The 134,541-nt window shown below is 42.5% G+C and overlaps 5 protein-coding genes and 2 long non-coding RNA genes across 9 annotated transcripts; 2 read left to right on the top strand and 5 right to left on the bottom strand.

The window, feature by feature from the left end:
- Window positions 1-15,703: 15,703 nt before the first annotated feature.
- LOC109868348 (apelin receptor B) lies at window positions 15,704-18,001 on the bottom strand. Its single transcript, XM_020457819.2, has one exon. The coding sequence runs from the start codon at window positions 17,936-17,938 to the stop codon at window positions 16,700-16,702; it is 1,239 nt and encodes a 412-aa protein (XP_020313408.1). The 5' UTR covers window positions 17,939-18,001; the 3' UTR covers window positions 15,704-16,699.
- Window positions 18,002-18,034: 33 nt separating this feature from the next.
- Window positions 18,035-19,841, top strand: LOC116356606 (uncharacterized). Its single transcript, XR_004205010.1, has 3 exons — window positions 18,035-18,152; window positions 19,223-19,322; window positions 19,532-19,841. It is a non-coding gene; the product is annotated as an uncharacterized LOC116356606 (long non-coding RNA).
- A 23,639-nt stretch (window positions 19,842-43,480) lies between these two features.
- Window positions 43,481-60,386, bottom strand: LOC109868112 (TBC1 domain family member 10A-like). 2 transcript variants are annotated; one of them, XM_020457559.2, is made up of 9 exons: window positions 59,573-60,386; window positions 47,744-47,843; window positions 47,346-47,453; window positions 47,151-47,257; window positions 46,952-47,066; window positions 46,765-46,830; window positions 46,021-46,210; window positions 45,540-45,694; window positions 43,481-45,284 (listed from the first exon to the last, which is right to left on the bottom strand). In XM_020457559.2, exons 1-9 carry the CDS (start codon window positions 59,773-59,775, stop codon window positions 44,880-44,882), a joined length of 1,449 nt encoding a protein of 482 aa, XP_020313148.1. In that variant the 5' UTR covers window positions 59,776-60,386; the 3' UTR covers window positions 43,481-44,879. The 2 variants fall into 2 exon arrangements, with proteins under 2 accessions (XP_020313148.1, XP_020313149.1); XM_020457560.2 differs by having other exon boundaries at window positions 43,588-45,284; window positions 60,308-60,381.
- Window positions 60,387-66,899: 6,513 nt separating this feature from the next.
- LOC109867898 (protein phosphatase PTC7 homolog) lies at window positions 66,900-89,309 on the bottom strand. The gene is made up of 6 exons (XM_020457210.2): window positions 88,117-89,309; window positions 73,441-73,620; window positions 71,748-71,946; window positions 70,275-70,398; window positions 70,030-70,159; window positions 66,900-69,868 (listed from the first exon to the last, which is right to left on the bottom strand). The coding sequence occupies exons 1-6, from the start codon at window positions 88,316-88,318 to the stop codon at window positions 69,810-69,812; spliced, it is 894 nt and encodes a 297-aa protein (XP_020312799.1). The 5' UTR covers window positions 88,319-89,309; the 3' UTR covers window positions 66,900-69,809.
- Window positions 89,310-93,706: 4,397 nt separating this feature from the next.
- Window positions 93,707-98,875, top strand: LOC109868442 (spidroin-2-like). Its single transcript, XM_020458015.2, has 2 exons — window positions 93,707-94,328; window positions 95,740-98,875. Exon 2 carries the CDS (start codon window positions 95,750-95,752, stop codon window positions 97,493-97,495), a length of 1,746 nt encoding a protein of 581 aa, XP_020313604.2. The 5' UTR covers window positions 93,707-94,328; window positions 95,740-95,749; the 3' UTR covers window positions 97,496-98,875.
- A 3,079-nt stretch (window positions 98,876-101,954) lies between these two features.
- Window positions 101,955-106,869, bottom strand: LOC109887760 (uncharacterized). Of its 2 annotated transcripts, none has more exons than XR_004204939.1 (2): window positions 106,586-106,869; window positions 101,955-106,333 (listed from the first exon to the last, which is right to left on the bottom strand). XR_004204939.1 is itself a non-coding variant. In XM_020479051.2 (2 exons), the coding sequence occupies exon 2, from the start codon at window positions 104,951-104,953 to the stop codon at window positions 103,943-103,945; it is 1,011 nt and encodes a 336-aa protein (XP_020334640.1). In that variant the 5' UTR covers window positions 104,954-105,452; window positions 106,586-106,869; the 3' UTR covers window positions 103,096-103,942. The 2 variants fall into 2 exon arrangements, 1 of the variants encoding a protein (XP_020334640.1); XM_020479051.2 differs by having other exon boundaries at window positions 103,096-105,452.
- A 15,038-nt stretch (window positions 106,870-121,907) lies between these two features.
- On the bottom strand, window positions 121,908-124,890 carry LOC116356610 (uncharacterized). Its single transcript, XR_004205016.1, has 2 exons — window positions 124,622-124,890; window positions 121,908-122,925 (listed from the first exon to the last, which is right to left on the bottom strand). It is a non-coding gene; the product is annotated as an uncharacterized LOC116356610 (long non-coding RNA).
- Window positions 124,891-134,541: the final 9,651 nt, after the last annotated feature.

Raw genomic sequence — 134,541 nt, 5'->3', positions numbered from 1 at the left:
ATAAGGAGAAGTGGGGGGTAGAGTAATGCTGGTTTAGCAATGTGAATCATAGAAACATTGATTGATAATTTGTAGGAACTATACATCTAATCTAAAAATGACATAAAACAATATTACTATGGGATATGTTGCTATGGAGGTAAAGTTTGTTGAGAACGTGTGTTTTTTACTATTAAATTGTAGGTTCCCTTACAAAAAAGTCCCACAAGATTTTCAGGGCCATTTTCCTGTAGGACAACCTGCAGGATTCCTTCCTCATCCTTCATAGAGAATTTACTGTAGGACAATACACAGTTTCAAAAGAATGGACAGAAAGCACAGGAAACCAGTTTGCATGACAATGTTATTATTCAATGCCGCAACAAAGGATGAGTTTTATTGTCCATTTCATAAAAGATGATTCCTTGGAGAATCGCCTGCATGGCTGTCCAGTGCTGCTGCCTGTGCTAGTCAGTCTCACTGTTGTTCATAGGCTTGGTCTTAACTGGGGAGGAGATTAAAGAGATTAGATTGGCAGCGTTCACAGGATGTAACGGCAGAAACTGTATGTGTGCGTGTGTGTTACATGATGAACAGTGACAAAGGAAATAACAAGCAACGGTTAGGTCATACTTACCAGAATCGTACTTACTATCATAAATCGTACTCAATGAAAAGGGTCGTACTTGGAACAGAAACTAATTTGATTGTTATTAAACATGGTGATTAAGGCCAAATAGGCGATATTACTAATAGACTGTCAACTCAGTCACATAGGTAATGATTAGCCTATGTAATGATATAGGCCTACTATTAAACATGTTACAAAATAACACTGAAGACATAACTTCCTTTTTACTTTTATTAAATATTGATATTCTCTTATGCTGAAAGAAAAAAAGCACAACTCTTTGGTCCAAACCAGGCAAATGGCATCATTGAAGTGACAACACTACAAAGCTCAGGTGTTGTGGAGCCTTCCACACAAGGCTTCTTCCTTTCCAGATGAAAAAGTAGAAAAGCTGATCCCTGAGAAAAGTAGAAAGCAAAGCAAGGAGGTGTGTTATTATAACTGAATGAAAGGGTCATTTAGGGAAACGGAAGCATTTTTGTCTGAAAAACACAGAAGAAAAATGTATATTAACCCGCCACACACCTATACATTGACAATAAACTATGTAAACCTATACCTAATGTGAAGTTTATGTTCATCTTTCTCTGTTTCCCTCAGTGCTGCCCAAATAAAATACAAGCGTGTCGGTCGCATACACATATTTGTCAGATGTTATTGCAGGTATAGCAAAATGCTTGTGTGCCTAGCGCCAGCAGTGCAGTGATATCTAAAAATACACAACAATTACAGACAACTCTAAAAGTAAAATAAAGGAATTAAGAAATATAGAAATCTTAGGATGAGCAATGTCAGAGTCCGGAGAATAAATATATATCTTTTTTTAATCCTGTATTTAACTAGGGAAGTCAGTTAAGAACAAATTCTTATTTACAATGACGGCCTACCCGGTCAAACCCGGACGACGCTGGGCCAATTGTGTGCCACCCTATGGGACTCCCAATCACAGCTGGTTGTGATACAGCCTGGAATCAACCCAGGGTCTGTAGTGATGCCTTTTGCGCTGAGATGCAGTGCCTTAGACCGCTGCGCCACTTGGTAGCTTAATATACAATATACACTGTATATACAAAAGTATGTGGACACACATTCAAATGTGTGGATTCAACTATTTCAGCCACAACCGTTGCTGACAGGTGTATAAAATCGAGCACACAGCCGTGCAATCTCCATAGATAAACATTGGCTATTTAATGGCCTTTCTGAAGAGCTCAGTGACTTTCAATGTTTCACTATCATAGGATGCAACCTTTTCAACAACTCAGTTTGTCATATTTCTGCCCTGCTAGAGCTTCCCCGGTCAACTAAATGTGCTGTTATTGTGAAGTGGAAACGTCTAGGAGAAACAACGGCTCAGCCACGAAGTGGTACACCACAGAAGATCACAGAACAGGACCGCAGAGTACTGAAGCTCGTAGCGCAAAAAAAAAGCACAATAACTGTTCGTCTGGAGCTTCATGATATGGGTTTCCATGGTCGAGCAGCCATGCACAATGTCAAGTGTCGGCTGGAGTGGTATAAACCTCGTTGGCATTGGATTTTGGAGCAGTGGAAACGCGTTCTCTGAAGTGATGAAACACGCTTCACCATCTGGCAGTCCGACAAGCGAATCTGGGTTTAGCGGATGCCAGAACGAAACTTGCCCCAATGCATAGGGTCAACTGTAAAGTTTGGTGGTGGGGGAATAATGGTCTAGGCCCCATAGTTCCATTGAAGGGAAATCTTAACACTACAGTATACAATGACATTCTAAACAATTATGTGCTTCCAACTTTGTAGCAACAGTTTGGGGAAGGCCCTTTCCTGTTTCAGCATGACAATGACCCCGTGCACAAAGCGAGGTCCATACAGAAATGTTTTTTTCGAGATCGGTGTTGAAGATCTTGACTGGCCTGCACAGAGCCCTGACCTCAAGTCCATCAAACACCTTTGGGATGAATTGGATGTTCCGATGTTCCAACATTTAGCGGAAAGCTTAGTTTTGCAGCAAAGGGAGGACCCACTCAATATTAATGCCTATGATTTTGGAATGAGATGTTCGACAAGCAGGTGTCCACATTCTTTTGGTCAAATAGTGTATATACAGTTGAAGTTTACATACACTTAGGTTGGAGTCATTAAAACTCGATTTTTAACCACTCCACAAATTTCTTGTGAACAAACTATAGTTTTGGCAAGTCGTTTAGGACATCTACTTCGTGCATGACACAAGTAATTTTTCCAACAATTGTTTACATATGATTTCACTTATAATTCGCTGTATCACAATTCCAGTGGGTCAGAAGTTAACATACACTAGGTTGATTGTGCCTTTAAACAGCTTGGAAAATTCCAGAAAATGATGTCATGTCTTTAGAAGCTTCTGATAGACTAATTGACATGATTTGAGTCAGTTGGAGGTGTACCTGTGGATGTATTTCAAGGCCTACCGTCAAACTCACTGCCTCTTTGCTTGACATCATGGGAAAATCCAAAGAAATCAGCAAACACCTCAGAAAAGAAATTGTAGACGTCCACTGGTTCATCCTTGGGAGCAATTTCCAAACGCCTGAAGGTACCATGTTCATCTGTACAAACAATAGTACGCAAGTATAAACACCATGGGACCACGCAGCCGTCATACCGCTCAGCAAGGAGACGCATTCTGTCTCCTAGAGATGAACGTACTTTGGTGCGAAAAGTGCAAATCAATCCCAGAACAACAGCAAAGGACCTTGTGAAGATGCTGGAGGAAACAGGTACAAAAGTATCTATATCCACAGTAAAATGAGTCCTATATCGACATAACCTGAAAGGTCGCTCAGCAAGGAAGAAGCCACTGCTCCAAAACAGCCATAAAAAAGCCAGACTACGGTTTGCAACTGCACTTGTATGTACACTTCTGACCTACTGGGAAGGTGATGAAAGAAATTAAAGCTGAAGTAAATCATTCTCTCTACTATTATTCTGACATTTCACATTATTAAAATAATGTGGTGATCCTAACTGACCTTAAAACCTCTCTCAGGGAAAATGTACAGCGCCAAATTCAAATAAATTACTACAGAAATCAAACTTTCATTAAATCACACATCCAAGATAGCAAATTAAAGCTACACACACTTGTTGTGAATCCAGCCAACATGTCAGATTTCAAAAAGGCTTTTCAGCGAAAGCAAACGATGCTATTATCTGAGGATAGCACCTCTGTAAACAAAGAGAGAAAAGCATATTTCAATCCTGCAGGTGCGACACAAAACGCAGAAATAAAAATATAATTACTGCCTTACCTTTGACGAGCTTCTTTTGTTGGCACTCCAATATGTCCCATGAACATCACAAATGGTCCTTTTGTTCGATTGATTCCGTCTATATATATCCAAAAAATCCATTTATTTGGCGCATTTCGTCCAGAAAAACACCTGTTCCAACTTGTGCAACGTGACTACAAAATATCTCAAAAGTTACCTGTAAACTTTGCCAAAACATTTCAAACTACTTTTGTAATACAACTTTAGGTATTTTTTTATGTAAATAATTGATCAAATTGAAGACAGGATGATCTGTGTTCAATACAGGAGGAAAACAAACCTTAGCTAGCTTTCTGGTCACGCGCCTCTATCTAACAGTACATTACAAGTTACCCTCGTTCAAGATGGCCGTACTTCTTCATTACACAAAGGAAAAACCTCAAACAATTTCAAAAGACTGGTGACATCCAGTGGAAGCGGTAGGAACTGCAAGAAGGTCCCTTAGAAATCTGGATTCCCAATGAAAAACCATTGAAAAGAGAGTGACCTCAACAACAAAAAAATCTGAATGGTTTGTCCTCGGGGTTAAATACGTTCTGTTATACTCACAGACATGATTCAAACAGTTTTAGAAACTTCAGAGTGTTTTCTATCCAAACCTACTAATACTATGCATATCTAATCTTCTGGGGATGAGTAGCAGGCAGTTGATTTTGGGCATGCATTTCATCCGGACGTGAAAATACTGCCCCCTGTCACCAAGAAGTTAAGATAATTTTTACTGCCATTAAATGTCAGGAATTGTGAAAAACTGAGTTTAAATGTATTTGGCCAAGATGTATGTAAACATCCGACTTCAACTGTATATTTGGAAACTTGTTTTGTGCAGTTTCTACAAATCCAAATCTGATCAAAGTAAAACATTTTATGAGTTACTAAAGGGGTTTTAGTGGAAATTTCCCTCACCAATTATCAGTTTGACTTTTCCCTCATCAAGGACCGGCTTTCCTGAAGTCCCTTTATTGGTATTTCCAATTTTCCAATTTTCCAGATTATCCATGAGAAGCAATCGCCTCCCTCCCAATCCCAGCCACAGCCAGGTCTTTCACATGGCTGTTGCTGGAGGTGCCACCTCTACTGCAGGCCTGTAGTGTGGCATTACTTATGCCCAAAGGGGTCATCCCCTCTGCTGATGGTCTTGGCTGTATAAATGCTAACATAATCATACACTAACATCTTAGCACTGTTCAACGTTAAAACATGACAAAGAATATCAAACAATTTAATGGTGAACATGGGTGCAACTGGTGCTATCATAAAGGAGAAGGGGTAGAAAAGGTCAATGGGTTCACTAGAGTGTATCCTACTGTTTAGAATGAGTCAGAGCCACACACAGACACCAAACACCGCAGAGAGGTTGCCTTGGTGGTAGAGTCAGGGAACATCATACATGGTGTTAAGGGCCCATCTCCTTTAGTGTTCCTTACCATTTACAGCGGGATTGCAGGGTTTTGTTTTGATTGCATGCACGGCATCTTCCTAGGCATATGTCATCAAATGACAACACTGTGGTTTGAGTCCAAATATCACCCTGAGTCCTGGTACATTGGAAGAGAAGTAGAGCGCATAATCAAAATATTGCTTGCCATAAAACCAGCTGTAAATGAGACAAGACCACCACGCTGAATTCATTTACTAAAATATTGGAAAGCCACAGAGTTCCGACACTTCTTGCTTCTCTATAGCCTCCCCTGTTTAAATGGGATTTTACCCAGGCAGTGCTTACAACATTTGCTGCTACTGGTGCAGGGTACAGTACAGTATCTATTGTCTACTGAAAGACACGGTTACCTCTCATGACATTGATATGGCTGAGATGTTCCTTTGAAAATATGTTATTAGGTTTGAACAATTGTATGGGAAATGTCAAGTCAGCTACAATGTCACCATACTTTTGCATGCACCTACATCTGTCCGAAACTGCGGACCTTTGTGGGCTCAAAGTGCATTCATCTTTGAAAGTAGTAATGTGAGACTTGGTACCCGGACAAATAGTGGAAATGTTCAGTCTCTACCAACACATCCCAAGACTACTCACTATTACATTCACCACAGAATCAAACCAAGCTAGCAAAAGGTTTATTGAAGAAATATTAAGGGGCTACAAACTCACCAACAAATGTGAAAAAAATAATTGTATTTTTACTAGGGTATCCTGTTGCACAGAACCCGACATCAAGGGAGGCTTTTCTCCTTGAAGAATCAGACATGTACATTTCATCATAGAGCGATCGTTAATGGGAATCACATTTATTCCAAAACAGCAAGTACCTTATCGAAACTAGTAAACCATGTAGTGGTCACCCAACATGGGTCAGTGGGGATGGTCAGGTATTTTGTTGACGTAGGCAGTGAAGTGGGCTACCCAGTGATGACAACAAGATGCACAATAAGAGACTAAGAGACAGGAGGCACAGTCCTCTTGGATACTTAAAGAGATTGGCAATTCAAATTAGGTTCAATTAATCAAATGCACAGACATATGTACCACCTGTGTTTACCTGAAAGACATCCAAGTTGTACAAGGGAACTACATCTGTTTACAACCCAACAAGTGGGAGGTAGACTGAGAAAGGGTGGAAGCGTTAAACGTAGCTATTTATTTATGTGTTATAAAAATGTATACAACTTTTTACATTGTATTTATACATTCAGAGTATGTATGAATAAAGGTGTTTCTGGCTTACTGGTGCTCTTTCATGTCATCCCTAGGAGGGGGTTGAGTCACTTGAGTGGGTTGAGTCACTGATGTGATTTTCCTGTCTGGGTTGGCGCCCCCCTTGGGTTGTGCCGTGGCGGAGATCGTTGTGGGCTATACTCGGCCTTGTCTCAGGATGGTAAGTTGGTGGTTGAAGATATCCCTTTAGTGGTGTGGGGGCTGTGCTTTGGCAAAGTGGGTGGGGTTATATCCTTCCTGTTTGGCCCTGTCCGGGTGTATCATTGGATGGGGCCACAGTGTCTCCTGACCCCTCCTGTCTCAGCCTCCAGTATTTATGCTGCAGTAGTTTATGTGTCGGGGGGCTAGGGTCAGTTTGTTATATCTGGAGTACTTCTCCCGTCTTATCCGGTGTCCTGTGTGAATTTAAGTATGCTCTCTATAATTCTCTCTTTCTCTCTTTCTTTCTCTCTCTCGGAGGACCTGAGCCCTAGGACCATGCCTCAGGACTACCTGGCATGATGACTCCTTGTAGCATACACTATATTTATTGCATGTGGACATTGTCATTTATACATTTTCTCACATCTGCTGAGTTGAAATGTTGTCTGATATTGCACTATATTTCAAAAGTATATTTTCTCTGTTGTCACAACATATCTCAAATCCTGTAGTTAACTTGAAATAGCCATATCCTGTAGCCAGGAATATCAAAATCCTGTTGATTTTGGACCTGCAGGAATGTACTTGGTCCTCCAGGAATTACCAAATCCTGCAGGAATATATGTATTTTTTATTTTTTTTAATTGAACCGTTATTTAACTAGGAAAGTCAGTTAAAATGACGGCCTACCGGGGGAACAGTTGGTTAAATGCCTTGTACTAGAGAGGTATCAAGGTAAGACCCAGATGCAGACCGTGTCGAAGTAACAATGTTTATTACAGCAACAGGGGTAAAGGTACAGGACAGCAGGCAAGCTCAGGGTCAGGTCAGGCAGAGGTTGTGCAAGGGTACAGGATGGCAGGCAGGCAGGCTCATGGTCAGGGGCAGGCAAAGTGGTCAGGCGGGTGGGTACAGGGTCAGGACAGGCAAGGGTCAAAAACCAGGAGGACGAGAAAAGGGGGACTGGGGAAAAGCAGGAGCTGACACAAAAACGCTGGTTGGCTTGATAAATGAGACGAACTGACAACAGACAAATGGAGAACACAGGTATAAATACACAGGGGATAATGGGGAAGATGGGTGACACCTGAAGGGGGGTGGAGACAATAACAAAGACAGGTGAAACAGATCAGGGTGTGACATGTTCAGGGGCAGAACAACATATTTTTACCTTGTCAGCTCTGGGATTTAATCCAACAACCTTTCAGTTACTGGCCCAACACTCTAACCACTAGGCTACCCACCACCCCTGCAGGACCAAAATCCTGCAAGAACATCAGGGCTTTAACCTTCAGTATTTTGCCAATACTACAGAATTTCTGCAGGACACCTGCACAACTCATGCACAAAGGGGCAAATTCCTGTAGGATTCCTGTAGGAGTTCTTTGTAAGGGTTGCCTCCCCCCCCTCCTTTATATTCATTTTTTTTGTCTGATCATCGCTTCTCGTCTCTAGTTCCTCCTTTCCTCTCCTTTGGGGTTGATTCTCTGCCATGAATCTGTTGTGGGAGTCCTTATTCAGCTTGCCACCTGTCAGGAAGAGGAGACAGTGTAGGCTCTAAGAGAGCATCTGTGTGTGTGTGTGCGTGCGTGCGTTGTATGTGTGTTTTTTGTGTGGTGTGTGTGCGGGGTTTGGTTGGTTAGGTTGGTCGGTTGGTGGGTGGGTGGGTGGCAGCTAGTTGTTGTTGCAGGCACCAAAACCAATGGCGCTTGCAATAATAGAACCCAAATGCTGAAATGTGGAACAGCAAAATTAATAGTTTTTTACAAGAGCTTGTCTGTGTGTGTGTGTGTGTGTGTGTGTGTGTGTGTGTGTGTGTGTGTGTGTGTGTGTGTGTGTGTGTGTGTGTGTGTGTGTGTGTGTGTGTGTGTGTGTGTGTGTGTGTGTGTGTGTGTGTGTGTGTGTGTGTGTGTGTGTGCGTGTGTGCGCATGTGTGTGAGAGAATACAATACAATGATTCTGTAACAAATTTTTATTCAGTTTGTATTAATCATACTGAAAATGTCTATACATAGAAAATAACGCATCTTTGCATTACAAACTTACCCTTTGATCAAATGAAGATGGAATTAGCTAATGCAACTCTTGACCTTAACACATTTGTACCTGTCTCCAGGTCTGTCTGTCTGTCTGTCTGTCTGTCTGTCTGTCTGTCTGTCTGTCTGTCTGTCTGTCTGTCTGTCTGTCTGTCTGTCTGTCTGTCTGTCTGTCTGTCTGTCTGTCTGTCTGTCTGTCTGTCTGTCTGTCTGTCTGTCTGTCTGTCTGTCTGTCTGTCTGTCTGTCTGTCTGTCTGTCAGTGTAGCTGTCAGTCCCTGAGATGGAGTAATGTTATGCTCAGAGGGCTTGAATGGGTCCAGCTGAACTGGCTCTGTGCTGGGGCTGATGACAGAGGCTTCATTTAGTCCTCGGGTGGGCCTGAGAGAGGGAGATGGCTTCTGTGCAGAGAGCTCTGTGCAGAGGGCTCCCTCACAATGGGGATAGAGAAGGAGATGAAGGGGTGCTTTGTGCCCTAGAGAGGATGATCCGTTCAGGATAATTCAGTTCCTCACACCCGTAATTCCGGAGTGGTCCCCCAGTCAGAACCCCTTCTTCCCCCGTGGCTGTCGGAAACTACGTGACTCCCTTAACGATACTCTTCTGGTGTGAAAGGGCTCCACTATGTCACCTCAGGTGTTTGGGTCACATGCTCACGTCTGTGTGGAGACTGGGCTGAAAAGCGATAGATAGGGCAGGGTGAGGGTGCATTCTTTGGTTTCTCACAGAAAGTCTATTTCAGCAGGGTGAGGTGGATCAACCCCCCCCACCCATCCCTCCTATCCCACTACTCAATTGCCTCAGAGTGGGGGTCGTGTGCCAAGTTTGATCAGATCCTATCACAGCGTAACTGCTCCTGCTAACACCCTGAACTCCTGTAGGGTCAGGTGAGGCGTGTGTCTCTCGCGCCAGGGGGATGAAGCGGAGCGATGCTGCTGAAAGACAGGATATCCCTGGACAGGAACCCATACCTTGCCGCTTGTCTTTCCTGCCTGGCCTGCTGACTCTATCCTGTCCACTGAGGTCCATCACCCTCCAGAGAGGGAGGAGGGTAAGGCAGGCAGCAGGAAGGCAGGGGTCCTCCAAGACGCTCCAGGGGTCATCTCCCCATCCCGCCACAGCACGACCAGGCTTGGTCCAAGGTCCGGTTTGTGGCCTGGGCTACCTTCTCCCCATTGTTCAGATGGAGGAGAAACACTTCCTCTGGATCTATTTTAGCTTTTGCCTGGTTTCTTCTGCTCTGATTTATGACAGCTGGAGATGTGTGTATGACAAGAGGCCTGACTTTTTTTAATAGCATTACCCCATTGTGATTTTGACTCGGGTGACTCAATACAGGTAGAGGAGTTGTGGAGGTCTGTTGGGAGGGAGAGGTGTTTGGCTGAAATGGCTCATCTCCTAACCTCGTTATCTACAATGATTTTGAAACACAATCCTGCTAACAAACAACACATCAATGTAAGCAAAAGAAGGAACTCTTATTTGACCTACAATGTTCTGGGGTTGGTAAATATTCATAGTGGTTTGCCTGGATGTGGTAACACCTCCCATACAGTGTCATGGGCGTTTTGACATGTCCACTGGTGATAGCCATTAGGGCAAAGGATATAATAACTAGCACACTGCATCTCGACTTCTCTCCTCTAGTCTAATGACATTCTGTGGTATAATCAATTGGCCACTTATTTTATAAAGGTTAAATTATTTCTATGCTGTTTGATATGTGTCTATGTTGTTTATTAAGTGTGAGGTTATCTTTGCATAATGTGTATTGCACTGGAAATACCTGTAAGGACTTGATATTGATAAAACAGATTGTCATATATTCTATTGCTGATGTTGATTTTTACCTCTGAAATTACTATTATATATGTTTTCAAGTATTATAAGTACCATTGATGCTTGCCTTTAACTAGGTAGGGGCTACATTGGTCATCTAGATGGCTCAGTCAGTGGGGTGTTGATGTGTTTGTCTTGAAACAGGAGTAGTGGCTAACAGGGAGAAGATGAAAGAGCAGAGACACCAGTGCCACTGCAGAGCTGTCCCAGCTAGCACATAATATTCTGAGAACCATATGTTTCTGAGAACTTTGTGAGAGTGTGGTTGTCCAATGGTTATTTTGCAAACAACCTTCCCACAACTTTTTGGAAATGATGCAGGATAGTTGCTTGGCTTTGGAACATTCTCAGCACATTTAAAGGATTCAAGTTTTCAATATATATAACTTACAAAATACAGAAATAAAGCCGGTATGATGCATTTTGCATTATATGATGCTGCATTTTGCATTATATGATGCTGCATTTTGCATTATATGATGCTGCGTTTTGCATTATATGATGCTGCATTTTGCATTATATGATGCTGCATTTTGCATTATATGATGCTGCGTTTTGCATTATATGATGCTGCATTTTGCATTATATGATGCTGCGTTTTGCATTATATGATGCTGCATTTTGCATTATATGATGCTGCATTTTGCATTATATGATGCTGCGTTTTGCATTATATGATGCTGCATTTTGCATTATATGATGCTGCATTTTGCATTATATGATGCTGCATTTTGCATTATATGATGCTGCGTTTTGCTTCAGAGAACGTTCTAAGAATGTTATTTAAAAACATCCAAAACTTGATTGCTGACATAGAAAACATTTTGGGAGTACATCAACAATAGATTAATGAACTAAATACAAAAATATGGCTTTGGGGTGGAATTTTCCTTTAAGGAACTTGACAAAAAAACATTATTTTCTTGGTATTTCATTACTTTAACAGAACATTACCTAAAAGTTCAAACATGGCTACATTTCATTTACATTTTGGAACGTTTGATATTGGCAATGTTCTTACATAGTTCAGAGAACATCAAGAAACAACGTTCTTCTGTGGGAATTTCAATACTTTAGCATAAAGTTTTATTCAGGTTTCCTTATGGTTCTATTTTAACTCATGTTTTCAAATTGTTCTGAGAACGTTAAGAAAATTCTCCATAAAAACCACAAGAAAACTTTAGTTACCGTTCCGAGAACTTTCTAAGAATGTTATTTGAAAACATATACATTCCGTTCTCAGTATTAACAAAACACTCTTTATCCTCTATCTTGTTATGTGTGTTTAGGTCTGTTGGCCCCGCCCACTAATTGACTACACTTGATCTTAATGAGGGTTTTGTTTCCTTTGAAATGGGGTCTGTTTGAATAGACTAAAATGAACAAACATGGCATGCTAGTGCAATCCTGGTGGCGCAGTGGACTAATTCCATGGATTAAGAACAGAAGATCATGGGTTTGAATCTCACTGAGGCCATGGCACAATTAAAAAGGGATGTGTTTGCATGATTAATGCCTAAGCAAATACATGTCCATGTGTCCTATCTGTATTTGGAGTTCAAAACAGTTAACCTAAGCTAGCAGTGTTATTAGACGTCTTATTAAAACATGTTCTCAGAACATTATTTTATTACCTTCAAATAACCTATAATTTCCATTCTCAGACTGTTAATAAAACCTCCAGAAAACCTCCAAATAACCTATAATTTCCATTCTCAGACTGTTAATAAAACCTCCAGGAACCTCTCCATTCAGTCATGAAAAAGTTATACTTAAATCTGAATTGGTTGGTCTCCAGCAGATTAGTGTGAATGGCTCACCCCGTGTTCAAAAATAGCCTTTTCCCCTTTATTCAGATTACAATCTCTCACTTTTGGTTATTTGAAAATGAAATCATCTTCGAAATATAGCTATTTTTTAAAGAAGCCATACAAAGCTGTTTGCAATTTCAGGTTAATCGACCGGAAAATACAGAACAAATATTATGATTAAACTCAAATATACTAATTGATTTAAAAAAAAACAGTTAAAAGTTTTTACGATATACCCATTACCGATTTCAGAACACTCTCCTCTGAGTGTGCCAGTGCGCAGAATAACTGAGGAATTTGCAAACGTGCAACACCAGTTGAGCGAACTCCGACTCCAGCGCACTCTGAGTCTGAGCGCACACTGACCGTTCTCAGAGCGCACTCCGAGCGCACTCTGAGTCTGACCACACTCTGAGTCTGAGCGCACTCTGACCGTACTCCGAGCGCACTCCGAGCGCACTCCGAGCGCACTCTGCCACTCCAGAGTGAATTAATGAACACACCCGATATCATAAATAGGACTGATGGAGTTATGTCACACATGCAGTTAACACAAATATGTGGAAATATCTGCTCTATCCAAAATTACAACCAACTGATTGTAGCATTACCGCAAAATTGTTGGAGGAAAGTGGAAGGGGGAGAAGCTAAGGAACTTGTCTGTTGGCCCTGCAAGACCAAAATTAGTTAGAAGAAAATTGATAAATAAAAAACGTATACCAGGTTAAGGACAAAATAGTTGGGAAGAAATGTCCGATGTGCCGATTCCATGGCACAGGGTTTATGAACTGATATACAAAACAACACCGGATTCAAAACGTAGTTTTTTCATTTAAATTATTATAAACTAAATTATTGCAGCCAATAGAATGTTATGTACAGTATATGGGGGATACAACCATCCCAGCTCTGCGTTTTTTTTTGTTTTGCAGAGACAGAATCATTAGATCACTTGTTTTGGTACTGCCCATATGTAGCTTGTTTTTGGTCACAGGTTCAGGAATGGCTGAAAAAACATTTACCTAAAATTAAGTCTGTAAATAGCACTTCTGGGTGACTAGAAAAGCCTTAGTCATTCGATCAATAATATATTAATACTCTTAGTAGTCATGTTCATCTTTAATTTCAAATCAGTGGAAACTATGAGAATATAACGGTTCGTGACATTTGTGAAACATCACAGCACAGTTGAAAGATATATGGCAAGTAGAAATGAAAACTGGATGGTTTTTAGAAATAGATAGGAGGGGTTGAGGGGAGTTGAAGGGTGGGACTAATTATTATTATTTTTAAATAAAAATAAAACTATTTTAAAATGTACAGTGTCTGTGAAATGTATAAAGTATGTACAACCATAATAAAATGTTCACAACCGTTCTCAGAACGTTTAAAAAACGTTCCGTTTTAACGGTCAGGAAGCATATGGCTCCAATCCTAGAACCAATGGGAAACCAAAAACGTACATTCCCACTATTTCCAAGGCACCAAATGTGCTAACTGGGGTGTCTTTATTCCTTGATCAATAGTTCCAACATACATCATACAGTGTTCTTTTTCTCTCCTGTTAGAAAAAAACTACATTCATACTGGCTCAGCAAAGCTATGTAGATCAAGTCCGGTGTAGCTCAGTTGGTAGAGCATGATGCTTGCAATGTTGGTAGAGCATGATGCTTGCAATGTTGGTAGAGCATGATGCTTGCAGTGTCTGCTAAAATGTAAAGGACCTATGAGACTAACATTTGAGCTCATTTCCCTTTGAGAAGACAAACTCTGTTTTGTCAACTTGTTTGTCATCCTATGCAAAGTCCATTAAGGGAATCAAATGAGAGGATTTTGAATGAGAAATCCCTATGGTAAGACTGCTGTCATAAATATAGGCCCACTTGAAACCCATACACTGTTATTATATAGGAATGTTGATTGGAAATCTCTTGTGTAATCTATTTTAAAAAGCACTCTGTGGCATACCATCCATGCCATCTCACTCAAACTTGTAACCCAGTGGGGTGCAGGGACCAGAGGGACAAATGTCTCTCACGTTGCTATGGCTAAACGCCCTCTTTAGCTCAAAGAGAAGCTGTGTTGCCCAGCATATGCAAGGTTCAGGCCGTGAAATCTGTATAATATGATCAAATTACCTCCATAAAACTGGAAAACCTTGGAGTATAATCTATTCAGATAGTCTTTCCCACTTTTCTCTGACCCTGCACAGTGGTGTCGGCAGATGGGGGGGATAGGGCTGTGTTTTTACACAGAGCGATGCCAGGTGTGTCTGATGTGGACCTAGTCAAGACAGCTGCTGATGAGGAAGACATGGGGACTTGAAATCTCATGTCAGATAAATGAACTAACCACTCAATATCCTCCTTCTCTCGACTAAAGTCTCTATCACAGGCATGAGATTAGTTTGTAGTGTAGTAGTGCTTGAGTTTAAATGCACGAGGCTCTGGAGCTGAGAAGAGGCAGAATAAACATGTTTGCATTGTTGGGCTTCTCAAACAAAACAGAGAATTCCACGATGAGGAATTCCAACATGGTTGTGAAATGATGGAGAGCACTGTTGAATGAGATTCAGGTTCCTTCAGGCCCAATATATCATGTCAACAAAGGCAAATATTGTGTCACAGAAGGAGTGTGGTGTCTGTAAGTGGCCCAGAATTATTAGCCCACTCCTCCTACCCCCCGCGGTTACTGATTGTGTCCAGAACAAAGCTCATTACAACCAAATCTGTTAATCATGGGGATGGTCTCTTACAGGTCAGTGAACTGCTGTACGCACAGTGCTTGTCTGCAAATGACTCAAACAATAGTTCAATTATCTTTATTGGCTTAAACTGGTCTCAGTGCAAAGCATCCCAACAATGGAACAGTGAGTTGATAACGGTACATTACACAGACTGACTATCTTAAGATATTTGCTTTAAAAGAAGCTACTCAAGCTTACATGTTGCTGAAGGGAGCGAGGGAGAGATGTGGTAGCAGGGTTACACTGGTTTACATGATCGACACAGTTCTCTGAGAAAGAATGCATTGTCCTCAGTCATTTTATCAACACATTGTCAACAAATTTCTGTTAATGGTCTGAAGGGGAACACTGTCGTAAAGGAGCAAAGAAACAAACGTCGGAGTGGGAAATCAAACTCATATGTATTTCTTGTAGACAAATCTTTGATTCTGTTCTAACTGCACACATTGGGAGGGAGACTGTCACCCTTCAACTCGGTGTGCTAACAGGACAAACGCATGTCTACTGAATAGTGTTTGCATGACATCGTAACAAGTAACACAATGACTCAAGAGAGGATTTTAGTTCATCAGAAAACGTTTTTATTTCAAATCATCACATGAAAGCATTGTACAGCATGTATTCACATCTTTGTCAAATAAAAACAAGTTAATTCATGCCTTCCCCAATCTGATTCAATACACACCCACAACCACACCCACACACCCACACCCACACCCACACCCACACACACACACACACACAAAGAGTTTAATCTGTCAGAGCAGCCACCTATTAGTTGGCTCTCCTCACTCGACAACATTTGTCAGCTGCCATCTGTCCGTCTGGGACCACCCCCCTCCCTCCGTGCCCTTATCTCCCTTTACAACTTTTTTAATCAAGCTGCAACACCTTTCCTGGACCTACACACACACACACACACACACACACACGTACGTCATGACTGGGGCAGAGGAAGAGGTCTCACCTCCTTCCAATGAGCAAGTGCTTAAAAAAAACAAGAACAGCATGGTACAAATGCATGTATAATACACTCCTCCAGTGTTAAAAGCCAGAGCCATGGGACAACCCACCTAAGAACTTGTCTTAAGTCAACACGGAACACCAGTAGAACAATATGAGCTGCTTTGTCCCTTTGAAATACATTCAACTCTGTCCAAAATGTCTGGGTTCTGGTTTGCATCACCCTGGCATGGAGCTTGGCCCCCTGTATCAAGCAGTTCAAGGGGTTTGTACAAACTTCCTAATCACTGAGAGTGAGCTTGGAGGATGTCAGTGGTCATGATTACAGCCAGAAGACTGACTATCAGTTTCCTCAGTCACACAGTCTGGAGGACACGTACATTTGCACTCAGTCTGCAGTCCACATGCATGTGGCTGAATAGGTAATGATATCATTTTGCTGGATAGGTAATGATATCATGCACCTCTGAAATCTTACATTTACCTGTAGTGTTCAGGTGACGATGGAGGCAGGACAGGAAAAGGCAGCTAGAGACCTATTCACTCTGGCTGGCATCCCTCTTCCATGCCCTGGCCCCAGCATAAACGTCACACCTTAGTGGCCAGCGACTGGGCCTCTGTCTTCTGGGAGGACATGGAGCTGCCGGGGCTGGTGTGCATGGCCTTCTTCAGGTTGAGCAGACAGAGGCACTGGGAACGGAAGCGCAGGTCGAAGAAGGCATACAGGAAGGGATTGAGGCAGCTGTTGACGTAGGCCAGGCAGGTAGCATAAGGGTGGGCCAGCAGGAGGAAGCGGAGGAAGGCACAGGTGTTTGGAGCCAGGTTCAGGTAGGAGAGGGCATCAGCGCTCTTCAGTACGTGGAAGGGCATCCAGCAGGCAGCAAACACAACCACCAGGGTGGTGATGATCTTCAGCAGACGCCTCTTCCTCTGGTCCTCCTTACGCAGGCTGTTGAAGTGGCGTGTCACGGTGCAGCCGATGAAGCAGTAGCACACCATCATGGCCAGGAAGGGTAGGAGGAAGCCCAGGGCAGAGGAGGAGATGCTGAGCCCTGCGATCCACATGGACTCCTTCTGCTTCAATTCATTTGATTGACTGATTGTTTGATTACCCCCACCCAACACCAGGCTGAAGTCCATGCCACAGGAGATGAGGTCGCTGCTCTCGTCCTCCTTGGTGGTGCGGAAGATGAGTGTGGGGGCAGCCAGTAGGCCGGAGAGGAGCCAGATGGCCGTCAGGGAGGCCTGCATGTGGCCACGGGTACGCAGCTGGGTGCTGGACAGAGAGTGCACGATGGCCAGGTAGCGGTCAAAGCTCATGGCGGTGAGGCAGAAGACGCTGGCGTACATGTTGAGCAGCACCACGTAGCTGCTGATCTTGCAGAGGGCCACACCGAAGGGCCAGTGGTAGCCCAATGCAGTGTACACTGCCCACAGTGGCAGAGTCAGCACGAAGGTCAGGTCAGCCATGGCCAGGTTGCCTATGTAGATGTCTGCTGACCGGCGCTTGGCCTGAGCCCTCCACACAGTGAAGATGACCACACCATTGCCAGAGAGACCCAGGATGAAGATGAGCATGTAGAGGACTGGGATGACTGAGTAGGAAGGCTTCCACTCAGAGTAGTCACACATGGTGCTGTTCTCCTGCTCTTCATAATCATAGTCATAGTATTCAGGGGTTGTCCACTTCTCCATTCTTCTTAGAGTATCCCTTTCTTCTTTAAAACTGTATATTATTTTATCAGGTAAAATAATGTTGATCAATGGATCAATAACGTTTATGAAGCAATTAGAAACTTGGTCCAAATCCGTGTGCAAGAAGTTCATAAAAAGCGCATAAAATAGGTCCTGACCAGTCGAGGGTGATTTCAGGTCTGGTGTCACAGCGCTGGGCAGGCTGCCTTTTTAAACCCCGGCAGTTCCTCACGCAACCCTCTGTCACCTCCTCCAAGGCCGATCCCAGCACCCCCCTTTCCCTTCCCTACCCACGCCCCCCGCGACTCCATAATGTTCGAGTGTGAAGAGAACTCTCCAATAAACGGTAAGCAGACCTCAATTTAAAAGCGAAAACGTAATGAAAATACAAATAGGGCTTTGAAAGAACATTATTGTAACTCTTATGACGTACACGTTTAATACATGTTAAAGACTGTAGGCGAATTGTGGGATCTGCTCTACATTTTTTACAGCATTCAGAAGTCCTAAAAAGTATAATTGAATTGATATGGAATTGATTTGAAAAATGTTCGTTTTCCTGCCTGTCTAGGCAAGCCGGGGCAAGCACCTTTTCTAAAAGTAGACAATTACAATGATAAAGTGGCAGCATTTAAGGGGGAATCACTGGCCAAAATAGGCAATTGTACACTTGAGCACCCAAATTAGAATAACACATTTCCATGTCAAAGATCGCACAATTGCATAGCACTGCTTGTTCAAACATGTTGCGTGTGTCGTCTGCAATGTATCAAATAAAATATTATGTTATTACTGCAGTGCTATAGGGTGAGTATAATTTGGTTGTGTCCAACATAATTAATTTGGATAAATAATCAAATATCATGGTCCAGCAAATGAACATTGATAGAGAACATTTGACCACGAAATATTATATTATAAATAACCTATTCTCTTTCTAATGGGAATTTGTTGTGCTGCATGAAATAGGACAGAAAACCTTATTGGCCTATGTTTTACATATATATATTATTTACATGTTTAGCTTAATGTTTTCTTATCTGGCCATTAGATGTCCCAGGGTGGGGTTTGCCCTATGTTACATAACATATCATTTATTATAATTGACCAATAAAAAGCAACCCAAGATAGACAGCCAAGAGACTTGGCCCGCCGGGGCTCATTCCAGTATTCCCACATCCAGAACACTGTTATTGTTGACAATCACTGCCTGTTATTTCTTTAGGAAATACTTTCTTCATTCTATTCCATGAACTGCATTGTTGGTTAAGGGCTTGTATAAGTAAGCATTTCACAGTAAGGTCTACACCTGTTGTATTCGGCGCATGTGACAAATACAATTTGATTTGATTTGATGTTAGAATTGCATCACTGCAGACTTTGCCATCATAACAAAGTAAAACCTTTTTTTCCCAGACTAATCTGGTGCTTAAAGGACAGTTAGACATGTCCTGTATCCTGTGGGTCCGTGTGTGACGTGGGATGAGACAAGACAGAGGTAGTGAGTTGAGACCAGGTATATGTAGACCTAATATTGTATCATTTAAATACAGGTGCTCAGTAGTTTGTCTCATATCCACTCAGAAATAGGAATCTGTCCAAATGGTTTAGTTGGTGAGAATCATCAGTTGACTGATGTAAAGTGAGTCTGATCTAGTCCCTGTGTATCCATGCTGAAGGAGCCCAGGTGGGAGGGCTCATTCTACACCCTCCTCTGTCTCTCAGCAGTGTAGCAGCAGCAGTGGCGCCAGGGCACTGACCTTCTCAGACACAACCATCACTCAACAATCTGCTCAGCCGGTCCCCTCCTCCTCCATCCCCCTATTCCTGTCTCACCCACAGCTCTCTCTCTCTCCATCCCCCTACCCCTCTCCACCCATCTCTCTCTTCCTCTGATGATGAGCCAGACCCAGGCTATGTGGAAGTCTCTGGTTCTCGGCAGCACTAGTCTCCAAACGTCACTGACCCTATATTAAGCAGTTTGTTTTTGCTACTTGTTTTGGTAGTTTGTGTTGATTAAACCAATTTAATTGTGTTTCTCCCTCTGCTCTGTCTCCCCCCCCCCCCCCCCATCTCCTCTGCTCTGTCCCCCCCCCCCTCTCCTCTGAGCTGTCTCCTGAGCTCTTTTGCAGGACATTTGGCAGCTCTGAGCAGGAAAGGAGCAGAGTGAGTTGAGTCAACGCAAGCTTCCCCTGTTCTAATGGGATTCTATTTATATTTGAGATTGTGTTTTGTGCGGCATTGTAAGGGCGTTGGAAGGATATACTGGTCAAGGCAGTGACATCTAAAGTTAAATCAAATATTACACCTAATCCAATTCACGCCCACCCACCATCCAGCACTAAATAAGTTATCAACCCTTTAATGAGCAGACAGGCTAATTTGACAGGGATCAGAGATAAGAAACAGATGGCTAATGCTGATGATTAACATGAATGACATCTTCCAATGTTCCAAAGAAATTTCAAGTCAGTCAATGTCATTTTGTCAGTCAGTGTGAGCATAGTTCTGTTTCTCCAACATTCCATTGGTGTTTTTGCTATTGCGCTATTTATTTTTGCTCTCATCCTCTCATGTGTGGCCTTGTGTTGTAAACCACACACAGGTAGGACACCATACATCTTCCTATACATGTACAGTATGTCCTGCTGCTGACCACATCACATCTCTTGTCATCTACTGTTCTCACACCCAAGGTCTTCATCCATCATCCGTTGGTTTAGAGCAAGTAAAAAATAAACAATAAACAATATTGAGAGATATTGCATAACGACAAAACCTATTCCCCCTCAGGAGACGGAAAAGATTTGGCATGGGTCCTCAGATCCTCAAAAGGTTTTACAGTTGCACCATTGAGAGCATCCTGGCGGGTTGCATCACTGCCTGCTATGGCAACTGCTCGGCCTCCGACCGCAAGGCACTACAGAGGTGAGTGCGTACGGCCCAGTACATCACTGGAGCCAAGTTTCCTGCCATCCAGGACCTCTATACCGGCGGTGTCAGAGGAAGGCCCTAAAAATTGTCAAAGACTCCAGCCACCCTAGTCATAGACTGTTCTCTCGGCTACAGCACGGCAAGCTATACCGGAGCACCATGTCTAGGTCCAAAAGGCTTCTTAACAGCTCCTACCCATAAGCCATAAGACTCCTGAACAGCTAATCAAATGGCAGCCCAGACTATATGCATTGCATTGCCCCCAATTACCTAGACTAACCGGTGCCCCTGCACACTGACTCTGTACCGGTACCCCCTGTATATAGCATCGCTATTGCTATTTTACTGCTGCTCTTTAGTTGTTTGTTACTTTTATTTATTTTCTTTAGGTATTTTTCTTAAAACTGCATTGTTGGTTAAGGGCTTGTAAGTAAACATTTCACTGTAAGGTCTACACCTGTTGTATTCGGCGCGTGACAAATACAATTTGATTTGATACGAATGGAGACCACTCACAAGCACATGCACACACTCACGCTCAAATGCAAGATTATACGAAAACATACACACACACACACACACACACGCTACACATATAGACATCTGTCTGCATGGCTGCTGAGAGCCCCTTAGATCTTTCATCGTCACATGACCTGTGTGTTGAAGTTTGTTTATGAGCCAGGGTTCTGTTGTGTCTTTTGCACCAAATGAGCAGGAGGTGATACGGCCGGTGTGATGTGTGATGTGTGTGAGAGAGAGAGGGAGAGACAGTTGTTTGATGTGTGTGTGTTAAGCTGTCAGAGACCACATGCATTGGTCCGCTGTAACTTTCTGTGACAGCTGGCTCTGCAGGGATTGATTTGCGAGCTGACCAACACAGAGCCAGTCAGTCACTACTACAGCTAGTGACATTACATATCTGTTTTATAACTTTATATTGAGAGTGTACAAACACATTACACACAGTGAGGAAAATAATATCGAAGTCACACTAGTGAAGCACCATCAATGTCAAAATAAGATAGATATGGTGTGTGGACAGTCTCCAAAACAAGCTACCCTTCCCAGTTGGAGAGTGCGAACATTTGGGCAACTTTATGGTCCATCCCACTGTCCTCTCCACCTCCCTTCAACCAGGGGGTTGAGATGATTGACACCAGCCTGCTAAGCACTGGAGCCACCAAGATGGACGAGGTTACACCTCCTACAGCCCAGCCCCCACTCCTCACCCCTAACAACCCTACTCATTCACATGGACCACTAATGGGGAGAGGAAGACCACATGATGGGCAGTGTGACCGTCTGTCTGGACATGTAAAAAATCCTACAGCAAGTGGTTGACTGGACATGTCTCTGCTTCTGTGAGAGCTCAGACTGCCTGATACCGTTGGCGAGCGCCGGATGTTCACGCGAGGACATGTCATAATACTGTGGATGTGGTCGACCACACAAATCGCAACAAAACACAAACGCATGGGAATGCTCCAAAGATAGATGAGGGATGATCGTTTATGAATAGTCCAGGCAGTGTAATGTCATGTCATGCCCTTCATGTCTAGAAGGAACATGGATTACCTGTGAGAAACACTTGGACAAACTATCCAAAACCTGTACGTCTTGTGCCACTTTAATAGGAACGAACCCACAAGATAGTAGTCAGAGAGAGGGGATCCAAAGCGCTGTGAATAACTGACCTCATAACAGGCCTCTCTATTGAGTTCACCTCCAGGCAGCTTTGAAGGGTTTTAAACATTTTAATGAATGCCAAAGAGCATAGTTACAATTAAATGTGCATCATTTCCTTATTTTCTTAACTGCTTCGTGCAGACAGACTGCTAGACAGAAATCTACAAGCATGTTCTGTCCTAAATTGTGCTTTGTCCCACAGTGACCTAAGCACTTAGAATCCTGAATGAGCTTTTTGAGGCTCGTCTCCGAATTTCTTTCTCTGCATCTCTTCTGCATTTCCATTTCAGCTTTCTCCAGCGAGACTTTCCGTGCATTTACTGCAATCCATTATACACCCCAAACACAGACGTGTGGCCGGATGACAACACGCATCCAGACCTCCGGTCTTCATCGTCCTGACGACAGAGTACCGGTGATTATAAATCTGCGTGATTGGGCCTTTCCCTTGGCCAATTAGATGAGGTGAAATATGGGAGGTCACGCCTGCTGTGGAGGCAGCATGCAACCAGCACTCTGTTTACTTAAATGTCCCTTATCAGCCCCCATCAGAGGACCTGGGACACAAAGAGAAAGGGCCCAGAGTGTGTCCCTTTGTTCACAGAAATGTGCCCTTTCTACAAGATTTCCTCCCTTGCGTTTTGTGGCATTCCTTTAGCAATGGACATCGACATTGTTAAGATAAATAGAACAGTTGGATAATGGATGAAGATATTCTAAACTTTTTAAATTTGTTATAGTTCATCAGATATTGACTGAATTATAGTTCAGGGATTCTGGTGGGAATTCAGGTATTCAATATATTGTCAAATGGCACTTTTGGGGGGGGGAATGCACTCATATATACCTTTACTTATTGTATCAGGTATTTAAAAAATTATTGTATGTTAAAATAACGAAAAACAGATGTGCCTACTTTGCATAAACAAACTGGGTGGATTTGCATATATGAATACATTAACATGAAGGGGTGGAACAGGGCTGCAATGACCAAACACTTGCTCTGTCAACTCTACCTGCACTCAACTGCGCTGTCTAAACTGTCTCATAAATTACTGTTGTTGCCCCGTTCTGTTGCATAATTCAACGAGTGTGTCAATAGTTTGATTCAAAATCAACACACTTGGCTCTAGATTACACCTATCTGTACATACTTTATGTTGTTTGCAAGATCAGACGTAATATCGCTTTAATCCAAGTCTTAAATTGCTTTCGTTTCAGATAATCTAAATTGTAAACACATCAACTGTATCTTTGTTTTTATTTAACCTTTATTTAACTAGGCAAGTCAGTTAAGAACAAATTCCTATTTACAATGACGGCCTACACCGGCAAAACCCGGACGATGCTGGGCCAATTGTGTGTCACCCTATGGGACTCCTAATCACGGCCAGTTGCGATACAGACTGGATTCGAACCAGGGTGTCTGTAGTGACGCGTCAAGCACTGAGATGCAGTGCCTTAGACCGCTGCGCATTAAATTATAACTTTCTTTCAAATCCACAAAAATGTGTTATCTTTCTTCTGTCTCTTGTGATTTAAGTGTCAAGATGGTGCGTTAAGGTTTTCACCAACAACGAATTTGACAGGTGAAGAACCGCCCACATTCATTTTCAATGAGGGCAAGGGGTTGGGGGAAGCAGTGGCGTTCGGTGACGTTTAAGATAAGGGAGGACGATTATGTATTTTATGAGCATGGCCTTATTTTTATTACATCATATTGGATGACTGACATTGATATTCCATTCACCCAGCTCAATGTATCATCGATAGGTTTAGGGCTACTACATGATACTCAAATTGTCCCTATACCCATCATGAGGTTGCTACAACCTAGCCTATGAATCAAAGTTTACAACATAGATGCACAAGTCGAAAGAAAAACTAGAGTAATCAAGGTGACAGACAGTGACACATTCAATACTACCTTGCACACTGTTGCCTGCATCTAGCTGATCTAGGGTGTAATCATTTGTCCAAAAGTTGCAAACGAGAGTTTCTATTGGACAAATTCAGGTAAGTTTCTCGTGTTTCATTCCGTTTGCTTCCGTTTAAGAAACATTTTTCAACAGAATCGACTGAATGAATACACCCCTGATCCCACGCAAACACAGTTCACTTTCATAGCAGCCACATGAAAACAGCATAATTATTTTGCTCATTGTATAATTCCTTCTTGCATCTACGCGCTCTCCTCCACTCTCCTTTTCCCTTCGCTTGTGGACTTCGGTGCACAACACATCAGCTGTCTGTGACCATGTGAAACCTTCATATCGTAACCGCTAACCGTTACGCCCTATTAGCTAACGTTATAGTCAACATAGCTACTACTAGAACTAACGCTTTAGTAAACCCACTACAATCATGCAGTACAGTGTACAGTCAACATATAGTTTAGCAGTTACACATGTGGACCCAGGTGGCAATACATTAATAAAACCAAAAGCTTACCTTGACTTGGAAGAGTTCCAGTGTTGGATAGCCTTAGCCAGCTAGCTAACATAGAGTCCCTCTCCGAGTCAGGTGTTTGAATAGGCTAAACTAGCTAGTGAAAGTGAGAGAGAAAAATACAAAATATAGCTAGCTCTCCCTCTATCTCTCTCTCTCTCTCTCTTGCTTCTCCTTCATTTTTAGAGAAATTAATTTGGTCAAAATTGTTCAACTATTGTCTTTCTCTTTGAGTCAACTACTCACCACATTTTATGCACTGCAGTGTTGGCTAGCTGTAGCTTATGCTTTCAGTACTAGATTCATTCTCTGATCCATTGATTGGGTGGACAACATGTCAGTACATCCTCTGAAAGTTCATCCTCTGAAAGTTGTCATAATTGCTGTGTAATTCTATGGAAGGGGGTGAAAACCATGAGCCTCCTAGGTTTTGTATTGAAGTCAATGTACCCAGAGGAGGACGGAAACTAGCTGTCCCCCGGCTACACCATGGTGCTACCCTACAGAGTGCTGTTGAGGCTACTGTAGACCTTAATAGCAAAACTGTGTGTTTCAATCAATTATTTGTGACGGGAATATATTTAGTATAGTATGTTTCACTGTTTTTATTTTTATGAAATTAACTGAGGTGGCTGGTCTTCCCCTTCCTCCTCTGAGGAGCCTCCAGTGGTGGGAAGGTGAGCGACGAGAACCCTTCTAGCAGAGCAGTAAAAAAAGTTGAGCTCTGCTCTACTTTATGCAAATGTTAAGCGAAGAGAAGCCTTGGAGCGAACCATTGTCAAGAGGAGGCTCCACCTCTGGTTAAAAGCCACTGTTAGTGTTCTTATAGATTCAACGGAAAGACAATGTATTCCATTGAGCCCATTTCAGCCATTACCAGGGTGTGTTTGACATTTCTGCGGTCATAACATTAACGGGAAAAAATGACAAGCAAAAGTTAGAGTTGCAGGGCTAAAGCAATCAATCCAGTGAGATTTAAGTGGCGTGGATTTTGCACCCCTCAAACACAGGAAATAGATGGCTGAAAAAGACAGATCCTCGCACATGGAATGTGCGTTGCTACATTCCATGTGCAAAAGTGACATGCTGGTGGAAATCGTAGTCCACTCTCAATGAATGCATCGTTTTTTTGTCTCCTACTGAAGCTTTCTTATGGTGTGCTTGAGAACAGAGAGGGGATAGTGGAAGGGACAGCTCAACCAAGAACTTTCAGTGATCCTAAGTGAAATTAGAGAAAATATATGTAATAAGTACAGTGGGGCAAAAAAGTATTTAGTCAGCCACCAATTGTGCAAGTTCTCCCACTTAAAAAGATGAGAGTGGCCTGTAATTTTCATCATAGGTACACTTCAACTATGACAGACAAAATGAGAAAAAAAAATCCAGAAAATCCAATTGTAGGATTTTTAATGAATTTATTTGCAAATTATGGTGGAAAATAAGTATTTGGTCAATAACAAAAGTGTATCTCAATACTTTGTCATTGCCAACAAAGGGTATATAACAGAGGTCAAACGTTTTCTGTAAGTCTTCACAAGGTTTTCACACACTGTCGCTGGTATTTTGGCCCAATCCTCCATGCAGATCTCCTCTAGAGCAGTGATGTTTTGGGGCTGTTGCTGGGCAACACGGACTTTCAACTCCCTCCAAAGATTTTCTATGGGGTTGAGATCTGGAGACTGGCTAGGCCACTCCAGGACCTTGAAATGCTTCTTACGAAGCCACTCCTTTGTTTCCTGGGCGGTGTGTTTGGGATCATTGTCATGCTGAAAGACCCAGCCACGTTTCATCTTCAATGCCCTTGTTGATGGAAGGAGGTTTTCACTCAAAATCTCACGATACATGGCCCCATTCATTCTTTCCTTTACACGGATCAGTCGTCCTGCTCCCTTTGCAGAAAAACAGCCCCAAAGCATGATGTTTCCACCCCCATGCTTCACAGTAGGTATGGTGTTCTTTGGATGCATTCTTTGTCCTCCAAACACGACGAGTTGAGTTTTTACCAAAAAGTTATATTTTGGTTTCATCTAACCATATGACATTCTCCCAATCTTCTTCTGGATCATCCAAATGCTCTCTAGCAAACTTCAGATGGGCCTGGACATGTACTGGCTTAAGCAGGGGGACACATCTGGCACTGTAGGATTTGAGTCCGTGGCGGCGTAGTGTGTTACTGATGGTAGGCTTTGTTACTTTGGTCCCAGCTCTCTGCAGGCCATTCACTAGGTCCCCCCGTGTGGTTCTGGGATTTTTGCTCTCCGTTCTTGTGATCACTTTGGCCCCACGGGGTGAGATCTTGTGTGGAGCCCCAGATCGAGGGAGATTATCAGTGGTCTTGTATGTCTTCCATTTCCTAATAATTGCTCCCACAGTTGATTTCTTCAAACCAAGCTGCTTACCTATTGCAGATTCAGTCTTCCCAGCCTGGTGCAGGTCTACAATTTTGTTTCTGGTGTCCTTTGACAGCTCTTTGATCTTGGCCATAGTGGAGTTTGGAGTGTGACTGTTTGAGGTTGTGGACAGGTGTATTTTATACTGATAACAAGTTCAAACAGGTGCCATTAATACAGGTAACGAGTGGAGGACAGAGTAGCCTCTTAAAGAAGAAGTTACAGGTCTGTGAGAGCCAGAAATCTTGCTTGTTTGTAGGTGACCAAATACTTATTTTCCACCATAATTTGCAAATAAATTCCTAAAAAATCGTACAATGTGATTTTCTGGATTTTCTTTCTCATTTTGTCTGACATAGTTGAAGTGTACCTATGATGAAAATGACAGGCCTCTCTCATCTTTTTAAGTGGGAGAACTTGCACAATTGGTGGCTGACTAAATACTTTTTTGCCCCACTGTATAAGTAAGACACTCAGATAAATATAGATATACAGTACATAGATGTGTATTTTGTATGTTACAATTATATGAAAGTTAACGCAAACATACCTGTTACTTTGTAAGCATATACAATTTTTGCATTTGACAATACACCACAACATCATAGCATAAAGTTCACACCTAAACTGAATCAAATGTTTGTGCGCAGTTGTACAGACAAAGCTACCCATACCCCTTTTATGTCAGGAAACGACATAAACACACCCTCATCGATTGTATCCATGGTTGGTGTTGGAAAGTAATGAACTAGAGTGAATTCAGAATAAGACACTTTTTGCATTTCCGTCTTCTGTAACCTCTTCACATCTATCCGACATATTAGCCCAACACGATACATTTCTGAAATCCTCAAGATGTTTCCTAATTACACAAAAAAACACATGTTCTTATCATATTCACAGAATGCATGACACACATTTCTGTACAGTGAGTCATTTTCAGTTTGCATTAGGTTGACTGGGACAGCAAGTTAGATAAACTCGAACACTATTATTATAGTCCTAAATTGTAACCAAATGTCAATGCAATTCAATGTTGTGTGATATCGAAACATCTGAGGATTTCAGATATTTATAATTTGTTGGGCTAAGATGTTGGATAGATGTCTGAAGAGGTTACAGAAGATGGAGATGCTAAAAGTGTCCCACTTTTTCTGAATTAATTCAAATAACAGTACTAATATCAGTTCTACAAGAACAAATAAACAGGATATAGTACTACAAGACCCAGAACTCTGCCTAACCTAAGTACAGGGGGTCCCTAATGTAAACTGGATCTCTTTCCTCCATTGAAAAGCCTAAAAGACTGTCCTACTTTAGTTGATCCAAGTTGTCCTACTTTAGCTGCTCCATGTTGTCCTACTTTAGCTGCTCCATGCTGTCCTACTTTAGCTGCTCCATGTTGTCCCACTTTAGCTGCTCCATGCTGTCCTACTTTAGTTGCTCCAAGTTGTCCTACTTTAGTTGCTCCATGCTGTACTACTTTAGCTGCTCCATGCTGTCCTACTTTAGCTGCTCCATGCTGTCCTACTTTAGCTGCTCCATGCTGTCCTACTTTAGCTGCTCCATGCTGTCCTACTTTAGCTGCTCCATGCTGTACTACTTTAGCTGCTCCATGCTGTCCTACTTTAGTTGCTCCAAGTTGTCCTACTTTAGCTGCTCCATGTCGTCACCACTTTAGCTGCTCCATGCCGCCCTACTTTAGTTGCTCCATGCTGTCCTACTTTAGCTACTCCATGCTGTCCCACGTTAGCTGCTCCATGTTGTCCTACTTTAGCTGCTCCATGCTGTCACACTTTAGCTGCTCCATGCTGCCCTACTTTAGCTGCTCCATGCTGTCCTACTTTAGCTACTCTATGTTGTCCCACTTTAGCTGCTCCATGCGGTCCCACTTTAGCTGCTCCATGCTGCCCTACTTTAGCTGCTCCATGCTGTCCTACTTTAGCTACTCCATGCTGTCCCACTTTAGCTGCTCCATGCTGTCCTACTTTAGCTGCTCCATGCTGTACCACTTTAGCTGCTCCATGCTGTCCTACTTTAGCTGCTCCATGCTGCCACACTTTAGCTATGAATGGTTGGTAAAGCAGGACAACAACAAAAAATAACAGAATAAAAACATTGAAACAAAATATTGGCTATTTTTGAAATGTATTTTAATGCACCAGTACATAGTATGCACATTAACATCACAGTTTGGCACAGTCCGTGCTTGACTTGGGCAGGAGCTCACTGAAGCTGAGTACCGAGACCCCACATTTTCTACTGTTTGAGCTCCTGTTCATTTAATAGACTACTAGCTCTAAAGTATTGTAGAGCTCCTGCACCTAAATATAAATGGTATTGGCACCCAAAATGTGTACCGGCATCTTTTTCAGTCCAAGTCAAGCATTGGACACAGTGCATTATTTATGACAGTTTTATAGCCTTAACTTCAAAGCAGAAGAAAAATAACTATGTCACTGATCTTACCGTGAGCTCCCTATCTAAAACTTGCTCTGCCCCCCTCTATGATGTCACAACAATGAAGTGATGTGATTTTGATCATGTGGTTTCTCTGCAAGGGCTTAGCAACAATAGTTTTAATTTTGTCTTTGTCAGACCAAGAAATAAACGCGTCAGGATTAAGCTGTCCAAGTTTATATGATGTTCCACTCTTTCAGAATTCACCCTACATGTAGTTCAACTTGTAATTAAATTACATTTAGCAGTAGCTTGGTGGTAGTTAAAGTAAATTCAGATCTTGGTCGTGTTTTCAGTCGTTTTTTTGCCATGTAGTGGTGTAGCAAACTACTGGAACTACACTCTACTTTATTTGCTAATATAAAATAAATATGGGTGAAGTATGCAAGAATGTCCTTTCTTTTTCAGTATCAGACCGTCTTAATTCTCACTTGAGAGATGTGTTTTGTGTTTAATAGGCTATATTACACATCTGACTCCAGAGGAATCTGCTCTTGAAATGTGTAGTCTAGATATCATTTAGATATCATCATATTTTTTTTTACAGTGACTTGGAAGTAGTGAATGTGGAATAGACAACCAGGTGAGGGGAGTTCCTTACTAATTACTCATTTGTGACCTTAAATCATCAATCAAGTACTCGGCCCTCCGTGGAATGAGTTTGACACGTGCTCTAAACCTTGACTGACGCACCAGTGTCCGGTCTCTGTTTGTGGGTCACACTTCCCTATGCTGGCCACCTTGTTCAGATAAATCATCCTCCTTTCACTCAGTTGTTGTTTTAATAAAGAGGGACTGTGCAATATGAATATTTAGAGTAAACGTGTGCACAAGAGGGAAAATCCCAATCCATTGTTTTCATAATGGGTATAAATAGCTAATACAACAGAGAGAATACAACCACCATATGAAGGTGGGGCCCCAACAGGTCTTATAAGCTGAAAGGAAGAGAGAGTTTAGACCCAAGAAGGAAGAGGAGATAGAGATTCAGAGCTAACAGGGACTTCCTGTCTGGCACAGGATGTGGACCAGTGCTTCAGGCCATGACCTCGGTTTGGGTAAATAAGATGTTGTTGTTGCGAACTGGGGAGCACCCTACAGTATGTGATCATGTTTCCCAGAACAGTGTGATTGATACACTGTGATTGATCCCAGCATTGGCAGTGACGGTTGGCGGTAGGAGCACAGGAGGGGCAGGAAAGGGAGAAAGGATAAAAATAAAGATAATTGCATTGAAATACTCAGGATGATGAGAACATGGTCTCTGTCTCAATCACTTTGGCCTCTTCCCCTGATTTGAGGATCCCGTCTGATTCATATAAACCTGTTCAGGAGGCGATGGAGATAAGGGCCGGGGCCTTGGCCCATGCTGTCTAAAACAACAACAACAGACCTACAATAAAGTGCCAGTGTTTTCCTCTTCCTATGGGTAATATCTGGCATTGTATTGGACCATGAGGCCCTTCCTCCCCCTGCTTTACTACTCTTCTCTCCGGGGTCTAATTAGGACCGGTATCGTTCCCACCATCTGAACTGGTAGGCAGGAGAAAGGGAGGAATTCCAACATTTTAGCAAACTGTGAGGAGTATTCTAAATGTATGGTGAGATTAGTGGACCTCTGGTGTGTTATCCTCCCTATGTAACATGAGAATCGTCAAAGCCGTTTTATGATAGGTCTTGGTTTCGAGGCATTTTTGTAACCCGACCCTACATTTTATCTGAGGTGAAGTTCCAGGGAAGAACACGCATACACACACACACAAACACACACACACACACACACACACACACACACACACACACACACACACACACACACACACACACACACACACACACACACACACACACACACACACACACACACACACACACACACACACACACACACACACACACACACACACAAACACACGTGCTATGGAGTTTGTACGTAACACCCATGACCACACCGGTTGGAACACAATAAGCTATTGTACCCTGAGACCAAAGGTCCTGCCGCCCATATGGTTTTGTCATCAGTCTCAATTATAATAGAGCTCTGAGGTCACTGCAGTTACCTCTCAGGTTCTGTATCTACCAATTCAACCCTTATATGCTCCCTGCTACACACATACACACACATGTATGACATCATGTACCATTTTGCCTATTGTTTACTGTAAACAGAGATAAACGCACTTCCTGTATGTGTATTCATTTCTCCCACAAACATTTGGTCTCTGTTCTACCATTGACCTACATATTCTCTGGTCAAGTAGTCTCATCCCTGGGAAGACAGTAATAGGAAACCCCTCTACTCTGTCTGTCCCTAACTCATTCTTATCACTGGCTCCACTGCTGCTGTTGCTGCTGCTGCTCCCAATTCATATCAGCAAATGTCTGTCTGTGTGTGTCCCAGCAATTATACTGTATAGCTATGGTCCCAGCTTTATTAGGGCAAGTGTTCCATGGTGCACACAACACACACACAGTCCCTATTCCCCTCTGTGCGTATGCTCTCTGAGCCCCTGGTTTCCTTGCTGGGGGAGAGAGGACTGGATGGACGGGAAAAGGGGAGACAGTGGGGATGTGACATAACAATGGCAGGAAGTGACTCGAGATCAAACACAGATTGGCGGCAAACACATAGACAGATAAACACAAAACAAACTTCCCCGAACGACAAATCAACAAAAAGCACACTCTCCTCTCACCAAATCACATCAAATCGTATTCATCACATGCAACTGGTATAGACAGTGAAATGCTCGTTTATAAACCCTGCTAATCATGCAGAGTTAAAAAGGAATACATACAATTAAATAGTAACTAACACAAGCTAAATAAAATAAAATACATAAGAATGGAGCTATATACAGGGAGTACCAGTACCAGATCAATGTGGAACTGTATACGGGGAGTACCAGTACCAGATCAATGTGGAACTGTATACGGGGAGTACCAGTACCAGATCAATGTGGAGCTATATACAGGGAGTATCAGTACCAGATCAATGTGGAGCTATATACAGGGAGTACCAGTACCAGATCAATGTGGAACTGTATACGGGGAGTACCAGTACCAGATCAATGTGGAACTGTATACGGGGAGTACCAGTACCAGATCAATGTGGAACTGTATACGGGGAGTACCAGTACCAGATCAATGTGGAACTGTATACGGGGAGTACCAGTACCAGATCAATGTGGAGCTATATACAGGGAGTACCAGTACCAGATCAATGTGGAACTGTATACGGGGAGTACCAGTACCAGATCAATGTGGAACTGTATACGGGGAGTACCAGTACCAGATCAATGTGGAACTGTATACGGGGAGTACCAGTACCAGATCAATGTGGAACTGTATACGGGGAGTACCAGTACCAGATCAATGTGGAACTGTATACGGGGAGTACCAGTACCAGATCAATGTGGAACTGTATACAGGGAGTATCAGTACCAGATCAATGTGGAGCTATATACAGGGAGTACCAGTACCAGATCAATGTGGAGCTATATACAGGGAGTATCAGTACCAGATCAATGTGGAGCTATATACAGGGAGTATCAGTACCAGATCAATGTGGAGCTATATACAGGGAGTACCAGTACCAGATCAATGTGGAGCTATATACAGGGAGTACCAGTACCAGATCAATGTGGAGCTATATACAGGGAGTATCAGTACCAGATCAATGTGGAGCTATATACAGGGAGTACCAGTACCAGATCAATGTGGAGCTATATACAGGGAGTACCAGTACCAGATCAATGTGGAGCTATATACAGGGAGTACCAGATCAATGTGGAGCTATATACAGGGAGTACCAGATCAATGTGGAGCTATATACAGGGAGTACCAGTACCAGATCAATGTGCAGAGGTACGGGTTACTTGATGCACATATGTAAAGGCAGGGTAAAGTGACTAGGAATCTGGATAAATAATACAATAAAGAAAAGAGTAGCAACAGCAAATGAGTGTAAAAGTGTGTGAGTGTGTGTATGTACAGTTGAAGTCGGATGCTTACATACACCATAGCCAAATACACTTAAACTCAGTTTTTCACAATTCCTGACATTTAATCCAAGTAAAAATTCCCTGTTTTAGGTCAGTTAGGATCACCACTTTATTTTAATAATGTGAATTGTCAGAAAAATAGTAGAGAATTATTTATTTCATCTTTTATATCTTTCATCACATTCCCAGTGGGTCAGAAGTTTACATACACTCAATTAGTATTTGGTAGCATTGCCTTTAAATTGTTTAATTTGGGTCAAACGTTTCAGGTAGCCTTCCACAAGCTTCCCACAATAAGTTGGGTGAATTTTGTCCCATTCCTCCTGACAGAGCTGGTTTAACTGAGTCAGGTTTTGTCGGCCTCCTTGCTCGCACAATCTTTTTCAGTTCTGCCCACAAATTTTCTATAGGATTGAGGTCAGGGCTTTCTGATGGCCACTCCAAAAGCTTGACTTCGTTATCCTTAAGCCATTTTGCCAAAACTTTGGGAGTATGCTTGGGGTCATTGTCCATTTGGAAGACCCATTTCCGACCAAGCTTTAATGTCTTGAGATGTTGCTTCAATATATCCACATAATTTTCCTACCTCATGATTTCATCTATTTTGTGAAGTGCACCAGTCCCTCCTGCAGCAAAGCATCCCCACAACATGATGCTGCTACCCCCGTGCTTCACAGCTGGGATGGTGTTCTTCAGCTTAAAAACCTCCCCCTCTTTCCTCCAAACATAACGATGGTCATTATGGCCAAACAGTTCTATTTTTGTTTCATCAGACCAGAGGACATTTCTCCAAAAAGTAGGATCTTTGTCCCCATGTGCAGTTGCAAACTTTAGTCTGGCTATTTTATGGCGGTTTTGGAGCAGTGGCTTCTTCCTTGCTGAGCGGTATGACGGCTGCGTGGTCCCATGGTGTTTATACTTGCGTACTATTGTTTGTACAGATAAACGTGGTACCTTCAGGTGTTTGGAAATTGCTCCTAAGGATGAACCAGACTTGTGGAGTTCTAAAATATTTTTTCTGAGGTCTTGGCTGATCTCTTTGGATTTTCCCATGATGTCAAGCAAAGAGGCAGTGAGTTTGAAGGTAGGCCTTGAAATACATCCACAGGTACACCTCCATTTGACTCAAATTATGTCAATTAGCCTATCAGAAAGCCATGACATAATTTTCTGGAATTTTCCAAGCTGTTTAAAGGCACAGTCAACTTAGTGTATGTACACTTCTGACCCACTGGAATTGTGATACAGTGAATTATAAGTGAAATAATCTGTCTGTAAACAATCGTTGGAAAAACTAGTTGTGTCATCCACAAAGTAGATGTCCTAACCGACTTGCCAAAACTATAGTTTGTTAACAAGTAATTTGTGGAGTGGTTGAAAAATGAGTTTTAATGACTGCAAACTAAGTGTATGTAAACTTCCGACTTCAACTGTATGTGTGTTTGTGTTGTGTCGGTATGTGTGTGTGTGTGTATGTTTGTGTGTGTGTGTGTGTGTGTGTGTGTGTGTATGTATGTAGTGCTTGTGAATGTGTGAGGGTTTTGTGTCAGAGTAACAGCATAGTGTGTGTGAGTGAGTGTGTATATGATGTGTATGTATAGTTTAGTGAGTGTGTGTGTATAGGGTCAGTGCAAGATAGAGTCAGTGCATATAGTCCTGGTCCCATTAATTGACGATTTAGCTCTCTGGCTATTTGGCAGTCTTATGGCTTGGGGGTAGAAGCTGTCTCGAGAGTTGATATTCCAGTACGGTTTGCTCGATTGTAGCAGAGTGAACAGTCTATGGCTGGAGTCTTTTGGGCCTTCCTTTGACAGCGCCTGATATAGAGGTCCTGGATGGTAGGGAGCTCGGCCCCAGTGATGTACTGGGCTGTCTGCACCACCCTTTGTAGCACTTTGCAGTCAAGGGCGGGGCAATTGCCATACCAAGCGGTGATGCAGCCAGTCAAGATGCTCTCGATGGTGCAGCTGTATAACTTTTTGAGGATCTGAGGGCCCATGACAAATCTTTTCAGCCTCCTGAGGGGGAAGAGGCACTACAGTGCCCTCTTCACGACTGTGCAGGTGTGTGTGGACCATGTGAAATCCTTAGTGATGTGGACGCTCATCCCGCTCCACAACAGCCCCGTTGATGTTAATCGGGGCTTGCTCTCCCCACTTTTGCCCTATAGTTCACAACCGAAGATAATAAGAGGAGACAAGAAGAGTTTGGTCTGTTTGCAGTATGCATGTTTAAGGGAGTGTGTTGTCTACGATCATTCTCTTCCCTTCATTCACTTCCGGAAGTTTACTCGAAAGATGAGTGAACCATTCCTTCATCTCGTTATAGCATCTTTGGTCTGACAGACTTTTATGTGACACCCAGAATGTATTGTACAATGTCAACAAACATGGCACCACACATAGTTGGCAAATAGCTTAGCATTAGCTCATTTTGATCAGTACAACCTTCAAAAAAGTATTTTACACACATCATAGGTGTCCATTACAATCTATGCAATAATACATGATTTGTTACAAGTACTTGAAAACGTGAATAAAACTGTAAATAGGGTATGCTCCATACATACACTACCGTTCAAAAGTTTGGGGTCACTTACCCTGCAAAACACCAGTCTCAACGTCAACAGTGAAGAGGTGACTCCGGGATGCTGGACTTCTAGGCAGAGTTCCTCTGTTCTTTTGCTCATCTTAACATTTTCTTTTTATTGGCCAGTCTGAGATGTAGCTTTTTCTTTGCAACTCTGCCTAGAAGGCCAGCATTCCGGAGTCGCCTCTTCACTGTTGATGTTGGGACTGGTGTTTTGCGGGAACTATTTAAGAAGCTGCCGGTTGAGGACTAGACACTCTAATGTACTTGTCCTCTTGCTCATTTGTGCACCGGGGCCTCCCACTCCTCTTCTATTCTGGTTAGAGACAGTTTGCGCTGTTCTATGAAGGGAGTAGCACACATTGTTGTACCAGATCTTCAGTTTCTTGGCAATTTCTCGCATGGAATAGCCTTCATTTCTCAGAACAAGAATAGACTGATGAGTTTCAGGAGAAAGTGCTTTGTTTCTGGCCATTTTGAGCCTTTATTCAAACCCACAAATGCTGATGCTCCAGATACTCAACTAGTCTAAAGAAGGCCAGTTGTATTGCTTTAATCAGAACAACAGTTTTCAGCTGGGCTAACATAATTGCAAAAGTGTTTTCTAAACATCAATTAGCCTTTTAAAATTATAAACTTGGATTAGCTAACACAACGTGCCATTGGAACACAGGAGTGATGGTTGCTGATAATGGGCCTCTGTACGCCTATGTAGATATTCCATTAAAAACCAGCCATTTCCAGCTACAATAGTCATTTACAACATTAACAATGTATACACTGTATTTCTGATCAATTTGATGTTATTTTAATGGACAACATTTTTTGCTTTTCTTTCAAAAACAAGGACATTTCTAAGTGACCTAAACTTTTGAATGGTAGTGTACATACATACATACTGAATGCTACAGTAGAAACGACAACACGACAACACGATATACAGAAAATAAGGCACTTACCTTGGTAGGAACGCACACATGTCCAAAGTTATTATTTGTAAGGAAAACAACAATGAAGGCAATGCGACCACCAGACAGAAAATGTACCAGTTCATGCAAGACTGCGCAAATGTCTGCATACTTGATCTGCGGAAACACTGGGTAAGTGCTTGGGCTCTCCTCTAAGAGGCTGAGAAGTTTGTCTGGCTCAGTAAAGCCTCAAACATAAATTGTCCGCAACACTGAAATGGATACTTCTATGTGAATTAAAGAGGAGGCGGAAGACACATCAATTCAAACTGTTGTTAGAAAATAAAACTTATTAGAAAATAAATTGAAATGGACAAGTTGAAACATATCCTATAGATAATTAGCATGCAGCGCGTGTTAACTGTTCTGTTGCGTAACAATCACATTTTGGAACAAGTGAGTAAATTCTAACATCACTTGCATAGAACAACTCACGCTGGGGCGACCATTAGAGATATTTTGAACTCACATGTGAAAAGGTTAGCAAGATATAGGCTAGAAAGAGTTTTGTTGATGCTGAGAACGGAATGTATATGTTTTTTAATAACATTCTTAGAACGCTCTCTGAACGTTACAAACGTTTTCTTGTGGTTTTGTATTGAAAGTTTTAACATTCTCGGAACAATTTGAGAACCTTACTTTAAATAGAACTATAAGGAAACCTATATGAAACATTTTATGCTGAAGTACTTGTCGGGGGTTACCCTGGGGGTCAGGTGTGGGGCTACACCAATGCCATGATTACTGTATATATGTGATAACCTTTGTATGCTTGCAATGCGCAATGATGGAAAAGTACTGGGTAAATGGAGATGTACTGCTTTAGTTCTCAGGCTGAGAATTGTCTGCACCTGCTGATAGTCACACGGGCTCAAGGCCGAAATAGTAGAGTGAGAAACCACAGTCTAGACATGTTTTCTCATTTTACATACTTTGTATCTAATCCAATGCAACAATGTTAAGATACAGTGCCTTGCGAAAGTATTCGGCCCCCTTGAACTTTAAGACCTTTTACCACATTTCAGGCTTCAAACATAAAGATATAAAACTGTATTTTTTTGTGAAGAATCAACAACAAGTGGGACACAATCATGAAGTGGAACAACATTTATTGGATATTTCAAACTTTTTTAACAAATCAAAAACTGAAAAATTGGGCGTGCAAAATTATTCAGCCCCCTTACGTTAATACTTTGTAGCGCCACCTTTTGCTGCGATTACAGCTGTAAGTCGCTTGGGGTATGTCTCTATCAGTTTTGCACATCGAGAGACTGAAATTTTTTCCCATTCCTCCTTGCAAAACAGCTCGAGCTCAGTGAGGTTGGATGGAGAGCATTTGTGAACAGCAGTTTTCAGTTCTTTCCACAGATTCTCGATTGGATTCAGGTCTGGACTTTGACTTGGCCATTCTAACACCTGGTATGTTTATTTTTGAACCATTCCATTGTAGATTTTGCTTTATGTTTTGGTTCATTGTCTTGTTGGAAGACAAATCTCCGTCCCAGTCTCAGGTCTTTTGCAGACTCCATCAGGTTTTCTTCCAGAATGGTCCTGTATTTGGCTCCATCCATCTTCCCATCAATTTTAACCATCTTCCCTGTCCCTGCTGAAGAAAAGCAGGCCCAAACCATGATGCTGCCACACCATGTTTGACAGTGGGGATGGTGTGTTCAGGGTGATGGGCTGTGTTGCTTTTACGCCAAACATAACGTTTTGCATTGTTGCCAAAAAGTTCAATTTTGGTTTCATCTGACCAGAGCACCTTCTTCCACATGTTTGGTGTGTCTCCCAGGTGGCTTGTGGCAAACTTTAAACAACACTTTTTATGGATATCTTTAAGAAATGGCTTTCTTCTTGCCACTCTTCCATAAAGGCCAGATTTGTGCAATATACGACTGATTGTTGTCCTATGGACAGAGTCTCCCACCTCAGCTGTAGATCTCTGCAGTTCATCCAGAGTGATCATGGGCCTCTTGGCTGCATCTCTGATCAGTCTTCTCCTTGTATGAGCTGAAAGTTTAGAGGGACGGACAGGTCTTGGTAGATTTGCAGTGGTCTGATACTCCTTCCATTTCAATATTATCGCTTGCACAGTGCTCCTTGGGATGTTTAAAGCTTGGGAAATCTTTTTGTATCCAAATCCGGCTTTAAACCTCTTCACAACAGTATCTCGGAACTGCCTGGTGTGTTCCTTGTTCTTCATGATGCTCTCTGCGCTTTTAACGGACCTCTGAGACTATCACAGTGCAGGTGCATTTATACGGAGACTTGATTACACACAGGTGGATTGTATTTATCATCATTAGTCATTTAGGTCAACATTGGATCATTCAGAGATCCTCACTGAACTTCTGGAGAGAGTTTGCTGCACTGAAAGTAAAGGGGCTGAATAATTTTGCACGCCCAATTTTTCAGTTTTTGATTTGTTAAAAAAGTTTGAAATATCCAATAAATGTCGTTCCACTTCATGATTGTGTCCCACTTGTTGTTGATTCTTCACAAAAAAATACAGTTTTATATCTTTATGTTTGAAGCCTGAAATGTGGCAAAAGGTCGCAAAGTTCAAGGGGGCCGAATACTTTCGCAAGGCACTGTATGATTGACGGTAGGTTGTATAAAGAGTGTGGTCTCCTGTTTCGGCACACAGATCTTTACTATAGACTACTGAGGTATTCTGTATATGAATCTCTATCTGCAATTGCATTTTATTACTAAAGAGTTTTATACCACGGTTCCTGTGTCTGTGCCATCTATCTGGAAGACTGATTGTTAAAGGAAACTTACATCACCCCATGCACAAAGGACCAACCAACATACTTAAATTCCCACCGAAGAAAGTTGTTTCTTAAGGTTCTTGGAACAATTTAAGAACATGACTTTAAATAGAACCATGAGGAAACCTGTAGGAAATGTTATGCTGAAGTACTGGAATTCCCACTTAATGTTCAAGCAACTATCCTGCACCATTCCAAGAAAGTTGTGGGAAGGCTGTATGGAAAATAACAACTACGCTCTTACCAAGCTTTAATAAACATATGGTTCTCAGAACATGATATGCTAGCTGGGTAGTGTTATCTAGTGTGCACAATAAAAATGCACATACACTTCCTGTCCTTGGTCTACTGTAAAAGCATCTGTTTGACCCCTGACCCCTGCTACTCTGAACCAACTTCCTGTCCCACACGCGCAGGAGGAGACTACTGAAATCTGGGTTCATCAAAGCTGTTTCCCAAAGACATGAAGGACATGGAAACATCATATGAATGGATTGGGGAAATCCATTTCATTCAGTGGTGGCATTGAATCTCATGGTTTAGGACAATCAGATGATGAATAACAAACAGACAGTTACAGTTAACTTGCCCCTCCTCAATGGGAGTGTTCCATTTTACATTTGTAAACATAAAAAGAGATAACCTTGCACTCTTTTGCATGTGACAACTAGAGTAATATGCTGCAGTGTTTTATGGCTGGTATATATAATTGTACTTTTGTACATTTCAGACAGCATCACAATAGTAGTGATTCTCACTATAAAGGCAAGATTATAATTTTTTCTTCAGATGTTGCATGTCAGATGAACCAATCAAGACAAAAAGAGTGTCGTAATAACATTGACCTGTGCCCTTGAACTCTAGATTCTCTCTGCACCCCTTCATGAACAGCAAGACAGTGGGCCGAATGACTGGGATAACTGGAGAGGGAGACCTTCAGTCACCAAAAAGCTTTTGAGGAGCTTTAGGGCTCATTAAGCCAGACTGTAATCCCCCAGACGGACACTGTCCACATATGGCCCTGTGAGATCATCCCTTCACACATCTCCCTATAAAACATTTATCACATAATGGAAATATGATGAGCAAGGGATTCATAACACAGGATCCTAATCTTTTAAAACATGACTGTACCGGGAACAATTTCTTGATTTTTTGCGACCTACTTTGAGAAGGAAATGTTGAGTGTCTGTACGGGTAGCTAGTTATAGTCATACCTCAGTGGTTATAGTGGGCTACACTGCTACAGTATGTCTGGGTCCCGTAGGTTGGGTTGGTTCTAGGGGCATGTCTGGGTCAAGTCTTGTTCTGCACAGATTAGCTAAGAGGCTATTCACTGGTCTCCTATTACGCCCCCTGTAGTCTGGGCCTCTGTCTGAATGTCTCTGTGGAACAGGGGGGGGACAGGCGGAGAGCAGAAAGAGATACATTGTTTATCCCAGTAAACAGGAGAAAGGCCAAAAGGAGACAAGAGAGAAGCCATGGAAAAGATTCCAAAGACAGGCATCCTCTGATAGTTGGACACAATGATGGTGGCTCGGAGGAAAGAGAAAGAAATACTCCATCGTCTGATCTCTAATTCATATCTTATCTTTTGGCCATCTGTGAAAGAGAGGATTCCCTCTCTCCTTTTCCTTGGGGTGTAGTAAATAAATCTTCATCTCCACGGAAGAGGCTATCCACAGAGGCCCTCAAATGTATTCCGTTACAAAGGATCGGAAGTGTATGGAGAGGACACACCACAAAATGAAGAGCAGACATCTCAGGTCTGTGTTACAGTGTATCTATGGCAGTGAGACAGCCGCATCAAAAAGTCAAAAAATATTTCAGGATGTTTTGATGTAAATTATGTTGAAGGGAAAGAGCGAGAAAATGGCTTTTCTGATCATAAGGACTGTCTAGATCAGGGTTTCCCAAACTTGGTCCTGGGGCACCCCTGGGTGATTCAAATAATCAATGTTTGAGGAGTTATTTGAATCAGATGTGTAGAGCTAAGGCAAAAAAACTAGACGTTCACCCAGGGGTGGCCTCAGGATCGAGCTTGGGAAACCCTGGTCTAGATAAATGCATCAGAGCGAGGGAGAAGGCTGTCCTTGTTGTGTTGCTGCACATTTTACAGGCTCTGCACATCCATTAACGCGAGACGTGTTGTGGGATTCCGCCGTCTTTGAGATGCAAATACCGCTCAGAGCTGAAAGACCTAGAGAAACAGGTGTCCAAGGAAGTGGCTAATGTGTGTGTGGGAGGGTGGGGGACTGGGGGAGTATATGGAGATCACATAACCCTCTGTCCAGTCCTCTCTGGCCTTTCTGTTTTGCCATCACTCTCGTTTGCACCAAATATCCCACTATATCAAACGAGACAGACAAAACAGATTAGTCCAAGTGTATTGAATTGTATTCATGTAAACGTGATTGGTTTGGTACAGATACAGCAAGTAGATACAGGGAGATGTAGTCTCATAAGCAAACAAAAAGGGGGAAAGGAGTGATTTTACTATGTAATCACCCATGGCCATGTGGAAAGTTGATAGCTAGACTATTCTGATTCTGATCTGAGTATTTACTCACAATGAGACCAACACAAGGCCTAACACTTAGGTGGCCACAATTTGAAATGTTTACAGATTAAGTTCCAGCAACAGAATCTCCCAAATGGCCCCCAGGGTGCTTCATTTTCTAACTGCTTCACCATTAGCCTATCCACTATTCCCAAATGTGGTCCAAGCTGGAAGAGATCCATCCACACTTAACGTGGGTGTAAAAAAAACACGTCCCAGGATCAACGATCATTAGCACATTTCAATAGGATTGGACGCCTGCTAGTTTCCTGTTCAAAGCGCAATGGCACCCCCTATTGTATACACAAGTATATGAAAAACTGCTGTCATCTCTCCACAGCTCACATATAGCTTCCTAATTTCACCTGGCTGCCAGTTCCTGTTCTTTTGAGATCATCATGTGAGGAGTGGGAATAGAATGGGAGAGGGAGGCATACAGTGGAGGCAGAGGGCTCATAGAGAGGACCACTGGCTACTGTTCTGGCACCCAGAGCTGCTGAGGCATCACTTAAGTGGGTGTTACAGTGAAAGAGAAGCCCAGATGCTATACGACTCAGGCTGGTTCCCAGACTCGCCCTCGACAAGATCATCAGCAGACTCCATCACCATCCTCTGACCAGTTTCCGCCACTCAAGCCATGAACTGACCCTCTATCTGCAGAGGACGCAGCTGTCAAAGACTTGGCCTCTATTGGTTGACCTGTCATGATATAGCTTGTTTGTTAGTCTTTTGCTTACGAAGTGCTTTGAGATTTCTATTATGAAAAGTGCAACAGACACCTAATACATTAGTGGTGTCAGTGTTGGTTGCCACACATTGAGGTTACATTGATGTCACACAATATAAACACGGGCAACTTTACAGAAGACAAACAAAATGTACATTTTATTCTTAAAGGACTTGACCAGGGACAAAGCGCTTCATCTTAAACAAATATAAATCTATAGTATGTGAAGTTCTAAACTATGTGCAAGTGTGAAAATCCATGTCAATTTACAGAAATCATCCTTTTACCATACATAAGTTCAATATTTTTATTTATTTTTATTTTACTTCATATAAAACAGTCCCTTCAGAAAATAACTTCTGCAGTTCTAATCTAAAGGCAAATATTTGACTAACACACCCGTGCGTAATATTGAAGATCACATATAAAGCAATTATGCACAGATCTAATAAAACGAGTATACGTAAGCACATTTTATCGACAAAGCAGAATCAACATGGCTGAGTATGACATGAGCGTTCCATCGTTTGGCATTCTCCCACTACATAACTACACACGGACTCTGTTCCCTGGAGCCCTGCACAGAATCATACACACTAAAGGAATGATTTAGACAACATGGCTCTTACAACACAAACATGGTAAACCATCAAATTGTTGGTCTAGCGACAGGAATTGTCCAGCAAATGTTAATTAACTTCATTAGAAACTATAAATGATACAGATGATTGGTTTCCCCTTGAGCCTGTCGTTCAAGTCCTTCATTGGTCAGGGCTGAACAATGGACCAACAGAGCCCTCTAGTGTTCAACATCAACCAGAGAGAAAAGGACACCAATGAGTGAATGACAATAGCGTTTATCTTTATACAATATGTTGGCAACCTACGGTATTCAAACCATATTCTATTGTGCTTACAATTTAACTATTTACATTTCCTGTTAATCTAACAATGCAGGATTGGTGTGTGTTGGCAATGTAGTGTCTTATACTACAGTACATATTAAGTGACAGACAAACAGGCGTAGTGCTCAAGCATCCAGTAATGACCCAGGATCAGCTGGGACAGGGCCAGGACTCCTGGCTAAACAGACTTCATAGTTATGTCACCTGATCTTGAATCAGCCTAAAATACTTTAATAAGAAAAGATCGAGATAAACTGACGTGATTGATTTCAGCAGCAGGCTATACAATCTACCCTCAGCCAAAGTGCCTGTATATCCGTATGGTCCCCTGAACGAAGTGCTGCACTCTGCCAACTGATGATTAAATTGACATCCCCCATACATGTGCAAAAAAACAACAGTCTACACTTGTTGTAGCACCCAGGGCAATATGGAAGATACACCAACGCCAGAGGCTTCCATTCTTATGGAGTGTTTTGCTATAGATGCATTTGGCTATAATGGAAAGTGTCAGTCAAGAAGGTGGGAGTGGGAAGGGGTCAGAGGTTAAGGGTATACTGGAGATCTGGAGTCCGTGAGCAGTAAACAGGTTTTGTAATCCCCAGCTGGTCCAAGCTCTTTCCATCTGCTACAGGTAGGTGTCATGTTCTGTGCCAATCAGGCTCTGATTGGAGCCCTGCAAGGGTGCGTCTTTGAGGGGTGGGGTGGGCTTGGTAGAAATGTCGCTGGGTTCAGGGTTGGATGCCACCGGGGTGCCGTTCTTTCCATTCTTCTGCTCTTTGGTCTTTATCCTCGCCTTGTCCTCCTCCTGGCCTTCCACATTCTTATTGGTTGCCAGGGACGACTCGACTATGATGGTGGGGTTCTGGCGCAGGTCTTGACGACTGGGTGGTTCGGCGGCCATGATAGCCTTGGCGCCGTGCATTCTGGGAGGGGACTTGCAGTGCAACTCACCCCGGGTCTCCTTCCAGCGCCGCAGCTGGGCCAGGTGCTCTTTCTCAACGTCCCGCTCTGACAACGGCAGCTCTATAATCTGGGACAGAGCATAAGCGGCAGTGGTTAACTTAGCAGTCTTAAACTCTTGTCAGCTTGCTTGATAAGGTAGCAGAAATCATGACTAATATCAGTTTTATTAAAGTACCACTAGGTGGCAGCAGGGTCTGAGAGTCCTCACTGAGAGTCCTCACATTCATGTCAGCCATTTTCAAAGTGGCTAAAAACCATGACACATTTTCCAGTATGGATGTTTCTAGAAGTCTGGCTGTGGATGTTGGTTGCGCATCACTACCTCCCGCACTAGGAATCCTTCCAGCATGTAGCGTGTGTCTATGGTCTTGAGCAGCTCCATGGTCTCGTACTGTCCCTGACACGTCTTCAGCTTGTCCTGAGAGCCCAGCATGCACTTTAACAGCACCAGGCCCACCCGGAAGATGATCTTCACTCCTGGACGACCGGACAACACCAGACAAACAGATGAAGTCGCACAGTGTCCTGAGAGTCTTGTATGACATGTGTGTGTTTTATTGTATGTTTGACTGTCTATAATGTAGGTGATTATGAGTATGCTGGGGTGTGTGTCCATGTCAGTCTGTCTAAAGAGCGTGCCTCTCAGAGAATGCTCTCATGTGGACAAAATGTAAGTGTGTGTTTACTGTGTGGAACCAGCATGACATGCATTGCACGTTACCAATGTCATACATGTCTCATATAGCCACATGCATTAGACATATTGCACTACAAAGACCCTGTTAAGACATTCTGCGTCTCACCCTCACAAAGGAACATGTCCCAGACACGTAGCACAGAGGCCCAGGGCAGGGTTCTGGAGAAGGCACACATGAACCACTCCGTCATGTACAGGATGGGGTCCAGTTTGTGCTTCTTCAGGTGGCGGTGGGCCAGAGGAGACACCCGCTTCAGCAAAGCAAACAGGATCTCCCCATCTAGCTGGATCGCCTCCTTCAGGAGCACACAGGAACCCCCATCAGAATGGAGAGATGGGGGAGAAAGACAAATGGAGGGGTTGAGAGGCAGAGAAAAAAAAAATGTAACAGTTTCATTAACCGGCCCACATTGCCTGGTCACCCACTCACTCAGGGCCATTTGTCATTAGCTGGTCACAGACATCAGGCTACAGGACATGTAATGACAGCAGCACATGCCAGCTAAAGATCTTGCCCAGTAATATGATACCTGCATTCAACATGACTGTCACCTAACATTGTACAGTTTCTTTTCCAAGACACGGAAGTTCCAGACAATGATAAACATGCTGAATTAATGTTTAACTGTATTTTAGTGATAGGTAAGCTCTTCCGAGTTACTCTCTAGCTCTGCCCTTGGGAAAACACAACGAACTGCACACGGTAAGCCTGATCTTTAAACCCCAATATAAAACCCTCCCTGTCACAACCAACAAACTACAGATTCTCATCAACATGTGACCTTGGTTCCTTGTGTTAGCCTAAATAAATGTTAGCGTATCAGTGTGGTACACCTGTGGTCAGTCTTACCAGCCCTACACTGTAGTATCCAGGAAGGTACTTCTCACAAATCTGCACCAGACCCCAGAATGCATCCTGTTAAATAAAGCACAAACATGAATTCAGCACAGCTGTGGTGTATGCCACATTACTGTAGTGTGAGTAACAGACTATTCACCATTTTTTGCATATACAGGGATGGTATGCGTGGACTGACCTCAGCAGGCATGTGCATTAGCAGCACAGCAGCGATGGGAGCTTGAGCTTGGCAGTAACCCTCTTCAGGCCGGTGCAGTGTGTAGGCTTTGAGGACACGGTACAGGTCCTGCTGCCTACACACGCACACGATTTTGGGTTATAAAAAACAAACATGTACTGAGAAATAGCTATTGGTCCACGTCAAATGAGCTACTCACCCATGGCCTCCTCTCGCCACAAACATCTCATGGAAGGGGAACTGTCTGTGGAGGTCCTTCTCGATCACATCCACCCACTTAGGGTCTCCTGCCTGCCTGTCCAGCTCCTTTAAAAACCACCGTTAGCTGAATTCACATGCGAAAAAGTACAAGACTGCATGAATTTGTGTGTAGCGATGGTGGTTAGTGACCGACCTCGAACTTGCCCTTGTTTTGCTCCCTCTTCACCTTTCCTCCTGACAGGTAGAGCCACGCCCGGCCTCGCAGCGAGGGGGGGATGCCCTTCTGACAGCGCAGCTTCATCTGGGGGGCAGGGATTTAGTGGCTGTGACAGTAGCACTCAATCATGTACAGTGAGATTAAAAATCATGGGAATTCATTCAATATCAGGCAAGGGGGGGGGGGGGGTAGATTGTTCAAGTATGTGTTCAATTACTTTCCTTACATATTTTCTGGTGCTCAATAAGAGAAGGGGTGACACATGACAGCTTGCAAGGTTAACATGCTTTCGATAAAGAAAGCGTTTATGGTCAGCATTGGGCTTTCGGTAGCCTATCAGCTGGTGTTGAGCAGCAGATGTTGGACTTGCTGACCTTCTTGTGTCTCTTGGCCATCCATTTGTCCCAGTTGTTGAGCATGTCCAGCCATTTGGCCTCTCTCTGTCTCAGCACTTCAGGAGGGATGTCTTCAGCTCTGTGGGAGTCAGGGGACAGATAGAGAGTTAGTCTACAGCTACACACCAGTGTCTAAAACACAATGCAGACACCAACGAAATGAGGCGAGTCAGGGAAGGAGGAAGAGCCATCCCTCACAGGAAGCTGCTACCTGTAGCTTCCTGAAAATCATTCGCCAGAGCGTGCTCTCTTCGACTAGAAAACTGGAGCCATATGATCGTAGTGTCCATTGAAACCAGAATAGAAAAAGATGAGACAAGGACAATAGCTGCCATTGTTGCATCTCTCCAGATTAAAAAAAAGAGAAAGCTGACATGGTTCTGGAGGACTGCTGGGCTTGGGCTCCTTCCCTTGGTAGGAGGAGAGGGCGGTTCAAAGGGGCCCTAAGAGGCTACATGTGTTTCAGAGTCGCTCAGAGGAAGAGCATCTTTATTGTAACCAGCTGACGGACACACCCAGTACACTGGACTAACTGTGGTCAAATTACCAAGGTGGATGCAGAGGGGTGAAAACCACCATGAAATTGTTTTGCACTCATTAATTAAGCATAGACTGTTTTCTCTGGAATGAATGAAACTAGGTTGTCTGTTGTAGGGATACATGAATATGAGAGAGACAGAACAGCAACACAATTAGACCCAACCAAATCATGACAAAACGATCATTACTTGACACATTGGAAATAATTGACAAAACTGCGCAAACTAGAATGCTATTTGGCCCTAAACAGAGAGTACATAGTGGCAGAATACCTGACCACTGACTGACCTAAAATTAAAGGAAATCTTTGACTATGTACAGACTCAGTGAGCATAGCCTTGTGAAGAGTCACATTTTGATAAACTCCCATACCTATTGGGTGAAATACCAGTATGCAATCTCAGCAGCAAGATGTATAACCTGTTGCCACAAGAAAAGGGCAAACAGTGAAGAACACCATTTTAAATAGAACCTATATTTAGGTTTATTTATTTTCCCTTTTGTACTTCAACTATTTGCACATTATTACATCGTACATAGACATGACATTTGAAATGTCTTTATTCTTTTGGACATTTTGTGTGTGTAATATTGACTGTTCATTTATTGTTTATCTATTTCACTTGCTTTGGCAATGTAAACATATGTTTTCATGCCAATAATGCCCCTTAAATGGAATTGATTTGTGAGACACTTTGTCACAGTGGTAGCAACTGTGGTCAAGGTAGTGGCAACTGTGGTAACCTTAGCAGCATTAGGCGAAGGACAACATGTCCTTCCCTTCCAATGGAGCAGGTCCGAACAGCCAGATAAGCCTCTTTGTTGTGGGTTCTGTAGCAGACTTAACAATAACGCATGACAGATTGGACAGGCTAAAACTAACAAGCGCTTAGCCTAAAAGGCTGTCTGACAAGTCTGCTTTATGTTTACATTTGTTTTATTTCCTTTTAGGGACGGCCTTGCAGTCATTAGTCTACATCCAACCAAATGGCCTGAACACTTAGGCCTAAATTCTCTTTCCGTCCAGCAGGCCAGATCAGATCACATGAGATACTAGACCTAAAACCACAGAGCAGAAGAGTGGTCACTCATGCTGTGTACACAGCAGTGCCTCACAAGCAATTGCTTTACAAGGTGGAGAAATAGCAGCTAGCACAGGGCTAAGCAGAGTGATTAGAATTAACCTTGCTGGATTAGTGAAGGCTATCATATTACAGGTATCCCGGGTCAAGGTTGATCTCAGAAATGGAGACTAGGTAAACAGGGACAGGTGTAGTCCAAAGATTATCATTCTGAGCTAGGGTTGTGCGATATGTTACTCCAAATGTTGCGATATCCGATAAAATAATTTGCACCGTTAACGACTAAATCATTCCAGACTCTGCATTTTGTGCTCTTTTACAATATTAGTCAGATTCTCATGAAATATTCACTGTGGCAAAAAACAGAACAAGGCTTAGTTAATTTAAGCTGTATCAAGATGTTGAAAATGAAGTCTAACTGATTAAACTGCAGTTTTGATGTGTAAAGTTCAAATAGAGCATAGTCTTGCACATCACGATAGATGTGTCAAACATCACAATCAAATCATATCAGCCCAACCCTATTCTGATCACTCACTCAAATACAAAACACCATACAAACAGCAGTGCTGGGATGTGGTATACTTCATCACATCCTGGCACTCTTGGGGGAAGGGGCGGGGCATCGGCTGATCCCTTCCTACTCCTCACAGGAAATCCATCCTCAGACAAAACAGTGGGACACTTGCCACGACCCGCAAAGCACACAAAAACAGGAAATTCTAACAGAAGGGGAAGTTCTGTTACCTCACCATTCCTACTCTTGCTCAGCAACCACTCACTGGGAGCCTAAACACTGGAGAGAAATGCACATCACAATATGCTGTAAGCAGACGAGTTCGAAGGCATTTGTTCAGAACAAGAGGTGACCCATCAGGCCAGGATTCTGTTTTGCAAGGCAGCAGTACCCAGTCTAACATACCACACTGGTAAGCTAAATGAGGGAAGAACAAAGCCATAATAGACAAAAGGTTGTCAAGTCACCATGGCAGCAGTAAACAACTAGACAACTTGCTTTTTACAATGGAGAAAACATTTACATCTTTTGTAGATTAGCCTACATGGTATGACATGTCTGGAACTGATTATTCAAGGTACTGCAGGACTTCCAGAGTCTTCATGGACTCCACTTATGCAGCCAAAGGGCCCACTGAGAATAATCTGTTGGACTGTCCTAAACACCTGCATTTGTAACAGTACAGCCAACAATGACTTGGCTGAGAGTGTCACAAAAAATGTAAAATGGCTGACAATCACCAGAAGAGGCCAATGAATTAAACCAAAGCACCCAGGTCTACTATAGTCTATAAAAAAAACTACCCCATTCTAAGTGTTGGTGGGCAATTTCAACTGAACATTTTACAAAAAAACACATTTACTGGAAGAACTGTGCCGATACAAAGTTTGGTAACGAAATTTCAGTATAATCTCACCTTCAACGCTAAATATCTGCTCCAAATTAAGATTCAACGAGGTCCGCAGAAAGAATGGGGTGTCAGCTATGACATGACACCTTGGGGAAAAAAGTCAAGTGGATTTACACCCAGTAACAGAATTACATCATGGTCCCTGATCTGTACTACAAAGAAATGCATAATTATGGATTTGAATGTCACTCTTTATGGCAATGTATAAATAGGTACACAAATGTAGAAATCTGCAATATCCTGCTTTGCAAATATGGGTATTATTCTACACACTGTACTGTCCAAACAGACATCTGATGGGTTAAGATTTGTTCCAGACCAAAACTGTCTGACGTTCAAATCAAGGCCGGCCTGGCCCGGTCAAAAATTCTGGTTTGCGTGTCGAAATCAAGGCTAGGGTGGATTGATCAAATTTCAACTACTTTTCAAGGTCTAATGACACCAGTGTCGATTTGGATGCTGGTTACAGTTAATGTAAGAGAGGGGTAGGTGTCAGTAAGAGCCGGGAGAGGTAACATTAAGCGGGGACGCAGAGAGAGAGCGAGGGGTTGCCCAGACTGTTAACACTCACACCAGACGGTCAGAAATAAAACAGTTATGCGCTGACCATAACAGAAAGCCAGTGGAAGGGAGGACAGTAACAGTTGATTCAACTGTGGTTTGTGACTACTATGATATGCCATTGTAGAAAATTCAACTGCAGGAATTCCTTTACTGATTTTTGTAATTCGGTTACTGATTTGTTAACAGAATGAGTTAAGTCAATTTATAAGTTAGCGCTTGGAGATATATTTGATTAATTCAAAATGTTTTTGCGCGATATTCCAAATGCTTGTATAGCAAGAATCAAGGTTGTTCTTCATGAGCTCTTATGTTCGCTTGTTCTCATGCTGTATTTTTGGTCTCGTCTTCTTCGCTCTAGTGTGTACCTTCCGATTTATACCAGAGATCTGTATATAATGACAAGATGCTCATATCTCCGTCCTAACAATGAGAGTTGTTGCCCCAAAGGCAGGAAGGCAGGCGACAAGCTTAGGACCAAAATAAGCCTATAGAAACACGCCTCATTTTGGAGAAACAAATTTGCGAGAGTGAAACCTCTCGAGTCGCCTCTTCCGCTACACACACACCAAGCCCCTCTCACACCAACAAAGTTGAGAGGTCACATCTTCCCCTCTGACAAGAGGTTTCAACTCAGTGTTTGGTCCAACAGAATCGGTCACATGGACACCAAAACATATTGACTAATAGAGAAGTTTAAGTTCTAACGATGCCCTTTTTATGTCTCAACTACTCAAGTTGCGAGCAGGGCAGACACCTAAAACAAGTGTATCAATGATCATTGATTCTGGAAAATGCTCAGTTTGTCGGGGTGCCACATAATGCTAGCAGCATTTTAGCCAAAGACTATTATACTAGCTGTTCAGTCTTTTATAAATGTGCAATAAGTATAAAACAATTATAGAAAGGAATTTCTCATTGAGAAATAATGTAGGCCGCTTGATTTCAACATCTGAACAAAGTGGCGAGGTCAACATGCTTTTCAAACAGTTGGGAGACAGACAAAATTGTTATGAACACACCCTTCTAACCGTTCAACCTTAGCTAGCAAAGAGCCAAGTTGACCAAACTTGACATATAAAAGAATAGCTGGATAATCACTAGCACAGGGGCTTGAGAGATTATTGATGAGACCCATGTTAATTTTCCATAGCCTAATGCAGGGATAATCAACTAGATTCAGCTGCGAGCCGATTATTTCTTGAGCGGATGGTTGGAACATAACTACAATTTGTAGATTGCAATTTGACCGCAAAAAATCTTAAACCTTGCTTACATTTGTATATGATCACCACTATTATGCGTGGGAATACTTGGGAACAGATTTCCCAAAACAAAGATCTTTGAGCTGATTTTGGTATTTTTACAGTCTTATGTCCAACAATGAAAATTCTATACTGAACAAAAATATAAACGTTACATGTAAAGTGTTAGTCCCATGTTTCACGAGCTGAAATAAAAGACCTGATATTTTCCATACGCAAAAAAAAATCTAATTGTGCACAAATTTGTTTACATCCCTGTTCGTGAGCATTTTGCCTTTGCCAAAATAATCCATCCACCTAAAAGGTGTGGCATATCAAGAAGCTGATTAAACAGCATGATCATTACACAGGTGCACCTTGTGCTAGGGACAATAAAAGGCCACAGTAACATGTACAGTTGTGTCACACAACAATGTTAGATGTCTCAAGTTGAGGGAGGGTGCAAATGGCATGCTGTCAGCAGGAACGTCCACTGGAGCAGTTGCCAAAGAATTTGATGTTAATTTCTCTACCATAAGGCGCCTCAAACATTGTTTTAGAGAATTTGGCAGTACAGCCAACCGGTCTCACAACCGCAGACCATGTGTACCTCGCCAGGATCTCCACATCCGGCTTCTTCATCTGCAGGATCGTCTGAGACCAGCTACCCAGACGGCTGATGAAACTGAGGATAATTTGTGTCTGTAATAAAGCCCTTGTGGGAAAATAAATAAAATCATTCTGATTGGATGGCCTGGCTCCCAAGTGTTTGGGCCTATGCCCTACCAGGCCCACCCATGGCTGTGCCCTGCCCAGTCATGTGAAATTCATAGATAGGGAATAATGAATTTATTTGAACTGTAAGTCAGTAAAACAATTGAAATTGCATTTATATTTTAGTTCAGTATAAAAAAAAAATTAACCACGTGGGCCAAATTCGACCCTCAGAACACCAGTTGGGGGACCCTGGCCTAATGCCTGCTACAAGAAGTTTGTCAATATTATTGAATGTGCATTATGAATAGAACTAGTTAAAATGTGTAACACAAAAAAGGGCAGTTTCATAGACTTGAAAGACCAAATCAGTGTTTATTGCAACAATAAAACTATTTTCATAAAATAAATTAGTGGGTTCCATGGTTGTGGATGGCTTCGATTAAGCCTAGGTATAACTTCCCAAGCCCTTAATTCATTAGATTACTGCTGATCGTTTGAAATGCAGTGTATGACCTTGAATTTTACAACAATTATTGAGAAGATATTTGAAAAAATATATATTTATATAATATATTTGAGATTCTTCAAAGGTGCCACCCGCATTGATGACAGCTTTGCACACTCTTGTCATTCAACCAGCTTCATGAGGTAGTCACCTGGAATAAATGTCAATTAACAGGTGTGCCTTAAAAGTTAATTTGTGGAATTTCTTTCCTTCTTAATGCGTTTGAGCCAATCAAATCAAACTTTGTCACATGCGTCAAATACAACAAGTGTAGACCTTACCGTGAAATGCTTACTTACAAGCCACAAAACAGTGCAGTTCAAGAAGAGTTGTGTTGTAACAAAGTAGGGGTGGTACACAGAAGATAGGCCTATTTGGTAAAAGGCCAAGTCCATATTATGGCAAGAACAGCTCAAATAAGAAAAGAGAAATGACAGTCCATTACTTTAAGACATGAAGGTCAGTCAATTCAGAAAATTTCAAGAACTAAGTTAAGTGCAGTCGCAAAAAACATCAAGCACTATGAGGAAACTGGTTCCCATGAGGACCGACACAGGAAAGGAAGACCCAGAATTACCTCTGCTGCAGAAGATAAGTTCATTAGAATTAACTGCACCTCAGATTGTAGGCCAAATAAATGCTTCACAGAGTTCAAGTAACAGACACATCAACTGTTCAGAGGAGACCGCATAAAATCAGGCCTTCATGGTCAAATGGCTGCAAAGAAACCACTAAAGGACGCCCTATGGGACTACCAATAAGCACAGGTTGTGATACAGCCTGGAGTAGGTGTCCAAACCTTTGACTGGTACTGTATATATATATAGATAGTGAAGCGCCCATAAGTTGGAAATAATCAAGATGTGGCCTAAAAAAATTAAAAAATAATTTTAAAAAAATCACATCTTTACTTGTTAGTTCTGTGAACTTTCATTATCCTCCCTCCTGATGAGGGAGAGACATTAGAAAATATCTTAAAGATGTGGAGTTTTGGTAACGGAATAACAAGGCCCAAGGCAATCTTCTTAGACAGCAAATCATTTTCCCAAAAATAAATATGTGTTCATATTAGTTGGCAGGGGTCTTTACTTCAGCATTGTGTTTTGATGTATTGTATTTTAAGACTTTCTGCAATATGTTGTCCAAGACTCCTTCACAATCTGTTTGACCAGAAATCAAAGCCATTACTGATGCCTAATTTTAAAGATACAAAAATGATTGAAAATGTATTTATTATTTATTTTTTTCCCCCCAAAATACAGTGGAGCAAAAAAGTATTTAGTCAGCCACCAATTGTGCAAGTTATCCCACTTAAAAAGATGAGATGAAAAAATTCAAAAAATAAATAAAATGAATTTGCAAATAATGGTGGAAAATAAGCATTTGGTCAATAACAAAAGTTTCTCAATACTTTGTTATATACCCTTTGTTGGCAATGACAGAGGTCAAACGGTTTCTATAAGTCTTCACAAGGTTCACACACTGTTGCTGGTATTTTGGCCCATTCCTCCATGCGGATCTCCTCTAGAGCAGTGATGTTTTGGGGCTGTTGCTGGGCAACACAGACTTAACTCCCTCCAAAGATTTATGGGGTTGAGATCTGGAGACTGGCTAGGCCACTCCAGGACCTTGGAAATGCTTCTTACGAAGCCACTCCATTGCCCGGGCGGTGTGTTTGGGATCATTGTCATGCTGAAAGACCCAGCCACGTTTCATCTTCAATGCCCTTGCTGATGGAAGGAAGTTTTCACTCAAAATCTCACGATACATGGCCCCATTCATTCTTTCCTTTACACGGATCAGTCAGTTTGTTACCTTGGTCCCAGCTCTCTGCAGGTCATTCACTAGGTCCCCCCGTGTGGTTCTAGGATTTTTGCGATCATTTTGACCCCAAGGGGTGAGATCTTGCGTGGAGCCCAGATCGAGGGAGATTATCAGTGGTCTTGTAGGTCTTCCATTTCCTAATAATTGCTCCCACAGTTGATTTCTTCAAACCAAGCTACTTACCTATTGCAGATTCAGTCTTCCCAGCCTGGTGCAGGTCTACAATTTTGTTTCTGGTGTCCTTTGACAGCTCTTTGGTCTTGGCCATAGTGGAGTTTGGAGTGTGACTGTTTGAAGTTGTGGACGGGTGTCTTTGAACTTGTTATCAGTATAAAACAGGTGCCATTAATACAGGTAACAAGTGGAGGACAGAGGAGCCTCTTAAAGAAGAAGTTACAGGTCTGTGAGAGCCAGAAATCTTGCTTGTTTTTAGGTGAACAAATACTTATTTTCCACCATAATTTGCAAATAAATTCATAAAAAATCCTACAATGTGATTCTGGATTTCCCCCCCCTCATTTTGTCTGTCATAGTTTAAGTGTACCCATGATGAAAATTACAGGCCTCTCATCTTTTTAAGTGGGAGAACATGCACAATTGGTGGCTGACTAAATACTTTTTTGCCCCACTGTATACTCTTCACTTTCATTTCACACGCTTCTATGAACTCCACGTTGGTGCTCTTGGGCTCTTTTACATGGAAATGACAAGCCTCTCTCTCGATTAGCAATTAGAAGGAAGTTTGGTAGTAGCCTAAAAAAAGAAAAAAAAACTCCTTACTAGGAGTTTGCCTGTGATTATAATGTCCCTATTCCCATTTCAGGGCTGTACAGTGCTACCATTTTGTAAGCACAGAAAGAATATTTTGCTACCTGGAATTTTTATTTGGGAGCACCAGTGCCCCAAACAAAACAAGCAAACGTGGTGCCACAGATAAAAATAAAAACATTTTTTTTAAAAAGAAAGAGCTTCTTCAGGAGCTGAGCTTCAAAAGTAGCTAGGATAAATATACGCCCAATGTAGGCTTATATCTCAATCTTAAAAACTGGTGCGCCGAAAACCTGTATTTGTAATTGCTGGCAATTCACATCTTTCCGCCAATATTTTTCATTGCACTACTAAATTTATTTGTGCGCTTCTACATTTTTCAACATGTCACTATAGAACCCTGAATTTATGTTAGTCTAGGAGGTTCTCTTCCTGCGACAACATTTAAGCAAACACATGCCCTGGTCACCTTAACTGCATTGTGTTTTGTAAACTACACGCATTTATGAAAATACTTCTTCTAAAGAGAAATTATATAATGGATGAGTCAAAATGACATTTTGGCCAAAAAGGCAAAGTCCGCTCGATCCTTCATTGAGTCAGATGACTCATTCATCACAAAACCCTGTGATATTGCAAAATACTTTAATTGGCATGACGTGCCAACAAACTCAACCTTCAAAGCCATGCATTACTGATCAGATTATGAAAGACAAACATTGTCGTTTTTAACTCTTAACGTGAATGTGGAAGAGGTGAAAATATTGTTAATCAATAGTGACAAACCAACTGGTAATGACAACTTGGATGGAAAATTAGGTTGGTAGTGGACTATATTGCTACTCCCATTTGCCATCTCTTCAATCTAAGCCTACAGAAAAGTATGAGCACTCTGGCCTGGAGGGAAGAAAAAGTAATACCGTTAACCAAAAATAGCAAAGCAGCACCCTTCACTGGTTCAAACAGCCGACCAAATCAGCCTGCTACCAACCCGTAGTAAACTTTTTTTGGGGGGGGAATGGTTTAACCAGATGCAATGCTTTTTCACAGTAAACAAATTAACAACTGACTTTCAGCACGCTTACAGGGAAGGTCAATCAACATGTACGGCATGAAGACAAATGATTGGCGGAAAGAAATTGATAAGATTGTGGGAGCTGTTTTGTTAGACTTTAGTACAGCTATTTACATTATCGATCATAGGCTGCTGCAAAAAAAAAAAAAATATGCATGACTTTACATCTACCACACCGTGGATCGAGCATTTACCCATCTAAAGGAAAACAGGGTGTTCTTTAATTAAAGCCTCTAACATAAACCAGGAAGAGTTTTGCAAACCTCGTGGTAGCGGTCTTGGCCCCTTACGTTTGTATATTTTTTACTAATGATCTACCACTAGCATTGAGTAAAGCCTGTGTGTTTATGAATGGGCATTTCCATGTAAAAGGACCCATGAGCACCAACATGTAAAGTTCATAGGAGCATGTCAAATTGGGTGTCAAAATAAAAGCTAAAAGTATATGAGAAATGAAGGCATATATTTCCTACCCCTTTCCATCAAAAACATGTTGAATAAGCAACAAATGGAAAAGGGGTATTCGAAAACATCTACTAGAAAAAGTCTTAAGGTATTAGAAATGCATCAAAACACAATACTGCTAAAGTAAAGATCCCCGCCAACTAACATCAACACATATTTAGTTTGAGAAAATGGTCTGTCTGATCTAAGTTTAAGAAACATTGCCAAAAACCCACATATTTAAGATACACTACATGACCAAAAGTAGGTGGACACCTGCTTGTTGAACATCTCATTCCTAAATCATGGGCATTAATATGGAATTGGTCCCCCCTTTGCTTCTATAAACAGCCTCCACTCTTCTGGGAAGGTTTTCCAATAGATGTTGGTATATTGATATTGATGCAGAGACTTGCTTCCATTCAGCCACAAGAGCATTAGAGGTCGGGTATTCTGTTTATTCATGGTTATGACCGCATCACTATGTCTTTGAGAGGGGTATTGGTGTTGAAAGCTCTTTCCAAACAGCTAACACAGATCAAAACACCCATACATACCCGACAAGACATGCCACCAGGGGTCTCTTCACAGTCCCCAAGTCCAGAACAGACTCATAAACACACAGTACTATATACAGCCATGACTACATGGAACTCTTCCATGTCAAGTAATTCAAGCGAGCAGTAAAAACACATTTAAGAAACGGATAAAACACCTCATGGCACAACACAGACTGAGGAGACACACAAAACCTGATGTACTGGTATTCTGGATTCTATATTTTAAATGTTTAAGATTAGAGTAATATTGTATGATACATTGTTTTATTTATGATCTAAGTGGTTGTGTTTTGTGGTGATGTAACTGTTTCAAGCCTGTTTGGACCCCAGGAAGAGTAGCTGCTGAGAGGGTGAAAAGATGGAAGAACTGCAGGTCCTTTTTCTACGGTCCCTGGGTGTATCAACCCTCATTCTATCAGTTACTCTGAGTGATGCAGAGACTTACATGACAGAGGCTTTCTCATCCATCTTGTCTGACCAGACACTCTGTACACAGCTTCCTCAAGGAGGTTCACAGAGCAGCAAACTAAACCTGCTAAGGGTGGGGTAGGGGGTCATTCTGGACAAGGCAGGTGTTACTAAAGGTTAGTAAGGGACTAGACAGAATATGGCAGGTCATTTGACAAATTACATCTTCTGAGTAACACAGAACAAGAGAGGACTAACTTTCTGTTGACCTCCAAGTCCTCCTGTGGGGCTTAGTTGGTAGATGATGGCGCTTGCAACGCCAGGGTTGTGGGTTCGATTCCCACGGTGGAAGACTATGAAAAAGTACCGAAATATATGTACGCACTAATGTAAGTAGCGCTGGATAAGAGCGTCTACCATTCTCTGTGTCTTTGGTGGAGAGCATCCACTGGAGTTATACCGCAAATAACAGGCTACTACTGATTCAAATGTGAAGTGAATATTAGAAAATTACAAACAATAAAGTGGTGCGTTTAGTCAGATGAAACGAGTGCCTAATCTGGAAGGAAGATGCACTTTGACAATTTTGGCAGCCACAGATCTAGACTACTTCGTTGCTGGTGGAAAATTATAAACAGACGGGTCATACTTACGATTGTTCTGAATATTGTTGTGCACCCCCAATAAATCCATATTTATCCGTCTGTCTCTCGCTGGTATAGCCATTTAGTTCTGAGTCCGAGCCGAAAGAGTTGCCTTCATCTGTCAGTGCCAGGCTTTCTCTGGTGCCCCGCAAACTTTTGATGGACTCTGCTGACTGAAGTCCATTACCTGGCTCAATTCTAATTCTTGCCATTTAAACCACCCTCTCTCTAGCTTAACGTCTTCTAATATCATTAGTCAAGTAAACCTCCAGTTATTTAATTCTAAGTCAAACATTTCAGTGAAAAGCTTAGCTACTGTCTGAAGTGATTTTTTTTTTATGGTCGTCAACATGTCCTTAGCTATCGTAACCCGCATAGCATCGTCGAGGTAAATTAGAGCGAAATAGTTAACTAACTAGTCTAAATCAAAAACCATTATCTTGACTAGCTACAGTTAGCAAACCAAACAATTAACGTTAACGAAAAATAAAATGGAAAGTCAGAGTCAATGAACAGGATAGACAGCTAAAGAAGCTAGCTGGCTAGGTTAGCATTAACGGTAGCTAACCGTTAGCAGTGAGAAACATGCCATTATTTGTCAACAACACCAACACAAATCAGAGCAACACAAAAAGCAGTCTAATTCTACCGTTACTAGCAAGCAAGATGGTGTTGTTGAACGACTGGTCAGCCAGATAAAACCATTGAAAGCCAATATGCATCAACCTCTCATCAATAACTCACTCTGACAGGCCTAGCGCGGATTAATTAGACCGAGACACTACTGCTTGCTAGCGTCAGCTGACAGTCAGTTCAGCAAAGACCATGTTCGAGGTCGTTTATTTATAACTGGGTTTTCGAGCCCTGAATGCTGATTGGCTGACAGCCGTGGTCTATCAGACCGTGTACTATGACAACAAAAAAAAATGTTTTACTGCTCTAATTACACTGGTAACCAGTTTATAGTAGCAATAAGGCACATTGGGGCTTTATGATAAGAAGAGCCCTTAGCCTTGGTATATTGGCCACATATCACACCCAGGTGTTATTGCTTATACATATATACTGAACAAAAATATAAACGCATCATGCATCGTGGCGGCAGGGTAGCCTAGTGGTTAGAGTGTTGGACTAATAACCGGAAAGTTGCAACTTCAAACCCAGAGCTGACAAAGTACAAATCTTTCATTCTGCCCCTGAACAGGCAAGTTAACCCACTGTTCCTAGGCCATCATTGAAAATAAGACTTTGTTCTTAACTGACTTGCCTGGTAAAATAAATTGTGTTGGTTTCATGATATGAAATAGAAGGTCACAGAAATGTTCCATGTGCACAAAAAGCTTATTTATCTCAAAATGTTGTGCACAAATTTGTTTACATTCCTTATAGTGAGCATTTCTCCCTTGCCAAGATAATTCCTCCACCTGACAGGTGGCATATCAAGAAGCTGATTAAACAGCATGATCATTACACAGGTGCACCTTGTGCTGAGGACAATAGAAGGCCACTCTAAAATGTGCAGTTTTGTCACACAACACAATGCCATAGATGTCTCAAGTTTTGAAGGAGCGTGCAATTGGAATGCTGACTGCTGGACTGTCCACCAGAGCTGTTGTCAGAGAATTTCATGTTCATTTCTCTACCATAAGCCACCAACCAACGTTGTTTAAGAGTATTTGGCAGTATGTCCAACTGGCCTCAACCGCAGACCACGTGTATGGTGTCGTGTGGGCGAGCAGTTTGCTGAAGTCAACGTTGTGAACAGAGTGCCCCCATGGGGGAGGTGAGCTTACGGTATGAGCAGGCATAAGTTACGGACAACGAACACAACTGCATTTTATTGATGGCAATGCATGACCCCATGTAGCAAGGATCTGTACACAACTCCTGGAAGCTGAAAATGTCCCAGTTCTTCCATGGCCTGCATACTCACCAGACATGTCACACATTGAGCATGTTTGGAATGCTCTAAATTGACGTGTACGACAGCATGTTCCAGTTGCCGACAATGTCCAGCAACTTCACACAGCCATTGAAGAGGAGTGAGACAACATTCCACAGGCCACAATCAACAGCCTGATCAACTTTATGCAAATGAAAGTTGGAAAATGGTGATCACACCAGATACTGACTGGTTTTCTGATCCACACCCCTAACTTTAAAAAAAAGGTATCCGTGACCAACAGATGCATATCAGTATTCCCAGTCATGTGAAATCCATAGATTAGTGCAAGAGGAATTTATTTAAATTTACTGATTGTAACTGTAACTCAAATTGTTGCATGATGCGCTTATATTTTTTTCAATATATACATATATATGTACATGACAAAGATTGGATACGTTTAGTTCTCGGAAACAACATCAATATGGTATAGACATATTTTGCATGTGTTCATATTTTTATTTGATTTTATTTAACCTTTATTTAACTAGGCAAGTCAGTTAAGAGCAAATTCTTATTTACAATGACAGCCATATCATATGAATGTGATTCCAGACAAGCCAAACACTTGTCCAGGGCTTGTGAGATCATCTGCGCAGCGCAACTACAACAAAGATGACCTGGAACGTGCCCATAAATCTCGGGTGTTTGGTTTTAATGTCTATGGCTGTTGTCAGCAAATAGTGTTAGTTGATATTTGTCGCCACCTATCGATGTATTTAGCCCTAAATGTCCTAAATTACTGCTCCATGAGATGAAAGTGAATGTCTCTTTTTCAGTGTCTCTAATGAATTTTGAGTGCAATGAGGTTTTGATTCCACAGAAATGGAATGATAACACTTTAACGCAATGGATGATTCTCAAAATGGGGGTCTGGCCTCAAACCTTCCAAAATGACAGGTGCAGGTGGTAGGGGATACTGTCAAACTGTCAACAGACTTTGTTTGCTGTTAACCCTCTTGATGTTGTCCTACCATGAGGGCCACAACCGCCTCAGAGAACGTGTGGGTTTGGGGAGGACCATATTAAACCTCTTCTGTGCAAGTGCAAATAGCTAACCTTATTCATATCAAGACCCTTGGCGCAAATATGGGAGACACCTTTAAGGTTAATGTTTGAACAATTGTCTTGGATAATGCCTGATAGGAATAGAAGAATATAATGAAAATGCATTTTGTTCATAAATAAACCTATTTATAAATAGCCAAATAATAATAGCTAATAATAAATCACTTATAATGCTCAAGGCTGTTTGGCTGGAAACACCACTAATCATCCTGGACACTGTCCCAGTTATGATTACACACAACTCACTTTTGAGTTGCCTCTAATTTGAGATGTCAGTCTATATTTGGTAGTATAAGTGGGCCTATGTGTGGAGGACTGAAAACCCCTGAGTTGACCCCAGTGTGTGGCACCCTGGCACTGGCACAAATACAATAGGTCGGCTAGCACATGTATGTCTCGTGGTTTCAGGGCAGTCCTTTCACACTCTGCCTCCACTGGTCTGTGAAGAGCTCAGATCACAACACACATCACATTTAGCATTGTTCACCATGTGGGTGGATATGGAAATTGGTTTGGCATCTGTATTCAATACATAGCCTGCAGATAGGGGGCTGTTAGGGTGGTGACACAGTGGCATGTGAGTTTGTTCAAGGTCACAAAGGCTCATATGCCATATTGTCAGAAACGTGTGGGAAAATAGAGAAGATGGAGCGATGAACTGAGAAAGATATTAAAGACTGAATGAAATATAAAAAGGGACGTGCAAGACAATGATTGGGAGAGAGGGGTAGACAGAAAGTGAGGACTCTAGAGCAGGTATTCCAAAACTGGGGTACGCGCAATGCCGTCGGGGGTACGCCAAATAAAAATGTGATGAACTTTTTTTATTTTTTACATTTTCAAACAGTACATTTATATTTTCCAACGGGGCTATACATTTGGGTGAGTTTTTTTAAATCGCCTGAGTAGCCTCGTTTCACTGCCAAAAATCAAATGAAACACAGGTAGCCTAGTCAAAACATCCAATCACATTAACCGCATTAACTTTCTCGCGGGAAACCTTCACTCTTGCGGAGACATTTAGAAACAAAACATGACTATTTGAAAAATAAGCTACAGGAGTTTTTGAGCGAGAATAAAGACGACTTTCGAGTAGTAAGACATGAATAAAATAAACAGATACCATTAATATGAAGGGGCTAGAAGCTCTTATATGGTGAGCTAACAAATGGCTAGGACAGGCAAGCACCATTCTATTGTGGAGGACTTAATTCTTCCTGCTGCCATGGATATGGCTGGGACAATGCTGGGGGAAAAGGCCCAAAAACACATACAGACAATATCTTCATCAAACAACACTGTTTCACGATGTATCAGTGACATGGCAGGAGATGTTTTGAAACAATTACTGCTTCGCATACAAGCCAGGGAATCAACAGGCGTGGCGGGTTGGCACAGCTCCTGGTATGTGTCTGTTATGTTTATGGGGGGTCAATTAAGGAAGACATCCTTTTCTGGAACCAGGACAACATGAGGGGATACTTTTAAAGTACTAGACAGCTTTGTGACATCAAATGGACTTTGGTGGTCAAGATGTGTTGGTATCTGTACTGATGGCGCAAAAGCCATGACAGGGAGACATAGTGGAGTGGTAATGCGTATGCAAGTAGTTGCTCCCAATGCCACTTCGGTACACTGCAGCATCCACCGAGAGGCTCTTGCTGCCAAGGGAATGCCTGACAGCTTGAAAGATGTTTTGGACACTACAGTGAAAATGGTTAACTTTGTTAAAACAAGACCCTTGAACTCTAGTGTATTTTCTGCATTATGCAATGATATGGGCAGCAACCTTGTAATGCTTTTACAACATACAGAAGTGCGCTGGTTATCAAGGGGCAAAGTATTGACACTTTTTTTCAATTGAGAAACAAGCTAAGTTTTCTTTACTGACCATAATTTCCACTTGTCTGACCGCTTGCATGACGACGAGTTTCTCACACGACTGGCCTGTATATGGGTGATGTTTTTTCTCGCCTGAATGATCTGAATCTAGGATTACAGGGACTTTCCGCAACTATATTCAACGCACGGGACAACATTGAGGCTACGATTAAGAAGTTGGAGCTCTTTTCTGTCTGCATTAACAAGGACAACACACAGGTCTTTCCATCATTGTATGACTTTTTGTGTGCAAATGAACTCAAGCTTACAGACAATGTCAAATATGATACAGCAAAGCACCTGAGTGAGCTGGGTGCGTAATTACGCAGGTACTTTCCCGGAATAGACGACACAAACAATTGGATTCGTTATCCATTTCATGCCCTGCCTCCAGTCCACTTACCGATATCTGAACAAGAGAGCCTCATCGAAATTGCAACAAGCGGTTCTGTGAAAATGTAACTTAATCAGAAGCCACTACCAGATTTCTGGATAGGGCTGCGCTCAGAGTTTCTTGCCTTGGCAAATCGCGCTGTTAAGACACAGATGCCCTTTGCAACCACATACCAATGTGAGAGTGGATTCTCGGCCCTCACTAGCATGAAAACTAAATTCAAGCATAGACTGTGTGTAACAGTATAGCTTCCGTCCCTCTCCTCACCCCTACCTGGGCTCGAACCAGGGACCCTCTGAACACATCGACGACAGCCACACTTGAAGCATCGTTACCCATCGCTCCACAAAAGCCGTGGCCCCTACAGAACAAGGGGAACAACTACTTCAAGGTCTCAGAGCGAGTGACGTCAACAATTGAAATTCTATTAGTGCACACCCCGCTAACTAGCTAGTTATTTCAAATCAGTTACACTCACCCCCCTTTTGATCTCCTCATTTTCCACAGCAACAAGTGATCCAGGTCAACAGCATCAATGTAACAGTATAGCTTCCTCCCCCCTCCTCGCCCCAACCTGGGCTCGAACCAGGGACCCTCTGCACACATCGACGACAGCCAAGGGGAACAACTACTTCAAGGTCTCAGAGCAAGTGACGTCACCGATTGAAACACTATTAGCGCGCACATGGCTAACTAGATAGCCATTTCACACCGGTTACATGTGTGTGGAAAATGATTTAAGACTGAGCCTCTCCAATACAACCCAACATTGCAAAGTCATGTGCATCCTTTCAAGCACAACCTTCTCATTAACCTGTGGTGAGTTATCTACAATTTTTGATGAACAAATAAGGTTTTATATGTAAGATGGCAAAATAAAACCAAATGATTGATTATTATAATATTATTATTTGTGCCCCTGGTCCTATAAGAGCTCTTTGTAACTTCCCACGAGCCTGGTTGTGACAAAAACTCACACTCATTATGTTTAATAAATGTATTGTATAGTGTGTGTGTGGCAGGCTTACAATGACGGCAAAAAACAACATTTTAGAGTACGCTGACCCTGGTGCTAGAGGGGGTACGCAGCTGGAGGTTGAATGTTTGAAGGCGTACGGGACTATAAAACGTTTGGGAACCGCTGCTCTAGAGAATGATTTAGTGTTATACATTCACCCACGGGGCAGATTTCAGTCCCTTCCCTTCGGCATCCTTCCATCTCATTTTCACCCTCATGTTCAGTCACATGCTGATGCAGGAGCACACAAATAAAAAATCACAAGCTTTGCCTCACGCACACTCAGACACAATGCCAATGCTCATTAATGTTTTTGCACAAAGTTAACTGTACGTGGGAAATACACAGGAATTGTATTGTCTTTTGTAACAACAGGGGCCAATGTGTTTAATTCAGAACTCTAGAAATCTGGTGGATTCACAAAGAAGGGGAAAGCTTCTTAAGACCTGCGGGGAAATGAGGTCAGCCTTATTTGCAGTAATTCTGAGGGTTTTTCCCTGCCTTAATCCTCTCACTCAAACGGTGGGTTCATTGGTTGGGCGCATAATTGCAAAAAAACAAACATGAAACTAAAATAAAATGGTGACTAATCCGGACCAGTGGCTTTGGGTTTTGATAAGCAGTCTTCCACGTGAGGGAAGATCAAAGATGATGGTCAGGTTAGATCTTACATTATACCAAAGTCCTTTGATGAATGCTTGGGAGGCATTCAAGAACATTGCAAGGGGTTGATTGACAGTCATGCGATCCCTGATGGGTTGGGAAGGTGACCAGCATTTGACCATGACTAAGGCAAACTAATCAAGCACCTTCCCATGAATACATGTGAAAAATATCCCAGCTATATAGAACTGACCTCAACAGGGCAAGTTAATCTGCAAGCTAGGCAATGTTTCACACTGCTAGTGAAATTTGTCGGAGGCAATGCCATTGTGTCCTTTTTAATGATGGTTTCATATAACACAGGGGGAAAGCAATACTGTATAAAAACGAGGTATTATGTGATAAATGCAGTCTTGCGATGGTTTGATGAAATTCCAGATAAAGCCTTTAATCAATGCATAGTCACAAAAACTCAGAGGCATGCATCTTAGTATAAATACTATATTCTTTATTTAAATATTTTGCAACTTTGAAAACACATTTACAGAACCTAGTCCTGCATTATTACACTGCGCACACACATGTAGCTTTCATACTCACAAACATTGCTTAGAGAAAAACACACAGACCTCGTCTTGAGAGCAGAAGCACCATTGAAAAACTGTCAAGAGCGTGGACAGAATTAGAGGGACTTAATTGACATTGAGCAACATACAAGATACATCTATTTGTTAAGGCGGAATCGGTGCTCACCATTATCAATAAAAAGCACTTCAACCTGCATCGCCCTTCCTGCTTCAACACAGTGTCTCCTTAAACCATAGACGTTGACTCTCTCAAAATCAGATCAGGTAATTATTCATTAAACACAGTGCACCCCCAGACTGGCAGAAAGAGCAAACTGGAAATATGAGAATGACCAATGAACGTCGGTGCATGTTTTAAGTGTTTGAAGGACAACCTTTAAGGGGAGTTGATCAGACATTTGGAGGCGAGGCAAGCTGTGAGCGACAGTGGCACCTTTGCAGGTAAGCAAATTCCAGTAGTTCAAATAGCTGGGACAAAGACAGCTTGTCATGCAAATACAGAATGCATAGGACAGACGATATTCATGAAATGAAGTCAAAGGCTACAGAAAATGTACTTAAACCAAATTGAAATAGTATTTAGTACACAAACATACATTTAATTGTACCCATTGATCTTGCCTGTATGGTTGCTTGATGTTCTTTCAAATAATTTTTATGCAAAACTACGCAAGATGATAAATAGTGACAACTTAATTGGTCTCCATTACGCCATGTTAGCCTGACTGCAGGTTTTAGATTTTTTTTTAAATGTACCCTGGTCATGCTTGTGAAGTTTGGCTCTCCTTCTTTGGTTTCATTAAGGATTCAAAAGCCTGCATTGTAGTTTGTTGCTCACAGACTACCTGTCACATAGAACTAGAGATGCCAATACAACCAAGCCCCTGTTCTGGTCACATTGCATTTTAGGCACAAATAAAAATACACCTTAGTGGTCTTCTGACTGTTTTGCACCAAAAATACAACTGGGCATCATTCCCCACAGTATTGGTGCATGTTACAGTATTGGTGCATGTTTTACTCCAAACCCAGATGAAATCAATGGGGAAAAGATAGTGAATACTCCTCTTTGGTGCACTGGCTTCATAATCATAACAGAGCAAACACTGGCTAACAATGAAGAGAGGTGTGTGTATTCTGCTATTATGCAGAAAAACCAACAGCATGCCAAGACCAGTACAGGATGATCAAAAATAACAAAATGGCGCACACACACCATTCACATAAATAATGTACAGTCAAACACATTGAACTGACAAAATAAAAGCAGCAAGTAAATCATTATTGGGAGACAGAACAAATCTAGAAAAATATTTTTTGAGATGACACACCCACCACACAGACCACATATGATTCCTACTGAGTAGTAAGATGGTATGATTCCTACTGAGTAGTAAGATGGTATGATTCATATTTGCCATCCATGGAGCTATATAAGGCGTCACAAAAGAATCACACGGTGAATCCATATGTTGGATGACACATTTCAACCGTCACATCATGGCTCTCAAACTAATAACATTAAAGTTATAAAAATAAATCTTTGTTTTTTTATATATATAATTCATACCTGCCCTATTGGTACGGTTGAAAGCATTCCCAGATGCTAGCATTAGCTTTGCAAGTTAACACGTATCAACAGCAAAGACATTCAAACAAGAACCTACACCCACTTAGTGCACACGCACGCACGCACACATGCCGACAAAGACATGCCACGCAGACATGCTGTCATAGTTCTGACACTACTACCGGGTCAAACGTGTCAATGTCGTGGTTCTTTCGGCCCACGGAAGGGAGAGATTGAGAATATTTACCTTTATAGATTGTGAATGCTCGCTCGTACACATCTGTCACAAAGCAAAATGATCATCCTTTGCATCCTTATCAGCGTCAAAGTGAAGACACACTGCCTTGTTTCACAACAAACAATATTTACAAATCCATGCGGCTGTGTGCACTGGCAGAACTTTTCAGTAACCTCAATGTGGTGACATTTCAGACTAGCCTATAGGTGGCACTCTGGAGAAATCCCTGCTAGAGGCACTAGTAAATGGTACTGGCCAGCTACCCCTTCATACAAGTCCAAGACAACAACACCAAACTCTTACTGCATCTACATCCTTTCTTATTACAAGTCACAACCCTCTTTAAAACCCACAACAACACAGTCCCGCTCAATTCCCCAGTCTTAGTATCCAGCCACACACATAGAAGCCTTGGAACAGATCATCACGCAGCTACGACATTTACAACACAGACATTCAAATCTCCCTAACAACCACAAACCATGGCTTACTTTACTTATAATACCACTGCTTGTTTCAGGGTGACCAAGCCCAACTCTATCCCCGTATCGGGCCCCCCCCCCCCTGCATTCAGGACTGCACTTCGGTCTCAGTCCCAATTAAGTGATGTTTTGAAATAAGATATGGGAGAATGGGAAGAAAGCAGTGTGCTGTTCTACACCGTGTGCATCACGATTAACACGAGAAAGTCTTAGCTGCCTGCCTCCTCTCACTAATACAGTACCGAAACAAAATGGAAGAATACAGATCGAGCTACAATCTGTGGTGAGGAGTTTGTGTTCCATGTTGTGGCGGTGAGATAGGAAGGTCAGTGAGGGGATATATGGGGGGGGGGGGGGGGGAGCTGCAGTCTGTCCGACAGGAACCAGTGCACTTGAGAAGGAGGCAGGTGGAAGACTTGAATGGCGGGAAGTAAACGGATCCAATAAGCATCACACACACTTAGTCTGTGTATTCTGCCACAATGGACAGCAGCACCGTGATGTCATCAGGCTTCCCCCCTGCAGGACACAAGACAAAAGAGAACGTGTCAATTGGTTTTCCAGAGGTCAAAGTCAACCTTGAATAACCCAATCTGCAAGCTGACGGTGTGCATAAAAATACATTGGAGCTGGAGGTGTTATTAGGGACGGAAAGGACTTCCCAAGAACCTGATACGTACCTCTTACATTCAGGCCATTGTCACAGGCAAACTGAGCGAAAGGGGACATGTAGTTGGGGTCATAGGCCAGTTCGTGTGCTTGCTTTGCAATGCTCTGTGCCGTCTGCTGGATGCTGTCATAGTTGGCGCTCTGAGAAATACAAGCATTAGCATTAGGACAAAGAAATGTGTGCAGGTATTTACTAAGGTGAATGTGTAGATTTAGGTAGGTGTGAAAGCAGCTAGGAGGCACTGCGACGGGTTACCTTGAGCTTTTTGAGCTCTTGCAGGATCATGTAGTCGGGCATGTTGTCGAAGAGGCCATCCGAGGCGGTCAGGATGATGTCACCCAGCTGGACATCGAAGGAGGCGCTATCAGCGGCCTCAGGGCTGGGGAGGAGAACACAGGAGAGCACTATTAATCAGGGCCAGCCAGAGGGCACCAGAGAGCTGCTACCAGATAGACAGTACACATGATCCTCACAAACATGATCAGGAGGAATCTGGTCAAAAGGTGACTGTGCCTCAGAGGATATAATGGCTGGGTAATAAGACAAAAGATTCCTCCTGGCACACAGTGCAGCCTGCCCTGCTCCAGCCCCACCCACCCACCCGCCAGGCCCAGCATGATCTCTGGCTCCTAGACAGGGTAGGGGAGCCGGACGTAACCCTCTGCCCTTGAAACTGTGGAATTGCCCCTTATTAAACCCCTTCCATACCAGAAAGACAGAGAGCAAATGTGAACATGTGTGTCTGCTGAGAAGTACGTATGCATGGAAGCATAAAGTAACATTGTGCAAGTTTGCGTGTGAATTCGATCGTTATAGGAGAGCCCGAACATCTTGCAGTGCGGACTGCAATATAAAACAATAAAAGGTCTCATTTAAATGTAGAAACACATGGAGGAGCTCAAAATAATCCCTATTTTTCCAGAGAACAAGAACAAGCCCCGCGGAAAGGTGTTTGGCGGGTCCGCCCCGTCTGCTACTGGTATGTGTGTGTGCACGTGCGTTTGGCATGGGCCCAGGTACTACACACTGTTGGCAGAACAGCTGAAGTAAGGGGTTGGTTGCTGTCACATGGCCCCTCAATAAAAAAAGAGAGAAGGAAAACATACCCTGCCAGCACCTAGGAGCTCACGTGGTCTCCAGGCCAGGCTGAAAATGGCTTGAGGGCTATTGGAGGGTGGGCTGTTGTTTGGCCTAAACTAACTAAACAAGGGCACAGCGTCACATGGCTGTTATTGAGCCAATAATACAGTCCCAGAATGAGGACAAAGCTTATTCGTTATCTAGCCACCGTTCCTTTCAAATCCTTCTGTGAACTGACGAGAAGGGAAATTCTAGATACGATTTTAACCTTACTTCCAATGACAACCTGTAATTTGCTCCAGGTATATCATCTAAAGCAGGGATGGTCAAACTCATTTTTCCCCCAGGGGGTTACGGAATCGGTCTTCCACGAGGTCCAGCGTACTGCACTGAAAACGTGTTTCCTCACCATCAACATTAGGCCAAAATAGTAAACTATCTATAGTTGTTGGAATTTCAAATACTCTCCCGACTGTCTAGCTTTAGCAAGCTGGACACAGTCAAGAAACAGAATAACATTCTACACAGTTTTGATTTGGTGTTAAGTCATTTTAAAGTCTATGGCGGGGCCATAAAGCCAGTTCTCTCAATACGAATGGGAATTTGAGACCAGGTGGAGGGTCAGAGAAGGAGGTGGAGGAGACTGACCTGTCACTGAGTACCACTCCCTCTGCCCCTGGGGGAGCGATGGACAGCTGGAAAGGGGTGTTGAAGTAGTGCTGCTGTTCATCGGAGCGGTGCACCACCTCTCCCCCTCGCACCACCAGGAAACCAGAGTCCCCTAGATTACACGTGTGCAGTTGGTGGCTCCTTCGGTCCAGGACCACAATACATGCTGTGCTGCTACCTGGGGAAGTGGAGAGGGGCAGAAGAGAGGGAATATACCAACATATGGTGGTTAGCCATCACCTGATATCCATTTCTCCTTGTGTTAAAAAAAAGGTGGGGTTATCCAGTACAGCGGGGAAGGGGTGTGTGAGATCACATGCTGGACCAGTCAGTCTGGCACAGACTAAAAACAGATGTCCTTCCCCTGTCCCCACTATGCAGCTTCTATCTACCACTGTCCTTCAGAAGGGACGGTCAAGCACAGACCTTGGCTTTAGCTGCTATCACACTATCCTAAAATAAGAAGCAGGTCACTTTTCATAGGCAAACATTGTGTAACTTGGTGGACTGTAGTGTCTCAGAGCAGGCAGCCTTGCCTGTGGTGTCGGGTCTCAGTTGAAAAATGTGGCCTCAGTCTGTCAAGTTTTTACACACCAGTGCCATTAAAAAACATGTGGACCCGTGAGCAGCGTCAGTAACTGTTCCTTCCATTGACCTTTTAGGTGCTCTGAAATGGACCGAAATGGTAACTGAGGGGGGGGGGGGGGGGGGGGCTACAGACTTGGTTAAGTGTTTGTTCCAATGACCTCTGTGGAACGGGACCTTGGAACTGGGTGGTGGCAGACTGAAGGACGGCACCATTTCAGTTCCAAGGTCCAGTTCATAATCAAAGAATGAACTCCAGCACCTTTAGAATTAGAACACAGGGAAGTAAAAAAAAAAAAAAAAACAACAGTGCCTTTAACTTTACTCTATTTTACTTGGGGAGCGGAGAGTTTTTTTAATTAGGGCCACATTATTAGGGAGGAAAGCTTTGTTATAATGATATTTTTGGATGGATTGATAGTGTAGCTCAGCGGGCATGTGTTAGTTGGAGTGTGTGTTACTCACCTGGCCTGTCCTGTCCCTCCACATGCATTACACTGTGTGTGTATTAGATGTCGACCGATTAAAAATAAATTTAATTACATTTAAAAAATGGAAAAAAAAGACAAAAATAAAATAAAAATAAATATTTTTTTTTTTTTTTTTAATAAATCGGGCGATTTTTATATATATTTGTAATAATGTCAATTAAAACACTGAATTATTATTATTCTTTTTTGGTTGAATTTTTTTACCCCTTTTTCTCCCCAATTCCGTGGTATCCAATTGTTTAGTAGCTACTATCTTGTCTCATCGCTACAACTGCCGTACGGGCTCAGGAGAGACGAAGGTTGAAAGTCATGCGTCCTCCGATACACAACCCAACCAAGCCGCACTGCTTCTTAACACAGTGCCATCCAACCCGGAAGCCAGCTGCACCAATGTGTCGGAGGAAACACCGTGCACCTGGCAACCTTGGTTAGCGCGCACTGTGCCCGGCCCGCCACAGGAGTCGCTGGTGCGCGATGAGACAAGGATTTCCAGATTACCGATTGTTCGACCTCTAGTGTGTATTACTCACCTGTCCCCCCCATATGCATTATACTGTGAGTGAGTGAGTGAGTGAGAATGTAGTATGTGTACTCACCAAGCAAGGGTACTTTGTTTTGTAGGAGCTCATAGTAGCCAGAGGTGAGGATGCCCACAGGGCTGCTGGGGGTGAAGCGGCCCTCCTTCACCAGTCGCTCACATGTCCTCATCAGGGTGGCAGAGAACTGGGACGGGTCCACCCCGTAGTCCCTCCATCCACCTACACCATCCGCCACACCTGAGACACACAGAGAAAAATAGGTGTATAAGTATCAGAACAGTGAATAGTTATGGGCAAGCTTTACCTGGCTCATTGCCAGTTGAACGGGGTTTCCTCCGACACATTGGTGCAGCTGGCTTCCCGGTTAAGCCGGCGGGTGTTAAGGAGCGCGGTTAGGCGGGTCACGTTTCGGAGGATGCATGACTCCACCTTCGCCTCTCCCGAGCACCGTTGGGGAGTTGCAGCGATGAGTGAAGATCAAAAAGTGTAAAGGGGGTAAAATACAAACAAATGTAAACACTAGGCCTATAGGCTATACACTGGATTGTCTGCCTGGAGTAAATCTTAACTGAAAAAACTAGAGCCTAAGCGCATGTTGTAATCAAAATTCTAAATAAATTAAATTGGTGCATTCCAAACAGTCCTTTTGTGACACAAGCAGACAGGAACTAGTTCTGTACAATGGCGAGTGGTGGGGTCTCTAAACCGGCAGGATTCTCCATCATTTAAATCTCCAGTTTGGGAACATTTTGGCTTCCCAGTATATTACAACTGCGATGGACAGAGAAAGTACGCTGTATGCAATTCCACAGTAACAGTATTGCCCTAGTCATTTTCTACTATCAAAGCTGTAATAATACCAACGTTGTCCACTCCATAAACCCTGCACAAAAGGGGTTCTCTCTCTCAGCACAGTCTGTGTCAACCCTCAACTACAGCAAAAAAAGAGAAATAGCCGATCCTTAAACAACACCAAGCAATGGTACATAGCAACAAGCCATCACTACTGACGGCCCAAAAGGTACGAGACTGACAATATAAAAATAAATAGAATTAAGCCACTTGATTAAAATTGGCCTAAAAGGAAAACTCAGGGGCCCCTGCCTTGATTTACAGCCATGTGACCTGCCGGTTAAGCATTTCTAGAACACAGTACACTAAAACAAAATGACTCGGAAAATAACATCCCTAAGACTCTCCCTTTTAAACTGGTTGTAGCCCATGAGGCAATAGTCAGGGCTGCAACAACATTCTCAATGTAGGCCACAAGGTGGAGGTATGACCGGTGCCCACACACCTTGGAGCCTCACGATATGATTAACCACACAATGTGGTTTCCCATTACAGCCAGTGCTGCTACCAGGGTAAGGGCCTCCCTGGACACCACATCCTCTTCCTGGGAGCCTACTCTGCCCCTCCCTGAGCCTGAGAGACAGTCTGATAAGCACCATGGAGTAGGTTAATAGTGATACGTCTTGTGGTCTACTTAGCTTCAGTGCTTAAGAGTAATTTGGGGATTTGACAGCATGACGGACACTGTTGACCTTTGAACTGGGCTGGTCTCAGGTCTGGTGTTACATCAGTATCAATCTGGAGACTGGGTCAAATGAGCCACACAGACTGACAGAAGGGGCCTGGCATCAGTGCGCACTGCAGTGTCGTCACTCCTCCCTGCACAGCCCCAAAAGACCAGTTCTACTGGGCCCTGTTCTCCCTCAGATGGGCTTGGTCTGCTGCTCAATAACAAAACCTTCAGTCTTTGTGGAGCTGACTCAGTCAGAGGAGAGAGAAGGTGAGAATAATATTTCACAAAGATTCACTTTCTTTGCAGTGCTGCAGGGTGGAAGACCTTAGGTAAAAGGAGGGTGAGGGCAGAGAAGAAGAGAGAAGCCATGAACACACACTGCATACTTCGATAAGCTTCCCCCTCCCTACCTCCCGCTCGCTCCTTCACAGAGAGCCCAGTACCAGAGGACAGGTTTCCAGGGAAAAAAAGGACATCTAGCCAACTACTCCATACAAACAGACACACATAAATTCAAGATTCCACCGTGAGGGCCCATACAAGGAGAGCCCCCTCTGCTAGCTATGCAACGCTGTTTGTTGGTGCCTAAAACACACTTTCATATACTGAAAAAAAGATACATGCGACATGTAAAGTGTTGGTCCCATGTTTCATGAGCTGAAATAAAAGATGACAGAAATGTCATACACAAAGCTTATTTTTCTCAATTTGTGCACAAATGTGTTTATATCTGTTAGTGAGCATTTCTCATTAGCCAAGATAATTCATCCACCGGACAGGTGTGGGATATTAAACAGATTAAACAGCATGATCATTACACAGGTGCACCTTGTGACGGGGACAATAGAAGGCCACTAAAATGTGCAGTTTTGTCTCACACACACAACGCCACAGATCTCAAGTTGAGGGAGTGTGCCATTGTCATGACTGCAGGAATGTCCACCAGAGCTGTTGCCAGAGAATTGAATGTTAATTTCTTTACCATAATCCACCTCCAACGTTGTTTTAAAGAATTTGGCAGTACGTCCAACCGGCCTCAAAACCGCAGACCACATGTATGGCGTTGTGTGGGCGAGCGGTTTGCTGAAGTCAAGGTTGTGAACAGAGTGCCCCCATTGTGGTGGTGAGGTTATGATACGGGCAGGCATAAATTACAGAGGTATCCATGACCAACAAATGCATATCTGTATTCCCAGTCATGTGAAATCCATGGATTAACTGACTGATTTCCTCATATGAACTGTAACTCCGTAAAATCAATGAAATTGTTGCATGTTGCATTTATATTTTTGTTCAGTATAATTTCTCTGAACATCACCAGATTCACAGGGAATATATTATAGTATGGAGAAGGCAGGTCGTTATTGCGTTGGACTAGTTAACTGTAAGGTTGCAAGATTAGATCCCCGAGCTGACAAGGGGAAAGTCTGTCTTTCTGCCCCTGAACGAGGCAGTTAACCCACAGTTCCTAAGCCGTCATTGAAAATAAGAATGTGTTCTTAACTGACTTGCCTGGTTAAATAAAGATGAAATAAAAGGTGTTAAAAAAAAATAGCGCCCAAAAATACAGATTTCCGATTGTTATGAAAACTTGAAATCGGCCCCAATTAAATCAGCCATTCTGATTAAATCGGTCGACCTCTAGTTAGTACGCATGATCTATTGACACGAGGGGGATGGGTGGGATATAGTACCTTGTTTGAGTGTGTATTGATAGGGACAGTAGTAAAATATTGTCCTGCAGACTAATCCTGCTGCTGACACCAGCTTTAGTAGTACTGATCCTGTAGAACCATTGGATGAAAGCTTTCAGCTGGGAACAAGCTAAAGATCATCTGACGCGGAAGAGGGGGGGGGGGAAACTGCGCGAGGCTGGCAAGAGCCAAAGTGTCATGGAGCTCATGAATCATGGAGCTCATGAATTTCTGCCAGACCAGCTGCCATTGCCCAACACAAGACAGAGTTCACCAGCAGAAGAACATTCAGGACCCTGCCTGGAACAGTTTGATTGATGTTGTAGTATAATATAGAATGTTTAATATGATCACAACTGCATTGTAGTATAGATATTGTTCGATCTTTTACATATGGAGTTTAATCAAATGTTTTTACAATATGTTTTACAAGTGTACTGACAAGTGACTAAATGATTCCAGCTGAATCAGAAACCAATAAAGTGGTGACTTCAACTTCTGGATCAATTCATTGTGATATTCGTTAAATGTATTTGGAAGTAACTAGATACAATCTTATTGCTAAAACAAAATATGTTTAAAATAAAACCGATTGGTCAGTCAATGTAGCAAATAAGTAGACATGGCTTGTATTCAAGACATTTTATTTGCTCCGGAAACCGAGGTGAGTTTACACAGCAGTATGAAGGAACAGTAATGTATGACATATACACTACCGTTCAAAAGTTTGGGGTCACTTAGAAATGTCCTTGTTTTCCGTGAAAAATGAATAGGAAATATAGTCAAGACGTTGACAAGGTTATAAATAATGTTCTTTTAAATTTAAAATAGTGTCCTTCAAACTTTGCTATCATCAAAGAATCCTCCATTTGCAGCAATTACAGCCTTGCAAACCTTTGGCATTCTAGTTGTCAATTTGTTGAGGTAATCTGAAGACATTTCACCCCATGCTTCCTGAAGCACCTCCCACAAGTTGGATTGGCTTGATGGGCACTTCTTAAGTACCATACGGTCAAGCTGCTCCCACAACAGCTCAATAGGGTTGAGATCCGGTGACTGTGCTGGCCACTCCATTATAGACAGAATACCAGCTGACTGCATCTTCCCGAAATAGTTATTGCATAGTTTGGAGCTGTGCTTTGGGTCACTGTCCTGTTGTAGGAGGAAATTGGCTCCAATTAAGAGGCGTCCACAGGCTATTGGCATTTCAAAATGGAGGGATAGCCTTCCTTCGTCAAGATCAATTTGACCCTGTACAAAGCTCCCACTTTACCACCATCAAAGCAACCCCAGACCATCACATTGCCTCCACCATGCTTGACAGATGGCATCAAGCACTCCTCCAGATTCTTAATTTTTTCTGCGTCTCACGAATGTTCTTCTTTAGGATCCGAACACCTCAAACTTATATTTGCCTGTCCATAACACTTTTTCCCAATCTTCCTCTGCCGTGGGTACCATTTAATGAAACTGACAGTTGAGGACTCGTGAGTCGTCGGTTTCCAGCTACAATAGTCATTTTACAACATTAACAATGTCTACACTGTATTTCTAATAAATTTGAGGATCACCACTTTATTAAGATTGTGAAATGTCAGAATAATAGGAGAGAATGATTTATTTCAGCTTTTATTTATTTCGTCACATTCCCAGTGGGTCAGAAGTTTACATACACTCAATTAGTATTTGGTAGCATTGCCTTTAAATTGTTTAACTTGGGTCACATGTTTCAGGTAGCCTTCCACAAGCTTCCCACAATATGTTGGGTGAATTTTGGCCCATTCCTCCTGACAGAGCTGGTGTAAGTCAGGTTTGTAAGGCCTCCTTGCTCGCACAGGCTTTTTCAGTTCTGCCCACAAAATGTCTATAGGATTGAGGTCAGGGCTTTGTGATGGCCACCAGTACCTTGACTTTGTTGTCGTTATGCCACCTTGCCATACTTTGGAAGTATGCTTGGGGTCATTGTCCATTTGGAAGACCCATTTGCGACCAAGCTTTAACTTCCTGACTGATGTCTTGAGATGTTGCTTCAATATATCCACATCATTTTCCTCCTCATGATGCCATCTTATTCTGTGAAGTGCACCAGTCCCTCCTGCAGAAAAGCACCCCCACAACATGATGCTGCCACCCCTGTGCTTCACGGTTGGGATGGTGTTCTTCGACTCCCCCTTTTTCCTCCAAACATAACGATGTTCATTATGACCAAACAGTTCCATTTTTGTTTAATTTATCCAAAAAGTACGATCTTTGTCCCCATGTGCAGTTGCAAACCGTAGTCTGGCTTTTTCATGGCGGTTTTGGAGCAGTGGCTTCTTCCTTGCTTAGCGGCCTTTCAGGATATGTCGATATATGACTCGTTTTACTGTGGATATAGATACTTTGTACTGGTTTCCTCCAGCATCTTCACAAGGTCCTTTGCTGTTGTTCTGGGATTGATTTGCACGTTTCGCACCAAAGTACGACTGCATGATCCCATGGTGTTTATACTTGCGTACTATTGTTTGGAAAGATGAACATGGTACCTTCAGGCGTTTGGAAATTGCTCCTAAGGATGAGCCAGACTTGTGGAGTTCTACAATTGTTTTTCTGAGTTCTTGGCTGATTTCTTTTGATTTCCCCATGATGTCAAGCAAAGAGGCACTGAGGTTGAAGGTAGGCCTTGAAATACATCCACAGGTACACCTCCAATTGACTCAAATTATGTCAATTAGCTTATTAGAAGCGTCTAAAGCCATGACATCATTTTCTGGAATTTTCCAAGCTGTTTAAAGGCACAGTCAACTTAGTGTATATAAACTTCTGACCCACTGGAATTGTGATACAGTGAATTATAAGTGAAATAATCTATCTGTAAACAATTGTTGAAAAAATTACTTGTGTCATGCACAAAGTAGATGTCCTAACCGACTTGCCAAAATGATGACTCCAACCTAAGTATATGTAAACTTCCGACTTCAACTGTATATACACTAGTGATGATAAGAACATGTTCTTGTCCGAATTGCAGCTGTAACGACCCTTTGGGAAGAATTCAACTTGGTTAAGCTTTCCTAGAGTCTGAGTTATTTACTCTGAAAAATTAGAGCCTAACAGTATCCAACGTACTGTCCATCGTGTGAGGGATAATTTGTTCATATGGCCCGAACAACACACGCAGGCAAGGGGATTCGGTGTCCTCTGCCTAGCTTCTCGCCAAGTAGAACAAACTCAAAACTAATCTGTAGGGCACAAAGCAGTATCGTCTGTTAGAGAATGACAAAAAACGTTATTAGTTCATGGGCAATCATTGTGTAGCATTTGTATTCCTACTGTAGCAGCATGATGCTTAATATTACACACCTCCAGACACACGCTAGCTAGCTACAAAACAGCGGTAGTTACTCTACGACTAATATGAGAAAGCCAAAGTCATGCATTTACTCTTCGTCAAAGCATTTCTTTAGTTTTGCTCCTAGTGAAATGCACTGAGGCAAGCTAGCTAACGTTAGCTATAATGTTGGGCTATAGTACAGTATAGTAAACAGTAAAGGGTATAGTAAACAAAGCTAGCTAGCTCATCTAGGGTTGTAGCGGTACTAGCAAGCCTCATTATAGCTAAATCAATCACGAACTTACACTGAACAACACCACCTTGTGTTAAAAGACAGCTTATATTGCTAGCCAACTTCCCACAGCAAAACAACTTGTTTGTCATTTGCCTTCCTTTTCAGCACCCCTCTATCCATATGTGCGTTGAAACTTTGATAGTCTCTCTCACGCACGATCCATGGGGTCTGCAGTGACTAGGGCTGTTACGGTGACCGTAGTACCGCTGCACCTGCAGTCAGGAGTCATGACCACAGTCAAATTCCATGTGACCATTGAGTCACGGTAACTAAGCTTCTCCAAAACTGTGCTCTGATGCTTCTGATGGTCCTCAGTAGAATACCAAACTTGCTAACAGCCTGTTGGTCATGGCCAGTGCTCTGCGCTCTATTGTCCCTCTAATCACTCTGAAATTAATGACAATCAAATCGAAAATCAACGCAAACAATTCATGAGAGTTCTGGCATTCAGAGTTTGAGCGGAATAGGATAATCTATTGCGCAGCGAGAGCCAGTTCCTCATCGCTGGTTGATGCATGAAATAAAATAAGTGATCCTGTGGCACAACATTTCTATAGGATATGCAATTGCTTGCATGAGAAAACAGTTGATGAAAATAGGATCGCTTGAGCTTTCTATAGGCTAGGCCTACTATATGTATTTCTCAACTTTCCATACGGTGCATCTGGGAAAGTATTCAGACCCCTTGACTTTTTCCACAGTTACGTTACAGCCTTATTCTAAAATGGTTTAAATAAAAAAAATCCCCATAAATCTACACACAATACCCCATAATGACAAAACTAAAACAGGATTAGAAATTTTAGCAAAACATCATTAATAAACTGAAATACCTTATTTACATAAGTATTCAGACCCTTTGATCATTCTTGACATGTTTCTACAGCTTGATTGGAGTCCACCTGTGATAAATTAAATTGATTGGACATGATTTCGAAAGGCACACACATCTGTATATAAGGTCCCACAGTTGACAGTGCATGTCAGAGCAGAAACCAAGCCACGAGGTCAAAGGAATTGTCCGTAGAGCTCCAAGACAGGATTGTTGAGGCATAGAACTGGAGAAGGGTACCAAAACATTTCTGCAGCATTGAAGGTCCAAGAACACAGTGGCCTCCATTCTTAAAATGGAATACGTTTGGAACCTTCAAGACTTCCTAGAGCTGGCCGCCCAGCCAAACCGAGAAATCTCAGACCATGATGGTCTGATGAAACCAAGATTGAACTCTTTGGCCTGAATGCTAAGTGTTACATCTGGAGGAAACCTGGCACCATCCCTACAGTGAAGCTCGTGGTTGCAGCGTCATGCTGTGGAGATGTTTTTCAGAGGTAGGGACTAGGAGTCGAATCAGGATCCAGGTAAAGATAAAGAAGCAAAGTACAGAAAACCTGCTCCAGAGCGCTCAGGACCTCAGACTGGGGTGAAGGTTCACCTTCCAACAGGACAAGAACCCTAAGCACACAGCCGAGACAACGCAGGAGTGGCTTCGGGACAAGTCTCTCGGAATGTCCTTGAGTGGCCCAGCCAGAGCTCGGACTTGAACCCGATCGAACATCTCTGGAGAGACTTGAAAATAGATGTGCAGCGTCATTATTTGGTATTGGGTGTAAATGTCATTATGGGGTATTGTGTGTAAATGGTGAAAACATCCAATCTATTAAATAAAACACATGGAATCATGTAGTAACCACAAGTGCTACACAAATCAAAATATATTTCAGATTCATCAAAGTAGCCACCCTTTGCATTTAAAGCTTTGCACACTCTTCGCATTCCCCTCAGCTTCATGAGGAATGCTTTTTCAACAGTCTTGAAGGAGTTCCCACATATGCTGAGCACTTCATACTGTGGTCCAACTCAACCATCTCCATTGGGTTGAGGTCAGGTGATTGTGGAGGCCACCACTCTCCTTCTTGGTCAAATAGCCCTTACACAGCCTGGAGGTGTGTTTTGGGTTATTAACCCGTTGAAAAAAAAAAGATAGCACACACCAGATGGGGTGGCGTATCGCTGCAGAATGCTGTGGTAGCATTCCTGGTTAAGTGTGCCTTGATTTCTACATAAAATCACTGAGAGTGTCACAAGCAAAGCACCCCTACATCTCCATGCTTCACGGTGGGAACCACACATGCCGAGATAATCCGTTCACCCACTCTCCGTCTCACAAAGACCAGGTGGTTGGAACCATAAATTTGGACTCATCAAACCAAAATGACAGATTTCCACCAGTCTAATGTCCATATCTCGTGTTTCTTGGCACAAGCAAGTCTCTTCTTATTATTGGTCTCCTTTAGTAGTGGTTTCTTTGCAGCAATTTGACCATGAAGGCCTGATTTACGCAGTCTCCTATGAACAGTTAATGTTGCGATGTGTCTGTTACTTGAACTCTGTGAAGCATTTATTTGAGCCACAATTTCTGAGGCTGGTAACTCTAATGGACTTATCCTCTGCGGCAGAGGTAACTCTGGGTCATCCTTTCCTGTTGAGGTCCTCATGAGAGCCAGTTTCATCATAGTGCTTGATGGTTTTTGCAACTGCACTCGAAGAAACTTTCAAAGTTCTTAATTTTCTGTATTGACTGACCTTCATGTCTTAAAGTAATGATGGACTGTTGTTTCTCTTTGCTTATTTGAGCAGTTCTTGTCGTAATATGGACTTGGTCCATAGGGCTATCTTCTGTATACGACCCGGACCTTGTCACAACAGGTGATTGGCTAAAATTCCACAAATTAACTTTTGACAAGGCACACCTGTTAATTGAAATGCATTCCAGGTGACTACCTCATGAAGCTGGTTGAGAGAATGCCAAGAGTGTGCAACGCTGTCATCAAGGCAAAGGGTGGCTACTAAGCTATTATTTGACAATGTAGAAAATAGTAAAAAGAAAAGAAAACCCCTGGAATGAGTAGGTGTCCAAACTTTTGACTGGTACTGTATATTAGTAGGCTATATGTAAAGACCAGTTTAAACTGAGAATACTGTGGCGGCATATCAAGTGTTTGTCAAATTGTGAATGAGAGACTGATGAAGTGTTTGCAGCCTGCGAAAGTAACAGCAGAGCGTTTCCCTTTCATTAGACTTTTTCAAATCATTATGCAGCTTTAGAATGCATTAGAAATCCAAACATACAAACTTAGGCTATATCACAACTGAAGTTGCACAAATAACTCTAAACCAAACATATAGGAGGACCTATTTCTTCCTTAATTAACCGCTCATCACAGAATATGTGCGCACTCAAATTGTTTTGGGAAAAATATTCTTTCCATTTTATTCAGCTATGATCTATCGTATTGTTTTTAGTATACAATCATTTAAAATAATGCCACAAGAATTATATGCAAATTTTAACTGCTAAATGAACTAGTGTAGCCCACAGCGATATGGCATAGCCAGATTAGACCCTAACATAAGGACGACTCAGAATATGCTCTCCTGGTCTTCGGAAACCTGCCTAAAATAAATGGATTTATTGTGATGGTGTAGACTATATTAAAATGGATGTATTAGACTATTTTTAAATGTAGATGTTCCAAAGGTCCTCATCAGTGTCTTGTAGGCTATGCATGGAAGCCGGCGATGCTTAAAGTGTTTGTTAATTAATGGTAAATTACAGATAAACCAGTAGTTATTTGAATGACAATCACCGGCTGTCATAATCTCATGACCACCACAGCCCTAGCAGGGACCACCATAGGGATGGTGAAAAGTTTCCTCCAGAAGTGGTGCTTTGCATTCAGGCCAAAGAATTCAATCTTGGTTTCATCATTCAAGAGAATCTTGTTTCTCATGGTCTGCGAGTCCTTTAAGTACCTTTTGGAAAACTCCAAGCGGGTTGTCATGTGTCTTTTACTGAGGAGTGGCTTCCGTCTGGCCACTCTACCATAAAGGCCTGATTGGTGGAGTGCTGCAGAGATTGTTGTCCTGGAAGATTCTCCAGTCTCCACAGAGGAACTCTGGAGCTCTGTCAGAGTGATCCTCGGTTTATTGGTCACCTCCCTGACCACGGTCCTTCTCCCCAAATTGCTCAGTTTAGCCGGGCAGCCAGCTCTAGGAAGAGTCTTGGTGGTTCTAAACTTCTTCCATTGAAGAATGATGGAGACCACCTTCAATGCTGCAGACATCTTTTGGTACCTTTCCCCAGATCTGTGCCTCGACACAATCCTTTCTCTGAGCTCTACGGACAATTCCTTCGACCTCATGGCTTGGTTTTTTCTCTGACATGCACTGTCAACTGCGGGACCTTGTATAGACAGGTGTGTGTGCGCCTTTCCATATCATGTCCAATCAATTTACCACAGATGGACTCTAATCAAGTTGTAGAAACATCTCAAAGATGATCAATGGAAACAGGATGCACCTAAGCTCAATTGAGTCTCATAGCAAAGGGTCTGAATACTTATGTAAATAATACATTTGCAAAAATTTCCACAATCCTGTTATGGCTTTGCCATTATGGGGTATTGTGTGTAGATTGAGGAGAAAATATTTTATATAAGGCTGTAAAGTCAAGGGATCTGAATACATTGCAGAACGCACTGTAGGAATATCATTGAGTCAAGTCCATTGGCTCTATTGAACAAGGACAACTATATATATTCTATACTAAATGTGATTGTGCAATCGACGAAACACAAAGGCCACAATAATTCCCTACAAATGATGGCACCATTCAGTTTTTGATCAGACAGCAGGCTCGATCAACCAATGACATTACTGAGCGAACTCCCCTGGCGCGAAAAAAATAAATAAATACCACAATTACAGTGGGGAGAACAAGTATTTCATACACTGACGATTTTGAAAGTTTTCCTATTTACAAAGCATGTAGAGGTCTGTAATTTTTTACCATAGGTACACTAACTGTGAGAGACAGAATCTAAAAAATGTGATCCAGAAAATCACATTGTATGATTTAAGTAATTAATTAGCATTTTATTGCATGACATAAGTATTTGATACATCAGAAAAGCAGAACTTAATATTTGGTACAGAAACTATTTTCTATTGGGTTCAGGTCTGGAGACTGGCTAGGCCACTCCAGGACCTTGAGATGCTTCTTACGGTGTCACTCCTTAGTTGCCCTGGCTGTGTGTTTCGGGTCGTTGTCATGCTGGGAGACGCAGCCACGACCCATCTTCAATGCTCTTACTGAGGGAAGGAGGTTGTTGGCCAAGATCTCACGATACATGGCCCCATCCATTCTCCCCTCAATACGGTGCAGTCGTCCTGTCCCCTTTGCAGAAAAGCATCCCCAAAGAATGATGTTTCCACCTCCATGCTTCACGGTTGGGATGGTGTTCTTGGGGTTGTATCATCCTTCTTCTTCCTCCAAACACGGCAAGTGGAGTTTAGACCAAAAAGCTCTATTTTTGTCTCATCAGACCACATGACCTTCTCCCATTCCTCCTCTGGATCATCCAGATGGTCATTGGCAAACTTCAGACGGGCCTGGACATGCGCTGGCTTGAGCAGGGGGACCTTGCGTGCGCTGCAGGATTTTAATCCATTACGGCGTAGTATGTTACTAATGGTTTTCTTTGAGACTGTGGTCCCAGCTCTCTTCAGGTCATTGACCAGGTCCTGCCGTGTAGTTCTGGTCTCATGGAATGTAGGCCTACATTGAACACCACACATTGGCTGCTACTATATGCTGAATGATAGAACAGCTATTTCCATGTTAAGCGATGCATTTTGGCTATTGTTTTTATTTTTGGCCACTATGGTAGGCCTACATTATGATCAAATAGCCACAGTAGCCTACTTGGCCACTTAAAACAGTAAATTAAAGCAGGAACAGCCTCAGTGTTCACAGGAAACACACGTCGTAAGTTGCACAGGATTTTCACAACATTCAAGTTCGCGTTTAGCAGACCTGGAATTTGCTCAGTAACGGATTTTTTGGGAGAAAACATTGGTTAGGCCTACATCTTATCAAAACAGGGCAACTTAAAGCGGCAATATGTAACTTTTTGGTTGACCCGACAATTCACATAGAAATGTGAGTTATATATTTGTCATTCTCATTGAAAGCAAGTCTAAGAAGCGGTAGATCTGTTCTATCTTTTAGTTTTTTTCTATTTTCAGTTTTGTACAAAGGCTATAAACAGCTGAAAATACAGAATGTTTGGTTTTGTGAAATATATATTTCACAGCGATTTTTCATGGTACAATGATTCTCTAAACTATACATGTTTTGTCACAAACTGAAACTAGGCGAACTACTAGAATTTTAGCAACCAGGAAATGGCATAGTGATTTGTGCATCTTTAAACCAAGCTAAGACGAATTAGCCTAACCCAAACTCTATTCAATGATGTACAATAAGAGTGTTAGAGATATAAATGTTATCCATAAAACTGCCAGTTAGTTGTTCATCCCCCCCAGCTCAACCACGTGGCATGTGTTTTTCTGCAAGTAACAAAAGGCTCAACACCGAGAAGCATATGCCTAATCTTCTCAAATTAAGTGTTGGTTGATATTTGTCCATTCTTACTATTGTGCAAATGCATTGCATTCTCGTGATTTAATAGAGTAATTTCAATGGGTTTCAAATAGACACTTTTGTTCCAATGAATGAATTGGTAAAATGACAATGCATGGTGGTTGATGTAAGGACAAATGCACTTCCCCATGCATCTATGAAGCTGTGTTCATAACCAAATGGGAAGGTGGTATTTACCCATGTACGACTGGAAAAAAATCCACTTGAATGCCCCTACAACTGGTAATTACTAGTGGGAAACTATCATCCCTGAGCTGTGACTCCTTCCACATGCTGATCTCACCTACTAATGACCTTGATAACAACCTTTTCGGCAGTTAAATGCAACAAAACATTATTTATAAATATCTATATTAATGTGGTTTTTGAACACTATAATTTGTTTCCAAAACCACTTGCCACACACTGGTTGAAACAACGTTGTTTCCGCGTCATTTAAATCAAATTACGTTGAACCAACGTTGAATTAACGTCTGTGCCCAGAGGGAGCATGATAGCTGTACTTTTAGTTTATGGTTGACACAGCTTGTTGGCCATTAGCCAATCGGCGTTCTCAACGAGTTCAAAGCACGTGAATGCCTCCATCCGGTAATTACCAACTTCCCACTTGGTTGTGAATGGAGCACAAAACGTGAAATTGTCCTGGCAACATGGCTGCCTCCATGCTCAACCGTTCTGACCTTTAAAAAGCACGGGACAGTTCCCCCTAAACGTTCGTGAAATACTTGTAAAATCCACAACAACTGATAGCTAATGAATATTAAGATATTCACTTCTCCTGAAATTGTCATATTAGCATAATAATATCTTTAGTGTAACGCTTGCGCAACGATCCAATTGTTATGTGCATCGAATATCCGAACAATTAGTAGCAAATGTTACACTATTTCTAAATTCAACATCCACATTTTGTCACGCTGATAAAATAGATGGTGTATACATAGTATTACTTTATGTAGCCTACATGTTCACATTATCGCCACTAGTAGCACTGGGGGGGCTTTTCCAGACTTCTAGGTGAAAGGTCGTTACAATTACTCAACAAAGTATAAAAAAAATTTCTTCAACAAAGTATACATGTTTGGCAAGTCCAGGCGCCGCAATGTTTCTCGGTCGCGCATAGTCCTACAAACCACAGCTGTACCGTAGAAGTATTGTAAAACGGGGCCAACTTAAGACAGAGGTTCAGTCCGGAAAAGGGTAGGGAATACCCCCTTTTGTTTTCGTGACATGACTGTGGGTGACATGTGCTAGGCTACATGAAGGTCAAATCTGAAAAATGCTATTATCCCCCCAAAAACGTAGCATATTTAAGTGTGTCTTTTGTTAACATCCACGAATGCTTGGCTACTTCAACGGTGTCTTCACCAAACAGATCAACGGAATATTAAAATACTTACCCAAGACATCAGCGGACCTATGCCGGGCAATGAAACAAGCGTCATCCCCGTAACACATCCCTTTCTTCAAGATCCCCTTACGAAAGTCTTTCCCAAATCCGCAGCTAGCGGTAACCAGACTGTAGTCCCGACCATCAGTTTGAGAGAGTCCACCAAGGACAGCCCTCGCAACCAGTCTGCCATAGGAGAGTACGGATAACATTCCAAGAGCGAGCGGCCGTCTCTACCTGCCGAGACCTTCTCTCCACTTTCGACGTCCCGTGTCTACTTTTGGAGACTATTCTTCCAACATTCGTTTTGGATAATTCTGCCACTGAATAAAACGCACGAGTCAGTAGACCGATAATACAATCGTAAAACTGGACGCCGGCGTTTGTCCAATTCTTTATAGGGTGAAATTGCACAATTTGCACTGGTTCTTTAAGTTTTGGTGGATTTCATTGACACGGGTCCTCCGGTGTGCACCATCCTTGCCGACATGTTTCCACAGTCACACACAAATACACCCGAAACACAGCTCAATACTGGTCCTCCAGTCTTGTGATTCGTTTGCCCGACGTCACAACTAATGCGCACGCAAATGCAGGCTCTCCCTGCTCTCCGCAGCAAATCCATTTTAAGAGAGTTGCGCTTTATTTACTTGTCAGGAACACCGGGAGTTCAGACCCTCTGATAAAGGCTACATCAGTGCTTCGTGCGCAGAGTAGTTTGGATTGCAAAACAAAGCCATCCTTGAACTCCTTGCCTAATTAGACGAAAGGCACATTTCAAGCGACTTTATGTATGACCTGGATAGATGGCAGCATTCGTGCAAAACTGAAAGCGTGAACCACTGCATTTAATCATGGCAAGGAGACTGGGAAATGGATGTGTAGCCTACAAACATACCAGTTGCGACCTCCAGCAATCAAAGAGGAAAAACGACAATACAGGGACAAGGTGGAGTCGCAATTCAAAGGCTCAGATACAAGACGTAGGCTATGAGGCAGGGACTCCATACGGATTACAACGGGAAAGCCAGCGCCTCGCTCCCGAGCGAGCTAAACACCTTCTTCGCCCTCTTCGAGGAAAACAGCATTGTGCCCCCGACGCTTGAAGTCGTCCGCATGTTTCCCAGCCGAAACAGTTCGTAGAGTTTGTGCATATATTATAACGATGTTTTGGACTTCGGTGAGTTCTTTCCCTGCTGTTCGGAAACAGGAACATTTTTCTGGAGGCAAGCGATGTTCGAGCCGAAGTCTACGCCCCTTCGTTGGTGATTGGTCAACAATAGGGATTCTTCAATAAAGTATTTGTTATCATTCAAGGAGAGATCAGTCAGTTAGATGCACGAATAAGATCTATTTGTCAAAACGTGAAAATGAATGACAGAGTTACAGTTCAAAGGAAATTGAAATACATTCATTAGGTCCTAATCTATGGATTTCACATGACTGGGAATACAGATATGCATCTATAGGTCACAGATACCCTAAAAAAAAAGGTAGGGGCGTAGATTAGACAACCAGTCAGTATCTGGTGTGACCACCATTTTCCTCATGCAGCGCAACACATCTCCTTCACATAGAGTTAATCAGGCTGTTGGTTGTGGCCTGTGGAATGTTGTCCCACTCTTCAATGGCTGTGTAAAGTTGCTGGATATTGGCAGGAACTGGAACATGCTTTTGTACACGTCGATCCAGAGCATCCCAAACATGCTCAATGGGTGACATGTCTGGTGATTATACAGGCCATGGAAGAACTGGAACATTTTCAGCTTCCAGGAATTGTGTACAGATCCTTGTGACATGGGGCTGTGCATTATAATGCTGAAACATGAGGTGATGGCGGCGGATGAATGGCACGACAATGGCGCCTCAGGATCTCGTCACAGTATCTCTGTTGCTTCAAATTGGCATCAATAAAATTGCAATTGTGTTCGTTGTCAGTAGCTTATGCCTTCCCATACCATAACCCCACCACTACCATGGGGGCACTCTGTTCACAATGTTCACATCAGGAAACATGTCTTCATCTTTTTCTGTGAAATGTATTTTATTTCAGCTTATGAAACATGGGTCCAACACTTTACATGTTGCGTTTATAGAAGTTTGCTGATGTGAACGTTGTGAACAGAGAGCTACCAGTCAAAAGTTTGGACACACAAACTCATTCAAGGGTTTTTCTTTATTTTGACTATTTTCTACATTGTAGAATAACAGTGAAGACATCAAAACTATGAAATAACATATGGAATCATGTTGTAACCCAAAAAGTTTTAAACAAAATCCAAATATATTTCAGATTCTATAAAGTAGCCACATTTTGCTTTCATGACAACTTCAAATCAAAGTTTATTTGTCACGTGCGCCGAATACAACAGGTATTACAGTGAAAGGCTCTAACCAATGGTACAAAAAAGGTATTAGGTGAACAATATGTAAGTAAATAAATAAAAATAACAGTAGAAAGACAGTGAAAAACTGTAGCGAGGCTATAAAAGTGGCAAGGCTACATACAGACACCGGTTAGTCAGGCTGATTGAGGAAGTATGTACATGTAAATATGATTAAAGTCACTATGCATATATGATGAACAGAGAGTAGCAGTAGCGTAAAGAGGGGTTGGCGGGTGGCGGGACACAATGCAGATAGTCCGGTTAGCCAATGTGTGGGAGCACTGGTTGGTGGGGCCAATTGAGGTAGCATGTACATATGTACATGAATGTAAAGTTAAAGTGACTATGCATGTATGATAAACAGAGAGTAGCAGCAGTATAAAAGAGGGGTTGGGGGGTGGGCACACAATGCAAATAGTCCAGGTAGCCATTTAATTACCTGTTCAGGAGTCTTATGGCTTGGTGGTAACTGTTGAGAAGCCTTTTTTTCCTAGACTTGGCACTCCGGTACCGCTTGCCATGCGGTAGTAGAGAGAACTGTCTATGACTGGGGTGGCTGGGGTCTTTGACAATTTTTAGGGCCTTCCTCTGACACCGCCTGGTGTAGAGGTCCTGGATGGCAGGCAGCTTAGCCCTAGTGATGTGCTGGGCCGTACGCACTACCCTCTGTAATGCCTTGCGGTTGGAGGCCGAGCAATTGCCGTACCAGGCAGTGATGCAACTAGTCAGGATGCTCTCGATGTTGCAGCTGTAGAACCCTTTGAGGATCTCAGGACCCATGCCAAATCTTTTTAGTTTCCTGAGGGGGAATAGGCTTTGTTGTGCCCTCTTCACTGTCTTGGTGTGTTTGGACCATCTAGTTTGTTGGTGATGTGGACACCAAGGACCTTGAAGCTCTCAACCTGCTCCACTACAGCCCCGTCGATGAGAATGGGGGTGTGCTCGGTCCTTTTTTTCCTGTAGTCCACAATCATTTCCTTAGTCTTGGTTACATTGAGGGATGGGCTGTTATTCTGGCACCATCCGGCCAGGTCTCTGACCTCCTCCCTATAGGCTGTCTTGTCGTTGTCGGTGATCAGGCTTACCACTGTTGTGTTGTCTGCAAACTAAATGATGGTGTTGGAGTCGTGCCTGGCCATGCAGTCGTGGGTGAACAGGGAGTACAGGAGGGGACTGAGCACTCACCCTTGGGGGGTTCCAGTGTTGAGGATCAGCGTAGCAGATGTGTTGTTATCTAACCTCACCACCTGGGGGCGGCCCATCCGGAGGTCCAGGATACAGTTGCAGAGGGAGGTGTTTAGTCCCAGGATCCTTAGCTTAGTGATGAGCTTTGAGGGTACTATGGTGTTGAACGCTGAGCTGTAGTCAATGAATAGCATTCTCACATAAGTGTTCCTTTTGTCCAGGTCGGAAAGGGCAGAGTGGAGTGCCATAGAGATGGCATCATCTGTGGATCTGTTTGGGCGATATGCAAATTGGAGTGGGTCTAGGGTTTCTGGGATAATGATGTTGATGTGAGCCATTGCCAGCCTTTCAAAGCACTTCATGGCTATGGATTTGAGTGCTACAGGTCTGTAGTCATTTAGGCAGGTTGTCTTTGTGTTCTTGGGCACAGGGACTATGGTGGTCTGCTTGAAACATGTTGGTATTACAGACTCAATCAGGGACATGTTGAAAATGTCAGGGAAGACACCTGCCAGTTGGTCAGCACATGCCCAGAGCACAAGTGGTAATCCGTCTGGCCCCGTAGCCTTGTGAATGTTGACCTGTTTAAAGGTTTTACTCACGTCGGCTACGGAGAGCGTGATCACACATTCGTCTGGAACAGCTGACGCTCTCATGCATGCCTCAGTGTTGCTTGCCTCGAAGCGAGCATAGAAGTGATTTAGCTCGTCTGGTAGGCTCGTTTCACTGGGCAGCTCACGGCTATACATCCCTTTGTATTCTGTAATGGTTCGCAAGCCCTGCCACATAAGACGAGCGTCGGAGCCGGTGTAGTATGATTCAATCTTAGCCCTATATTGATGCTTTGCCTGTTTGATGGTTCATCGCAGGGCATAGCAGCTTGAAAGCGGCAGCTCTACCCTTTAGCACAGTGCGAATGTTGCCTGTAATCCATGGCTTCTGGTTGGGGTATGTACGTACAGTCACTGTGGGGATGACGTCCTCGGTGTACTTATTGATAAAGCCAGTGACTGATGTGGTGTTCTCCTCAATGCCATCGGAAGAATCCCGGAACTTTGCACACTCTTGGCATTCTCTCAATCAGCTTCATCAGGAATGCTTTTCCAACAGTCTTGAAGGAGTTCCCACATATGCTGAGCACTTGTTGGCTGCTTTTCTTTCACTCTGCGGTCCAACTTATCCCAAACCATCTCAATTGGGTTGAGGTTGGGTGATTGTAGAGGCAAGGTCATCTGATGCAGCACTCCATCACTCTCCTTCTTGTTTTTTTTCTCCAGATTGACTGATCTTCATGTCTTAAAGTAATGATGGACTGTCGTTTTCTCTTTGCTTATTTGAGCTGTTCTTGCCATAATATGGACTTGATCATTACTAAATAGGGCTATCTTCTGTATACCACCTCTACCTTGTAACAACACAACTGATGGGCTCAAATGCATTAAGAAGGAAAGAAATTCCCAAAATGTACCCTTAACCAGGCACACCTGTTAATTGAAATGCATTCCAGGTAACTACCTCATTAAGCTGGTTGAGAGAGTGCCAAGAATGTGCAAAGCTGTCATCAAGGCAAAGGGTGGCTACTTTGAAGAATCTCAAATATAAAATATATTTAGATTTGTTTAACACTTTTTTGGTTTCTACATGACTCCATATGTGTTATTTCATAGTTTTTATGTCATCACCGTTAATTCTACAATGTAGAAAATAGTTTTAAAAAATAAAGATAAACCCTTGAATGAGTAGGTGTGTCCAAACGTTTGACTGGTACTGTATGCATATACATACATTATATGTATATATATTTATAGTCCAGTCTCTGACATTGCTCGTCCTGATATTTCTTAATTTTTCTGGATTATGTGTGTAGGAGGCCTATTGTGTTTTTATTTTACTATTTTTATTGCTAGGTATTACTGCACTGTATTTCGCTGTACCAGCAAAAACATTTCCAAATCTGTGTACACGACCAATAGAATTTGTTTTGATTTGAATAACTCCTGAACCCAAAAATATGAACTCTTATACATCCATTTGTCCCCACCTGGTGTTCACAACATGTAAACTTTGGATAGGCTTTGCGGCCACAGCAAGAACAACGCAGTTGTTTTGGGTTCCACTGTGATTTTGTATCACTTCTCTTTGTATGACACATACAGGCTACAGTAGCAGGCCTATGGAAAGTCCCTGAGTGGGGACAATGAGTAATAATCCGTAGTGGGTGTTGGTGGAAAAAGTGTAGCAGTATGGCAATAAATTGAGTAAGCATTCCTATAAGAAGTTGTTAGCACTAAAATGGTTGAATGCATTGGACATTAGCTGAATCATGCATTGGAAGCGAATGGGATTTGTCCGTAAATTCACATCACAGCGGATTTCAAATTGATTGCTTAGCCTAGCCTAAATGTTGATAAAATATAGAGTGAACTGAAGTCTGTATTAAATGGCTTATAACAGGGACAGAATGTGTTAATATTGTCACCGCTATGAGTGCCATGACAGGGACGAATAGACTATGTGCGGTGATCCATGATAAATAGATCCCTCCCTTCTGGATGAAAGCAGTGAGTGAATGACAGAATCATAACAGAAACAGTTAGATTGAAAACACTACTTTCTTCAAAAGGAACAGAATCGTCTCGAATCAGCAACGGTATGTTATTTTACGATATTCCCATTCGTTGTAAATAAGTAGCAGGTGACATACAGCCTGGGCTGTCGTGCATAAAAGCGCTATAGCGCCATTTTATTGAATAAAACCGTATTATAATATGCAAATAACGAGTCCGCTTCCAAAAAATAGAACTGCGTGAATAGCCTAATATTCCTTCACGCTCCAGTTATATCTGAGATAAAAGAGATGACATATTGTATATACATAAAACAGCCAAGTACATCTTCCCGTGGATATGTGTTGTCTTTTATGGCACCGTGGTAGCCAATTTGATTACATTTAGCCTACTGATTAGCTTGAAATAAAAGCCGAAAAATATAAATTCTTTAGAAATTATTATTTTTCTTCACAAAGGTAGTGGACTGGGCCTTTATTAGTCCTGTATTAGCGGACCGATATATCCGTCTGTAACACCGGCGATGTTTCTTTCAGCAACCCCCCTTCAAACATTTTCCCGCAGCTATGGCTACATGTTATTTTCTGTTACTTTAAGGAGAATATTGTCAACATTTTTTTCTGGAAACAACACGGTAGGCTTATACGTATAATTAAGCAAATACATTTTACCGTCAGCGACGGGAGTGTCAGTGACCTGACTGTGTTAGCTCAGTTTTAAATCAAAACAGAAATAAGGGAATAAGGCTTCAGAAAGATTATTGGACTAACAGGCTGACCACACCACTCGCGTCGCGTGCCCGAGCTTTGCAAAATAAATGTAGAAATCTATGTTATTCAATTATTGCATCCACACAGCTGCCGTGTCAATGAGTGTCTGCATTGCCACGGGCTAAAATAGAAGTCCTTTCTATTTCTGACGCAGATAGCTGCCTCTCCCATCTCCTCATTGGTTTATAGAAGCAGGTACCCACGTCCCATCTCCTCATTGGTTATACCCACATGGGTGATTGAAAGATGAACCTGTTGCCGGTTGTCTGGTAATACTATGAAAGTTTAGATGCCAATCACCATATAAATTCAAAGATGAAAAAGCCTGGAAGGAGGAGAGATGACTAGAAATGATTCGGTTGACCGTTTTATGTGTGGATTAATTGTCCGAGTAGAGAACCTTGTGTATTTCAGGTAAAATAACAACCTAATGTTTATATCCCAGGACAAATTAGCAAGCAACAGCAAGCTAGCTAAATAGGACAAATTAGCTAGCAAGTGCAAGCTAACTAGCTAAATTGCCATAAATGTTTAATGCTTTTCGACCTGTCCCCGAATGAATGTCATTGGTTCAGAGTTTGTTTTGATATTTTAACCTGCGTGTCGTGATCACGTTTGGTGTAGGGGGACAAAATAAATCTATGCCCGATGGCGCACACGCGCAGCTGGTTTGGGTTCTGTGTTAGTCCAAATATGTAAATGACGCCATAATCTTTTCCCCCAGGGCATTCATCATGGGGAAGCTATGTGAGCTGGCCTTTGTGTCTCTGGCCCTCCTGGCTCTACTTCATACTGACTCTACATGGGCCAAGAGAAGTGTCAGCAGTAGCAGCAGCAAAAAGTCTTCATCCAACAACAGGGGTTCAGAAAAAAAGCCATCAAAAACATCAAACACGCAGACAGGAAGCTACCCCAGACAACCACAGAGCCCCAACAGGAACCCCAACTCATACCCAGCAGGAGGTAGTTATCCAGGGAGAGGTACCAATCAGAACCAGAACCCAGCCGGTGGTTACCCTGCTGCAGGTGGATACCCTGCTGCAGGTGGCTATCCTGCTGCAGGTGGCTATCCTGCTGCAGGTGGCTACCCCAACCAGCAGTATCCAGTCAGAGCCAATCCTGGGGGAAATCCAAACCAGAACCCTGCAGCTGGAGGTTACCCAGCCGCTGGTGGCTATCCTGCAGCAGGTGGCTATCCCAACCAGCAGTATCCAGGCAGAGCCAATCCTGGGGGATATCCAAACCAGAACCCTGCAGCTGGAGGTTACCCAGCCGCTGGTGGCTATCCTGCAGCAGGTGGCTATCCCAACCAGCAGTATCCAGGCAGAGCCAATCCTGGGGGATATCCAAACCAGAACCCTGTAGCTGGAGGTTACCCAGCTGCTGGTGGCTATCCCAACCAGCAGTATCCAGGCCGGGCAAATCCTGGGGGTTATCCAAACCAGAATCCAGCAGCGGGTGGTTACCCTGCAGCAGGGGGCTACCCCAACCAGAACCCAGGGAGAGGAGGAGTCAATCCGGGATACCCAGCTGGAGGTTACCCAGTAAGAGGGGGAAATACTGGCTGGGGGCAGGCAGGGGGCTACCCTGGTAGAGGGATGGGAGGAGGTTACCAACCCAACTGGAACCCAAACAATAAGATCCTCAGTCCCCGCTATGGTTATGGAGGTGGGCATGGGGGTATGGGAGGTGGCTCTCCATTCTCACGCTCAGTTCAGAATATGGGGCACTACCCATCTACTCAGTCCAAGGGCTTTGCTAAGAAGGCTCTTATGGCCGCAGGGGTTGGGGCCGTGGCAGGTATGGCAGTAGGCTATGGCCTTGGGCGTTTCCCCCGCCCACATTTCAACTTCCGCAACACTCAGGAGGAGCAGTCCTACAACAACTACATGTACAGCAAATACGGTGAACGCTCCACAGATGAAAACGACTATGGCCGGGACTATACCTACAAAGTACCACCGCGGGCAGAGTCCTACGACAGCTTCATGGATACCTGCATGAAGAGGAACGACCTTCTGCAGGATCAGGCCAGCGACTCCCAGGCTACACCTAACAACCAGAGGAACAACCCCCAGGGAGCCAACAGCCAGAGCCTGCCCATCACTCCTGAGGTGGGGAACAGCAGTCCAGCTAGCAACCAGGAGGGAACAGACACAGTGAAGCCCCTCACCCCAGCCCCTGTGGAGATAGCTGGAGAGGATATGGGTAAGGAGGAGGATGACGGCCTCACAGTGAGCATTGAGGAGATTGGCTACCCTGCATTGGTGGAGCAGCTGAAGAACCGTAAGTGTGTGGAGCTGTACATGAACTACTCTGAGCGTTTCCTGGAGAAGCAGACAGCTGAACGTAGCAGCGACAGCAACAACAACAACAACAACAAGTATGAGAACAGTCGCAGTAACCTCCTTAGCCAGGGGCTGGTACAGCTGATAACCACCTTCCTCATGGTCCTGAGCAGCACTCTCCTGCTGCAGTAAGACAGGAACACATAGCCATGTCCCAGTTGTATGGAATAGCTTCATTTCCTAGTCACCCCTCCTCAATATGCCACTGATTTCTTGTGAGGATAGGTTAATTAAACAAGGTGTAGGTGGAGATGTAACCAATCCTTTAACTAATCTGTGGTCATGAAGGAAAGGGGACAAGGAAAGGAAGCCAGTGGAAAATAACTTCCAGTGAACTTCCAGCAAAATGAGGACCAATAAAAATATGTACTGTAGGTGGTACTCGAGGACCGGATTTGGGAACCACTGATGTACATGATTCTTCACATGGTATTTGTACTTTAAGTGTTCAATATCTCAACACTATTTCTAAAATAAACCGAAACCATCTGTCCTGCTTGTCTCTTACAGCTTAGTTCAGTCTACTGCTAAATATGGAATAACAGCATTTTGTCTGTAAGTCCAAAACCATGAGTCAGTCGTGTAGACAAAGGGGAAGTATAAAAGCAAAAGTAGCAAGTCTCATCAGTACACCATATGACTTTAATTAAATGCAGATACACTAGATAAACAAACATTATTACAGCACTTTTTTGCCACCATATAAGGTACTGTCATCCGATTAGGGGTTCAGTGTCTTTTTGCCAAAGTGGTTCCACAGAAAGCACAGACAAGCATTATGTTGACCGTTTGTCATATTAAATCCTTTTTATTCATGCATTTCCGTGTGCGTTATACTGTACATCAGTGGTTCCCAACTCCAAACCCACAACCACACACATTTTTGTTGTAGCCTTGGATAAACATAACGGATTCAACTCATTGAGGACCTGATGATTAGTTGACAAGTTGAAACAGGTGTGCTTGTCCGGGGCTACAATAAAAATGTGTACTGTTGGGGCTATTGGAGGACCGGAGTTTGGAACCACTGCTTTACATAATAGTTCACATGATATTTGAATTTGTACTCTAAATGTTCGATCTTATGTGGTCTTCAGTATTTGGTTTTAAAAGTTGCCTGTTTTGTAAATACTTATAATAATTAAGTAGGGAATGGTCAGAGTTTTGTTATTAATCAATCTCTATTTCTGTTCCTATTTTTCTTTTGTGCTCTCTTGTCCCATCTCTCTACCTCCCCATCTAGTCTCCCTCTCCATGTCCTCCTGTCCCCTGGTTATCAGAAGTGCACTTATTTCTCTTGGCGAATGGATATAAATGACTCTTCTTTTTCCTTTTTTTTCAAGGATGTATTTAGTGATTAACTCATTTATATTGGTTTTAACATAGAGAACAACATGCATTGTTTTAATGTGTCTTTAAAGTAACCACTTTGTCATGCTTGAACTCAATGGGGAATTTTACCATTAACTTGCTGAAATGACTGATGTCTTCTTCCATTTCCCAAGTACAGAATGACTAAAAACAAATTTTAAAAAACACAATCGCACTTCCTTTTGTGCTCATTGAAAATGTGCGGTCATTCTCGTCTAGGAAAACATGAGGGCAATTACCATGATTATCTCACAGAGCACATATAAGCTTTTAAAGACATATGTTACTAGGAAACTAGTTGCCTCAGGGAAATTGTTACAGAACAGTCATTACTGAGTGAGGAAATCGAACAGACATGGTTTGTGCCTGCTAGTTGGCAGCGTTACCATTCCCATACTGTGAAATGAATAATGATAATTAAGCTTTACAACAGAGCACAAATACCTAAACTCATCTCATTCACTGAAAATATGTATTTGATTATGAACGGAATACTACGCATATTATTAATTTAAAGCAATTTTTGGTGTTTCTGTGATAAGAAAAAAAAACGTCCAATATTTTTCCAATATTTGCTGAAGCCTGGCACACAATGCTTATACTTGGAGTACTATACTGTTGAGTGTATTTTCAAGTATTTTAATCCAAATGCAGAGGGAAGGCCTTTTCATCTTTGTTTTCTGATCCCCTCCCCTATACTTATCCATGTCACTATATGGTCCTGAACGAACCTGTTATGGCTGCGATCCCCGTACAGGGACCAACATCAGGGGAAATTTCAGAGTGACAACTAAAAATACAATTTCGTATCATTAAACATTCTTGAAAATGCAAGTGTCTTACATCCTTCAAAAGATTAGAATCGTGGTAATCAAACTACGTTTTCCAATTTAAAATAGCTATTACAGAGAACAAATCCCATGCTTTTGTTTGAGAAGAGCAATCAAGAACAGAAACATTTTCCACCATGACAGTTTTTCCACATTCACATCTGAAGGTAAAATTATGACTTACATTCTGATATCTTGCTCTTATTTATCTTCCTGAGTATCCCATTGATCAAATGAAGTGCCGTTTTCTTTGATAAAATCCCTTTTTATAGCCTAAATCTAAACATTTTGTAAACTCTTTGTGCCGTGAATTCCATCTCTATCAATTTTTTACGGAGCATTCGGCGTGATTCGCCCCTGTAAACAATCGTTTATATAGTCATGGTGGGTTTCAGTGCATTCCTCTGGATGTTTGCAACACAGGCAAACATCATTGTTTTTTTTGCTGGGAGATTTGACCGAAGTGATCTGATTTGAAGACAACGATAAATGACTACCTTACGCACCGATAGCCAATGAGCTGAGGTAAACGCCAGTATGTAATGGTTTGGGGTGGGACCACAATTCCTTGGTTGTAAATCGCACGCGCAGGGAACTCCATTTTCGTCTTGAAGATCAGAGGAGTTGCTGTAAGGCTTTTTACGCGCAGCTGTATTTCGGAAAGTTGTAGTTTCAACGATTTCATTGAAGATATCCTGGCGAATAAATCATATAAAGCGAAGTCAAACTCTAAAGTAAAAGTGAAAGTGAGACAGATTTTTTGTTTGAGGAATCTTGGAGTGTTATGATTCAAACAAACTGAGGAGCTGTTTCTGCAAGGACAGGACGTACTTCTGGACGGGTAAGTGCTAATGCCGTTTTATGAAATATAAAAATATATATATATATTATATATACATTTTTTGTATTTAAAAAAAAAAGTTTTCTTTCACAGTGATAGCGACTCCGACTGGGAGGCCCCGGTGCCAAGCTGCCCGCTCTACCTGTGCCCCCAGTGGTGTTCATATGCCACAGTTCATTACTGCAGGCATGACTGTGCCTCAGGGCCAAAAGGGCACAGCATGGAGGCGTCGTTGTGTTCTGTGTCGCATGAAATGCACCACTTGTTCAGTTTGCTTTACATCAGAAAGAGACTGCTATGGGACAGGGCACAGACAGCAAAATTCTGTGACGAGGATTTCCAAGGGGTGTACTGTTTTTTTTCTATATTCATTTTCTAATATATATATATATTTTTATTGGTGTGTGTGTGTGTTAGAATTGCTTTTTGATGTGTTGTATATAGTTATTTGCACTGCTGTATATAGTTATAGGTCATTTCACCAATTCGGCCACTTGGGTACATTTGGGCAACTTGTGTGGGACACCTGGGTGACTTCATGCTAAATGTCATGTAGCTCACCCATTCCTGAAGTTATCAGTCTGTAACTTTGCACACCTACAGTTGCCCTCATGTTTTATCCATCAAAATGATCTCCAGCATCCTATCTGACTGTGTGGCTATTCTAGTACATGTGAAAGATGATACTACAACAATAAAAACAGAAAACATATGCTCTTTCTTTCTCTTTTCATCCACCAGATCTACTGTGTTATATTCTCCTGCATTCAATTAACATTTCCACAAACTTCAGAATGTTTCCATTCAAATGATGCCAAGAATATGCATATCCTTGCCTCTGGGGCTGAGCTACAGGCAGTTAGATTTGGGTATGTCTTCAGGCGGAAATTGAGAACAAAGGGATGCAGCCATAACAGGTTTTAACTACTGCCACATGCATAATAATTAACATTAACATAATAAAGCAACTCACAGAAACAGATATACAACTCTGGACAAAATGAAGAGACCACTGCAAAATGATCAGTTTCTCTGGTTGTACTATTTATAGGTATTTCTTTGGGTAAAATGAACATTTTTGTTTAATTCTATAAACTACTGACAACATTTCTCCCAAATTCCAGATAAAAATATTGTCATTTAGAGCACTTATTTGCAGAAAATGACAACTTGTCAAAATAATAAAAAAGATGCAGTGTTGTCAGACCAAAATACTGTGGCTTGTAGGCCTCCCCAGGTCTCACACCCACTGTGAAATTTGGTCAATCAAGGTGTGAATGGAGGACCACCAGATCAAGACCCTGTCATGGCCAGCCCAATCTCCAGACCTGAACCCCATTGAAAACCTCTGGACTGTGATCAAGAGGAAGATGGATGGTCACAAGCCATCAAACCAATCCGAGCTGCTTGAATGTTTTGTGCCAGGAGTGGCATAAAGTCACCCAACATCAAGGCATAAAGTCACCCAACATCAATGTGAAAGACTGGTGGAGAGCATGCCAAGACACGTGAAAGCTGTGATTGAAAATCAGGGATATTCCACCAAATATTGATTTCTGAACTCTTCCAAACTTTATTTTACTAGTCAAGTCAGTTAAGAACAAAGTCTTATTTTCAATGACAGGAACAGGGGGTTAACCGCCTGTTCAGGGGCAGAACGACAGATCTGTACCTTGTCAGCTTGGGGGTTTGAACTTGCAACCTTCTGGTTACTAGTCCAACGCTCTAACCACTAGGCTACCCTGTCGCCCCAAAGTTGAAACATTAGTATTGTGTTGTTTAAAAATTAATATGAACTTATTTCCTTTGCATTATTCGAGGTCTTACAACACTGCATCCTTTTTGTTATTTTGACCAATTGTCATTTTCTGCAAATAAATGCTCTAAATGACAATATTTTTATCTGGAATTTGGGAGAAATGTTGTCAGTAGTTTATAGAATAAAATAAAAATGTTCATTTTACCCAAACAAATACAGTGGGGCAAAAAAGTATTTAGTCAGGCACCAATTGTTCATGTTCTCCCACTTAAAAAGATGAGAGCGAGGCCTGTAATTTTCATCATAGGTACACTTACACTATGACAGACAAAATGAGAAAAAAAAATCCAGAAAATCACATTGTAGGATTTTTGATGAATTAATTTGCAAATTATGGTGGAAAATAAGTATTTGGTCACCTACTGTCGTGGAAATTTCCTTAATTACCAAATGATGAGAGAGCAAAAATGGTACCAAGACATTACCCCCACCCAATGATATATATCAAATTGTCATTTTAGATACCCCATCCTAAATACAACCAATTCTGGACAAGCTCACGGAGAGGAAAGTGAGCCTTTATGTCAAGATAGGGGCAACGAGAGAGAGAACATAGAATGGTTCCAGACACTGCCATCCTCCTCTCCCCGATGGGAAAAATAGGGAGTGACTGGCACACAGACACAGTGGAGCCAAGAGATAATTGGTTCCCCATCAATCATCCCTTCACATGGTTTAAAATATATGTTTACACATGATGACACCTTGACCTCTCCCCTCTCTGCGGCCCAAGCAACTTAGTCCTGACAGAGAACAGATAATTGCAAATGGCCACCACTATAGTATAACAAAATACATTCTTATGAGAAATAACTCATAAGCATATCATGAAAATAAAACATCTTATCTATGTTACCCAACTAATTCTGATTAATCCCCAACATGCCCCTCTCAAGGGACTAAGTCCCTTATGAAGAATCAGAATAGTAACATGGCACCTTACTAACAGTAGTTGCAGTATATAATACAATTAAAAAATCCATAATCAAAATTTAAAGATAATAAAGAATCAAATCCCTTCAATGTAAGTATTCACCCTTCAGAAACTGAGTTTACAATGTTTATACCATAATACAGACTTGCACCTGTTTAATCATACAGAATAATACATTTGTTGAGTAAAAAATAAAAATAACAAAACATAAATGCTCCCAAAATTACAAGAGAACCAGTGTCTAAACACAGGCCTCATTACAGCCTACAGGACAGTCATCCCTCTAAGTCCTCATGCTTAGAATTGGGTTCCCCACTATCAGAGATATAGTCAGGAATAGGGAATGGGTCAGGGAAATCATTCATATACAGTGAACCCTCTCTTTCTACACTGTCCAGTGAGAATATTTCACTGTGTTCACCTGATTGTTGTCCATCAATCTCAGATTCCTCATCTACACCTACTTCATTTGCAAGCAAGGGCATAGTAAGAACAACATCAACCACTTTATTAAACAATTTCTTCACACAAATGATAATGAGCAACAGAGCAATCAGTAATATGAGACCATAGATGAACCAGTGGAAAATGGTCGCAGCCCAAGCACCAAACACTGACTGAACCCATCCTAACGGATTCCAGTTGATGTCAGGCTGGTGTTCCCTTTCGAGAACACCCCTAAGCTCTTTCAAATGTTCCACTACAATAGTCAAATTGTCATCTCCCTGGGGTATAAATGTACAACAGTGATCTCCTATAATTTGACACACCCCTCCTTCACGTGCTAGAAACATGTCAAGTGCCACCCTATTTTGTGAGTGGCTTGTAATTCTGGTCTTATCATAGAAAACCCTGCAGTGGTCAAATTTACCAGGGATTCCAAATGATATCCTAGCCTATCCAACTCATGTGCATTCTCCGATGCCCCATACCAGGGGATTAAACCACGCCAGAACTTTTCCAATTTCGAGGATCGCCGAGAGTCACTAGGGACATTATTGTATTGCGAGATGTCCCTCTTAATTAGTCTTAACCTGCTTGGAATAGAGGAATTCGTTTTATGCATTACCACAAGGGAGATGTTTAGTTTACCAAAAATACAGCACCCTGTCCAATTTGTGGGTAGGTAGAGATAAGCTTTATCACCACAAATCCAGTAATGATCAGTAAATGTTGCCGAGCCAAATTGATGAGGAGAACACTCGTCAGTTTCAGCATCAATAATGGTGTGTCCCACCCTCAGTCTAATGGGGTATCCAGAGCTGCATGTTCCCTTCTTCCAGCTACATCCTATTAGGAAAACACTATAATTGACACATGTTGACATTCCCAGATAGGATATATTCAATTGTGGTATGGAAATATTGCTTGGATTGTGACAATGACAGGTCCTAAATGGGGTTCGCCGGGGTTGGACTTGAATAGGTTCTGGTACATGGGATCTAGGTTCTAAGATGATTCTACTACACCAATGTGAACAATCAAATCCCCCCGGTAAATCTTTTGTTGATGACAAATTACCATTAATGCATTTATCCCTCAGTGTTCTACCTAGTGAAGGTTGACCCCCTGTGTTCTCATTGGACAAGAGCACCTCTAGTGCACATAGAGTGTCATTAATGCTGCCCTCTTCTGAATACTGTAAGAATGGGGAGATCGCTGAATGTGGAAACAAGCTACATACATAACATGAGGTATTTCCTAACATCAGTTCAGTCTTTACTGTATAGTTAAGCAGTGACCACCAAGTGTTTCCCTCGTGATTCATACTGTGATGCTCATCCAGTGGATGCATTGATCTTCTTCTTCTTTCGATATGGGAGCGGCTATTGTTTGCCGTTGGCTCGAGCTGGAGTGGCTGTTATTTAAGTCCCGCAGTGGGACTGAATGGTTATCAGTCGAGTCCGTACCATGTTGTCTTTCCAGGACCGGTTGTCCTTGAGTCACTGTCCATATGGCAAATGTAATGAAAAGGCTCAAGGCCAGAGCAAGAAACATGATGCGTAGAGTATGGGCCTGATCCTCCCCTCTAGTCGGTGACTTCCGGCGTCTCTGGTCCTCCATCCTCAGGGTCTGGTGGGCAGTATGGCACCTTCCTGCAGTGATTGGCGTGGATCCAAGTAGACCTCTCAGCTACGCGAACAGCAGTGGGGGTAATCAGCATCACCTGGTATGGTCCAGTCCACCTCTGCTGGTTCCAATGCTTTCGTCTCAGGTCTTTCACCACCACCCAGTCACCTGGTTGCAGTTTGTGCAGAATCCCCACCAGTGGCTGGGGTAGAGCCGCTTTCACCCTGGGGAAAATAGCCTTCAGAAAATTGTTTAGAGCAGTACAATAACTTACCATGTCATCGTCACAGCCCATCAGTGTCAGCTTGTTCTGTGCGAAGGGAGAATTAATCATCCTCATTGGTCTACCTGTCAGAACCTCATGAGGAGCCAGTCCAGTGGTTCTGTGGGGCCTCCCTCGCATGTACATCAGAGCCAGGGGGATCACAGTGACCCAAGAAAGCCCCGTCTCTGCCATAAGCTTCACCATCTTAGATTTCAGGGTTTGATTAGCGCGTTCAATTAAACGACCAGATTGCGGCCTATAGCTACAATGGGTCCTGAGGTCTATCTGCAGACTCTCAGACAAGTTCTGTATCACCAGGTTTACAAAGTGGGAGCCATTGTCGCTGGTTAATTTAGATGGTAACCCCCACCTTGGGATGATCTCCCTAAGGAGATTCTTGGCTACTGCCATAGCAGTGGAATGTCGACATGGGAATGCTTCTACCCACTTGGAGAAAGCATCCACTATCACCAGACAATATTTGTAACCTTGACAAGGAGAGAGTTCAATCAAATCCATCATTATGTGTTCAAAGGGTCCTTCAGGGGTCGGATGAGCCGACAGTGGCATGGGAAATCCCTCTTCTTATGTTGTTAGTCATATAAATCACACATTTTGCACAAAATTGTTCAGCAAACACAGAAAACCCAGGTGCAAACCAAAATGTATTTACAAAATCAACAACTCCCCCCTTTGACACATGATACCTTCCATGTGACAACTTACCTAAGTAGGGGAAACATGAACGTGGTAAGACTGGTAGCCCAGCCGGGCCCAGCCAGAGTTTCTGCACCTGGTCATATGTACATAGTCGTTTCCACTTCCTCAACTCAACAGGACCTACAGAGGATTGCAAGTCAGAGATATCAGTGGGAGAGAAGAGGTTATTATCAGGAAGTAAAACAATCTGTAACACAGGGGCCTCCAAAGAGACAGCTGCTTCCTTAGCTGCCAAGTCAGCCATAGCATTACCTTTGGAGACAGGGTCGGAAGAGTTAGCATGAGCAAGGCACTTACAAACAGCAATTTCAGAAGGGAGCAAAATAGCTTTTAGCAAGTTATCAACAAGTTTTGAATGAGAGATCGCCTTACCAGAGGAGGTCAGGAAGCCGCGCTGTTTCCACAGAGTACCAAAATCATGTACCACACCAAAGGCATATCTGCTATCTGTATAGATTGTAGCAGACTGGCCTTTAGCTAATATGCAAGCTCTAGTGAGTGCAAAGAGTTCTGCTGCTTAAGCAGAAAGGTGGGAGGGTAATTTAGCACTTTCCAGTGTGGTTGAGGCAGTAGTAACCGCATACGCAACCAATGGTTCTCCTTTCTCAGAACGCTGAGCAGAGCCATCTACAAACAGTTCCAAATGTGCGTTTTGCAAAGGGACATCAGTTAAATCCGACCTTGGTTTAGAGACAAGCTCCAACAGTTCAGCACAGTCGTGCGGCTCTCCATCATCCTCGGTGGGCAACAAAGTAGCAGGATTTAACACAGTGCACCTCTTCAGGGTCACATGACACATTGTCAGAAGAACATTCTGATAATGGAGCAGTCGAGCTGGTGTTAGATGGGCCGTATTTGCCTGTAAAATAAGAGCATGTACAGCATGAGGAACGTGTACAGTGAGTTCACACATGGCAACAATGTCTGCACAAGCCAGCACAGCTTCAGTAGCAGCAGCCACAGCTCTCAAGCAACAAACCAGACCTCTGGCCACACTGTCCAGCTGTTTGGAATAATACCCAACTGGGCGCTGCTTTCCTCCATGTTCCTGTGTTAAAACAGATGACATAAAACCATTTTTCTCACAAACAAAGAGGTTAAAAGGTTTAGAATGGTCAGGGAGCCCCAAACAGGGAGAAGTAGTCATGAGTTGTTTCAGTCTGGTCAGAGCAGTCAGTCCCTCTGGTGTCCACTTAATTTTGTCACTCACAGCCATTTTGTGGCCATAAATAAGGTCAGCAAGCGGCTGCACCACCTCAGCATAGTCAGGTAACCACGCCCTACAATACCCTGCCATACCAGTCAATGACATCATGTGTCGTTTAGTAACCGGCTGTGGGACAGAGAGAATAGCCTGTATCCTCTCTTTACCCAGCTGCCTGCCATTGGGAGAGATGTCATGACCCAAATACCTCACTGCCTGTGAAACCAACTATAACTTCTTTTTTGAAACTTTGTGGCCATTCTCAGCGAGAAATATCAACAGAGCCCGAGTATCAGTTTCACAAGTTTCTATTGAGCTGGAGCACAACAACAAATCATCCACATACTGAATCAGAGTGCTGCCCTCAGGGGTATAAAACCCTCCAGATTTTGTGCTAAAGCCGCTGAAAAAATTCCACCCACACAGGATTGGTCAGATGCTCACACAGAACTGGTCAGATGTCCACACAGAACATCAGAACATACTCACACAGAGTAACCCAGGGCAAACCTGGCTAGCACATTTAAAATAATTGGAATTCACCACCTCTGAGGGTCACTTAGACAATCACACAGACACACAGAATGAGGTCCTTCTTCCATTAGGGCTTCACCAAGCTCTAAGTCCTATCCAACTCAACTTCAAGTGTGGTTTGCTCACCTCAACTCTTGAATTTTTTTTTTTTTTTTACTATGTTCGGGATGTGGTATCCACTCGGCTCGCTGCCTCTCCGATCTTAGGTTGGTCCATCTGCTCCGTTCCCGAAGTGTGGTCTCCCTGAGATCCCGAGTTTGAGGAATCCCTTGTGCACGATTACCTAGGTCGTCAGGAGCGGTCACCGAGTGAAGATTCACATCCCATCCTCGTCGCCAAATGTCGTGGAAATTTCCTTAATTACCAAATGATGAGAGAGCAAATCACACACCAGTCAGAGTTATGCCTAATCTTCACCTTTAACAATAATTAAGCTTTTGCAATAGCATTTTGACTTTCAACAGTTCAGTATCTCTAATGAAAAGTTGAGAGTGGTCAACATAATGGCAACTGGGATCCTTTATATCAAAGATCCAGCCCCCCTAGTTGACATGACAAACCACAGGTCTTAGGAACTTACACAAAGAAAGACTTTATTTCAGAGAGGAATATCCCCAACATGCCCCTCTCAAGGGACTAAGTGTCACGCCTTGGTCATTGTATTTTGTGTTTTCGTTATATGTTTGGTCAGGCCAGGGTGTGACATGGGTTTATATGTTGTGGTGCGTATTGTTTTTTTTTGTATTATTGGGATTACGGCTGAGTAGGGGTGTTGCATAGGTTTGGCTGCCTGAGGCGGTTCTCAATCAGAGTCAGGTGATTCTCGTTGTCTCTGATTGGGAACCGTATTTAGGTAGCCTGGGTTTCGCTTTGTATTTCGTGGGTGATTGTTCCTGTCCATAGTGTCTTTGTTCCTGTCGCTGTGTTAGTTGACAAGTATAGGCTGTTTCGGTTTTCACATTACGTTTATTGTTTTGTAGTGTTTGTGTTATTTCGTGTTTACGTTTGTTTGATTAAAAATGGATCGCAATCTACACGCTGCGTTTTGGTCCGACTCTCCTTCACCACACCTAGAAAGCCGTTACACTAAGTCCCTTCTGAAGATTCAGAATAGTAACGTGGCACCTTACTAACAGTAGTTGCAGAGTATATAATACAATTAAAAAATCCATAATCAAAATGTAAAGATAATAAAGAATCAAATCACTTCAATGTAAGTATTCACCCTTCAGAAACTGAGTTTACAATGTTTATACCATAATACAGACTTGCACCTGTTTAATCATACAGAATAATACATTTGTTGAGTAAAAAATAAAAATAACAAAACATATAAATGCTCCCACAATTACAAGAGAACCAGTGTCTAAACACAGGCCTCATTACAACCTACAGAACAGTCATCCCTCTAAGTCCTCATGCTTAGAATTGGGTTCCCCACTATCAGAGATATAGTCAGGAATAGGGAATGGGTCAGGGAAATCATTCATATACAGTGAACCCTCTCTTTCTACACTGTCCAGTGAGAATATTTCACTGTGTTCACCTGATTGTTGTCCATCAATCTCAGATTCCTCATCTACACCTACTTCATTTGCAAGCAAGGGCATAGTAAGAACAACATCAACCACTTTATTAAACAATTTCTTCACACAAATGATAATGAGCAACAGAGCAATCAGTTATATGAGACCATAGATGAACCAGTGGAAAATGGTCGCAGCCCAAGCACCAAACACTGACTGAACCCATCCTAACGGATTCCAGTTGATGTCAGGCTGGTGTTCCCTTTCGAGAACACCCCTAAGCTCTTTCAAATGTTCCACTACAATAGTCAAATTGTCATCTCCCTGGGGTATAAATGTACAACAGTGATCTCCTATAATTTGACACACCCCTCCTTAACGTGCTAGAAACATGTCAAGTGCCACCCTATTTTGTGTTGCCATGAGTTGAGTGGCTTGTAATTCTGGTCTTATCTCCCCGATGGGAAAAGTAGGGAGTAACTGGCACACAGACACAGTGGAGCCAAGAGATAATTGAGGGATAACCCTTCACATGGTTTAAAAGATATGTTTACACATGATGACACCTTGACCTCTCCCCTCTCTGCGGACCAAGCAACTTAGTCCTGACAGAGAACAGATAATTGCAAATGGCCACCACTATAGTACAACAAAATACATTTTTATGAGATATAACTCATAAGCATATCATGAAAATAAAACATCTTATCTATGTTACCCAACTAATTCTGATTAATCCCCAACACTACAAACAAGCAAGATTTCTGGCTCTCACAGACCTGTAACTTCTTCTTTAAGAGGCTCCTCTGTCCTCCACTCGTTACCTGTATTAATGGCACCTGTTTGAACTTGTTATCAGTATAAAAGACACCTGTCCACATGCTCAAACAGTCACACTCCAAACTCCACCATGGCCAAGACCAAAGATCTGTCAAAGGACATCAGAAACAAAATTGTAGACCTGCACCAGGCTGGGAAGACTGAATCTGCAATAGGTAAGCAGCTTGGTTTGAAGAAATCAACTGTGTGAGCAATTATTAGGAAATGGAAGACGTACAAGACCACTGATAATCTCCCTCGATCTGGGGCTCCACGCAAGATCTCACCCGTGGGGTCAAAATGATCACAAGAACAGTGAGCAAAAATCCCAGAACCACACGGGGGGACCTAGTGAATGACCTGCAGAGAGCTGGGACCAAAGTAACAAAGCCTACCATCACTACGCAACACACTACGCCGCCAGGGACTCAAATCCTGCAGTGCCAGACGTGTCCCCCTGCTTAAGCCAGTACATGTCCAGGCCCGTCTAAAGTTTGCTAGAGAGCATTTGGATGATCCAGAAGAAGATTGAGAGAATGTCACATGGTCAGATGAAACCAAAATATAACTTTTTGGTAAAAACTCAACTCGTCGTGTTTGGAGGACAAAGAATGCTGAGTTGCATCCAAAGAACACCATACCTACTGTGAAGCATGGGGGTGGAAACATCATGCTTTGGGGCTGTTTGTCTGCAAAGGAACCAGGACGACTGATCCATGTACAGGAAAGAATGAATGGGGCCATGTATCGTGAGATTTTGAGTGAAAATCTCCTTCCATCAGCAAGGGCATTGAAGATGAAACGTGGCTGGGTCTTTCAGCATGACAATGATACCAAACACACCGCCCGGGCAACGAAGGAGTGGCCTCGTAAGAAGCATTTCAAGGTCCTGGAGTGGCCTAGCCAGTCTCCAGATCTCAACCCCATAGAAAATCTTTGGAGGGAGTTGAAAGTCCGTGTTGCCCAGCAACAGCCCCAAAACATCACTGCTCTAGAGGAGATCTGCATGGAGGAATGGGCCACAATACCAGCAACAGTGTGTGAAAACCTTGTGAAGACTTACAGAAAACGTTTGACCTCTGTCATTGCCAACAAAGGGTATATAACAAAGTATTGAGATAAACTTTTGTTATTGACCAAATACTTATTTTCCACCATAATTTGCAAATAAATTCATAAAAAAATCCTACAATGTGATATTCTGGAATTCTTTATCTCATTTTGTCTGTCATAGTTGAAGTGTACCTATGATGAAAATTACAGGCCTCTCATATTTTTAAGTGGGAGAACTTGCACAAATTGGTGGCTGACTAAATACTTTTTTGCCCTTTCTGTACCTGTAAATAGTAAAACCAGAGAAACTGATCATTTTGAAGTGGTCTCTTTTCCAGAACTTCATATATTTTATTAAATTAAACTATAGTGGACCAGAGTAGATAAACCAGGCATTGTGAATAAAAGTTTCCTTATGATAAGTAATATAAGGTAGTTCTGCAATCCCATCCCACTGGGAACACACTGGTTGAATCAATGTTGTTTCCACATCATTTCAACAGAAATACATTGAACCAACGTGGAATAGACATTGTATTGTGCCCAGTGAGATTAAGAATTTCATCGAAAATAAAATTAACTAGTTTGAAATTACTTTAATATGGGTTACAAAAACATATGTTTGCTATTTGCAGATACAAAAGCTAGTCAATGATCACACATTTATTGCAATGGCAAAATATGACTTATAAAAGTATTAAAATCATAGCAAAGTAGATGTTAATGGTAAAATTCATTATTTTCAGCATGCTACTTAAGTTCATCCAGCTATTACAGTTGATAAAGCTGAAAAAGGATCTAGCACAGTCCAGTTTGACAGTCTGTGACACATGATTTTACAACATAATAATAAACAACCCCCCTCCCTGACATTTATTTGAATTCAGTCCACTCTAGTCTTTTGGCCCAGAAATTCTGATGATCTCCACTTCCAAGGAAGTGGTTTATGACTAGATTCCCCTTATCCAGTCCCCTAAGAAGAAAGGCACCATTGATCCCAGTGTGAGGAGGATGCTGCTCATGGGTCCAGGTCCGGGGCCAGCAGCGCTTCTGTAGCGACGCCAGTCAGACTGGTTGTGAAGCCCTTGACCTTCAGGATAATGGAATCTCTGGTCCTCCGAAGATGAGTTTGCGTCGTAGCCATACCCACTTCCCCTGTAGCAATTTCTTGGCCTACCGAGTGACCCCAGCCAATGGCAGCCCCACCCAGAATTTACCGTTTACTAGGAATTTATTCCTTCACACGGTAATAATGGGGAAAAGGGTCTGTACGGAACCAAAGCAAAAAAAGTAAATATCAAAGCCCCCTCTCCTATCTTACCTGCCTAACCACTAATCTGCTGCTGGGGGATTACAAGAAGCCGTCTCCTGAAACACACTCAAATACACAATCTACAACACAGAAACTGAGGAACGTAACAGGGGGCCCTTTGCTTCCCACCCCTGTACCTTTTCCCCAGCCCCTGAATCCACCCCCACGTTTACATAGGGCACCTGGGCACAGTGCTGCCACCAGCAACATCCATGCCCACAGGAGGAGAAGCTTCTGCTGGCCTATCATGACTGGATATTCCTGCAAAAACAAAATACATTGTAAGATTGAACCGTAAGTGTGTGGAGCTTTACCTGAACTACTCAGAGCACTTCCTGGAGAAGTAGACAGCTGAACACAGCAGTGGCAGCAACAACAACAACAAGTATGAGAACAGTCGCAGTAAGCCCCTCGGCCAGGGGCTGGTATAGCTGATAACCATCCTCCTCATGGTCCTGAGCAGCACTCTTCTGCTGCAGTAAGACACATAGCCATGTCCCAGTTGTCTGGAATAGCTTCATTTCCTAGACGGCCTCCTCATTATGCCCTTGAGTTCTTGTGAAGATAGGTTAATTAAGTAAGGTGTAGGTGGAGATATAACCAGTCCTTTAACCAATCTGTGGTCATGAAGGAAAGAAGCCAGTGGAAAAGAACTTCCAGCAAAATGAGGACCATTTCCTCCTCATTTTATGGGGACATTTGAGCTTTAATATTGTTTTACCGTTTCTTTAAAGGGAGAGGAAATTCGATTTTGCTCGCACGCCCAGGGATCACACCTTTCCTCTGTGTCAACCCGGAAGCTCCCGATGGTCTCGTTGCCGAGAGGACCCGAGGCTTCCCGACTTGCCGAGTTACTGCTTCCTGAGTCTATGCCACTAGGCAGGGCTGGGCTGTCACCAGCGGAACGGAAGCACAGGATCGACACGAAGAGTTGTCTGTATTGCGGGACTCTTGGTCACTTTGTGTCCTCTTGTCCTCTAAAGAAGCCAGGCTCACCGGTAGGAGCAAGGACTCTGGTGGGCCATATGGAGAACGTTCCTGCTTCCCCTGCTCGCACCCCTTTTCATGCCATTCTGCTGAGGGAAAATAGTCCAAATCTTTCCGGGTTCTCATTGACTCTGGGGCCGACAAGAGTTTTTTGGACTCTACCCTGGCATCTGAGCTGAACATCCCCACTCAGCCCCTCTCTATTCCCATGGATGGGCGCTGGATGGGCGCTCTATAGTCCGAGTCACCCACAACACCACTCCTGTCCACCTACGGGTGTCAGGGAACCACAGCGAGGCTATCCAGTTCCTGCTCATCAAGTCCCCTCTGATTCCCGTGGTATTGGGATTCTCCTGGCTCCAACGACACAATCCCCTCATGAACTGGTCTACTGGTGCCATCATGGGCTGGAGACCGTTCTGCCATGCCCATTGGGACTTCCTAGCTGCTGGATTTATCCAACCCTCTTCTTCTCCCGCTAGCGCAGGCTTCTTCTTCATGGAGAAAAAGGACAAGACCCTGTGCCCAGGCATTGATTACCGGGGACTCAACGACATTACTGTTAAGAACCGTTACCCGCTACCACTCATCCCCTCAGCCTTCGAGCCGCTCCAGGGGGCCAATGGGTTTTCCAAGCTGGATCTATGGAACGCCTTCCACCTGGCCACTATGAGTATCTGGTCATGCCCTTTGGCTTCACCAACGCCCCTGCTGTGTTCCAAGCTCTGGTGAATGATGTTCTCCGCGACATGTTGAACTGTTCCATCTTGTCTACATTCATGACATCCTCGTCTTCTCCTGCTCTCCTCAAGAACACGTGCTCCACATCTGGTAAGTCTTTCAATGCCTTCTGGAGAATCAGCTGTTTGTGAAGGCGGAGAGATGCGAGTTCCATCGCTCCACCATCCCCTTCCTGGGTTGCATCATCTCTGCTGGGAGTGTCCAGATGGATCCCGGGAAGGTGAGAGCAGTGATGGATTGTCTTCAGCCTACATCCAGGGTGCAGCTGCAACATTTCCTGGGGTTGCCAAATTTCTATCACCGCTTTACCCGTGGTTACAGCACCCTGACTTCCCCCCTGTCAGCACTCACCTCGCCCAAGGTTCCATTCACGTGGTACCCAGCTGCTGATCGGGTGTTCCGGGACCTCAAACATCGCTTCACCACAGCCCCCATCCTGTTTCATCAGGACCCATCTCGTCAATTCGTGGTGGAGGCCAATGCTTTGGACGTGGGTGTGGGGGCTGTCCTGTTCCAGCATACTGTCCTTGACTTCAAGCTACATCCCTGTGCCTTCTTCTCCCATCACCTCAATACCATGGAATGGAACTACGATGTGGGGAATCGGGAGCTTCTCGCAGTGAAGATGGCGTTGGAGGAAGGCATTGTTTGGAGGGGGCAGAACATCTGTTCATCGTGTGGACTGACCACAAGAACCTGGAGTATCTCCGCACCATCAAGCACCTCAACACCAGGCAAGCCATATGGGCCCTGCTGTTCACACGGTTCAGCTTCTCCCTCTCGTTCCGGCCGAGATCCAAGATTGTCAAGCCAGATGCACTGTCCCGCAACTATAGCCCCACGACTACTACCCTGGAACCCGATACCATCCTTCCCACCTCACTCAGCTGGGGAATAGGGAAGCAGGTCCATGAGGTACAGCGTTCCCAGCAAAACCCAAGGGGGGGCCCTGATTATCGAATGTTTGTTCCTGACACCGTCCATTACGCAGTCCTGAAGTGGGCCCACTACTCCAGGCTGGCCTGCCACCTGGGCGCCCGTCGGACCCTGGCCTTTGTGCGACAGCGTTTTTGATGGCCTACCATGTTCCTGGACTTGTCCTCATTCTTCGCCGCATGCACAGTTTGTTCACAGAACAAGACTCCTCTGAAAGCTCTGGCTAATCTCCTCCAACCTCTGCCTGTCCCGACCGTGCTTGGTTTCACATCTCCCTGGACTTTGTCACAGGTCTTCCCCCATCTGAAGGCAACACGCCCTCCTGACCATGGTGGATCGGTTCTGCAAAGCCGTACACTTCATTCCTCTCCCCAAACTACCCTCTGCCAAAGAGACGGCCCAGCTCATGATGCAGCACGTCTTCCGGATCTGCCCGTGGACGTGGTCTCCGACCGGGGTCCTCAGTTCTCGTCCAGGTTCTGGAAGGCGTTCTGCACCCTCATTGGGTTGTCGGCCAGCCTACCCTCCGGGTTCCACCCCAGTCCAACGGCCAGTCAGAGCGAGCCCACCAGGTCCTCAAGACCTGGTCTCCGCCAACCCCACAACCTGGAGCCAGCAGCTTGTGTGGGTCAAATATTCCCGCAACACCCTTCCCTGCTCTGCCACAGGCCTATCTCCCTTCGAGTGTTCCCTGGTGTATCAGCCCCCGCTCTTCCCTGAGCAGGAAGAGGAGATCGGCATATCTTCTGTCCAGATGTTTGTCCACCGCTGTCGTCGTACCTGGAGGAGAGCCCGGTCAGCACTCCTCAAGACCACCTCCAGGTATCGACGACAAGTGGATTGCCATCGGACCCTTTGTATAGTCTCGGGCAGAAGGTATGGCTCTCCACCCGGGATCTTCCCCTCCTGGTGGAGTCTTGCAAACTGTCCCACCGGTTTATCGTCCCTTTCTCCATCTCCAAGGTTATTATCCCCTCTGCTGTTTATCTTCTGTTGCCCCGTACCCTTATACACCCCACCTTTCATGTGTCCCATATCAAGCCCGTGTCCCACAGTCCCTTGTCTTCCATTTCCAGGCCCATCCCTCGGTGAGACCCCTCCTGAGGTGAGACCCCTCCTGAGGATTCGACCATGGGGCAGGGGTTTCCAGTACCTAGTTGACAGGGAGGGTTATGGCCCTGAGGAGAGGTGCTGGGACCCCGCTAGAGACATCCTGGACCCAGCCCTCATTGCCGACTTCCACCACATGCACCCTGGTCAACTAGGTATTGTTGGGGATGAATCAGAATTAGTTGGGTAACATAGATAAGATTTACATAATAATGCTTACGTGAGATATTTGTCATTAGAATGTCTTCTTTTTGGACTATAGTGTTGGCAGTTTGCAGTTATCCTTTCTCTGCTAGGGCTCAGTTACTTGGGCCCCAGAGAGGGGAGAGGTCAGGCTTGTCTTCATATGTGTACGTATCTTTTAAACCATGTGAAGGGATGATTGAGGGGGAACCAATTATCTCTTGGCTCCACAAGGGGTTGTATTTGAGATGGAAGTATCTAGAATTGACAATTGATATATACCATTGGATGTGGTAATGTTTTGGTACTATGTTGTACCAAGAACGAGATAGGAACTTCGTTTAGGAGACCAAACTGAACGATAATTTATAGCTAATGCTGTTTGGCTATGGGATACTCCTCTCTCAAGTAAAAATCTTTCTTTGTGAAGTTCCTATTATCTGTGGTTTGTCATGTCGTATGGATCTTCGCTATAAAAGATCTCAGTTGCCATTATGTTGACCACTCTCAACTTTTCATTAGAGATACTGAAATGTTGAAAGTCAAATATTATTGCAAAAGCTTAATTATTATTAAAGGTGAAGTTTTAGTGTGTGATTTGCTCTCTCATTTCTTGGTAACACAGGAAATTTCCACGACAGTATGCGCCCAGGTAGGACGCCAGGTTGCACCCCTAGAGGGGGGGGGGGGTACTGTCATGCCCTGATCTGGTTCACCTGTCTTTGTGATTGTCTCCACCCCCTCCATGTGTCACCCATCTTCCCCTGTGTATTTATACCTGTGTTCTCTCTTTGTCTGTTGCCAGTTTGTCTTGTTTGTCAAGCTTACCAGCGTTTGTCAGCTCCTGTCTTTTCCCAACCTCTCTTTTTCTCGTCCTCCTGGTTTTTGACCCTTGCCTGTCCTGACCCTGAACCCGCCCACCGGACCACTCTGCCTGCCTGCCGTCCTGATGACTATAAAAGGAAACATGTTCGATCACCATGCACTGCAAAATCATTTTAGCTATGGATACGGAGAACATCAACACTAACATCAATACGCCAGGGGGTATACCCATTATACTTGGGTCTCTGCTGGGAGTTTAGCTCATATTTGGATTTTTTTATTTTGCTTGCCACTAACATCATAATAAACACTGACACTTAAAATATTGTGTTATTGTTATGTGCATTATTGGGGGTCTGTTCAAAAACTTACCCCAAAAGGTTCTTCAAAAAGGTATTTGTGGAATCATTAAAAGGGGTTCTTTGAAGATCTTATAGGGGTTCCCCCAGAGTTTCAATTTGAAGAACCCCTAAAGGATACTCCAGGAACCTTTTCTTTTTGGAGTGTACATTATGGACAAAGTGTGTGTATGACAATGGTTATCATTCACGTTCACCACAAAAACCCTAGGTATGAATTCTGTTATGTGCATGTTTTGTTAATCATTTTCGGTTTTAGAAAGATTTGCACAAATATGAAAAGATGGATGGTATCAGCATAAAACAATATGAATTTGATTATAACAAGGGACAAATCTTACCTTAAATTAAGGAGATCTTTACATTTTTCAGTTACATTCCTGCACCTGCTGTCCTTTCAAATTAAAATCCAAATGTTTCAGTTGGGAGGTTAGGTTCCTGCAAGAACCACCACCAACTAAGAAGGTTCCTCGATGAACCCCACCTCCTATGGGGTTCTTGGAAGAACTTTTGGGGGAAATTTTCAATGCCAAGAACCCCTAGTTGAACCCATAATTTTTAGATTGTAGTTCAAAATGGACCCCGGGAAGGTTCTTCAAAAGGTTCTTCAAGGATCCACTAAAAGGGGTTCCCCCACAGTTTCAATTTGAAGAACCCCTCCAGGAACCTTTTCTTTTTAGATTGTGGTTCCACAGAAAGTACAGACACACATTATGTTGACCGTCTGTCATATTAAATCCATTTTTTCATGCATTTCCATAGCGCGTTATACTTTACATCAGTGGTTCCCCAGGCACAGCAGGGGTTCAAACTGTAGAACCCAGTTCCTACATTTGAATATAAAAGTGTATTTTGTCAAACAAAACTATGCTACTTTTTTTTTTATCTCTGGGACCCTCAGGATGACAAATCAGATCAATATGACTAAATGTACTGTAAGTACATTATTTACCTTCAGAGGTGAATGTATCAAACCAGTTGCTGTGATAAAAAGTTTTTGTTGTTGTGCACTCTCCTCAAACAATAGCATGGTATTCTTTCACTGTAATAGCTACTGTAAATTGGACAGTGCAGTTAGATTAACAAGAATCTAAGCTTTCTGCCCATATAAGACATGTCAATGTCCTGGGAAATGTTCTTGTTACTTACAGCGTCATGCTAATAACATTAATGCATGTTAGCTCAACCATCCCACGGTAGGGGGGACACCGATCCTGTAGAGGTTTTAAAATAACCACTTTGCCATGCTCGAACTCAATGGTGAATTTGACCATTATTGTCACGCCCTGGTCATAGAGAGGCTTTTTATTCTCTATTTTGGTTAGACCAGTGTGTGACTAGGGTGGGCATTCTATGTTATTTTTTCTATGTTTTTGTATTACTTTGTTTTTGGCCGGGTATGGTTCTCAATCAGGGACAGCTGTCTGAACCATACTTAGGTAGCTCTTGCCCACATGGGTTTTGTGGGTAGTTATTTTCTGTTTTGTGTGTTTCGCACCTGACGGAGCTGTTTCAGTTGTTCCTTTGTTGTTTTGATTATTCAGTGTTCAGTTAAATAAAAATGACGAACACATACCACGCTGCACCTTGGTCCTCACCTTCTTCCACCAACGGCCGTTACAATTATCTTGCTGAAATGACTGTCTTTTTCCATTTCCCAAGTACAAAATGACTAAAACAAAAAACACATTTCCTTTTGTGCTCATTGAAAATGTGCGGTCATTCTCGTCTAGGAAAACATTAGGGGGCAGTTACCATGATCATCTCACAGAGCACATATAAGCATTTAAAGACATCTGTTACTAGGAAACTAGTTGCCTCAGGGAAATTGTTTACAGAACAGTCATTACTGAGTGAGGAAATCGAACAGACATGGTTTGTGTCTGCTAGTTGGCAGCGTTACAATTCCCATACTGTGAAATGAATAATGATAAATAATCTATCTTTACAACAGAGCACAAATACCTAAACTCATCTCATTCACTGAAAATATGTATTTGATTATGAACGGAACACTACGCCTATTATTAATTTAAAGCAATTTTTGGTGTTTCTGTGATAAGAAAAAAAAAAATCCAATATTTTTCCAATATTTGCTGAAGCCTGGCACACAATGCTTATACTTGAAGTACTATACTGTTGAGTGTATTTTCAAGTATTTTAATCCAAATGCAGAGGGACGGCCTTTTCATCTCTTATTTACTGATCCCCTCCCCTATACTTATCCATGTCACTACAGTGCCTTGCGAAAGTATTCGGCCCCCTTGAACTTTGCGACCTTTTGCCACATTTCAGGCTTCAAACATAAAGATATAAAACTGTATTTTGTGAAGAATCAACAACAAGTGGGACACAATCATGAAGTGGAACGACATTTATTGGATATTTCAAACTTTTTTAACAAATCAAAAACTGAAAAATTGGGCGTGCAAAATTATTCAGCCCCCTTATGTTAATACTTTGTAGCGTCACCTTTTGCTGCGATTACAGCTGTAAGTCGCTTGGGGTATGTCTCTATCCGTTTTGCACATCGAGAGACTGACATTTTTTCCCATTCCTCCTTGCAAAACAGCTCGAGCTCAGTGAGGTTGGATGGAGAGCATTTGTGAACAGCAGTTTTCAGTTCTTTCCACAGATTCTCGATTGGATTCAGGTCTGGACTTTGACTTGGCCATTCTAACACCTGGATATGTTTATTTTTGAACCATTCCATTGCAGATTTTGCTTTATGTTTTGGATCATTGTCTTGTTGGAAAACAAATCTCCGTCCCAGTCTCAGGTCTTTTGCAGACTCCATCAGGTTTTCTTCCAGAATGGTCCTGTATTTGGCTCCATCCATCTTCCCATCAATTTTAACCATCTTCCCTGTCCCTGCTGAAGAAAAGCAGGCCCAAACCATGATGCTGTCACCACCATGTTTGACAGTGGGGATGGTGTGTTCAGGGTGATGAGCTGTGTTGCTTTTACGCCAAACATAACGTTTTGCATTGTTGCCAAAAAGTTCAATTTTGGTTTCATCTGACCAGAGCACCTTCTTCCACATGTTTGGTGTGTCTCCCAGGTGGCTTGTGGCAAACTTTAAACAACACTTTTTATGGATATCTTTAAGAAATGGCTTTCTTCTTGCCACTCTTCCATAAAGGCCAGATTTGTGCAATATACGACTGATTGTTGTCCTATGGACAGAGTCTCCCACCTCAGCTGTAGATCTCTGCAGTTCATCCAGAGTGATCATGGGCCTCTTGGCTGCATCTCTGATCAGTCTTCTCCTTGTATGAGCTGAAAGTTTAGAGGGACGGCCAGGTCTTGGTAGATTTGCAGTGGTCTGATACTCCTTCCATTTCAATATTATCGCTTGCACAGTGCTCCTTGGGATGTTTAAAGCTTGGGAAATCTTTTTGTATCCAAATCCGGCTTTAAACTTCTTCACAACAGTATCTCGGACCTGCCTGGTGTGTTCCTTGTTCTTCATGATGGTCTCTGCGCTTTTAACGGACCTCTGAGAATATCACAGTGCAGGTACATTTATACGGAGACTTGATTACACACAGGTGGATTGTATTTATCATCATTAGTCATTTAGGTCAACATTGGATCATTCAGAGATCCTCACTGAACTTCTGGAGAGAGTTTGCTGCACTGAATGTAAAGGGGCTGAATAATTTTGCACGCCCAATTTTTCAGTTTTTGATTTGTTAAAAAAGTTTGAAATATCCAATAAATGTCGTTCCACTTCATGATTGTGTCCCACTTGTTGTTGATTCTTCACAAAAAAATACAGTTTTATATCTTTATGTTTGAAGCCTGAAATGTGGCAAAAGGTCGCAAAGTTCAAGGGGGCCGAATACTTTCGCAAGGCACTGTATATGGTTCTGAACTTAACTACTGCCACATGCATAATAATTAACATTAACATAATAAAGCAACTCACAAAAACATAAATATATATTTTATTAAATTAAACTATAGTGGACCAGAGTAGATAAACCAAGCGTTGTGAATAAAACAAGTTTCCTTATGATAAGTAATATAAGGTAGTTCTGCAATCCCATCCCACTGGGAACACTGGTTGAATCAATGTTGTTTCCACATCATTTCAACAAAATTACATTGAACCAACGTGGAATAGACATTGAATTGACGTCTGTGCCAAGTGAGATTTTAAGATTTTCAGAAAATAATAGTTTGAAATTACTTTAATATGGGTTACATAAATGTATGTTTGCTATTTGCAGATAAAAAGCTAGTGAATAATCACACATTTATTGCAAAGGCAAAATATGACTTATTTGATTAAAATCACAGCAAGTAGATGTTAATGGAAACAGCAGCATCCTACCTAATTTCATCCAGCTATTACAGTTGATAAAGCTGAAATAGGATCTAGCACAGTCCAGTTTGACAGTCTGTGACACATGATTTTACAACACAATAACATACAAATCCCCTCTCTTACATCTCTTTTTCCAGAGGTAATGAGGTTTGACTGAGTATAGCTTTGTAGAGGTGATGGTGGGACTAACCCAAAGGACAACAAGAGGAGGGCTTATTCAATGTTTATTTGAATTTAAAAGCGGTCCACTCTAGTCTTTTGGCCCAGAAATTCAGATAAAATCTTCTTCCAAGGAAATGGTTTATGACTAGATTCGCCTTATCCAGTCCCCTAAGAAGAAAGGCACCATTGATCCCAGTGTGAGGAGGATGCTACTCATGGGTCCGGGTCTGGGGCCAGCAGCGTTTCTGTAGCGACGCCAGTCAGACTGGTTGTGAAATCCTTGACCTTCAGGATAATGGAATCTCTGGTCCTCCGAAGATGAGTCTGCGTCGTAGCCATACCCACTTCCCCTGTAGCCATGTCTTGGCCTACCGAGTGACCCCAGCCCATAGCCAATGGCAGCCCCACCCAGTGCCCCAGCGGCTGCTGCCCCTGCCATCTTCAGCCCCTGCTTGGAGGAGCCATGGCTCTGGGAGGGGGGCCCTTTGCTTCCCACCCCTGTACCCTTTCCCCAGCCCCTGAATCCACCCCCACGTTTACATAGGGCACCTGGGCACAGTGCTGCCACCAGCAACATCCATGCCCACAGGAGGAGAAGCTTCTGCTGGCCTATCATGACTGGATGTTCCTGCAAAAACAAAACAAACTTAAGCTTGAATAACATTTGGTGAAATGTTATGAAAGCAAATCTAAGTACAACCTATTGAAAAAGTTTTAGAAAGTCAACCCAGGTAGCAGGAATTATAATATATGTTTTAGCATTTTGTCAATGGGATGTTCTGAATGAGATGAAGGCACATTAACAGCCATAAAGCACAGTCCAATTCAATGTACCTGTTAGTTGTAGGGAACCAAAACACACCCTGCACCAAACAGACCGTTGGTCAAGAGTCAATTGTAATCTATGTCATTCAGACAGGCATTAAAGCTGATTACACGCCCCAGCACATTTCAAAAACATTGTCCTCACTTTTGCCAACAAACAAACAAGACAAAACAAGTGGCACCTCATCAAATGTGAGGTCTAGAACATGCCCCATGCTCTGCCGACACCAGCACTTCTATACAGTACACGAGTAACCTCTTTTTCCTAGTTCCAATCAACAGGTTATGAAAGACCATTCTACCTAATGAGAATGTAGCATGGGATGGTGCACATGCACACTAAGTAAGATAGAGAACATCCTTGTTTAAAGAAGAGAACAACTCTAAATCCTCTTGTATAAACAAGTAATAAGGGTGCTTTGAACCAACAGAAATCCTATAAAACATTAACAAAGGCCAGCTCTCACTTCAACATGCTTTGCAATCAAATCTTATTCAATAGAAGCTTCATTTGCAAATGATATTCAGTAAAGGCTTCAGTAACACTTTACTTGACACCCAGTGTCAAAACCCACATTTATTCAAATCATTTTCCCCTGCCAATACATTTCCTTTCATTTTGAAAGTTTGTTTCTTAAATCCTTTGTTGTTGTTGTACTGAATTCTTTACAGCCATTTTTTTCATCATATTTGATAGAAAATACACTTTATGACACAGTTAGGAAGCATTATGACCATCCTGTGTCACTTTATTTGGACTAAGAAAACACATGTCTGACATCAGTGTGTGCACAACAACAGTTTTTGTATTTTTTATATATCATAAACATACTGTTGACACGTAAGCTATGGTGTAATGGATTTTTTTTACCTTGTGTTGTAGGTTTTGTGGGTTTTGACACTCTTATGTAGATGTCATAACCAGCCATAAACGAATGCAATATATGTCACAACAGGTCTAAATGTATGTGTCATGACAGTGTTATGATCATATGATAACAGGTTATGACAATTTATTTAAGCTCTTATGACATATTATGACATGGTTATTGCCTTGTCATAACGTGTTATGAGTGTCAAGTTAAGCGTTACCAAAGCTTCAATTGAAAATCATATTCAAGTGAGTGCTGACCTTTTTTAGTTTGTAAGTGCACACACTAATCCTATTCACTCTAGCCTTTCCAAACATGTAGTCTGTTTTGTGTTTCCATCAAGAATATTAGGCTACCATGTTGAAGGTCTGACATATCTATATCTATGTACTGTAAGGGACATTTTGTACACAGATTCTGTACTTGGACATACAGTATATTACAAAATCTTTTGAAAAGGTAATGATCTCTCCTATTATATTTTCTATCATAGTAACAGCAGTACTATATAACACAGTAATAACAGAGTTATACAAATCAACACAAAATGACACATTTATCCTGTGCATCAGGTATTGTATAATTGTCAAAGCAGTGGGGGAAGAGGTTTTGTATTTTAGAGCCTACCTGGTCGAATGGTCACTGAGAAGAATTTCCTTGGTAATGCTGGAGTGGATCAGTCTGTTTTCACATTGAACTGCTCTGGGTCTCCAATGGTTACCTTACACTGCCATTCACAGTCACAGCATCCAGTCAACAGCCTCATAATGACAACGTTGCTCCTCCCTAGAAAAACATATATCCCTTACTATTGGCTTATGATTGATAGTTGAATTGCTTATGTTAATTATTCTTTGTTCCTTTCCCCCACTGCCTCTTTCCATCCTCACTGTTTGTTCAGCCAATGCAATGTCTGCATTTGATCTCAGTGTACAATTTTAGTCATTATTTCAATGATGCTCCACATATCTATCAGTGCTCTTAGTTGCCTGGGATCTGCCCTTCTCTTCCACACCATAGAAAAATTATGAATTCATTCTACTTCTATGTTCCACACCCCCACACATCCAGGCAGTTGTCATGGTGACCGAACAGGGAATAGAGAAGAGGTGACATTTGAAGATCTCTCAATTAGATGTCTTCATTATCTTTATTGATTACGGTCCATAATTGAAAAGACAATCATGATATAGTAGGAATAGATACATCTCACGGACTTCTGTAAGGTACAGTACCTTTGGTACATAATCTACATAAACACAGGCCTGCACCCTATATTTATTTGATTTGATTGAACCTTTATTTAACTAGGCATATATCACAGACATAACTACACTGTTAGTCTCATGAGTGTGTGCAGATTAATCTCCTAAATCTCTTCACAAGCAGTGAAAAGTAAATAGACTTTGGTACTAATAAATATTGAAATCTTACTGCAATAAACCAACATGAAATACTGTAGGGAGATATTATGAATGGGGCCTCAGCGGTTTGAAACTTCATGTCATGCCATGTTGGTTAGTGATATGGCTTCCTTTATTGAAGTGGAGTGTACTGGACCATGGCCGTGACTAAAATAATCTGCAGGTAAAGGAGGCCGATTCAGATTTTGTCTTATGGCCAATAATTCAGAAGAAAATAATATTTACTGTTCATAGACAAAAAAGTTGAAGATGACGATTTATCAACTTAATTCTAAAGAAAATTATTTTCTATGTGTAGATAGTGGTTAGAATAGTTAGTGCATGCCTGAAACTCTAGTAGACTCACCAACATGAGCAGTGGGGAGGCCACCAACCAGCAGGCTTTAAAGAAGATGTTTGGAGGCCATCCCAGAATCCTCGTCATCATGATAGAGAGCCGGTGTAATTCTGAAAATCAAGTATACATAAGAAAACAGAAGAACTGCATCATCATCATTATCATCATCATGTCTACGTGAAAACAATGAGAGCTGAGGTAAAGTTTGTCATTGTCAGACATTTCCTTGATTTTCTCTGTTTGAGAGAGAAAATCAGTAATATCATACTGTATACCCTGTATCCACCCAGGCCCACCCATGCCTACGCCCCTGACACACACCTGGGTAATGCAGGGAAGGCCATGCAGAAAAATCAGAAGGCACAGTAATAAGACCACCAGCTCCATACTCTTCAGAAGAACGTTAGGACCAAATTTATCCATGATGCAAGTCAACAGGAGCTCCAAATGAGCAAACTACAGACATGACAAAACCAAAATCTTTCAGGAAAAACAGATTGATTGTGACATTTTCCTTAGCACTGAACTGCGGGGTGGATAATAATTGTGAAACTCATAGTACAATACAACATATTACAGATTTTTAAGAAAAGGAAGGCCCACAGCTGGGTGACAGGCATAGTGGAGAAGATCTCTGGGTAAACCACAAACACCAGGCCGGGCCCACCACACTGTTCACGAAAATTGATCGCTCTAACAGACAGTGAGTCAAGTGGCTGTGGCTTGCTATATAAAGCAGGCAGACAGGCATCAAGGCATTCAGTTACTGTTCAATTTCACGATAGAATGGGCAAAATTAGTGACCTAAGCAACTTTGAGCGTGGTATGATCGTCGTTGCCAGGCACGCCTGATCCAGTATCTCAGAAACGGCTGCCTTTATGGGCTTTTCACGCATGACAGTGCGATAAATAGTTGAACTAATTCCTGTCTCCAGTCTCATCATTATTGAATTATTATAAGGATGTGGTTATGAAACCCACAAGACATAGCACCCTCTATTAAGGGTTCTTCCTAGAAGTCTCTATAAATTGTTTGACCAATAACTATTTTACCATCTAATGGTTCTTCCTAGAACCCTACAGGGACGGCTCTACCGAGAACACATTTATCTTTGAAGGGTTCTTCCTAAAACCCTCTATGAACGGTTCTACCATGAACCCTTTTATCTTTAAGGATTCGATAAAATGAGATAAAATTAAATTAAACTCTTTATGACAATACATTACATATATCACAAGCCCTTTCTTTGAGGGCCTAGTTATACCATAACACAGTGGTGTTAGGAAACTCCTGGTTTTACAGGCCACATTAGGTCTGCAAGTCACATTATAGGCCTTTTCACACTGCTTTGTTCTTAGCCCCGGGCTATCTTAGCCCCAGGCTAGACTGTCCCTGGGCTATCTTATCCCCAGGCTAGACTGTCCCTGGGCTATCTTAGCCTGTGCTCGCTCACGCAAGCATTTGTTAACCCTGGGCTAAGCTTTAGCCCTGGGCTAAGGATTCCCCTTTGTATTCCAATGCCCTGGGATAACGGACAAACATAAGATGCAACCAACACACACAAACAATGTTATAAGCAATAAGACATGTATTAACACATTATTTCATCTTGCTTCTAAGTTAGCATTTGATTTCCAACAGTGATGGTTTGTATAAGCCTTTCTGTCTGCCTATCTGACCTCGGAAACAATGTTACACTTTTGGAATTCAATCTCGCTCCTGTACAGAGAATGTTATTGTCACGACTTCCACCGAAGTCATTTCCTCTTCTTGTTCGGGTGGCGGTCGGCGTCACCGGTCTTCTAGCCATCATCAATCCACTTTTAATTTTCCATTTGTTTTGTCTTGTTTTCCGAAACAGCTGGTTTCCATTTACCTCATTAATTGTTGTGTATTTAACCCTCTGTTCCCCCCATGTCTTTGTGTGGAATTGTTTGTTGTGCTTGTGCACATGTTACTGGTGCGCGTCAGGTTTTTGTACCCATAGTCTGTTGTATTGTTATTGCCGTTGGATTTTGGATTAAACTGCTCCGGCTATTACCTAGTTCTGCTCTCCTGCGTCTGACTTCCCTGTCACCAGTTACGCACCGCACCCCTTTAGCGTTGTGGCTGAACTTTTATGATCCAGGCGAAATCACGCAACAATATTATTATCATTGATATATCCAATTAAAAGTAAATGGAAAAGCTACAATATGACAACAAACTTGAGCGTTTGCTGCCCTTCCAGCTGTAGAGTTTGTTGCTTCAGTTTGCTAAGGGTCTGTACATTATTTATAATGAGGGATACCTTGAGAAAATGGGATCTCTCCTTCAGTAAAATATATTTTTACCTGAACACTTGAAACAGGTGCATCCTTTTTCCATTGATCATCCTTGAGATGTTTCTACCACTTGATTGGAGTCCACCAGTGGTAAATTCAATTGATTGGACATGATTTGGAAAGGCACACACCTGTCTATATAAGGTCCCACAGTTGACAGTGCATGTCAGAACAAAAACCAGGCCATGAGGTCGAAGGAATTGTCTGTAGGGCTCCGAGACAGGATTGTATCGAGGCACAGATCTGGGGAAGGGTACACATTTTTTTCAGCATTGGAGGTTCCCATCATGGCCATCATTCTTCAATGGAAGACATTTTGAACCACCAAGACTCTTCCTAGAGCTGGCCGCCCGGCCAAACTGAACAATCGGGGGAGAAGGGCTTTGGTCAGGGAGGTGACCATTCTCTGTGGAGATGGGAGAACCATCCAGAAGGACAACCATCTCTGTAGCACTCCACCAATCAGGCCTTTATGGTAGAGTGGCCAGACGGAAGCCACTCTTCAATAAAAGGCACATGACAGCCCGCTTGGAGTTTGCCAAAAGGCACCTAAACACTCTCAGACCATGATAAACAAGATTCTCTGGTCTGATGAAACTCTTTGGCCTGAATGCCAAGTGTCATATCTGGAGGAATCCTGGAACTGTTAAATTAAATGCAATGTCTACTTTGTAGGCCGCATGTCCTGCACCAGCATCGCATGTTCTCTCCCAGCTTCATGGTTTGAACAAGGTGCTTAATTCCAGTCAATACAAGACAGTATAATACAATACAGTACAGTAATACAGTCCACACTCAAGAAGATTAGCCTACAGGAGCTTGTTAAATTTATTTACCCAAGAGAGAAAAGCTACATCCACGGGCTATTATGTTTTTTTGTCATGCATAATGTGCTGTAGCATATAAAGGCTATGTATTGGATAATGGTATTATCATTTGTTATTTTTTGACTTGTGCTTATAATATGTCTTTAATGTCGGGATCATCAAATGTATTTAAGGTATGGCTCATCAAGCTCAGGTAGCATCAGGCTTGAATTTTCATGCCTATTGTCACAAATCCCGCCGAAGATGGTGCCTCTTCCTGTTTGTGCGGCGGTCGTAGTCGGCCTACTATCTGCCCACCGATCCCCTTTTCTGTTGCATTTAGTGTTGTCTAATTAGTTGCACCTGTTTCTTGTTTGGGTTTTGGGCTATTTAAACCCGGTAGGCCCGCCTCCTTCTGTGCGGGCTTGTTTTTCTGTTATTGGTGTGTGTATATTTTGTGGATTTTATGTCCCGAACCGTTTCGTCCTGTTTGTTTTGGACTGGGTCTTTTAGCGGCCGTGTGTGTGGCGTTGACCGACACTCTGTTGTTTGGGAAGAAATATCCACGTCTCAAACTACCCTGCTCTCTGCGCCTGACTCCTCCACCCACTACATCTAGAAGTCTTGACACCTATCAAAACGAATCAAATCCAGACATATTTATATGTTTTGAATGACACTCAGTGTTTCGCGGGAAATACCAGGTTACCTGGAAGAAAAGGTGATTTATTATCAGGATGGAACATTTGTAAAATAATGGGAAAGTATTCAACCCTAATGGTGAATGAAGGAATTGGCTGACAAAATCTATGGATAGTATACAATAATTTTGTCTGTGTAACAGGTAGGCCTACCACTTATTTATTGAATAGGAAGAAATAGGCTCCAACACAAAGACCTCCTGTTGTTAGTAGACCAAAGTCAAATTAAAATGAAGATTATTTAAATGGATTAGGCCTTTTCAAAATAGCCTACTTTCAGCTGTACATCTCAGTGGCTACTGCTTCATAGTAAATTATGCAAATGACTCAAATATGGTTTATTGTGAGGTTAATAACTATGATTGTAACTATTTACAGCCTATCTGGTGAACACTACACAGAGACAGGAACAATCACCCACGAAATACAAAGCGAACTCAGGCTACCTAAATACGGTTCCCAATCAGAGACAACGTGAATCACCTGACTCCTGATTGAGAACCGCCTCAGGCAGCCAAGCCTATACAACACCCCTAATCAGCCGTGATCCCAAATACTACAAACCCCAATACGAAATACAATAACATAAACCCCTGTCACACCCTGGCCTGACCAAATATATAACGAAAACACAAAATACAATGACCAAGGCGTGACAATGATAAATAGCTTTATTATTGGCATCAAAAATATATTATAGCTGTAGCAAGCTTACCTCCGGACCTCCTCATCTGCATGCTATCCCTTTCAAACTGAACAGGACATCAGTAGGCCTAATCTGAGCACATATCCAGTATATAGATGATTTTTTAAAACAAATTGCCTTGCCCCCTGAAGTGCCACCGTGCACAGCGCAGTCATTGATTAGGCAGCAGAAAATGGTTTACTCAGCAAAAGCAAGGCAGGCCGGGATCGTGATTGGGAACGCCTATCCATTGCAGTGTGTGTTTGTATACTTCACCGTTAGCGATTTTAGCATGTAAATCTTGGTGGGGCCAACAAAAAAAAAAGAAAGTGGGATGCATGCCAGCAAAGCCACTACACTACACAACACAACACTAAACAATACATGAATTGCACCCACAAACTGATAGGGCCTACATAAAGCTGTCCCAACAGCAGTCCCAACATCTTACCACTGCTACACCTGGCTATCAGCGGAGCCTTGTCTGGCAGCGAAACAATTAATTCAGCCTCATTTACTGCCTTTTAAAAAAACATAGCTGATATGGCTGACGTGCTTAAACAAATGTGGTTTCTAATGACAATTGAGATGTACAAACTATGGGCATAAGGGGATGACAAGCGGATGAGATGCACCAGCTAGGATGTCGTCAATATAACTATTTGTTTAGCACTTTTGAAATGTACAGTGAGAGAATCCAGAACATGGGCTGTTCTTACAGTGTTCTGCCTGTACACCAAGTCAGAACCGTAGGATAAATAAAGGAGGCATGTAAGCAGACAATGACTCTTACAATATCCGGTGATTACATTTCTCTAAAACAGGTTATAGGCTACATGTGCACCACCAAGTCAGAACAGTAGGCAAAATTAAGAGGTGTACATAGACCAAATTATTAGGGTGAGGCACATTGGCTAGTAACATCTCACTACACAATATACACTTAGTATTACTTTCTTAGCCACAGTATACATATCTCCCTGGCATATTACATCATTTATGCAGCAGCATACAATACATTTTTGGACTCAACTTGTTGTGCTGTGCTCACTTCAACAGGAAGGTGGCATGCTGGTCCTTTGTGGGCAAATTTGGTCATCAAAGTCTGTCATTCTCTGGATTTATGGTGCTTTCAAAACAACTGGGAACTCTGAAAAAAACAAGGTTGAATCATGATGACCTCATTGATCTTCTGGTCGTAGCTCCTGAAAGAGGCCGGATTTACAATTCCAAGTTGGATGACCATTCAAAACATATTTTACCAGTTGGAGTTTATTTATTCCCGACTTACAAGTTTTCACTGTTCCAAGTTAACAGTTGTTTTAGGCGCGGCACAAATCATGTGCAAGCATGGCCAAAGTTGAATGTGTATAATTTTGAATTTGGAAAAGAGCCCCTTAATCCCAGATTTGCGATCACACAGCCACTGTTACTGATTCCTTCCAAACCACTCATTGTTGAATTTGCGATGTCCAACTTGTTGTGTAATGTTTATGTCCAATGGCCGATGAGCACCGATAGTTTTATCTTTAATTTATTTTCATTATTTCTCTTCATATGACAAGGATTAAAAAGGATTTGCCAGTAGATTGTCGGCTTGATTCATGATGATGACTGCTAGCTAAGATTTTGAAAGTATGAGGTTGACATGATCAGTCCAATCAATGCTACAGTTGATATAATGTCATTTGACGTCATTTTATCTGTGGCCAATGACCTTGAGCCTTCTTGGATTGGGACTTCTAATGTAACTCTATGACAGCACCAAGGGGCTAGAACTTTCATGGTCTACCCTTAGACTTGGCGATGAAGTAGTGTCCCCATGAGTGACAGAAAAATGAGCCAATCACGGTGCAATGCTCCGTATTTTCTGCTGGCTTGCCTCACCACCACAGAAAGCACTGAGCTAGGCTGAAACACCTGCATTTTGGAGCTACCTTACTCAAGAAAACAAAAAAGAGACAATGTTTGTATGCGGCTTTATTAACTCAATGATATATCTTTTTATTTTTGTATTATTTTTTTACATTGTTTGCAAACTGATATGTGACACTTATAAATAACATGCAAAACAGGCAAACCCACCAAAATTGCCACTGATATTCACCATCCCAGCAGCAATTAATTATCAAATCCTGAGCAATATAACATTTAGTCAATTACAAATTACATAACCCTCCTTTGGACTAAATTAAAAAAATACCAAACCCTCCTCTTGACTAAAATTGAAACGTGTTTCCATCCATCATGATCGGCCCATCCTCAGTTTTTACAGAGTTTTAAAAAACTAACAAAATAAGTGAGACTGTAGAATAACAAAATAATAGAGTTGAGTCTTTTCCTTTCTCACCTTCCATGAGTCCTCCTTTTTCAACACCTTGTAGGCTATTGATTGGCTCACATTTCCTCCTTCACATTTAGCTTGGAGTTAAGACAAACCTCATTGTGCAAGGATGCTATATTGTCTATAATATCTGTTACATACATCTTTACCTTTTACAAGTAACAAATAAACACTATCATGTAGTTTTTTTTATACATTAAATACAATCACTTCTATTCTCCATTGTACTATATGATTGAGTGTGTGCTTCACAACTCTCCAATACAGAGTGACCCTCAGGGTTTGAGTTCTGCTTCCCTTGTTACTCCTCCTCGGAACCAAATCATTACTTCAGATGTAAATTCGGTTAACCCAGAACTGAAGTCTCACGTATTTGGTCAGCTTCTTTGTTTACGTAGATATGTCCACCAGAGATTACTTCAGATGACTCAGAAAATGTAGTCCAAATATTCATGTTCGTAACCACAAATGTACAGTATTCATCCTGAAATATGTAAATGTAGTTTCACCTTTCACCCTTCTCCATGTGCTGCTTTGTGTATCTTGTCCCTCTGACTGTTTCTGACAGGAATGCTTTCAGATCAGTCTGGCTAAATCATTCTGCTCATGTCAATGTTGGTTTGGTGTTTGTAATTTAAGCAGTTCAACAGCATTGGGGAATCTATTATTGCCTATGGAGCATTTATACAAATGTAAAATTGATATAGTTCACAAAGTATTAATGAACTAGTAAAAAGCAACAAGAATACAAAAGTTTATGACTTGAAGCAAGACGGGAGTTCCTCTGTCCAGTGTCTGTGTTCTTTTGCCCATCTTAATCTTTTATTTTATTGGCCAGTCTGAGAAATGTCTATTTCTTTGCAACTCTGCCTAGAAGGCCAGCATCCTGGATTCGCCTCTTCACTGTTGACGTTGAGACTGGTGTTTTGCGGGTACTATTTAATGAAGTTGCCAGTTGAGTACTTGTGAGGCGTCTGTTTCTCAAACTAGACAATATAATGTACTTGTACTCTTGCTCAGTTGTGCACCGGAGCCTCCCACTCCTCTTCTATTCTGGTTAGGGCCAGTTTGTGCTGTTCTGTGAAGGGAGTAGTACACAGCATTGTACCAGATCTTCAGTTTCTTGGCAATTTCTCGCATGGAATAGCCTTCATTTCTCAGAACAAGAATAGACTGACGAGTTTCAGAAGAAAGGTCATTGTTTCTGGCCGTTTTGAGCCTGTAATCGAACCCACAAATGCCGATGTTCCAGATACTTGTCTAAGGAAGGACAGTTTTATTGATTCTTTAATCAGGACAAAAAAATTAAGTTGTGCTAACATAATTGCAAAAGGGTTTTCTAATGATCAATTCGATTTTTTAAAGTATAAACTTGGATTAGCTAACACAACCTGCCATTGGAACACAGGAGTGATGGTTGCTGATAATTGGCATCTGTAAGCCTATGTAGATATTCCATAAAAATCTGCCGTTTCCAGCTATAATAGTCATTTACAACATTAGCAATGTCTACACTGTATTTCTGATCAATTTGATGTTATTTAATGGACAACAAAATTGATTTTCTTTCAAAAACAAGGACATTTCTAAGTGACCCCAAACTTTTGAATGGTAGTGGAATCAATTGACATTGTAATTACACACCTGGGGGTCATTCATAAACATTTACTGCCACAGGAAAATAACCACTTTTTGGGAAAATTACATAAAATGCCATTGAAAAATTTCATGCAATGTACAGGTCATTTTATATTAAAAGTGCAAATTCAACAAGAATGAAAGTGATATTCAACAACATTTTAAAATACATTCTCTCTCCGGGTATGCAATGAGTAGATGATGTAGGCTGTAGGTGCCGGGACGGCTGGGACGTATGGCGGCATGATATATGATATGGCAACATCAATAAATCCCACCATCCTATC

The sequence above is a fragment of the Oncorhynchus kisutch genome, linkage group LG23 (assembly GCF_002021735.2).
Source record: "Oncorhynchus kisutch isolate 150728-3 linkage group LG23, Okis_V2, whole genome shotgun sequence".
NCBI lineage: Eukaryota > Metazoa > Chordata > Actinopteri > Salmoniformes > Salmonidae > Oncorhynchus > Oncorhynchus kisutch.
This window is presented reverse-complemented; position numbering and strand designations above follow the sequence as displayed.

Bases quoted from the DNA above. Each gene is read 5' to 3' on its own strand.
- LOC109868348 (XM_020457819.2), bottom strand. From the start codon at position 17,938: ATGAACTTCTTGCACACGGATTTGGACCAAGTTTCTAATTGCTTCATA.
- LOC109868112 (XM_020457559.2), bottom strand. From the start codon at position 59,775: ATGGCAAGAATTAGAATTGAGCCAGGTAATGGACTTCAGTCAGCAGAG. The intron at 47,844-59,572 runs GTAAGTATGACC...TGACTCCCACAG, and splicing joins CAACAATATTCAGAACAATC to AGCTGAAGACATCCCTCCTG. The intron at 47,454-47,743 runs GTCAGCAAGTCC...CCTGCCCCCCAG, and splicing joins TGGCCAAGAGACACAAGAAG to ATGAAGCTGCGCTGTCAGAA.
- LOC109867898 (XM_020457210.2), bottom strand. From the start codon at position 88,318: ATGTTATCCGTACTCTCCTATGGCAGACTGGTTGCGAGGGCTGTCCTT. The intron at 73,621-88,116 runs GTAAGTATTTTA...TGTGTGTCTCAG, and splicing joins TAGGTCCGCTGATGTCTTGG to GTGTGGCGGATGGTGTAGGT. The intron at 71,947-73,440 runs GTGAGTACACAT...CCACTTCCCCAG, and splicing joins AAACAAAGTACCCTTGCTTG to GTAGCAGCACAGCATGTATT.
- LOC109868442 (XM_020458015.2), top strand. From the start codon at position 95,750: ATGGGGAAGCTATGTGAGCTGGCCTTTGTGTCTCTGGCCCTCCTGGCT.
- LOC109887760 (XM_020479051.2), bottom strand. From the start codon at position 104,953: ATGCATCCACTGGATGAGCATCACAGTATGAATCACGAGGGAAACACT.